General features: G+C 43.1%; 1 non-coding gene across 1 annotated transcript; it reads right to left on the minus strand.

The window, feature by feature from the left end:
* Positions 1-82,719: 82,719 nt before the first annotated feature.
* Positions 82,720-82,794, minus strand: Trnai-uau (transfer RNA isoleucine (anticodon UAU)). Its single transcript has one exon. It is a non-coding gene; the product is annotated as a tRNA-Ile (tRNA).
* Positions 82,795-144,179: the final 61,385 nt, after the last annotated feature.

Genomic DNA, 144,179 nt, shown 5'->3' on the forward strand with positions numbered 1-144,179 from the left:
GTGACGGAGGGTGGATGCAAGTATCCTCGCTAACGGAGGACATTTTGAACATTTCCTGTAACAAAGTGTTTAAAGTCACGCTGGTACGTTCTGTTGCTGTGTGTTTCCATTCCATGATTAATGTGATTTGAAGAGAAGTAATAAAATGAGCTCTAACATGGAAAGCAAGCGTTTCCGGACACATGTGCACATAACATATTTTCTTTCTTTGTGTATGAGGAATGTTTCCTGTAAGTTTGGCCGTACCTTTTTGTAACACCCTGTATAATATTAGGCAGGTTTACCGATTTCTTTGGCTCTTCAGCGTATAATACTTACGGATCTCAGTGATAAAATCGAAAGAATACTTCATTAGGTGAGCAAACTTATTACAACAAAAAAATACAATAATAAAAATAGGAACCTCAAAATTTCAGAATATTAATAATGCTGAAGACAACAACAGCAGCCACAGCAACAACAATAATAACAATAATAATAATAAGAGGAGAGGCAGTACCAGGGAATTACAGGGCAATTATATGTTTTCCCACTGTAATCCAGTTCCTTACAAGCATTATAGCTGGTAGAATTCAGGTCCACTTCAAGACAATAATCTCCTGCCAGGGGCATAAAGGGGAGAACCAACGATGGGAAAACCACCTCCTGATTGACAGAATGTTTTTGGAGACGTGCAAAAGCCTAAAAACTACTATGTACGTAGACTCACTGTAAAACTCTAACTCACTGTGTCACAATTGAATAGCGAAGTGCCAGGGAGCCATCGGAGTCACCAAAAAAATCAGAAATTTCACAGAAGGCATTTTTTTGAAGCGAATTTCCTGATAAATCAGCTTGAAGTGAGGAATCTTCTCAAATGACTTCCTCTTCCCACTGCTGTTACTCATTGCTATAACCCTAATGTCGATAATTCTACAGAAACAGCCAGAAGCTTCCAGAAAAGGGGAACGCGCCAATGACGACAGACAAAAGGTAGTAAAAATTCGGACGTTTGTAAAAAGATCTACGTGTGTAGTGTACAACAACTTCCTCCGTCATATGTTGATGGTGTTAGGACAGCAACCAGCCACAAATTTACTTTGAGTTCCTTTATTCAAAGGAAACCGTTACCGGTTTCGAATCGTTGCGATTCATCATCAGACGGTTTACATGCTTTCTTTCTGACATTTGGTGTGTTTTTTATAGATTAATTGTCCTAAAATATAAATAAAACATAATTACAAACACGCCACACACGGATGGTTGCGTTGCAGATTTTCGTTGCATGTGACTTACGTGAAACGTCGGTTTCGAGTGATTGTTTCCATAACGTTCATCCAATCGATGTAAATGCATTTCCACTGCATCCTCGTTATTGCACACGTTATATTTTTCACTGTACACTTTAGATTTGTCGCTGAGATCATTCCAACCACGCACCACATGTTTTGGTACATACAAAGAGTTTACAAACATATGGGTGTCACAGATGCTATGATATATCGTAACATTTGACAATGATGTCCTATGTTTGGAAAGGATCATATATTCTTTTACAAAACTGTAATGTCTTTTACATTAGTACAGAGAGATTGATTTTTTTTTAAATATCTGTTATTGCTAATTTAATTATAAAGTTTTTATATATATTTAGAACTGTATAGGTAAAATAGTATATTATTTTATTACATTTGGCAGCATGAGAATTATAGTAACATATAAATTTTCTACTTGATCTGCAGATAGGTGTATTAATGTTATTTGCTTTGGAGGCTGGAAAGTAAATTTTGGAAATTTTTCAGGAAAGGGGTGTTAGCCAACTCTGTTTGTTCGTTAAGGATATAGTCTGGGGTGCTGTTTTTGTGTGTGTGTATTTCTAATTCTTCTAATATATTCATAGTGGCTCCTTTTTCTGTTAGATGCAAAATCTTTAAGTTGTCCTCAATATTTCCCACTGAATGGTTTTCTTCAGCAATATGGGCTGCAAATGCTGATTTGTTTAAGTTACCAAGTCAAATGTTACGATATATCATAGCATCTGTGACACCCATATGTTTGTAAACTCTTTGTATGTACCAAAACATGTGGTGCGTGGTTGGAATGATCTCAGCGACAAATCTAAAGTGTACAGTGAAAAATATTACGTGTGCAATAACGAGGATGCAGTGGAAATGCATTTACATCGATTGGATGAACGTTATGGAAACAATCACTCGAAACCGACGTTTCACGTAAGTCACATGCAACGAAAATCTGCAACGCAACCATCCGTGTGTGGCGTGTTTGTAATTATGTTTTATTTATATTTTAGGACAATTAATCTATAAAAAACACACCAAATGTCAGAAAGAAAGCATGTAAACCGTCTGATGATGAATCGCAACGATTCGAAACCGGTAACGGTTTCCTTTAAATAAAGGAACTCAAAGTAAATTTGTGGCTGGTTGCTGTCCTAACACCATCAACATTTGTCTTCAAAAACAGCCACGGTCTCCAACATGTCATCATATGACAAAATTGCATCCTCCGTCATACCTTAGCAAAAAATCTTGCCGAGAACCTGTGAAAATTCTGGTCCAACGTAATATCGCTTAGCGGGTCGAAGGCATCAGTCCAGTCACTCCGTGACCACTCGGGTGTGACAATGAAGGATTGCAAAAGGAAAGATCTTAAACTTCGCGTTTAAGAAATCATTCACGCATGAGGACCGCACTGACATACCATTCTCTGACCGTCGCTCGTATGGAAGACGTAGAGATTGGCGTCGCTGGCATTGTGAAGCAACTGGAAGTGTTGAAAACAAATATGTCGCTAGATCTGGATAAAATCTCGTTTTCGTGTTACAGGTAGTACTCTACAGCATTGGTTCCTTACTTAGTTTGGATTTATCGCTAATCTTTTGTCCAGCGCAAAATCCCAAGCGACTGAAAAAAAGCGCAGGTGACTCCCGTATATAAGAAAGGGCAAAAGAACGGACCAGCAAACTTACAGACAAATACCCCTAATTTCGGCTTTCTGCAGAATCCTTGAACATATTCTCAGTTCGAATATAATAAACTTTCTTGAGAGTGAGAAGCTTTTGTCCATGAATCAATGTGGTTTTAGAAAGTATCACTCTTTCGAAACTCAGCTCACTTGCTTCTCACACAATATCCTGCGAATCATGGATGAAGGGCAACAAACAGATTCCATATTCTTAGATTTCCGGGAAGCGTTTCGTACTTTGCCCCACTGGAGAATGTTAACGAAGTTACGATCATACGGAATAGGTTTTCAGATACGTGAGTGGCTCGAAGACATCTTAAGTAACATAGCCCAGTACGTTGTCCTCGAGACAGATATCGTTGGGGGTGCCCCAGGGAAGTGTGATAGGACCGCTCTTACTCTGCATATACATAAATGATCTGATGGACAACCCAAGCCAGAGTCCGAGGCTGTTTGCTGATAACGCCGTGGTGCAAGGGAATGTGTCGTCAGTGTTGACTGTACAAGGATACAGGATAATTCACGCAAAATTTCTAGTTGGTGTGATTAATGGCTGCTTGCTCTAATCGTGAAAAAATGTAAGTTAATGTTTATGAGTAGGTAAAACGATCCCCTAATGTTCGAATACAGCATTGGTAATGTGCTGCCCGTTACAGTCACGACGATTACATATCTAGACGTAACTCTGCAAACCGATTTTAAATGTAACGATCATATAAGGGCGGTAGTAGGGAAGGCAAATGGTCGAATTCAGTGTATTGAGAGAATTTTAGCAAAATGTAGGTCATTTATAAAGGAGGCTGCATGTTGAACACTAGTGTGACAGATTCACGAGTACTGCTCGAGTGTTTGGGATCCCCATCAGGTCGAACAAGGGAAGTCCAGTTTGAAAAATTACATAAAAGTGATTTTTTTGCTTAAAATGTTCTCTGAATTGTCTACTTCTATTGTAATGTTCATCCTAAGTTCGCCAGAAACCCCGTTATCGAGTTAAAAGGCTATTTGTGAAGAAGTGTCTCGAAAAACCATTCATAGCGGTAAAAAAAAATAGTCGACAACGTGGCCAGTGTGACAGCACGTAATTTTAACAACGGTCTAACAGGAGTTATGTGCATTATTAATATGTTAGAACTTGAGTTCGGACCAGCCTGTTACGACTTCTGCATAAAAGCGGGCGAAAAGCGGGCCCGAGTAGAGCAGCTGATCACAGAAGCTGCGAAACAGGCCCACCGGACTGCCATGGCCACGAAGAAGATGGAAGTGGATTAGCTCTTGGATCTGGGAGGATTTCCGTGTTGTCCAGGGATAACTGACTAGATGCATTCTTAACTACAAAAAAATGTAACACAAAACTTTAAACGCGTTTCTCTAGCCACAGTGTTTTTCAAATTGGGAGGAAACATAACCTGAGAACGATACATTCGATTTTGATCAAAAATTGACGTTGGAATTCTAAATTGAGAGTAGGCAGCCATTATGCGATATCTTCAAACGTCTATTTTCGGTGCATGCATTTGTCTTTTTTTTTTCGGCGAAGAAAATCACATTTGGTTCAAAACCTCATCATTTTTTTTAGAACTCAATATTTTTCAATTATCTTATTATGCTGATAGATAATACACTGAGAATGACTTGCGCACAATTATTTTGTTAGAGGTCCAATGGGTATTCCCGTCGTAGCCCAGTGTTGAGGCGACAGCGGTTACGATGAGAGTCCAATATGGATACAAAAGTGATTTCTTAGAGACAAAAGTGTAAGGAACAAAACTATATCATCAAATTTAGCATTGTTTTTAATTTCACTCGAAGAAAAAAATCACGAAAATCACCCCATTAAAGGAAGACGTCGGAGCAGTTCATAGGCTATTCTCTAGATTTGTTACCGGTACGTTGTATCACCATTACGGAAATGCTTCGAGAGCTCAAGTGGAATGCGTGGAGGAAAGATGACGTTCTTTTCTCGGATCACTACTGAGAAAATTTAGCGAACCGGCGTTTAAAGCCGACTGCAGAACTATTCACCTGCCATCACCGCACATTTCGTTTAAGGACTACGGAGATAAGAGAACTTAGAGCTAGTTCTGAGGCACAGAGACAGTCGTTCTCGTCTCGCTCTGTTAGCAAGTGAAACAGAAAAGAAAATGAGGAGTAGTGATAACAGGTACTGTCCGCCATGCACCATGTGATGGCTTTGCGAGTATGTATGTAGATACAAGATCTTCGCCACTATACATGGATGACCTGAAATTGTGCGGGTAGTCAGAAGTCGAAATTCAACACTGTCCGAATCTTCAGCTTTGATTGTGCACTCGATTTGCTTCGAGAAATGTGTGATTCTTTTGTAACTTCGTAGTAAAGTTCTTGAGTTGGCAGAGGTAATAAACGTCACACGGCTGACACCGAGTAACTTTCACCGTGCGCCACCACGACAGCTTATATTCTCTTGCGAAAGAGATAAAAATGTAGCAACAAGTTCTATTTGAAGCTACGCACACAAAAGCCATCTCTGAGCTGAAGGCAAGTGTTCTATCACTTGGATACCGCCCAAGCAAGCAAGTGCTTTCCTCCTCAACGATATCTGAAACGGACCAAAATGACATATTTGGTGGGACTATTGCGTTCCGGGCCACAAAAGTATAAATGAAATATCTTTGTTTTGTAGCGTTTTGACGAAAACGGATACGGAGTCTTATCCTTTGACCCACATTTTCTCGAAAACGAAGGCGTAGGGACCTAAGCTGTTGCACAGAAGTTTTTTTTCAGGAGCTTCCGTCTAGTAAGCTCAAGCTAATCGAAATCGCAGTGTCGAACCTCACCTTGTCACTGGACGTTTGAAAACCGCTGTGGACGATAAAATATATTCATCTGCTATCAACAAAAACCCAGTTTACCGGGATATGAATGGATTATCTGTCGATAAATCGTGCAGTCCTAAGTGCTTGTGATCTTGTTTACTACGATTACTTGCGTCTTTTGTGTTAACAAAGGTAAGTACGTACTATAAGAATTTGCTTCATTTTAAAAATCTTAATAATGTGCCATGAGAGGGGAAGGCGTCTCTGACGAGTCAGCAATGGGAACAATCCTGGCATTCGCGTGGAATTCTTTGGGATAAACCTGGATCAGCCAAACAAACCTGCATCATTTGTATGTGACTCATTTTGGCATAGTGCATTCGTAATGATGTAATCAAGAATGTGCACTACATTCATTATGAATATTATTCAGAGCATTAAATCCCCATAACACAATTAAGTGGACTAAAGCACTTTTGCAGTGACTGGAGAAAGCCTACCAGGAGCAAAATCCTCAAACTTGTTTCAAAACCTTTGCAATATGTCCTCGGTGGACTTAGTTATCGTGGAAGCCTATTGAATGTGTACGTATCAAAGCGCTATACACGTTTCCGATCAGTACTTATGGAACTGCCCGCAGAATAAACACTGTCTCTCTGTGTTGGACTTCTTAAATGGACAATGATTTTCCGTATATATAGCCCGTGGAGCCCACCAAATAACTGACAAGCTTGGTGGTGATTTATTCTGATGCCGGTGGAAGATTACCTCACTCTTTAAATAGAGAACTTCATGAGCTTATGAGCTTCGTGAGTTATTCCTATGTTGGAAAGTATATTTCTTCCCAGGCCTTCCCCCCCCCCCCTCCCCTTCCCGGAAACAAAACAGGATGAATCACCTAAAATTTGCATCGCAAATATTGCGGAAACGGAAAGTGCTATGGATATGTGAATGAATAGGTAGTCAGAGCTCGTATTGTTAGCCAATCAACAGACTGCAATAACACTTAGAAAGTGTATTTTTGTGCAAACATACATTTTTGAATCGAACAATGCCTATTGTCATTAAGTATCTAAAAGTAGGGTTAATAAGAAAGTCAGTAGCATTTGTTGCAAGACTCTAGTGCGAGTCGTTTACGAGATATCGAATTTTGAAAGGTTTCCATACCGACACTTGTACAATACCTTTTGTAGCACACGCTATAGAACAACCCATGTGCATTCATTAGTTATCTGTATTCTCAATGGACACACAAGTTGTATTCAAAATGACCACCAGCAGCGGCAATACACGCTTCCAGTCCGGTATGGAACGACTGGTGCAAACGTGCTAGCGTTTCAGCGGAGATGTATAAGCAGGCTGCAGTAATACGTCATTGCATATCATCAGGTATAGTTAACATGTCCTCGTAAATAGCGTCTTTCACCTTTCCCCACAGAAAAAAAGTGTACGGGCGCCAGGTCTGGGAAATGGGTCGGCCAAAGGTACAGGTCCTCTGCGTCCAGTCCAACGATTTGGAAGCAATTCATGAAGACATGTAGTAGTACTATGGCCTGGACAGCCGTCATGTTGGTATCACAAGTTCCTCCTAGTTTGCAGAGGAACGTCTTCTATAATCAGTTCAAATGGTTCAAATGGCTCTGAGCACTATGGGACTTAACATCTATAGTCATCAGTCCCCTAGAACTTAGAACTACTTAAACCTAACTAACCTAAGGACATCACACAACACCCAGCCATCACGAGGCAGAGAAAATCCCTGACCCCGCCGGGAATCGAACCCGGGAACCCGGGCGCGGGAAGCGAGAACGCAACCGCACGACCACGAGCTGCGGGCATAATCAGTTCAAGATAATCTGTTAGGACGCTGCGACACTTGTCCTCATTCAGTGTTCCGTCTATGAAAGCCGGCCTATGAACTGATTGTTCACTATCCTGCATCATACGTTTAAACGCCACGGGGGCTGAGTTGCACCTGACGAAACCAACGTGAACTGTCAACAGACCAATAGTGCATGTTTCGGCCGTTTATGTGGCCATGATTGGTAAATGTTGCTTCGTCATTAAACAAAATACACGATACATCTAGAGTATTCTGTCTTAATGCCCATGTACAGAACTTAACACAATTCTCATCATCGTTTCCATGCAGCTGTTGATAGAGAGAGACGTTATAGGGATGGAACCTATGTCGATGAAGAATGCGTAGGACACTTACCTGCCTCATGCGATTGCGCGGGAGGTAACGTGCGGATCAGCTGCAACAGCAGCAAGAACATTAATTTACCCCTCTTCTGACGTCACATGTTTCCTTCTCTTACGTTGTCTAGTTGCTGCACTACCAGTTTCAGGTAACTGGTTGAAGAGACTGATAAATAATTGTCGAGGTGGTTGACCTCTATTGGGATATCTTGCTACATACACCGTGGAACAACGATCTGCACGCTTCCTACACTCTCCATAGACCGTGAGCATGTCGGTTTTTTTTCCATTAGTAAATCTCATCGTCCACTCACGACCTACTGCTTGGACTGTCAGACACTAACTGACTACCAAGTCGCAATGCACCTAAGATTAGATTAATACTTTTTCCATATGTAATGAAAACTACACTTAGTATTGACGTGGAACGTGTCTTTTTAACAAAAAGTTTCTTTCTCGCCATAATTCAGGCTTTTTTCCTTTTTTGTAAGATTACTAATTTGTATATAAACATTCATCTCTTGAGCAGAAGGAGCTGTCATTCAAAAATTATTTTAATTTGTTTTTAAATGTTGGTTGGCTATGTGCTCTTTGGTAAGTGACCACAGATTTTTGTAGCAGCATAATTCATCATTTTCCTTGCCAAAATTATATTTACCGCAAAGTAGTGAAGATCAGCCGTTCTCCTAGTGTTGAAGCTATGCACATTGCTTTTGCTTTTGAATTGGGATGGGTTATTAATAACAAATTTCATAACTGAATATGTATATCTATATTGAGAAGCTACTGTGGATTTCCCTAGTTTCTTAAATAAAGGTCTGCAAGATGATCTTGGCTGGACTCCAGCTATTATTATGATAAAACGCTGTTGTGCAATGGATGTTTTTTCCTTAATGATGAATTACCCCAAAATATGATGCCCTACGAAAGCAGTGAATGAAAATAGGTATAGTAAGCTAATTTAGTTATATAATTATTGCCAAAATTTGCAATAACCCTAACAGCATAAGTAGCTGAGCTCAAACACTTCAGCAGATAATCAATGTATTTCTTCTAATCCAATCTCTCATCAATGCACACACCCAAAAATTTGGAATATTTTCCCTTAGCTACAGACTTCTGTTCAAACTCTATATTTATTAATGGTGTTGTGCCATTTATTGTACAGAACTGTATATACTGTGTTTCATGAAAATTTAATGAGAAACTATTTGCTGAGAGTCACTTAATAATTTTCTGAAAGGCATGATTTACAATTTCCTCAGCTAATACTTCTTTGTAGAGTGCGATTACCGTATTTGAATCATTAGCAAAAAGAACTAGCTTCGTATCTCCGTATGATCCATGACGATTCAACCACCAACCTTGACTTACCGAAATTGGCCGGAGCTCGTCTACACATATATTCGCCAAGCACTGTACAGTAGATGGTGGAGTGGTAGTTCCTGCTAATATTATCTGTTTTATGTCCTATTCCATTCGAGTACTGAGCGCGCGAAAGTAACCATATGCCCCTGTGCGCGCCCTCGTCACTCTTAATTCCCGTGATCCCTACTCGATGTTTCCGACGGTGGGCTCAGAAAGCTTTAGGTTCGATGACTGTGGGGAGGGGGGAGGGGGCGAGGGGGCGAGGGGGGGGGGAGCCACACAAGCATTCTCAGGTCCGGGCATTGGTCCTCAAACAATTCGGACACATTCTAGGACCTACTAGTAGGTGCATTGCCTTGTTGGAGGTACAGGTTGCCTGCCTGGAGGATGCTGTAACATAGCGGGCGAAGAACAAGTGCAGATGTATCAGGTGCCCCATTTGTCTCACCTAAGAATGTCTTATCACCTTTGTGAACAGTGCTCTAATGGCCAGCGGAATGATTCACTGTACACGGTTTTCGACATACACAGTGTGTCCCAGTTCCAAACTGTAATGCTACATCGTGCTGAGCTGGGGCGTTACGATCCTTGAAGTCTCAAAAACAGCTGTGTAGAAAGTCAAAGCGCTAGCATTACTGCAGCAGGCATCCTGGCTGCGTATGTAACAGTACGTGTCTAACACTCGAGGAAAAACGACAATGGAGCAGTGAGGTAACATCAAGTTTTTTGAGTCCACCAGCGTTTTTGGGAGAGAATTCGCCAAATTTGACTCGAATACCGAGAGACAGGTTCCTGGTTGCTCCTCCATAAGTACACCCATGCCCACAAAGCCAAGATTGTAGGCGAGTTTGTTGCCAGAAAATGGATCACAGTCCTGGATTACCCACAGTGTTAGCCGGATTTGGCACCAGCTGACTTCAGGTTGTTCATAAAATTGAAGTTGGCAATGAAAGGATACCGTTATGACGCAATTAAGGACATCCAAGAAAATGGTATACTGCTGTACTACACTGAAGAGGCAATGAAACTGGTTCACTTGCGTAATATCGTGTAGGACCCCCGCGAGCGCATAGAAGTCCCGCAACACGATGTGGCATGGACTCGACTAATATGTGAAGTAGTGCCGGAGGGAACTGATACCATGAGTCCTACAGGGGTGTGCATAAATCCGTAGGAGTACGAGGGATGGAGCTCTCTTCTGAGCAGCACGTTGCAAGGCATCCCAGGTGTGCTCAAATTTATTCATGTCTGTGTAGTTTGGTGGCCAGCGGAAGTGTTTAAACTAAGAAGAGCATTCCTGGAGCCACTCTGTGGCAATTATGGTCATGTGGGGTGTCGTATTATCCCGCTGGAATTGCCATAGGCCGTTTGAATGCATAAACGACGTGAGTGGGTGCAGGTGATCAGACAGGATGCTTACGTGTCACCTGTCAGAGTCGTATCTAGACGAATCAGGGGTCCTATATAACTCCAACTGCACTCCCCCCACACCATTACAGAGTCTCCGCCAGCTTGAGCAGTCCCCTCCTGACATGCAGGGTCCATGGATTCATGAGGTTGTCTCCACAACTGTACACGTTCATCCACTCAATACAGTTTGAAACGAGACTCGCCCGACCAGACAACATGTTTCCAGTCATTAACAGTCCAATGCCGGTTTTGACGGGTCCAGACGAGGCATAAAGCTTTCTGTCTTGCAGTCATCAAGGGTATACGAGTAGACCTCCGGCTCCGAAAGCCCATTTCGATGACGTTTCGATGAATGGCTCGCACACTGACTCTTGTTGATGGCCCAGCTCTGAAATCAGCAGCAATTTGCGCAAGAGCTATGCTTCTGTTACGTTGAACGGTTCTCTTCAGTCGTCGTGATGTCGGAGATTTGATGTTTTACCGGATTCCTGATATTCACGCTACACTCGTGAAATGGTCGACGGGAAAATCCCCACATCATCGCTACCTTGGACATGCTGTGTCCCATCGCTCGAGCGCCTACTATAACATCACTTTCAGACTCACTTAAATCTTGACAATCTGTCATTGTAGCAGCAGTAACCGATCTGACAACTGCGCCAGACACTTGTTGTCTTATATAGTCGTTGCCGACCGTAGCGCCGTATTCTGCCTGTCTCGGTATTTGAATACGCATGACTATACCAGTTTCTTTAGAGCTAACTCCTAAAAATGACTACAGTGGCTGTTTCAGAACACTTTTAAAATGATTCATGGGGAGACTATTTTGAATAAATACAGTGATTCTACGAACATAATCCACGACTTTCATTTTTCATAGCCACAGTCCTAACAGAACTGCTACACACTGTGTACCTGTACCTTGCATGATCATGTACGACGTGTCCCACATATCATCATTGTAATCGACCTTCTTCCAAGCTTAGAACACCCAACGGCGTTGTTCCTGCACCATTGCTAATCACCGTACCTTTTGAGGAGAGGAAGACGTGTTGTGGTTGCGACTTTTGTACCTCAAGGTGAAGATGTGACTGTGGATGGTGTGACTGCTCAAAGGGGACACTTGACGAGAGTTAATTCAGTGTGGCCCGCTTATCAGCTATATCATATCCACGACAGTTCGCTGATGTCGGTTTCCCTGCACTGGGATACTCAGCTATAACCTTCATACATTAGTATTACCCGTCGATTCAGCTACGCTAAAGATGGAATACTGCCGTGAATAGGGCCCCCATGATCTGCTCGCGATGAAATTCTCTGACAGCTCGCAGCTCGCCCATCGAGACTCAACTGTCACGCCGACGTTTGGCACGGGAGGACTTCAAAAGGTAAGTTACTCGTTATTAACGCAGGCCAAGTAACTATTTTTGAATACTGCACCGCACTTCAAAGGGATTCAGATAGATGTAGTCACCAAGTCTCTGTAAACAACGGCCGGAACGTTGGACCGATTAATCAGTTCCTCGACGGTAGAAATCGCTCTTTGGCCACGGAACCATGCGAGAGACGCAGTGTGAACATCCTCGTCGTTGGAAAATCTCTTTCCCCCTCCAAGATGTTCCTTCAGTTTGTCGAAAAGATAAAAATCGCATGGTGCAAGATCTAGGCTCTATGGCGCACGCTTCCAAACGACCGTCGAAAACGTAGAAGCAAAGCTTGTGTTGAGATCTACGTGTGGCGCGTTGCATTGCAGTGCAGGAGAACAATGTCCTTCCTTAATTTGCCGCTCATCTTCTTCTTTGCACCATGCTCGTCAGAATCTTACTGTCCCGCGTAATTCAGGTTAGGAGTATGTCCCTAGTTGCGACACTATTTCACTCGCAACCTGTGATGCACCTGTTACCCATCTGTGTCACGTCTGCAGATAGGCAACCCAATAAATAGATTTTCAAAGCAAACTGCTGTTGCGCCTTCCTGGGCAATTCGTGTCAGCGACTTTCATTGAATTTCACGCACACGTTGACGTTTGCCAAGTTGCAAACGGTGCCCATATTGAGCACCTGTGATGTAAGTTAAAAACTTGGAGAAATACTGTATCCATTGACATGCGTCTATTTTTTATGCGCCATGTAATTTTCGCGCAATCATCTTCTGAAAAACCGGTGGTACTTATGAATAACTCCGTATATTGTGGTGACATGTTCATCTTGAAGCCGGCCGGTGTGACCGAGCGGTTCTAGGCGCTTCAGTCTGGAACCGTGCGACCGCTACGGTCGCAGGTTCAAATCCTGCCCCGGGCATGGGTGTGTGTGATGTCCTTAGGTTAGTTAGGTTTAAGTAGTTCTAAGTTCTAGGGGACTGATGACCGCAGAAGTTAAGTCCCATAGTGCTCAGAGCCATTTGAACCATTTTTTCATCTTGAATGTTACAGCACTGATTGTGAAATTCAGAGGAGTATCTATCTGATCCCGCCGAATTAATTCGATGTGTGGATTTGATCAGCCTATGCAGTTCTACATTAGTGAAGGGAGAAATGAAACGATGGCTCTGTGTCTCTGTAAGTGTTCTTGAGAATCCTTTACTCTATACCATCATTGCACACTATGTGATCAAAAGTATCTGGACACCCCCCAAAACATACGTTTTTCACATTAGCTGCATTTTTCTGCCACCTACTGCCAGGTACTCCATATAAGCAAACTCAGTAGTAATTAGACATCGTGAGAGACCAGAATGGGGAGCTCCGCGCAACTCACGGACTTCGAACGTGGTCAGGTGATTGGGTGTCACTTGTGTCATACGTCTGTACGCGAGATTTCCACATTCCTAAACATCCCTAGGTCCACTGTTTCCGATGTGATAGTGAAGTGGAAACGTGAAGGGACACGTACAGCACAAATGCGTAAAGGCCGACCTCGTCTGTTGACTGACAGGGACCGCCGACAGTTGAAGAGGGTCGTAAAGCGTAACAGGCAGACATCTATCGACACCATCACACAGGAATTCCAAACTGCATCAGGATGCACTGCAAGTACTATGACAGTTAGGCTGGAAGTGAGAAAGCTTAGATTTCATGGTCGAGCGGCTGTTCTTAATCCACACATCACGCCGGTAAACGCCAAACGACGTTTCGTTTGGTGTAAGGAGCGTAAACATTGGACGATTGAACAGCTGAAAAGCGTTGTGTTGAATGACGAATAACGGTACACAACGTGTCGATCCGATGGCAGAGTGTGGGTATGGCGAATGCCCGGTGAAAGTTATCTGCCAGCGTGTGTAGTGCCATCAGTAAAATTCGGAGGCGGTGGTGTTGTGGTGTGGTCATGTTTTTCATGGAGGGGGCGTGCACCCCTTGTTGTTTTGCGTTGCACTATCACATTACAGGCCTACATTGATGTTTTAAGCACCTTCTTGCTTCCCACTGTTGAAGAGCAATACAGGGATGGCGAGTGTATCTTTCAACACGATCGAGCACCTGTTCATAATGCACAGCCGGTGGCGGTGTGGTTACATGACAATAACATCCCTGTAATGGACTCACCTGTACAGAGTCCTGACCTGAATCGTACAGAACACCTTTGGGATGTTTTGGAACGCCGACTTCGTGCCAGGCCTCACCGACCGACCTCGACACCTCACCTCAGTGCAGCACTCTGTGAAGAATGGGCTACCATTCCCCGAGAAACCTTCCAGCACCTGATTGAACGTTTGCCTGCGAGAGTGGAAGCTGTCATCAGGGTTAAGGATGGGCCAACACCATGCTGAATTCCAGCATTACTGATGGTGGGCGGCACGAACTTGTAAATCATTTTCAGCCAAGTGTCCGGATACTTTTGGTCACATAGTGTGTCTCTACGTTCAGCAGTATGCAGTTCGTTAAAACGTTGTTTAATAGTTATATATACACTTGGGTGAAGTGTGGGTTGTCATTGTAGATCTTCAAACATTCTGCGATATGCTTTCGTGTTGCTCCGCTTTCCTGAACAATCTGATGAACCATCGAATTCTTTTGCCACTAGTGAGATATGGGGACCTAATTATGTGGCCCTCTGCATTCTGACTAGTGAAGTTGACTATTTGGGATTTAAAACGTTGTATATGTGCAGTATTTTACATTAGATATTTCGGGGTTTCATTTAGTTGGTAGAGTAATATACTTGCGCATGGTGGAACTACCTTGATATCTCCCTCGCATTGTTACTTATGCATCTCATAATTCCGTGTTTGACATGATGTGTTTATCAATCCATGAATACGGTATACTTTTGTCTTGATTTTAAAAGCAATAACTATGTTTGTGTCATAAGATGTTCACTGCCTGGTCTTAGTGAAGCCTGTTATTTGTCTGCCATTAACTACACCCTCCAAACACCTTTTGAGGAATGTGTTAGAAAATCAGTGTTATCGGAGAATGTGAGAGGTTAGAATTCTGTAGCTTGAGTTTTAACACTCAAATAGTTGTGTGTACTCGTACCTATTCTGTCAGTGCTGCTTACCACGGGATCAGCTGTGTATGAGAAAGCTAAGGTGGTTGCTTCTTTGAAAGTTGATCAAGCAGTGAGACGTAGCTAATGGATTAAGATCCACTTCCTGACAAAAATTTTTATTAGGCGTCTGGTCCTTCTCTCGTGGACCCGGATACTATTACCAACTACAATCAATAGGGTCCCCAGGTCCATGAACAGTGCTGCTAATGAACCCATGTAAGAGTTTCTCCTTGGAACTTACACGTTGCCCGCAGAAGGCGCGTGGACATTACTAAGTTTGTCGACGAAAGTTGAGGGTAATTCCTTATCCCCTAGATAAAAGCGCCTTTAGTGAGCATTGAAACCCCGCATTGTATGTTATGGTCGTACCTGCCTCGTCCCTTATTTTTAAAACTGTCTCATAATGTATCATATGAATTAGGTTGGGAATTATTGCTTCTTGTAAAATATTAAATTGATATCTACCGTTGTATTTTTGGCTTGGTTGAAATTCTTCTAACATATGTTGTAGGCAATCGATATACTGGTGATAGCTCTACAGTTATTTGCTACATCCTCCAGCCAGTCCATTTGTCTACCTTCTTTTTTAAATGTGTTACACGCATTTGTTTGGTTGTGCGTATTAGCGTTGGGTCACGTACAGACTCTTCAAGAGTGACATACGATTCGGTATTAGCTGTTCCCCTCTCCACTTCTTGTTCGCTACTTTTACGGCCCGCTGATCCCGCACACTGGAGCTCCTATCTGTGTCCCTGTCCTATTCGTCTTTGCAGGGCTTCAGGGATCGTTTCGAACGCCCTGCCTTTTCCAACGCAGCTACTCAAGTTTCTGGGAGTAATTCCAGAGACTGAATACGTATTTGTCATGTTCTTTGCATGGGCATGCACTGTGCCTCATCTGTATTAATATTTTCGATTCACTGGTCAATGTTCATTCTGCCCTCGTTGTCCTGGTGGAAGAGATGTCTGATGTTGCTTATTCATTTATTTTTGCTACTCTTTTCAAATCGCTGTTAATTTAATTTCCATCCCTCCAGAGTTCCGCATCTCGTCCGACTGTCATTTTCGCACGTAAGTTACCTTTCATGTTACACCTGAACTTTCTTATTCCAAAAACGTGATCCGCGTCCACTGAAGATTTGCTACTTTTTCTGCGTATGTTGTCCCTCCTAACCTCCGTGTCCGTTTGATTTGGGTCTGTGCACATATAGCTGGTCGCTACGTATACTGGGCGCGTAGCCGACTGATTGCTCCACAGGTATTAGCACACATCAAAAAAAGATTTGCATCACCCCGGTTCCCAGAACTCCTGAAGATAGACGTTGACTGTGGATACTGTATCACAGACACAGTCCCTTTGACTGTTCAGAGACGTCACTAAATTTATCCAATGATGTAAACAACCACGCATGAGCAGCGCCTGTTAGACAGCCGATCAGTTCCAGTCATTCTTCCAGGAAGGAGGTACACGGCTCGTGTTGTCCGTAGTTCAAACATGCCTAGACGGTCAAAACCGCGGTTCGATCGCATCCGCACTGTTACTTTGTGCCAGGAAGGAGTTTCAACAACGGAAGTGTCCAGTCTCTCGGAGTGAACCAAAGATATGTTGTTCGGACATGGAGGAGATACAGAGAGAGAGGTACTGTCGTTGACACGCCTCGCTCAGGCAGCCCAAGGGCTATTACTGCAGGGAATGACCGCTACCTACGGATTATGGCTCAGAGGAAGCCTGACAACAACGCTAGAATGTTGAATAATGCTTTACGTGCAGTCACAGAACATCATGTTACGACTAAAGCTGAGCGCAATAGACTGCATGATGCGCAACTTCCCTCCCGACGTGAATCGCGACATCCATCTTTGCAACACCGACACCATGCAGCGCCGTACAGATGGGCCCAACAACATGCCGAATGGACCGCTGAGGATTGGCATCACGTTCTTTTCACCGATGAGTGTCGCATGTGCCTTCAACCATACAATCGTCAGAGACGTGTTTGGAGGCAAACCGGTGAGGCTAAACGCCTTAGACACACTGCCCAGCAAGTGCAGGAAGGTGGAGATTCCCTGCTGTTTTGGGGTGGCATTATGTGGGTCCGATGTACGCCGCTGGTGGTCATGGACGGCGCCGTAACGGCTGTACGATGCATGAATGCCGTCCTCCGACCTATAGTGCAACCATATCGACAGCATATTGGCGATGCATTCGTCGCCATGGACGACTATTCGCGTCCCCATCATACACATTGTGTGAATGACTTCCTTCTGGATAACGACATCGCTCGGCTAGAGTAGCCAGCATGTTCTCCAGACATGCTATCAAAAATGCCTGGGATAGATTGAAAAGAGTTGTTTATGGACTACGTGACCCACCAACCACTCTGCGGGATCTGCGCCGAATCGCCGTTGACGACTGGGACAATTTGGACCAACAGTGCATTGATAACTTGTGGATAGTATGCCATGACAAATACTGGCATGCATCAATGCAAGAGGACGTGCTACTGGGTATTAGAGGGACAGGTGTGTACAGCAATCTGGACCACCACCTCTGAAGGTCTCGCTGTATGGTGGTACAACATGCAATGTGTGATTTTCATGAATAATAAAAAAAGGGCGGAAATGATGCTTATATTGATCTCTATTACAATTTTCTGTACAGGTGTCCGGAACTCTCGGAACCGAGATGATGCAAAACTTATTTTAATGTGTGCACATGTCCGGAGCTGTCCCTCACATATTATTAATACTGTGTACTGTTTAACATTTACATATAATGGGATATGTTTTACCAAGTTAATTCAATCAGTCTGACTCCTTTGCCGTCATTAAAGAATTTCTTATGTTATTTCTCTTGTGTGACCTGCAAGACTGTTCTGTATGGTGTATGAGCGGGTGAGTAGGTTGGCTAGGGGAACGGGGGTATTGGAGTGGTATACTGCTTCATTTGAAATTTTAAATGGCAAGTTATGTATTTTCACGGTTTGCAGTCCCACACCCAGGTGCTTGATGGACCATCATTTGCTTTGATGTGAGTTTTAAGTCTAAAAATCCAATGGATTCTGCAATTTTCGCTTCTTTTATACGTTGTGAACTTAATAAAAGATACCAGATGAAGTGTTCTCCATCTAGGGAGCAACGAGATGGGCCCTTAATAAGTCTGACATTACTTCCACCATTTACTTTTGTCAGGCTTCTACTACCTCTTTTTTTTCAGCCTCCGCTTGTTTTTTTCGATCCCAACGTTATTAAGTTCCAAGTTCTAGGTGTGTCTTTCATTTTCCTTTTCTATCTCTAACGATCAAAGGATCCCAGAGTCTGCTAAGGCTGCCGATAACTGTTCAGAATCAAAACTGTGAAAAACGGCCAATGAAGTTTGGTGAATGAATCAGACCTTGACGAATTCAAGGCAGCACTGCCAACAAATCCCACTCCCACGTCCAAGAAGGCCATCACTGCGTGAACCCTGCTTAGTGCATGGCTACAGTGGCTGTACCTTATGTAGAGAAAGGGGGAGGACGGAAGGCGAGCTTTCCACCACCCTTAAATAACCAGAACATATCGGGTAAGGGAGATAACCATGAACGAAAATTCTGATCCTCCCAGAAAAGGAGTTGAGAGGAAGGCTGGTAACCAACTTTTAGAAAACACACATTACTCCTAGTAGACCAAGGAGCCTCGGAAACAGGATGGTCTCAACGGTCAATGACAAAATTATGAAAAAGGGCAAACGAAAATGGATCAACGGGTATATCAAAGTAGCAAACTGGAATTTCAGACGAATTTGCCAGAAAGAGATAGAATTAGCAAATATACTAAAAGATATGAATATCAATGGTGTAGCAATCGTAGAAACGAAAATGAAAATGACAGGCGATTATATTATGTTCTGCAGGGTGGGTGAGTCACTAACTATTGCCACCAAGAATAGCTCCGAAAGTATGACAGGAGCTGAAAAGTTTGTGGTACAAAAGTTGCATGGGACAACGGGGGCCTAATATGGCATTGGGTTTTTTGTTGCTAGATGGGGTCGCTTCAGAGATATGAAGGTCAATTTTGTTTTCTTAAATAGGATGCTATAGTTTGGTACTTATTTTCTGATAGCGGCTATCGAGACGAATCCAATGATGTGTAACAGTAAGATCTTTCAAGATCAATGAAGGTCACAAAGGTGGCATGAACGTCCATTTACAGAAGATGTTCGAAGTGATGACCATTGGTATCAATGCAGTGATGCAATCTTCTTATCATGGACTGAGTGGTATTCCTTATCACATCGGGACTTATCGAAGCACATGCTCTGACAATTCTCTCTCGCATATCTTCAGGTGTAGTTGGAACGTCTTTATATACAATATTTTTTAAAAATCCCCACAAGAAAAAATTCAGAGGCGTCAAGTCTAGAGAACGAGCCGTCCACGACACACCTCCTCCGCGTCCAAACCAACGATTTGGGAGTTGTCTCTGCAACTCATTTCTAGCCATCAGCGAAAAATGTGCCGAACGCCCATCGCGTTGATACTACATTCTGTTCCTTATTCCTAAAGGTATTTCTTCCATTAACAGACCTAATGTTTTTTGCAGGAATGTGGTGTACTTCCTACCATCAAGATTTCCTTCCATGAAATAGGGGCCTATAATGCCGCAGCCAACATGGATTTTCAGTTGCCCAATAATGCATGCTATGCAAATTAACATTTCCATGGTTCGTGAATGTAGCCTCGTTAATAAATAAAATAAAATTAATAAATGTGTCATCCCTCTAAATCTGAAGTTGAGCCCATATGTAAGGCTCCAAAGTAAACTGAGAAATGACAGTGAAGACGAAAGCAGTGTGTTAGCGCCACCGAGTAATGAATTAACTAATGTTGAAAGTAGTAATTTGGTAATTGTACATAGGGAAATGGAGCCGGCTGCAAACAATGGTGTAGACAGTGAAAAAATTAGTGAACAGGGAAGCATTATCGATCGATCGGTCGGCAACAGCTCCCCTCAGGAATCCGAAATGACAGAACACAATATTGCAAATACTGTAGACTTAGGTTTTGGGTCCTCACCGTTTTCTCAAATGAGTCAAGACACATTTTCTGCTTGTCAAAATGTGAATGTTGCTGGTGCAAATGCACTGCCGAAAAGCGTAGAGGAACAGATTCCAGACACTAATGCATTGTTATTACAATTAATGCAACAAATGGGACAAAAGCTTCAAAAGTTAGACACAATGGAACAATACCAGAGACAAACACAGCAACAGTTAGACACAGTGGAACAAAATCTTAAAAAGTTAGACACAGTGGAACAAAATCTTAAAAAGTTAGACACAATGGAACAAAATCTTCAAAAGTTAGACACCACACTTGAACAAACACGTGAAGATTTAACTACTGAGTTACATAACATCGAATCGAAATGTCAAAAGGTCTCTAATGACGTAAAAACACAAATTTGTGAGCATTTCCAACCTATTTTTTCGCGTCATGAAAATGCATTACAGAATCACGAAGCAGCCATAAAAGAACTGCAAACTATTGTTCATGAAAATCATGAGACCTTGCAAGCTAAAATTGACTCAGTTGCATCTACCGATTCGGTTACGCAACTTGCAAAAACTCAGGAAAATTTAAAGGACACAGTAGATACCCTGAAAATTGGTTCAGAAAGACACATGGAGGAAATAAGTACACTATCGGAGAAAGTAGCCAAACTTTCGGATCAGGTCACTAACTTATCTACAAAGGTAGATGGTGATCTGAATGACACAAGACCCGTAGCCTTCACTGACACAGAAGAGTATGAACAAATAAGAAAATTCAAACAAAATCAAAATCAAATCAATACACAGTACAAAAGAGAAATCCGGGAAGTACAAGATCAGTTGACGCGGGTAATACAAGAATTACATATTTCAGAGGACACTCGCGCTCCAACATGGGAAGAGGAACTTAGAAATACCGAAAAGCCACAAAATAGTAACACAGGGCATTTCGGTAATTATGAAAGAAATTGGCAAGGTACACCGAATTTTGAGATGGAACCGCCGACACGACGTAACAATGACCGATATGCTACTCGCCGACATGATGATTTTGACTATAAGCTGTTTATTACTACACGTAAATTCAAAACATTTAAGAATTCCGGCAACGACATTCATCCACAAGCGTGGCTTCATCAATTCTATTATTGTTTTCCTCCCAACTGGTCATTGGAGCACAGGTTAGAATTTATGTGTGGCTACTTGGAGAATGAACCAGCTGTAAGAATGCGATCGGTATTCACGATTGTCACAGTGAAGGAGATTTTTATCATGCCTTCCTCTCAGCATATTGGTCTCAAGCCACACAAGACCGAGTAAAACATGGCATCATAATGATGAAACATTTCGAACAATCTGAATTTTCCAGTCTTGAGAAATATTTTGAAGACATGTTGCACAAGAATCAGTACCTGTCGTCCGCCCCAGTAGCTGAGTGGTCAGCGTGACGGATTGCCGTCCTCCGGGCCCGGGTTCGATTCCCGGCTGGGTCGGAGATTTTCTCCGCTCAGGGACTGGGTGTTGTGTTGTGTTCATCATCATTTCATCCCCATCCGGCGTGCAGGTCGCCCAATGTGGCGCCGAATGTAATACGACCTGCGCCAAGGCGGCCGGACCTGCCCCGCGGGGGGCCTCCCGGCCAATGACGCCAAACGCTCATTTCCATTTCCAGTACCTGTCAAACCCATACAGCCCCTCAGAACTCATCCGCATTTGCTTAATCAAACTGCCTGAACATTTACGACATATTTTTTGGCAGGGCGTTGCAAAGACGACATTGAATCTTTTCAGGTACTCTTACAAGAATTAGAAATTAACACAGACAGTCGTGGGATACGAAAACAGGAAAACAATCATTACAGGTCACATCCGTCGCAATTCCGCGATGAAAGAAATAATAACTGGACACGACAAGGCTATTCTCACAACACAAATCGTGACCAAAACAGACACCACCCATATGACAACCGTTGGCAGAGTAGTAATAATTACAGGGAAAGATCACCTCTCCGCAGTAATTACTATCACAGAGACAATCAGAGAAACAGACAATATGGGAACCAAAACAATTATTATCAAGGGAGACAGAATAACTTTAGACGCAACGGTCCAGCACGCAGTTACGACTCAGGGAGAAATTCTCCACCACGTGACCGACAAGAAAGAAACTATGGAATCTACCGACATGACGACAGACGATATGATCGTAACGACAGACCTGAACTGCATCAGAACTGGCGGGATTCTCGTCACGGTGAATTTGTAGAAGTTAGGTCTCCAAATCCCAATAACGACGCGCGCCAACAAAGAGACAATAGGCAATGACTCACACCGCTGGCAGCCACAAGACGTACTTATGAAACTGACGACACAGCTGCCGTAGCTAGTAATTACGTAAAAATGGAAGACATTAGGGACATCTTACTCCAGGAACACGACGTAAAACATAACAACATTGCATATCCTGTGATTCACATTACTGTAAATGACGTAAAATTTACGGCAGTACTTGACTCTGGCAGTCCCATTTCTGTAATTAGTGAAACAGCTTTTAGCAAATGCAACAAATCGAACGATTGCCCCACACTTCCGTTACGTAAGATTAAATTACAAGGTGCAATCTTTGGAAAAAGTGTAGATGTACGCCAACAAACCAATTTAGAATTCTTTTGCCAAAGCCACAGCTTCTCTATGAACTTTCTTATTGTTCCATTATTGTCGATGGAAATTATACTGGGAGTAGACTTTTTGAATGAATACAAAGCAATCTTAAGCTTTCACGATGCTGAAATAAGTTTAGAGAAAGAAGGTAAGTCAATAGCTTTGAAATTTGAAGACTGGCTCTCAAACCATGATGAGGAAATTAATCGGCTTTACGTTCTGTTAGACAACAGTTCGGAATATTCTACGGAACTAGACACTAACAATCACTCTGCAAGTACTGACAGGGTGATATCGACGGCATATTTGAAATTAATGAGTTAAATCAGAATAAAATTCAAACAATTGAGAATTGTAATGACACTGATAGGCATGACCTTTTTGAGATTTTACAAGCACATTCCACAGTTTTTACTCACAAAACAGGAACAATCAAGGGATTTCAATACCAATTTCGTGTTCGTGAGCATACTAAATTTTGTGTTAGACCATACGTAATTCCAGCACATTATAGGGACCGTGTTAGAACAGAAATACAATCTATGCTTGACGAGGGCATTATTGAGCCTGCAGTAAGCTCATACAACAATCCGTTACATGTTGTTGAGAAGAAAAATGGATCGATCAGGCTTGTCTTAGATTCGAGACAAATCAATACTATCATTATTCCTGAAACAGACAGGCCGCAGACGATGGAAGAACTTCTTCAAAATTTTAATGGTGTAAAAGTGTTGTCTTCCATTGATCTCAGATCCAGCTTTTATCAGATCGAACTTCATCCAGAATGCAGAAAATACACAGCTTTCCTTTGTTTCGGCGTTTGTTATCAGTTTCGGAAACTTCCTTTTGGTTTGAACATTTCTTCGGCAGCATTCATTCGCGGGTTAAATTCCATATTACCTGAGTTCTTAAAACGTCACATCACCTTATATGTGGACGATATTCTAATAGCAGAAGCTTCATGGGAACAACATAACCGCATCCTCAACAGTTTGTTACGTATTTTTGCAGAATCTGGAATTACAGTTAACTTGGAAAAGTCTGATTTCGGTAGGTCAAAGGTGAAGTTTTTGGGACATATTATTTCTTCTGAAGGCATTCAGCCGGATCCTGAAAAGGTAGAAGCAATCAGAGCCATTCCAGTTCCATCCACAAAAAGACAAGTCCGCAGTTTTCTAGGTCTCGTAAATTTTTACCGTCGTTTTCTGAATATGCAAATTCTAGTTACACCAAAACTTTGTTCTCTCACTGGAAAAAATACTATTTGGAACTGGGACGAACAAGCACAGTTGGAATTCAATTCTTTGAAAGAAGCGTTACTTCACGCGCCAATACTAGCTCATCCAGATCTGTCACAAGATTTCTGCCTTAGCACGGATTCTTCTAAAGTTGGTCTTGGTGCCCATTTATTTCAAGAAGCCATAGAAAATGACACTACTGTTCAGAAAACCATTGCTTTTGCTAGCCGAGTGCTAACAAAATCTGAAAAAAGTTATTCCGTTACTGAATTAGAAGCTTTAGCTATCGTTTGGGCATTTAACAAATTCCGTTTCTTTCTTTCTGGCAAGCACGTAAAAATATACAGTGATCATGGTGCATTACAATTTCTTATGTCTTCAAAATTAAATCATGACAGGTTAAAACGTTGGGCATTGTTTCTGCAAGAATTCCGCTTCACTATAGTCTACATTCCCGGCAAGGAGAACATTGTTGCGGACGCGCACCGGCTGGGCTTGAGAAAAGTAACACAGAAGGCAACCTCGAGAAAAATTTCAGAATTCTTTACATTCAGAAAGTCGCCTTTGAAAACTTCATCACCACATCTTTAAATGACATTGCTCATGAACAAGATAAAGATCCGATTTGGAAAGACATCAAAAGTAAATGGCATGAAAAGACACACACTCAGATTCGGCATTATTACCTGGTTAGAAACAACATACTCTTCAAACGCTGCACTGTTGATGACAAGCTATGGGTACTTTGCATTCCAGACGATTTTGTTAATAAGCTCATTTGGTATATTCATTTCAGCTACGCACATTTTGGTCCACGAAAATGTTATCATATTCTTCGAACGACTTGTTATTTTAACAATATGGAAAAGAGAGTTCGAAGAGTCTTGTCTATTTGTAAACTTTGTCAAAAGGCGAAACCATCTACTATCTCACATCGTGCTCTGTTGTTTCCTGTTATTCCTTCTAAATTAAAAGAATTTGCTGCTGTTGATCTCTTGGGACCCCTTGTCAGAACATCGAATGGATTTTCGTACGTTCTAGTCGCTGTTGATCTTACTTCAAAATTTGTTTCTTTCACACCGTTACGTAATGCCACTGGACGGTCTGTATCCAACGCCTTTGTTAAAAATTTCTTACGTGAAGTTGGACACGTCAGTAAAATCATTTCAGATAATGGACCGCAATTCAGATCTGCTGTTTGGTCACGCATGCTTCGGAACCATAAAATCAAACCTGTTTTTATTTCATTGTACTCACCACATTGTAACCCGTCTGAACGGATTATGAAAGAAATCAATAAGCTTAGCAGACTTTATTGTCACAGAAAGCATCAGCATTGGGACAGATATTTACACTTATTTCAAAATGTGCTGAATGAAATGCCTCATGATTCCACTGCTTTACCACCTACTCTTGTACTGAAGAATGAAGAACCACCGAGCAGAATCAGAGAGCTTGTACCTTTCCCGAATACACGTAAACTTCGACACAAAGACATAATTGATTTGGCTCTTAAAATTATAAAATCTGCAGCAGACAAAAGGAGAAAACTACACGGTAAAGCAAATGCAAAGAAATTATATATTGGTCAGAAAGTTCTCATTAAAGCTCATTCATTGTCACATAAGAAGAAACACTTGAGTCACAAATTCTTTCTAGTTTACAATGGACCTTACAGAATCCGACGTATACCACATGATAATTGCGTTGAAGTTGAAACTCTGCGTACTAGGAAGAGTAAAGGTTTACACCACATTTCACATGTAAAACCGTTTATTGAAAGACAATCTGCTTTTTAACTTTGTCTTTGCCATAAAACGTTTCACTTCACGTTACTAGTATGCTTTAGAAACTGTTACCATGCAACAATGTTTAAAGTTAAATATCCAGTCAAGAACCAAGAGAACTTATTCAAAAAGAAATTACGAATGCATTGTTATTGCGAACAGATGACACAGTGGTTAGTTAATGTGACAGCTACACGATTTTATCACGACGCTACTAATGAGTGACAATTTACAATGTAGCTTTTGCGGTGTTTCTATTTCATATCTGCACAGTTTTTCTGAAAGTAAAACATGTTTAATAGTAACTTTTGTGGTACAGCTACAATGATACAGCCTTTTCCGTAGCACAACAATACGTTACAGCACAGTACTTTCTTCATCACGGCAATAAGCGTAATAAGTAAGATATCTATAAGCAAAGCATTTCACTTTTGTTTATCATGAGGTCAGTACATTGACTTCTGCAGAACTGAGCTTTTGGAGGACGATAACTACGACACTTCCACAGAGATTATCTTACAACAAGACGCACAGTTTAGCGCTACAGGACACGTATTTGAGTGATTAATTTTGTACTTAAAACATTTATTTTTAAAAATTTTTGAATTACAAAGAAAGTTTTCCGTGATACATTTCATTCCATTGCTGTAATCTGTAACACCTGAGGGTATAATTACAATAAACCTCAGGGGGGTACACGGCTACTTTGTGTACCATGTGTTTGGCAAGCACAAGGAGCCCTAGCTAATATGGTATTTGCTTATACAATTTAACACATCGGTACCATATTTCTCTAACACATAAATTACACAGCTATCTGATCATTTAACAGAGAAGCAAACATCTTTTTACTACGTCAGTGACACATGTTTATGCAATTACAGAGTAGGATTACTTCACACTTACGAAATTGTATTTTGTCTGTACTTTGTGCACTGTTCATATTTTTTTGGAACCATTGTGATACTATGAGAGCTTTGAATGATGTATTTGGTATGGGATCATGATTTTTAAAGAACGTTTGAGGTAGATGACACTTTTGACATGGGCAGAGAATTTTCTTTAGGTTTTGAAATTATTGCAGAAAGCTACGACGTTTTTGAGATTTGACTGAGGTGTTATGATGTTATTATTACGACGACAATGTGTATTATGCTGCTGAGGTATGTTTATGATTAATAGGCTGAGACTATATGAGTTATTTGATTAAGCTACGTATCTTTTATGATGAAATATTGAAGAAGTGTCGACGAATATGTATATGTATAATGAGGTAAGGAGTAATGAATAGTGGTTAGGGACTCTGACTTGTGAAAAAGGATGTTGGAAACCAAGAATCGTACTTTAAGAGTTATGAAATGTGTATGTAAATGCGTGAATGTATTACAGTGCGGACGAAAGTTTTTTGGACATTGTTATATCAATAGCATTTTGTTTCTACAGATTTGTAACGCAAATTCTTGACCTGTGAAATATTTTTATATGAGACTGTCACTGTAGCGGAAACTGCTGTAGTAAATATTTCCGTAAGAAAGTTAAGTGACCACCTGCACGTAATGCATCGTGGGCACCCAGCTGAGAGGTAGTCGTCTGACAAAACAAAGCCATTAGGTGGAGAAAAAAAGAGGCCATTAACCTCGCTGTTGACATTCTTTTGTAGAAAGCATCGCAAAAACGACATGGTCGAACTTGAAAACATATGATTACACTGTGGAGCTCTTAATTTATGATATTTACTGAAATGCCTAATGAAATGACGAGAAATATTTTTATGTCTATACACCTGATTAATACTACTGTCTCTCTAGTTGAGAGATTTTTCTACTAACTTATGAAATGCCTCATGACTACTGAATGATGTTCTTATGCTTTACTTTGTACATATTTGCTCATTTTCTTTAATATCTAGTTTTTAGCTGCACTGCAGCATTGGTTAAAATAAAATTTAATATATGTACTAATATAGTTATTTTATGCCTACAGATCCAGTCAATAAGAAATTTATGATTTACTTCCAAGAAAACGAGGGCACGTAAATAGACATTTCCCTTCACAGGAATTGCATAAATAATTTCTTTACGATTTGGTAACTTATCTGCTAGTGTAAGTTCTCGTGATGCATCACTCTAGTGTTAAGATGTGACATAGGTATTAGACATGGCCATTTTAATGTAATATTTTTTCTGCTTGAGCTATGTCATGTTTAGATATAAGTTTTGTTATTTGGTGCTGCTGTTTGCCAGGCATAATGTTTACAGAATTTGACTTTGTATTACGCTGTTAAGCCAGTTTTACTACGGATTTAGTTTTCTTGTTTGCTGCACAGTGCCTTATATTAGTTGTAATATTGCAATTTCATTGCCAATTTGAATTTATTTGTCATTGATGTTTGTGTTAATTGTTTTGTGCTGCTGCATTGCCTCGTCCCTTAGTTTAGCATCTGAGCTCAGTAGATTTAAGTTAGCTTAAGAGGGGGTAGACTATAGAAGAGAATGAGTTGCGATGAATTGGAAGAAATGCATTGAGAAGTTATACGAAAAAAAAGTACAGAAAACAGGTTTAGGTAGGATTTTCTTGGAAATAAATGATGAGGTAAGAAATGTGTGAACATATAAATACAGAAAGCATGCTTAGATAGAATTTTTTTGGTGGAAACAAAGGATGAAATAAGGGGAAAGATATATGGAATGAAGTTTTGGGGTGGACTGCAGTACCAAATGTTACACTGAAAACAAACCCTGTCCTTTCCTTTTGTGTTATCCCACTATGTGTTTGTGTACCCTTGTGTAGTTGTTTTCTTCCTGTCTCTGTGTAGTTTCATAGAATTTTTTCTTCTTCTAATACTAAGCTATATTCACTATGATGAGGAATACTGTTATCCTCAAATATAATTGGCATTAATAATATGTTATTTACCTTGTATAGATGCTTAGACATTATTTATTCTGTTTTGTTTTAATGCTCATGTGTAAAGTTGATGTTTCAAAAGTTATTCTGATCGTTTATGTATTTACTTATGTCATAATTCCTGTAACACTGATGTATATGTTTATTTCTATTCTGTTGTAAAGCCTGTACTACAAATGTTATCTGTATTGTTATGTTCTTTAATGATGTATTTTGTACCTTTGTAATTGTATTCTCATGTTATAAAATGGTAATTGACACCAGTTCATCATATTAGTAACTTGTAAGTTACATTTCACTGCACACGTTTCCGTTGGTCATAGTATATGGACAATATGTGAGAAGTAGGGACTGTTAGTGTTTGCACGTGTGTTGATAATTCAGCAAGGGACTGGATAACAGCATTGCTGGTTCTAAGGACAATTCCAAAAAATTTGTGAGTGCACAAGTGGTGGTTATGGACTTGCTATATTATCTGCAAGACTCTTCAATGGTGATTGTGCACCTGCACAGTCACAACAGATGGCTGCTGGCCATCTCTACAAGGACTACAGTGGGTCTGCATCTTTGATGGCCACCAATACCATTATTTCTACAAGGACTGCAGTGGGTCTGCGCCTCTGGTGGCCCACCAATACCATATTCTCTACCAGGACTACAGTGGGTCTGCTCTGTGACGACCTACCTAACAATCTTCTTCAAATCGTCGAATGACTCTGCTGTGGGTTTGCTCTGTTGTGGCCCATTACCTGTCAGCATGTCAAGAGTCAGCACTGTCTTTCAGTTGGAAGGACAACACTACTTCTTCAAGACTGCATGGAAATCCACTACTTCCGTGTGCATTGTCTTTTACTGCTCAGACTTCGAAAAAAAAAACACTGAAATTTTACTGTGATGAACAATCTGGACTGTCTTTATGGACTGTGAGAAAATTTTAGCTTTTGACCAACATTGTATAAATAAGTGTGTGCATTTGATATCTTTGTTATTGTAATTATGAAAAATTTTTTCAAATCATTATTGGCCACTGCCCAAAACGATTTGTAAAATTTTTTTGTGGGGAGCATGGGGGCTATGTAAGTAGGCTGTTTATATTTTCTTATTGGCAACGTTACGTAGCGCTCCGTATGAAAATCACTGGCTGTGCTGTGTGCAGCCTGTGGCTAGTTTGCATTGTTGTCTGCCATTGTAGTGTTGGGCAGCGGCAGCTGGATGTGAACAGCGCGTAGCGTTGCACAGTTGGAGGTGAGCCGCCAGCAGTGGTGGATGTGGGGAGAGAGATGGCGGAGTTCTGTAATTTGTCATGAACTGCTATATATATATATATTATGACTATTAAGATAAATACATTGTTTGTTCTCTATTAATATCTTTCATTTGCTAACTATCCCTATCAGTAGTTAGTGCCTTCGGTAGTTTGAATCTTTTATTTAGCTGGCAGTAGTGGCGCTCGCTGTATTGCAGTAGTTCGAGTAACGAAGATTTTTGGTGAGGTAAGTGATTTGTGAAAGGTACAGGTTAATGTTAGTCAGGGCCATTCCTTTCTAGGGATTTCTGGAAGTCAGATTGCGTTGCGCTAAAAATATTGTGTGTCAGGTTAAGCACAGTCGTGTATAAATTGTTCTAAGGGGACGTTTCACATAGGCAGAATTCAATGCAACGCATGCAATCCGTACCAGTTAATTCTTGCTGGAGACTGTTATGGTAAGGATGATATTTATGGCCATGCAGAACACAAACAACGCTACTCTGGCTCATGCAACATTCCTTGCGATATGAAGCGAACTAACACAAGGACCTCGAACCACAGAGGCAAGAGTACCAATTTCCTTTTGTTCGTCAGGAACTTTCCTTTGCCGGATATGTTTCCGATGCGTTAAAAATCCAGTTGTTCTCAATTTATCATACACATATTTAAATGTGCGACGTGTAGGGTAAGTACGTTGAGGATATATTTCAGCGTATAAGTCTCTAGCTCTCACTGAATTTCGTTGGCATTCTCCGTAAATGAGAAGCATATCGACTTGTTCATCGAAGGAATACATTATTCACATTCGCTTGATTCGACGATACTAGTCTCCCCGTTCCTATTAGTGTCGTATTGTGAAACCGTCGAATGTTGTCTACATGTCAATGGCCGTATTCGCCGAATGTTTACTATTTACACGATGTACGAGACAGAATTGTCGGAGCACGTGATTCGATAAGTGCCGAAGTGATAAGGAATACCACTTAATCGATGATAAGAAGATTGCAGCACTGCATTGGTACCAATGGTCATAGCTTCGAACTACTTCTGTAAATGGACGTTCATGTCACCTTTGTGGCCTTCGTTGACATTCAAAGACCTTACTGTTACACATCACTGGATTTGTCTCAATAACCGCTGTCAGAAAATAAGTACCAAACTATAGCATCCCATTAAAAAAAAAAGTTGACCTTCATATCTCTGACGCGACTCCACCTAGCAACAAAAAACCACGTCATATTATAGCCTCCGTTGTCTCAGGCAACGTTTGTCCCACAAACTTATCAACTACTATCACACTTTCTGAGTTGTTCTAGGAGGCAATAGTTAGTGACTCACTCTCTATAGTGGAGTCGAATAAGACGAAAAAGCACGTAAAAGTGTCGCATTACCCTTGTATACGATATGAGAAAAAGAGATCAAAGATTGCACACACATAAGAGAAAGAATACTCAAAGTCAGACTGAAATTGAGAAGAGGCAACGCCACCATTATAAGCGTATATGCACCAGAAAAAGGAAAAATAGTATGACTTAGATCCTTCTGTGAAGAACTACAGAAGACTCTGAATAAATACAGAGCTACTGACCAGATTATTACGATGGGTGGTATCAGTTCCTGAATAGGACAAATCCAAGTAACAAATATTATAGAATCTTTTGGAGAACCGTTGTGTAATGAAAATGAAAAAATACTAAGAGATTTTGCCACATACAGTAATCTAAAAATAACAGACTCACTTTTAAAGAAAAGAAATAAACAGAAGTGTACTTGGGCCAGTAAAGGTCTTAGATCAATAACTGAGCACATTTTAGTACATGATAAGGAAGCGGTTCGAGTAAGGGATACAAGAATTTACAGAGCACAAGATGTAGGATCAGATCGTTTTCTAGTAATATTCAGAATAGACATTTTTGCGAAAAGGAAGAAAATGACGAAACAAATAAGAAACCAACGAGTTCAAAACGTTTATAAAGTATACTTGCTTCAAGAGGAAGATGTCAAATATGTTTACAAAGCAGATTAAATAAAGAGCTAGCTAACTTACAAACCAAAGATAAAATAGAAGCAGAACAGCAAAAGCTAAAGAGTGTGATGTATAGAGTAGCAGCAGCTCTCGATAAAAAGAAAAAGAAATTCGAAAACGAAAGGATCTAAAAGTTTGGAATACGAAAGACTGTTAAACAAAAACAGGATGCTGTTAAGCAGAGAAGAAATATTGCTAAATGTGTAGTAAGAAAATTTCACCAAGGACACTGGAATATATTTATTTCTAATATCGAAAATTAAGTTCACGGGAGACAGATAATGACCTATAAAATACAAAAAACTTTAAATACAACAGGAAAAGAGATGATACAAATAAACAACATTGAAGAAGAACATTGAGCAAATTATTATAAAGGATTATGGTATGATGATGAAGCACAAGAAACTGAATGTAAACCAATAGCTGAGAAGGAATTAGATAAAACACAGTCTCATGAATAACATCTGTCTTAAAAGCACTTAGATCATAAAAGCGACAGGAAGAGATAGTATTAATGCTAAATTGCTAAAATATTGAGGAATGATGCTACATCTACAGTTGCTACATCTATTACACGAATGTTGGAGGAGGAACAGTATTCCCAAAGAGTGGAAGACTGCTAGAGTGATATGAATTTTTTAAAAAAGGAGACAAAATCCTGTGCAGCAACTACAGAGGAATAAGTTAACTGGGCTCAGCATACAAAATATATGCTAAAATAAAATTTTAAATACAAAAGTTAAAAACATAATGGAAGTACTACTACATGGGAACAAATGGGTTTTAGGAAAGGATGCTCTACGATAGTTGCAGTTCTTATTTAACAACAATAATGCAAAATGGCAGAGAATATAATAAAGAAACTCACAAAGCCCTTATCGATTTAAAAAAAAGCTTTTGTCAGTGTCAAAAGACAAACTTTGGAAGGTATTGACGAATCGCGGATATCCGAAACATCTAGTAAATGCGATTAAAAAGTTTGTATCATAACACAGCTATCAGTCAAGATCTCAACGGAAAAATGACTAATGAGATATCAACTAACAAAGGAGTTCGACAAGACTGCTGTATCTGCCCAACTTTGTTTGACATTTACATACAAGAAATAATGCATACATGGAAAACAGAATTTCTTTATGTATAAACATAGAGAGGAGGATTCTTTTAAGTAATATGACCGAGCCAAATGGAGAGGATTCCTCAGCACCCAGACCCAGCAGTAGCTGGAGCGGGATCCGGATACAACAGCAACAACAACATCAACAACATCAACAACAACTATACATTGACGGTGCAGTGATCCTAGCGTATAACGAAGGGAACCTTCAGAAAGGAATTACTCACTGAAACAAATCAGTGCGAAATTTGATATGGAAAACTGAACAGAAACCAGAAAAACTAAGACAATGGCCTTTTTGGGGAAATAAATGATCACAAAAAACGGTGGTAGATCAGAAGATTTTAGAGCAAGTAATCCACTTTACGAGGTGCATTCAAGTTCTAAGGCCTCCGATTTTTTTTTCTCCGGACTGGAAAGAGATAGAAACATGCGCATTGTTTTGAAATGAGGCCGCGTTCATTGTCAATACGTCCCAGAGATGGCAGCACCGTATGGCAGATGGAATTTTACCGCCAGCGGCGAGGATGAGAACTGTTTTAAATACTTAAAATGGCGACGTTTTCCTTACTTGAACAGCGTGCAATCATTCGTTTTCTGAATTTGCGTGGTGTGAAACCAATTGAAATTCATCGACAGTTGAAGGAGACATGTGGTCATGGAGTTATGGATGTGTCGAAAGTGCATTCGTGGGTGCGACAGTTTAATGAAGGCAGAAAATCATGTGACAACAAACTGAAACAACCTCGGGCTCACACAAGCCGGTCTGACGACATGATCGAGAAAGTGGAGAGAATTGTTTTGGGGGATCGCCGAATGACTGTTGAACAGATCGCCTCCAGACTTGGCATTTCTGTGGGTTCTGTACACACAATCCTGCATGACGACCTGAAAATGCGAAAAGTGTCATCCAGGTGGGTGCCACGAATGCTGACGGACGACCACATGGCTGCCCGTGTGGCATGTTGCCAAGCAATGTTGACGTGCAACGACAGCATGAATGGGACTTTCTTTTCGTCGGTTGTGACAATGGATGAGACATGGATGCCATTTTTCAATCCAGAAACAAAGCGTCAGTCAGCTCAATGGAAGCACACAGATTCACCGCCACCAAAAAAATTTTGGGTAACCGCCAGTTTTGAAAAAATGATGGTGTCCATGTTCTGGGACAGCGAGGGCGTAATCCTTACCCATTGCGTTCCAAAGGGCACTACGGCAACAGGTGCATCCTACGAAAATGTTTTGAAGAACAAATTCCTTCCTGCACTGCAACAAAAAACGTCCAGGAAGGGCTGCGCATGTGCTGTTTCACCAAGACAATGCACCCGCGCATCGAGCTAACGTTACGCAACAGTTTCTTCGTGATAACAACTTTGAAGTGATTCCTCATGCTCCCTACTCACCTGACCTGGCTCCTAGTGACTTTTGGCTTTATCCAACAATAAAAGACACTCTCCGTGGCCGCACTCACCAGCCGTGCTGCTATTGCCTCAGCAGTTTTCCAGTGGTCAAAACAGACTCCTAAAGATGCCTTCGCCGCTACCATGGAATCATGACGTCAGCGTTGTGAAAACTGTGTACGTCTGCAGGGCGATTACGTCTAGAAGTAACGCCAGTTTCATCGATTTCGGGTGAGTAGTTAATTAGAAAAAAAATCGGAGGCCTTAGAACTTGAATGCACCTCGTACTTACCTAGGTTGTGAGGTGACATATTACTGCAGCAGGATTATAGAAATTAAGCTTAGTTAATTCAGCCGGATATTTGGAACAACTGACAGCAACTTTAAGAACAAAATCAGGAAAGAGACTTCAATTAAACTCTACATAACAGATGCAGTCCCCACACTGTTCTGTGGAAGCGAGACCTGCGTGATTAGCAAAAAGCAAGAAGGCCGTATTCAGGCTCAAGAAATGAAACTCCTGAGAGTAGTTAAAGGTTGCACAAAATAAGACAAACTAAGGAATACAGATATTAGAAAAGAACTAAAATTTTTAGTATAAATGATGAAATTCTAGGTTATAGGAGAGAAAGGAAGGAACACCTAGAAAGAATTGAGAGTGACGGACTCCCCATAAAGGCTAGAAATTATAAGTGCCAAGGAAGAAGACTTAGAGGGAGACCCCGGCAACGGTAGGTACCGCAACAGGCAATTTTGCCAACACTTGAAGAGTATAAGAAGAAGTGGAAGGGAAGAACTTAATGAACACAGAACTGGCTATAAAGTCGTACTGGTCCCTGAGAACTTTGTTTTCTTGCATCTTTAACGCTTCTGCTAGCAACCAGCCAATCTCCGTAATCTCTGGTGGATTCTGCCCGAAGGGTTGGGCGAAACGCCAAGTGTTCTTTCCGATTGAGGCTACATGTGTGCCATGCTCGCCCCCAACAGTTACCAGCGACCACCTCCACAGTTCGTTCCTGACACAAAGGTGAGCGCCGTTCAGTCGGTGCTGTGCGCCCTGTGTGCCCGTCCGCAGCCCCGCACACAGAAGTATATTGGTAAATTATACAGATACAAAAAAAAATCAAACGCATTATGAGAAGATGATAGCCACCGAGTAGCAAAACAGATAGTACGAAATATAGTAAAGGAGGGAACGGGTAGAGCTGGATGTGAAGAGCAGCAGATAACGTTAAGAGTAGGTGATACTTCAGTGCCACCTCTATAACAAGCATTGTAACACAACGGTAACTGACAAGAGGGGTCGTCTGTCTTCGAATACTTGAGACCAGCCATTACAAATAATTTCAGTAATTTTAAAATCTCACCACTCCAGAATTACGACTATCATAAAGACAGAAAAGTAAAGAAATGCCATCAAGCTTCGGGCTTTTCTCAAAAATTTTGTAAACGTTAGTATCTAAAAATAACTTTGTGTTCTGCCTTATGGCAGGTCTCGTCAGAGAGATCCACCGCATGAGCGTCTAGGTAAGTGATTCCAGGTGTGGTTTCCCGTTGCCTTCCACTGATGATGATGAAATGATAATGAGGACAACACAACACCCAGTCCCTAAGCGGAGAAAATCTCGTTTCCGTTGCATTTGCTCGGGGCGGACGTCGTAAGACATCAATTTAAGTTCGTTGTTGATCGATTAACTCAGTTTTTTTTATTACAGAGGGCACCTAACCCTCTGACCGAACACGCTGAGCTACCGTGCAGGCACCACTATGCTATCGGGGCGGACCATTAATATCTAAGCAGCTTATTAACCAACTGACTACAATTCGTATTCCTGAAGACAGTCTGGGCCACGCGGGATTAGCCGAGCGGTCTGAAGCGCTGCAGTCATGGACTGTGCGGCTGGTCCCAGCGGAGGTTCGAGTCCTCCCTCGGGCATGGGTGTGTGTGCTTGTCCTTAGGTTATTTTAGGTTAAGTGGTGTGTAAGCTTAGTGACTGATGACCTTAGCAGTTAAGTCCCATAAGATTTCACACACATTTGAACACATAGTCTGGATTTCTTGAGCGTTTTAGTACTGAGTAGGCTGTTTACACAAAACAATAAGAATGTACACTCTTTGACATAAAACTCGACCGGCGGCCGGCCGCTTCAGAGGCTAAGTCCGCGCCGATCGCGACATGGGACAAAAAAACTGGCCAACTCGCTAATTCTCTAAGTCCGGTTATCTGCACAATCTGGCAACACTGTAGACTGCGGCACTTCCTGGAGGAAAACTTGTCCCAAGATAGAGAGACTCTAGGCTGATCACGCCTGTGGTCTAGCGGTAGCGTGCGTTGTTTCTGTTCATAATGTCAGTGGATCGAGAGCAGCTAGCATAAAATATTTTTATAGCCTCTTTTGTCTGAATGCTGAAGACGTGAATGTAACGGTAGCGCAGATTCAATCTATTTCGCTTTGTGACACACCGATATCAAAATTTTATCTAGTAACGATTTTGCGGCAGATTTCCTGCAGACTGTCCTCCTCTGGACGCCGTATGCGGCAAAGCTCCGGGATCCATTTGCTGGCTACTGGCAGCGGCCGTGGTGACAGCAGTGGCGCTGCACTCCCCCGTTCTTTATCGAAACCGCCTGCTACCGCTCATCGCTTTTGATGATTTAAAACGCTTTATTATTAAATGTTGCTCCACAGAAAATTTCTACAATTTCCATTCACGCTCAAAAGCAACGGAGACAGACGCCCTGATTAGTAGGCGGGTAATCGGCAAGAGCTGAGTATGGCCCGAAATGAATTTTATAGACTGGGACGAAATTAAACCACCTCACTACATTCGATGAATTTATAAATGCTTCATACCTCGTTTCTTTTCCTTTCAAACTTAATTATTTGTGCAACTTTTGGTCAATGTTTGGATGTTTTCGTCAAGCCAGAGTGAGCGTCTGTGGTGTAAAGTGTATTACAGTTCTTGTTTCATTCCTTATGGTAAGTCTATGCGATAAACTGTGTGAATACCTTGCAATGCATGCTCTGTAGCAGTGCAGGCACACTGCACATTTGGAGTTCCATGTATGGGTTCATGAAGTATTTATTGTTGATCGGAAGTGATAGTTAAGGTCATCAGATTTAAACCAGAAAAATTTGTCATTTTGAAGGTTTCAGAGAACGGAAAGGAATTGCTAACGCCGGTGTTAGAAAACGTCTACAGTTAAATGCTATTGCAAAAATTTAGAAGATGGGAACTATATTAATGAACATGTGCACTTCATAAACAACCTTCCGACATGTTAGACCTATATGACGAACAAAGCTCAAATTTATATCGTTGACAGTCGGTTTGAATCTTTTTAGGACCTATTTTACAGTGAAGCACCTTGGAATTTGCAAAGCAGAAATCCATGATATTAACTTAATTTACTAAGTCGAAATCGGACGAAGATTGATGTTTAAAGGCATTCTTCAGATTTCGCATAAGAAATTTTTACTAGCAGTTTGCAACTCCATTAATTAAAATGGAAAATAAAAGGTTGTAGTCAGCGGCTTCTACCGTGATTCGAACTTATAGTACAAGCACTGCAACGCACAAGGGAACCTCTGAGCTAACGACACACTGGCGGCCAGAGGCGGACTATAGTCACTGCGATGTTGCCTGAGCCTCAAAACGCAACCTTAAACACACAAACAGAGGAGGTGGAGATTACTGTTTTAACGTCCTGTCGACAACGATGTCATTAGAGACGGAGCACAAGCTCGGATTAGGGAAGGATGGAGAAGGAAATCGGCCGTGCCCTTCCTAAGGAACCATCCCGGCATTTGCCTGAAGCGATTTAGGGAAATCATTGAAAACCTAAATCAGGATGGCCGGGCGTGGGATTGCACCGTCGTCCTCCCGAATGCACACACAAACAGGTGTTACTTATGTGAAGAACGCCGTTCTTGGAGTCCAGAAATTAAACATACTTTCTAATTGTGTCATCTTGCAGTGGATTATATCGTACAAGTCTTCGATGTGGAAAACGAATGTCAAGTGAATTTAGCGAGGTAACGCCGACCTACACCCGGAAGTAAATGCACTATCAGAGTGTTGACAAATACTTGCTACGACGCTGCCATTTCTCGGCTCTCTGACGAGGCAGCTCTTCAGCGAAATGCTTGCCGTGATTCTCCGATACGGTTCTTCAGAGTGGAGACGCGCGCGCACGTTTGGTTTTTATGCGGCGTTCTCCCCTGATGGTTTCTGACGTCGCCTTGTGGGCTATGTATACATATGAGACATTCAATTATCATTAATCCAGAATGATACAAGTTTCAGCTTCCGGCGTGGAAGAAGGCTGTTGACGCCGACATTATATCATTTCAACGTAGGGAAAGCAAAACGGATCATTCAATGTTTCTCATTCAACATAAAGCATGTGAGATAAATTTCAGTAACGTTCATAATCATCTAAAAATACAAACGAAGTAAAAATACACCGGAAGCTTATTCGAATTGAATATAATGTAAGATACCAAACGCTTTGCACCTCGATGTCGAATTTGTCCACTTGCAATCGTTTGCAGCATGCACATAGAATGTCATGATTACCACGAGAATGAAGAAATATGTTGGTAAGGATGGAAGCAAGAAGAGACGCAGTCAACAAATATTCTATTCCTCATGGCATTCATTTCATTTGACACGTAAGAAGAGGTAAAGCGGAAATTTACTTTCGTTAACACGAAAGATATGCCGCACATATTGATAACGAGGAAGTCTGCGTCTTCATACGTTTCCTCCTTGAAATATGTATGCTCTATTTTATACTAAGCAGCCCGATCATTGTTTCAGTAATGTTACCCTCTTGTTTGACCCCGTAACGATGAACAGATTCCAAATGCATGTCTCTGCGTGAAAGTAGCTGTTCGAACCCTTCCTGGGTTGTTTTTTGCGTTTTATTGCTTGGAATTCCTGAAGCAGACCACTGTGCCTTCCCCCCTCGTGGGTTAGGTCTCAAAACTAAACCGCTTTGTATCCAATGGCATAATTTATTCATACAGCATCAGCATAAGACTCTTGCGAGTGAGAGAATGACAATAACAATCGTAACAAGAACAAGCAAATAATGAATGATGTTTATTCCAACGCAGAACGAGAATGGCTTTAAATATAAAAATCTATATCTATATCCATATCTATTGATCTTTGAGTTGGCACAATGCAAATATATTCTTAGCATTTAGTTACTGAATTTAGTTCTGGATGTTTGCAGAGAAAAGGAAAAGTCGGTACTTCTCGCTAGTGTGATATAATGTGAACCAGCAATTACCCTTTCCTTAGAACACGACTCAAGCAGGTCCTCAAGTAGGCACTGCTGCATTCTGTTCCCTGACATTGCTCTGATGACGGTTAATGCAGATAGTTCCGATTATGAAATACAAAACGTATTGCAGGTTAGTTCCTAGGATAGTAACATTAAATTTGCGTTGTAGACGGCACATGAACGTGACGACTATCCATATTACTCATCAATATAAAAAGACAATATTTTGGGAATTTAGCAGGATTACTCAAAATGAATTCTGAAATTGGGTGACTGACCGCACAGGTGCTGAACGTCGTCAAGAGTATACGATGTCCTAATCGCATTAGGAATATGAAGATCGTCTTCGACAGCTCGCAACTTTCACATTGCTATCTCCACCCTACTCCAGACAGCTCTCGGTGGAGTTGCACTACGTTGCCGATGTTATGGAAGGCCTTCAAACCGACAACAGACCACATATTGAAAAATACAAGCGAATTCTCTTGCAGCGTAAGCTTATTGTAACTAATCTAAAAATTATTGGAGAGGAACATTGTCCTATTCAAAAAAAGTAAAATGTTACACACTGTTGACGTCAAACGGACATTATCTATGTCCTGTCTTGTGTCCTACTCATCTATAATATCAAGTGTACTACGAAAATGATTATATATAACGGATTATAAGGTAATGCATTGATACCAGATGGTGGGGGCCGGCCGATGTGGCCGTGCGGTTCTAGGCGCTTCAGTCTGGAACCGCGTGACCGCTACGGTCGCAGGTTCGAATCCTGCCTCGGGCATGGATGTGTGTGATGTCCTTAGGTTAGTTAGGTTTAAGTAGTTCTAAGTTCTAGGGGACTGATGACCTTAGAAGTTAAGTCCCATAGTGCTCAGAGCCATTTGAACCATTTGAACTATTTAACACAAAATGACATTAAAAATTTAAGTTATTCACGAGCAGCTAGTTGAGAATATGTATGAACATTAAATGACACGACGAACCGTCTTGTTCTGCATATGGATTCAAACCCAGCTCATGCAGACTAAGCAAAGATTTCGTGACTGACGGAAACTAACAGTCATTCCTGATTAGGCATACAGAGAGTGATATACCTCGATTTTAGACAGTATCAGTTAGCAAATATCAACTTTAAATTGCATAACGCAAACATTTTTAACAGACGCGAATTCCTACCCAGCATCTATTGTCCCTGTTAACGAACTACGAGAGATGTTAAATATTGCTTCTTCACAAGTAACTTACTTGAAATGCCGTGAGGTAAAGCTGTGTGTTGGACACGGATTCGAACCCGGAACCTAATCGGATTGCTATCGAAGCACAGTCAAATGTGAGATATCGGAATTTCGCGGCAGTAACTGAAATGACGAGACGAAACATTAATTTTTTCCTTCCCAGGACTCCAACCCGGCACCTATCGCTGTTATATTCTAGAGAAAACTAACGTTAAATATGGGTTTGTTGCACCAGCAGTGACATGTGAGCATGTTTGAACTGAAATAATATGACGAAGAGTTCAGCGCTCACTGGGAATAGAGCCCCACACATATCGTTGTTGACTACACACAAAGAGACGTCAGCTACCGAATTTTTCTCCACCAGCTGCTCAGAATAGCATCTTGAACTTACAGTCATCTCGCAAATAGTTCTGTGTCTCACTGGGAGTTAAAAACGTCGGATATCGGTAGTGTTGACAGCGAATGAAAGTACATTAAAAATCAAAATTATTATCCACCAGCAGATAGGTGTTCTCATGCTAGAGCTTGATAATACATAATTAAATCTGTAGTGCCGGGCCAGGATTCGATCCCATTCACGCATAACATGTGAAGGTGTTGAGGAATCTGCAGTTTTGAACAAACAACAAATTGTAGCCGAGCTGTATTGCCACGAAGGGATCAAATTCCGCGTTAAGGGCGGTCTGAGTTGCATTCCCAGTTCATACAGAAGCTCAAATAAAAGATGGAATAAGTATCCTGTGACCATACATAGCGTTTGTGTCGTCACTTGAAATAAATAACTAGTATAAGAAAGGTTACTGGTGATAGAGTTTCTACAGACTTTATTGTGGTTCAACCTACCGTCTACTTGTGAATTTTCAGACCACGCAGCCATAATATCTCCTTCACTTGGTGTAGCCAGGAGAGAATGGAATCTGTCTCTCCCTATCTAAAATCATTGACAGAAGTGGGAATCGAACACAGAGCATAGGTATAACAACTTACCAGCCGTCCAACAGACCACGAAATCCTCTTCTCTGCGAGTCATTTTTCTATCGTAACGCAGTTGCGCCATACTGGATGAGAATTCTGACACACAGGCTCCCTGTAGTAATTTTCAGCATGTTCAGTAAATTCATTTACTTGGTTGACCGAATCACCATGAACTAGCTGCCTCGGCTACCCAGTGCATACATTCGACTATTTCGTAATCACAGAAATAAAATCACGTTACTGCCACCTACACACAACTGCCAACATTGTAGGATGCAGAAGTTTAAATAGGAAGTGTTCCTTTCCACTTGAGCTATTCTATTGCGCTATCTGTTACTAGAAAACGTCGTTCAGTCCAAAAGAAAAGCTGTAACTGTTTGTCTCTCAGAAGTCAAGACCTGGCCATATGCATAATCTCACAGTGCTGTGGAATCCAAAAGTTCTGGAGGAATAGTTGCCGAGCTCTGGAGCTGTTGTAGCTACGTGTCAGCTTGTAGCATAGATAAGATGTCGCGAGTTCGAATATATTCAGTGCTACGTTTTTTAAAACGCAATTCTGCTCTCTGCTGAAGTTATCAATCTAATGGAACTTTGAACATAATTCCCTTCACTTCTGAACCCAAAGTAGTCGCATGTGGAAAAAGGACTAACTACTGTGACATTTTGTTCTATTCAGGTTCAATAGACAGCAGGCAGCAGATGCATCTCGAAGATGTGCAGGGAGAGCGCATCGTGCCATAATATGTCAGAAAAGTATTTTCTACATTAGCCGTCGTGTGGTAGTGATATTTTATTCTTCTTCAAACTTTGATTGACAGCTTTAACTCAGAACAAATTTTCTACATGCATGTAATCAATAAACTGCATGTGCATTGTCAGACTGTCATAGGTAACATCAGGGAATTCGCAAATATAGTTGATGATTAATTTCTCTCTCACGTTTACTATTCTTTTAACAACACTAAAGGAAACCTTACGGAAATTGTGTACTGTATTATAAGAAATGAAATAAAACTAACCATGATAACCTTACGACGAAAGTATCTGTACACAAGCATGCCCCTATCGACACGAATTAGTAAAATACTACTCACTTAGATTTTGATTGGGTCTGTGTTTAATTGGTATGCTGTATCATACTCAAGAGGTATGCAAATGTGGCATTTCATAAATATAGTTACGTATTCCTAGAAACCCAAAATTCGCTTGTCAGCAGCGGAAAGAGGCGTTACCTGTTGTGCAGCATTGTAAGTTTTTCAACATTGCACTATGAGCTGAAAGCATTTTCTTGCGATTTCCTTATTGATGTTTGATCTGACTGCTTGTAGCTCTTTCACAGAAGGGATAAAAACGTTTCACTCAGTGAAGCTGGAACTGCGAACCGTAACAGACGCTGTTTCACAGGTCAGCACGTTACCACAGAGCTGGCGAGGAGGTATGGGCCTCAACTTCCTATTACGACGGCAATAGTAACTAGAACTCGTAAACCGCTATTTAAAGGTCGAGATTAGTTGCGATTTCCACCTGCAACGACTTTCCTGGGCTGAAAACCGTAAATTTTCAATCTTTTGTTACCCTTCAAGCTATAATAACTCAGATTATTCAATGGAAATGACAGGTAAAATCAAGTGAACTTTGAGGCTTAATTCCGTGCACACCAGGAAGTAACTCGTCGATCACAGAGTTGCCAAACATACGTTGCCTTGTTGCCAAATCTCAGTTACAGTACCAGCAGGAAGAAGACGAACCGATGTGATCCTACAGCGGTCTGGGAAGTGACCATAGCTGGTGTCTCCAAGTCGCAGCTGCTACGGCCTGGAATACGTAATGCGTCTGATTCGCTTTCTGTAACTAGGTTTAGGGACTGGAGCGTAGTTACTAATAATACTCAGAACTGACTGCAAACTGAGCATCATAAATCAGTAACTCTCATTGTTGTTTTTATATTTCTTTAGTAAGTGCATTCAAAACTAAGAAAGTCATTCACAGGCGTTTTCGTGCCTCGCCGATAGTCGAGCACAACATACAAATAAAAATAAAAAAGAATGTGTGTGTGTGTGTGTGTGTGTGTGTGTGAGAGAGAGAGAGAGAGAGAGAGAGAGAGAGAGAGAGAGAAATAAAAAGCAATGAGAGAGAGTGTAAAAAATTGTTGTAAAGAAATTGAATCATGGTATTTAAAGAAATCTTTCATTAAAATGACACGTTCCACATCATTACGAAATGTCGTATTCATGATCTATGGAACAAGAGTTAATCTAATGTAATCTAATCTAATCTAATCACATCATATTGATGATTAGCCATGAAGAGTCATGAATTACCGAAAGTTTTGCCAATACCAGTAACCAAATCTAAACTTGAAAATAAAAGACGACAATTTTTGTAATAAACCGTGACTCCTATCACGACCCTTTCATCCCTGTTATCTAACCACGAAAGATGTCTGATATACCTCCATTCTGAAGTAACAAAGTATGCATGCATTTAAAGATGAAGTGCATGATGTGAAGTTCTGTGACGGAGATACGAACCCAACACGTAATCCGATTGTTAACTAAGAAAAATCAAATGTTACGTATCGGTTTTTCTTACGAGCCGCTAGGTGTCTGAGTCTAAAATAAGGATACAAACTTTTGTGCCTAAGCGACAATCGAACTGCACACCTACCGTGCATCCACGAATATAGCTTAAGTATCAGTTGCTTACTCATGAACAGTAAGATGTGTGCGTGTTTGACCAGAAATAACGACACCTGTTGCGATTGTTGGCAACACATGAACAGACATTGAAATTGCGCGTTAATTTTCACTAGCAGGTGGGTGTGCACTTGATAAAGCTAGAAATGAAATTATGAATATTTTTGTACTGGATCAGGTTTCAGACCCACATACTTACCTTTGGAGGAGACCTAGAGAAGATTGCAGTCTTGGGAAACGGAACGAAATGACTGAACTATACTGTTCCGAGAGATTCAGATCCTCGAAAGAGGAGATACGAATTCGAATCACAGTCCAGCACCAAATTTTTAAACGTCTCTAGTTCAATCAAGTACAAGTAAAATAAGAGCCCTGTCCCTTTAAATGGCTATCGGTTCATCAAATAAACTAAAATTTTCTAATGTAAGTAAGCTTACTGGCGACTGTACTTCTTTTTACCATGACTTCCGCTGTGTCATTTCCCAACGTAAACCGGCTCTGCCCAGTTGGTAATGAAGGAACGTGATGTTTAATGGGGATTCTGGATTATGTCTTTCTCTTGAGGTTACCAGAGGTAAAATAAATCTGTTTGTGTCTCTTAAAAGTAAATGCCTGAACCCACGCATTGCACCTGTGATAGCTCGTTCCACCAGACCATTGTGGCCACATTACCCAGCCCCAGGAGTGTGCTGTAACGGATGATGTGCTTAGCTTACAAAATTAGTCACGGTGGAAAAAATGCGAGTCTATTAAATGGTCAAGTATAAGCAAGCTTCTGACGCAGAGATTATGCTATTCTCATGTCAGCAGGATGTAAAGACTCTTCTAGGCATCATAGGCTGGATGTGAAGCCATTTGGATTTTTCACAAATTCAGCAAATTTCTTAGTTCGAGAAAATCCACTGTGAAGTGTGAAGTTGCCGGATAATTCGATTATTACTGTTATTATTAATATCATTTTATTCATACCGCTGATGGAACACGACCGTAGTCTTGAGGTAAAACGCGAGACCAGCTAATATGACATCTGGCGACCGAAAGCACATATCGACAACATTTTTATCGCCCCTTTCCTCTCGGTGCTGAAGCTATGAGTGTAATTCAAGCGAATCTACAATATCATATTAGCTGGTCTCGCGTTTAACCTCAAGACTACGGTCGTAGTCAAGAGTAATGTACTAAGACTGGAGTCAAGACTTCCTCTGGGAAGTGCCGCAGCCTACAAGTTGCTAGATCGAGCATATTGCCAGACATAGAATTCTGAGAGGAGCATGACTGTATTGTCCACCTTACGTGAACGACTCGGCGGTCAATTTTTTGGTCTGAGACTGTATCTACAACACATATTGCACGCTTAAGACCGAGAAGAATTTAAAAAAAAAGTAGTTTATGAGAGCAACGTTAACCATAGCGTTCGAAGTATTCATAGTATTGTATACGTGTGTGTAAACTCCTTCCAATGACCACTCAAGAAAGACAAGGATACACAGTCTAGCTTCAATATTATAAATACGCCTCAGTTTGTGGATGAACTCAGACTTAGGTTGATAATTATTTTGAAAATATAGCAGCACTGTACCCATTGGTGTTAAACTCGTTTTCAAACAATGATTCCCACAGCTACAGGGATGCTACTTGTGATACCTCTTAGACAAAATACTTAAGCAGTGTTATCAGACGAAAAGATCAACCTGACACAAACGGTGGGAAGTTTGTTTTACAACCTTCGTACCTGGATATTCAGCTTTTTCCTATTTGAGATATCTGTGAACGTTGCTGCTTAAGACGATTTAAGCAGAAACTAAATTTCCTCAGCTTCGACAATGTTTAAAGAAATCGTCTTATCGGCACTAAATCGTGGTTTGTGAATTGTTTACCGGCCGTACTCTTCCGTATTTTGCCGGTTGGAAGGTGAAAGCTTACTGACAAATTTCACACAGAAATTACTGTTACAGTGTACTTATGGAGCCAAATGAGTCAATTGCGTATTTTCCGGTGAGAAAGAGCTCTGGCAAGCAGTCTTCGCTACATTAGGTTATTTAAACTGGTGTCACTCTGAGCTAGAATTTATGGTCAGCGACTAAGTGTAAGGTCAACGTTTCGGATGCGAGTTTTGCGACTGTGAAATACTTTTATACATTATAGAAGCGAATATTAAATTTGCACTAATATTGCGAAAATTTTGTACTTGAACAGCTTAGAATGAAAATACTTCTGTTTATTGCAAAGGGAAACAATAGACTTTCTAAAACACTGTCTGTCATACACTACTTTAAACAGGTCATGTCGACCAAATCATGTGGAAGAACTAACAGCAACGTATATCGGAAGGCAGTAAGATCTCTTGCCTTTTGGTTTGTCAGTACTCGATAGCCATTTCTAGGCGAAAGTAAATGAAGAAAGGCAGTGCGTTTTTGTTACCAAGTAACGTCTTCGTCAATTACTTTAGTTTTAATGTAATCTACGAGTAATTGCTGGTGTTTGATATTAACATGAAAAGGATTCCGTAGACAGGGAAAGAACCTGTTCTTGGGAAACTACTACTATAGTGACCAAAAGGCACTAAATGATGTTCAAGCACTTGTGTTACAGCAGCAGTATGAATAAAATGATATTAATAATAACAGTAATAATCGAATTATCCGGCAACTTCACACTTCACAGTGGATTTTCTCGAACTAAGAAATTTGCTGAATTTGTGAAAAATCCAAATGGCTTCACATCCAGCCTATGATGCCTAGAAGAGTCTTTACATCCTGCTGACATGAGAATAGCATAATCTCTGCGTCAGAAGCTTGCTTATACTTGACCATTTAATAGACTCGCATTTTTTCCACCGTGACTAATTTTGTAAGCTAAGCACATCATCCGTTACAGCACACTCCTGGGGCTGGGTAATGTGGCCACAATGGTCTGGTGGAACGGGCTATCACAGGTGCAATGCGTGGGTTCAGGCATTTACTTTTAAGAGACACAAACAGATTTATTTTACCTCTGGTAACCTCAAGAGAAAGACATAATCCAGAATCCCCATTAAACATCACGTTCCTTCATTACCAACTGGGCAGAGCCGGTTTACGTTGGGAAATGACACAGCGGAAGTCATGGTAAAAAGAAGTACAGTCGCCAGTAAGCTTACTTACATTAGAAAATTTTAGTTTATTTGATGAACCGATAGCCATTTAAAGGGACAGGGCTCTTATTTTACTTGTACTTGATTGAACTAGAGACGTTTAAAAATTTGGTGCTGGACTGTGATTCGAATTCGTATCTCCTCTTTCGAGGATCTGAATCTCTCGGAACAGTATAGTTCAGTCATTTCGTTCCTTTTCCCAAGACTGCAATCTTCTCTAGGTCTCCTCCAAAGGTAAGTATGTGGGTCTGAAACCTGATCCAGTACAAAAATATTCATAATTTCATTTCTAGCTTTATCAAGTGCACACCCACCTGCTAGTGAAAATTAACGCGCAATTTCAATGTCTGTTCATGTGTTGCCAACAATCGCAACAGGTGTCGTTATTTCTGGTCAAACACGCACACATCTTACTGTTCATGAGTAAGCAACTGATACTTAAGCTATATTCGTGGATGCACGGTAGGTGTGCAGTTCGATTGTCGCTTAGGCACAAAAGTTTGTATCCTTATTTTAGACTCAGACACCTAGCGGCTCGTAAGAAAAACCGATACGTAACATTTGATTTTTCTTAGTTAACAATCGGATTACGTGTTGGGTTCGTATCTCCGTCACAGAACTTCACATCATGCACTTCATCTTTAAATGCATGCATACTTTGTTACTTCAGAATGGAGGTATATCAGACATCTTTCGTGGTTAGATAACAGGGATGAAAGGGTCGTGATAGGAGTCACGGTTTATTACAAAAATTGTCGTCTTTTATTTTCAAGTTTAGATTTGGTTACTGGTATTGGCAAAACTTTCGGTAATTCATGACTCTTCATGGCTAATCATCAATATGATGTGATTAGATTAGATTAGATTACATTAGATTAACTCTTGTTCCATAGATCATGAATACGACATTTCGTAATGATGTGGAACGTGTCATTTTAATGAAAGATTTCTTTAAATACCATGATTCAATTTCTTTACAACAATTTTTTACACTCTCTCTCATTGCTTTTTATTTCTCTCTCTCTCTCTCTCTCTCTCTCTCTCTCTCACACACACACACACACACACACACACACACACATTCTTTTTTATTTTTATTTGTATGTTGTGCTCGACTATCGGCGAGGCACGAAAACGCCTGTGAATGACTTTCTTAGTTTTGAATGCACTTACTAAAGAAATATAAAAACAACAATGAGAGTTACTGATTTATGATGCTCAGTTTGCAGTCAGTTCTGAGTATTATTAGTAACTACGCTCCAGTCCCTAAACCTAGTTACAGAAAGCGAATCAGACGCATTACGTATTCCAGGCCGTAGCAGCTGCGACTTGGAGACACCAGCTATGGTCACTTCCCAGACCGCTGTAGGATCACATCGGTTCGTCTTCTTCCTGCTGGTACTGTAACTGAGATTTGGCAACAAGGCAACGTATGTTTGGCAACTCTGTGATCGACGAGTTACTTCCTGGTGTGCACGGAATTAAGCCTCAAAGTTCACTTGATTTTACCTGTCATTTCCATTGAATAATCTGAGTTATTATAGCTTGAAGGGTAACAAAAGATTGAAAATTTACGGTTTTCAGCCCAGGAAAGTCGTTGCAGGTGGAAATCGCAACTAATCTCGACCTTTAAATAGCGGTTTACGAGTTCTAGTTACTATTGCCGTCGTAATAGGAAGTTGAGGCCCATACCTCCTCGCCAGCTCTGTGGTAACGTGCTGACCTGTGAAACAGCGTCTGTTACGGTTCGCAGTTCCAGCTTCACTGAGTGAAACGTTTTTATCCCTTCTGTGAAAGAGCTACAAGCAGTCAGATCAAACATCAATAAGGAAATCGCAAGAAAATGCTTTCAGCTCATAGTGCAATGTTGAAAAACTTACAATGCTGCACAACAGGTAACGCCTCTTTCCGCTGCTGACAAGCGAATTTTGGGTTTCTAGGAATACATAACTATATTTATGAAATGCCACATTTGCATACCTCTTGAGTATGATACAGCATACCAATTAAACACAGACCCAATCAAAATCTAAGTGAGTAGTATTTTACTAATTCGTGTCGATAGAGGCATGCTTGTGTACAGATACTTTCGTCATAAGGTTATCATGGTTAGTTTTATTTCATTTCTTATAATACAGTACACAATTTCCGTAAGGTTTCCTTTAGTGTTGTTAAAAGAATAGTAAACATGAGAGAGAAATTAATCATCAACTATATTTGCGAATTCCCTGATGTTACCTATGACAGTCTGACAATGCACATGCAGTTTATTGATTACATGCATGTAGAAAATTTGTTCTGAGTTAAAGCTGTCAATCAAAGTTTGAAGAAGAATAAAATATCACTACCACACGACGGCTAATGTAGAAAATACTTTTCTGACATATTATGGCACGATGCGCTCTCCCTGCACATCTTCGAGATGCATCTGCTGCCTGCTGTCTATTGAACCTGAATAGAACAAAATGTCACAGTAGTTAGTCCTTTTTCCACATGCGACTACTTTGGGTTCAGAAGTGAAGGGAATTATGTTCAAAGTTCCATTAGATTGATAACTTCAGCAGAGAGCAGAATTGCGTTTTAAAAAACGTAGCACTGAATATATTCGAACTCGCGACATCTTATCTATGCTACAAGCTGACACGTAGCTACAACAGCTCCAGAGCTCGGCAACTATTCCTCCAGAACTTTTGGATTCCACAGCACTGTGAGATTATGCATATGGCCAGGTCTTGATTTCTGAGAGACAAACAGTTACAGCTTTTCTTTTGGACTGAACGACGTTTTCTAGTAACAGATAGCGCAATAGAATAGCTCAAGTGGAAAGGAGCACTTCCTATTTAAACTTCTGCATCCTACAATGTTGGCTGTTGTGTGTAGGTGGCAGTAACATGATTTTATTTCTGTGATTACAAAATAGTCGAATGTATGCACTGGGTAGCCGAGGCAGCTAGTTCATGGTGATTCGGTCAACCAAGTAAATGAATTTACTGAACATGCTGAAAATTACTACAGGGAGCCTGTGTGTCAGAATTCTCATCCAGTGTGGCGCAACTGCGTTACGATAGAAAAATGACTCGCAGAGAAGAGGATTTCGTGGTCTGTTGGACGGATGGTAGGTTGTTATACCTATGCTCTGTGTTCGATTCTCACTTCTGTCAATGATTTTAGATAGGGAGAGACAGATTCCATTCTCTCCTGACTACACCAAGTGAAGGAGATATAATGGCTGCGTGGTCTGAGGAGGAGGAGGAGATTAGTGTTTAACGTCCCGTCGACAACGAGGTCATTAGAGACGGAGCGCAAGCTCGGGTGAGGGAAGGATGGGGAAGGAAATCGGCCGTGACCTTTCAAAGGAACCATCCCGGCATTTGCCTGAAGCGATTTAGGGAAATCACGGAAAACCTAAATCAGGATGGCCGGAGACGGGATTGAACCGTCGTCCTCCCGAATGCGAGTCCAGTGTGCTAACCACTGCGCCGCTGGGTTGTCTGAAAATTCACAAGTAGACGGTAGGTTGAACCACAATAAAGTCTGTAGAAACTCTATCACCAGTAACCTTTCTGATACTAGTTATTTATTTCAAGTGACGACACAAACGCTATGTATGGTCACAGGATACTTATTCCATCTTTTATTTGAGCTTCTGTATGTCGATAAAATTGGTTCTGAACTGGGAATGCAACTCAGACCGCCCTTAACGCGGAATTTGATCCCTTCGTGGCAATACAGCTCGGCTACAATTTGTTGTTTGTTCAAAACTGCAGATTCCTCAACACCTTCACATGTTATGCGTGAATGGGATCGAATCCTGGCCCGGCACTACAGATTTAATTATGTATTATCAAGCTCTAGCATGAGAACACCTATCTGCTGGTGGATAATAATTTTGATTTTTAATGTACTTTCATTCGCTGTCAACACTACCGATATCCGACGTTTTTAACTCCCAGTGAGACACAGAACTATTTGCGAGATGACTGTAAGTTCAAGATGCTATTCTGAGCAGCTGGTGGAGAAAAATTCGGTAGCTGACGTCTCTTTGTGTGTAGTCAACAACGATATGTGTGGGGCTCTATTCCCAGTGAGCGCTGAACTCTTCGTCATATTATTTCAGTTCAAACATGCTCACATGTCACTGCTGGTGCAACAAACCCATATTTAACGTTAGTTTTCTCTAGAATATAACAGCGATAGGTGCCGGGTTGGAGTCCTGGGAAGGAAAAAATTAATGTTTCGTCTCGTCATTTCAGTTACTGCCGCGAAATTCCGATATCTCACATTTGACTGTGCTTCGATAGCAATCCGATTAGGTTCCGGGTTCGAATCCGTGTCCAACACACAGCTTTACCTCACGGCATTTCAAGTAAGTTACTTGTGAAGAAGCAATATTTAACATCTCTCGTAGTTCGTTAACAGGGACAATAGATGCTGGGTAGGAATTCGCGTCTGTTAAAAATGTTTGCGTTATGCAATTTAAAGTTGATATTTGCTAACTGATACTGTCTAAAATCGAGGTATATCACTCTCTGTATGCCTAATCAGGAATGACTGTTAGTTTCCGTCAGTCACGAAATCTTTGCTTAGTCTGCATGAGCTGGGTTTGAATCCATATGCAGAACAAGACGGTTCGTCGTGTCATTTAATGTTCATACATATTCTCAACTAGCTGCTCGTGAATAACTTAAATTTTTAATGTCATTTTGTGTTAAATAGTTCAAATGGTTCAAATGGCTCTGAGCACTATGGGACTTAACTTCTAAGGTCATCAGTCCCCTAGAACTTAGAACTACTTAAACCTAACTAACCTAAGGACATCACACTCATCCATGCCCCAGGCAGGATTCGAACCTGCGACCGTAGCGGTCACGCGGTTCCAGACTGAAGCGCCTAGAACCGCACGGCCACATCGGCCGGCCCCCACCATCTGGTATCAATGCATTACCTTATAATCCGTTATATATAATCATTTTCGTAGTACACTTGATATTATAGATGAGTAGGACACAAGACAGGACATAGATAATGTCCGTTTGACGTCAACAGTGTGTAACATTTTACTTTTTTTGAATAGGACAATGTTCCTCTCCAATAATTTTTAGATTAGTTACAATAAGCTTACGCTGCAAGAGAATTCGCTTGTATTTTTCAATATGTGGTCTGTTGTCGGTTTGAAGGCCTTCCATAACATCGGCAACGTAGTGCAACTCCACCGAGAGCTGTCTGGAGTAGGGTGGAGATAGCAATGTGAAAGTTGCGAGCTGTCGAAGACGATCTTCATATTCCTAATGCGATTAGGACATCGTATACTCTTGACGACGTTCAGCACCTGTGCGGTCAGTCACCCAATTTCAGAATTCATTTTGAGTAATCCTGCTAAATTCCCAAAATATTGTCTTTTTATATTGATGAGTAATATGGATAGTCGTCACGTTCATGTGCCGTCTACAACGCAAATTTAATGTTACTATCCTAGGAACTAACCTGCAATACGTTTTGTATTTCATAATCGGAACTATCTGCATTAACCGTCATCAGAGCAATGTCAGGGAACAGAATGCAGCAGTGCCTACTTGAGGACCTGCTTGAGTCGTGTTCTAAGGAAAGGGTAGTTGCTGGTTCACATTATATCACACTAGCGAGAAGTACCGACTTTTCCTTTTCTCTGCAAACATCCAGAACTAAATTCAGTAACTAAATGCTAAGAATATATTTGCATTGTGCCAACTCAAAGATCAATAGATATGGATATAGATATAGATTTTTATATTTAAAGCCATTCTCGTTCTGCGTTGGAATAAACATCATTCATTATTTGCTTGTTCTTGTTACGATTGTTATTGTCATTCTCTCACTCGCAAGAGTCTTATGCTGATGCTGTATGAATAAATTATGCCATTGGATACAAAGCGGTTTAGTTTTGAGACCTAACCCACGAGGGGGGAAGGCACAGTGGTCTGCTTCAGGAATTCCAAGCAATAAAACGCAAAAAACAACCCAGGAAGGGTTCGAACAGCTACTTTCACGCAGAGACATGCATTTGGAATCTGTTCATCGTTACGGGGTCAAACAAGAGGGTAACATTACTGAAACAATGATCGGGCTGCTTAGTATAAAATAGAGCATACATATTTCAAGGAGGAAACGTATGAAGACGCAGACTTCCTCGTTATCAATATGTGCGGCATATCTTTCGTGTTAACGAAAGTAAATTTCCGCTTTACCTCTTCTTACGTGTCAAATGAAATGAATGCCATGAGGAATAGAATATTTGTTGACTGCGTCTCTTCTTGCTTCCATCCTTACCAACATATTTCTTCATTCTCGTGGTAATCATGACATTCTATGTGCATGCTGCAAACGATTGCAAGTGGACAAATTCGACATCGAGGTGCAAAGCGTTTGGTATCTTACATTATATTCAATTCGAATAAGCTTCCGGTGTATTTTTACTTCGTTTGTATTTTTAGATGATTATGAACGTTACTGAAATTTATCTCACATGCTTTATGTTGAATGAGAAACATTGAATGATCCGTTTTGCTTTCCCTACGTTGAAATGATATAATGTCGGCGTCAACAGCCTTCTTCCACGCCGGAAGCTGAAACTTGTATCATTCTGGATTAATGATAATTGAATGTCTCATATGTATACATAGCCCACAAGGCGACGTCAGAAACCATCAGGGGAGAACGCCGCATAAAAACCAAACGTGCGCGCGCGTCTCCACTCTGAAGAACCGTATCGGAGAATCACGGCAAGCATTTCGCTGAAGAGCTGCCTCGTCAGAGAGCCGAGAAATGGCAGCGTCGTAGCAAGTATTTGTCAACACTCTGATAGTGCATTTACTTCCGGGTGTAGGTCGGCGTTACCTCGCTAAATTCACTTGACATTCGTTTTCCACATCGAAGACTTGTACGATATAATCCACTGCAAGATGACACAATTAGAAAGTATGTTTAATTTCTGGACTCCAAGAACGGCGTTCTTCACATAAGTAACACCTGTTTGTGTGTGCATTCGGGAGGACGACGGTGCAATCCCGCGCCCGGCCATCCTGATTTAGGTTTTCAATGATTTCCCTAAATCGCTTCAGGCAAATGCCGGGATGGTTCCTTAGGAAGGGCACGGCCGATTTCCTTCTCCATCCTTCCCTAATCCGAGCTTGTGCTCCGTCTCTAATGACATCGTTGTCGACAGGACGTTAAAACAGTAATCTCCACCTCCTCTGTTTGTGTGTTTAAGATTGCGTTTTGAGGCTCAGGCAACATCGCAGTGACTATAGTCCGCCTCTGGCCGCCAGTGTGTCGTTAGCTCAGAGGTTCCCTTGTGCGTTGCAGTGCTTGTACTATAAGTTCGAATCACGGTAGAAGCCGCTGACTACAACCTTTTATTTTCCATTTTAATTAATGGAGTTGCAAACTGCTAGTAAAAATTTCTTATGCGAAATCTGAAGAATGCCTTTAAACATCAATCTTCGTCCGATTTCGACTTAGTAAATTAAGTTAATATCATGGATTTCTGCTTTGCAAATTCCAAGGTGCTTCACTGTAAAATAGGTCCTGAAAAGATTCAAACCGACTGTCAACGATATAAATTTGAGCTTTGTTCGTCATATAGGTCTAACATGTCGGAAGGTTGTTTATGAAGTGCACATGTTCATTAATATAGTTCCCATCTTCTAAATTTTTGCAATAGCATTTAACTGTAGACGTTTTCTAACACCGGCGTTAGCAATTCCTTTCCGTTCTCTGAAACCTTCAAAATGACAAATTCTTCTGGTTTAAATCTGATGACCTTAACTATCACTTCCGATCAACAATAAATACTTCATGAACCCATACATGGAACTCCAAATGTGCAGTGTGCCTGCACTGCTACAGAGCATGCATTGCAAGGTATTCACACAGTTTATCGCATAGACTTACCATAAGGAATGAAACAAGAACTGTAATACACTTTACACCACAGACGCTCACTCTGGCTTGACGAAAACATCCAAACACTGACCAAAAGTTGCACAAATAATTAAGTTTGAAAGGAAAAGAAACGAGGTATGAAGCATTTATAAATTCATCGAATGTAGTGAGGTGGTTTAATTTCGTCCCAGTCTATAAAATTCATTTCGGGCCATACTCAGCTCTTGCCGATTACCCGCCTACTAATCAGGGCGTCTGTCTCCGTAGCTTTTGAGCGTGAATGGAAATTGTAGAAATTTTCTGTGGAGCAACATTTAATAATAAAGCGTTTTAAATCATCAAAAGCGATGAGCGGTAGCAGGCGGTTTCGATAAAGAACGGGGGAGTGCAGCGCCACTGCTGTCGCCACGGCCGCTGCCAGTAGCCAGCAAATGGATCCCGGAGCTTTGCCGCATACGGCGTCCAGAGGAGGACAGTCTGCAGGAAATCTGCCGCAAAATCGTTACTAGATAAAATTTTGATATCGGTGTGTCACAAAGCGAAATAGATTGAATCTGCGCTACCATTACATTCACGTCTTCAGCATTCAGACAAAAGAGGCTATAAAAATATTTTATGCTAGCTGCTCTCGATCCACTGACATTACGAACAGAAACAACGCACGCTACCGCTAGACCACAGGCGTAATCGGCCTAGAGTCTCTCTATCTTGGGACAAGTTTTCCTCCAGGAAGTGCCGCAGTCTACAGTGTTGCCAGATTGTGCAGATAACCGGACTTAGAGAATTAGCGAGTTGGCCAGTTTTTTTGTCCCATGTCGCGATCGGCGCGGACTTAGCCTCTGAAGCGGCCGGCCGCCGGTCGAGTTTTATGTCAAAGAGTGTACTTGCTTCTTTCTGGCAAACAGAAACTATGTGTTAGGTTCGAGGCACGAACCTGGAATCTCATCTTGCACGTAATGTTCTCACCGACTGAGCTTTGTCTTTGTTTTCAGCGTGCCTTATTGTGCTGAAATACAATGAGCTATGCAGTTGTATAAACTTTGATACGAAGCATAACCATGATCAAAATAAATACTTGGGCTGTATAGGTTCCAACATAGTCTGCGTTGCTGCCAGATTTTGATGATGCCGCTATAAATTCTTCCCAGATTTTCCCACTTCTCGCCATCTCCCCCCCCCCTCCCCCTTCATCCGTTTCCTCCCTGACGTCATAACGGACCTAGGCCAACTACACTATCTATAAAATAAAAAAATGAGGGAAATTCAAAATAACCCAATTGTCATAAGTGTAACGACAGGAAATTAAAAAAACCAAGATGTGGACCTTATCGTGGCCCTATGACATCACATACCAAGATGGCTCATCTTACCACAGTCTTATGGTGCCACAGTCGACTGATCTTAGTGCAGACTGCATGGTTGTCAGATTTCTTGGGTTTTCCTCTGCCCTTTTTCTTGAGTCATCAGTGTTCTGACCGGTATGATGCCTGCCACGAATTCCTCTCCTGTGCCAACCTCTTCATCTCATAGTAGCTCTTACAACCACCGTCTTCATTTATTTGCCAATCACTGTCTTCGTCTACAGTTTTTGCCCTCTACAGCTCCGTCTAGTACCGTGGAAGTCATTCCCTGATGTCTTAACAGATGTCCTATCGTCCCGTTCCCTCCCCTTGTCAGTGTTTTCCACATATTCCTTTCTCTCTGATTCTGCACAGAACCTCCTCATTCCTCACCTTATCAATCAACCTAATTTTCAACATTCGTCTATAGCACGACATCTCAAATGCTTCGATTGCCTTCTGTTCCCGTTTTACCACAGTCTACGTTTCACTATCATACAATGGTGTGCTCCAAACGTACATTCTCACAAATTTCTTCCTCAAGTTACGGCCTATGTTTGACACTAGTAGACTTCTCTTGGCCAGGAATGCTCTATTTGCCAGTGCCAGTCTACTTTCGATGTCCTACTTGCTCCGTCCGTTATTGGTTATTTTGCTGCGTAGATAGCAGAAACCACCAACTTCATCTACTTCGTGACCATCAGTCCCGATGTTAAGCTTCCCGATGTTTCCATTTCTGCTACTTCTGATTACTTTCGTCTTTCTTCGATTTACTCTCAGTCCACATTCTGTACTCATTAGATTATTCATTCCATTCAGCAGATCACGTAATTCTTCTTCACTTTCACTCAGGGTAGCAATATCATCATCAAAACGTATCATTGATATCCTTTCACCTTGAATTTTAATTCCACTGCTGAATCTTTCTTTTATTTCCATCATTGTTTCTTCGATGTACAGATTTAACAGTCGGAGCGAAAGACTACATCCCTGCTGTGGTGTCACCGCCAGACACCACACTTGCTAGGTGGTAGCTTTAAATCGGCTGCGGTCCATTAGTACATGTCGGACCCGCGTGTCGCCACTGTCAGTGATCGCAGACCGAGCGCCACCACACGGCAGGTCTAAAGAGACGTACTAGCACTCGCCCAGTTGTACGACGACTTTGCTAGCGACTACACTGACGATGCCTTTCTCTCATTTGCCGAGAGACAGTTAGAATAGCCTTCAGCTAAGTCCATGGCTACGACCTAGCAAGGCGCCATTAACCATTTCTAGAGAGAGTCTCACTTGTATCATCAAAAACGCTGTATACAAATGATGGATTAAAGTTAAGTATTCCAGCAGCTACGTACTTTTCCCCCCAGGGGGTCCACAACTCTTTTGTGGATACGTGTGTGGCGAGCACGGGGCCCCGAGCCATTGCAGCCTTCTTTCTCTCCCGGGCTGCATTTCCTTTCCCTTCCCCTCCTTTCCCCTCCATACCCCTTTCCCCTCGCCCTCTCCTCTCCCTCTATTGGTGTCCTTGCTTATGTTGGCCCCCGCTATCCTCCTGGTTCTGTTGGTTTTACACTCCGGCTTTGTTGCGTAATCATCTCCTCCTTTTGGCATTCCTTGGTCCCCCTCTGGGGTTTGACCTCCATTCCAAAATTTCTCTTCCGTAGTGTGAGCCATTTGGGGAAGAGCACCTTACCTAGTGTCTCCGACGTGTGCCCTTCTAGTACATTCCACCTTTTCTTTTACGTCGTTGTCTGATGCTAGGGTGCATAGCCAGCACGGTAGCCAGCCCGTGTGGTGGGGTCGCTATGTACCCTTTTGGTTGAGCCCCCTGAACACACAGGGATCACACTTCTGATACCTGAGCTGTGACCTCCTCATGCATGCCTTGGAGTGGTTGCTCGTCATCCTGGAGCATCGGAACTCCCGGCAATGGCCGCCGTGCCAGACGGCCCTTGCTGTGGCTGGGTGGCGCCCGTGAGGAGAGCCCCTGATCGGAGTGGGTGGTATCAGGGCGGACGCTATGCAGATGAAACGCATACGGGTCCAAACCTCTGGCCGCTCTTCTGCGGCCGTCTCTCTGCGTGGTACTGATTCCTCAAGTGCTGCTTCTCTTGCTCCTTCGGCCTTCCCTTCCGTGGCTACCCCCTGGGAGGAGGGTCAGGCCCGTCGTCTAGGGGCAAAACCTTTCCCCCGTTATTTAGTTTGCACTAGGACTGATGGAGATACTTTCACCAGTGTCAAACCTTTATTCTTTGTGGAACACATTGAAGACAAGTTCGGCGAAGTGGACTCCCTGAGCAAGATGCGGTCGGGTTCGTTGCTGATAAAAACTGCTTCGGCTGCCCAATCTGCGGCCCTTCGTGCCTGTACCCACCTTGGCACAATTCCCGTGTCCATTACCCCTCACCAGTCTCTAAATATGGTACAAGGTGTGATTTTTCACAGAGACCTCATCCTTCAAACTGATGAGGAACTTCGGGACAATCTCGGACGGCGGGGTGTTCACTTCGTCCGGCGTGTTCAGAAGGGTCCTAAGGATAATCGTATTGATACTGGTGCCTTTATCCTGGCCTTTGAAGGGGATACCCTTCCTGAGAAAGTTAAGATTATGGTCTATCGCTGTGATGTGAAGCCGTACATCCCACCTCCTATGCGGTGTTTTAAGTGCTTGCGTTTTGGCCACATGTCTTCTCGCTGTTCCCAGGACCCCCTCTGTGGTGACTGTGGACGTCCACTCCATGAGGGGAGTCCCTGTGTTCCCCCTCCTGTATGTGTAAATTGTCATGGTAGTCATTCTCCACGTTCAGCAGATTGCCCAGTCTATAAGAAAGAAAAAAAGATACAGGAGTATAAGTCCCTTGATCGTTTAAGCTACACAGAGGCCCGTAAGAAATATGCACGATTGCACCCTGTGTCCATGCAATCTAGTTACGCCTTGGTTACATCTTCATCCCTTCCTCCCCCTTCCTTACCCCCATCCCGGACCCCTCTCCTTCCCCCCTCCCCTGCGGCTCCCACCCCCTCTCCTCTGGGCGCTGCTCCCCCTCCCCAGCCGGAGAAGTGTCCCACTCCTTCGGCGTCTGCCGGTCAAGGGCGCCTCTCCCGGGATGCCCCTTCCCGGCACCTTCCAGGTCAGAGGTCTGCTGCAGCGCGGCGACCGCGAGAGCCGCGGTCTATCGGCCCCCAGGTCGCCCGGTCTCTTTCTGTTCCTGATCTTGCTGCAGCTGGCTCCATTATGCCACACAGCCCTCCTCGATCTCAGCCTGAAAAGAAGAAGAAACATAAGTCCCGGGACAAAGAGCCTCTGGTACCACCGGAGGTCCCTTCCCCGACTTCGCAACCGGATTCTGACCTGTCTTTTATGGACGTCGCCCCCTCCTTGTCGGTGACGGGTGGGGACCCGGCGGTATGACTGGATTCAGCGTGTTCAGCCCTCATTTAAACCATCGTTCTGTGGTTCTCCAATGGAATTGTAATGGCTATTATCGTCACCTTCCGGAATTGAAATCCCTTCTCTCGTCCTACTCAGCAGCTTGTGTGGTTCTCCAGGAATCTCATTTTACTGATGCTCACTCACCGACCCTCCGTGGGTTCCGTGTTTTCTGTCGAAATCGGGTCGGACCCTTGCGGGCTTCTGGTGGCGTTTGTACGTTGGTCCGTACAGACATTGCTAGCACGTGGATTCCTCTCCAAACTACATTGGAAGCGGTTGCTGTTAGGGTCCACTTAGACTCTGCAGTCACAGTATGCAATCTTTATCTCCCTCCTGACAGGACTTTCACACCTGCTGCCTTAACCACCCTTCTTCAGCAACTTCCTCCACCCTTCCTCCTCCTTGGGGATTTTAATGCTCATCATCCTTTGTGGGGCAGTGCCTTTCCATCTAGACGAGGTCTTCTTATCGACCAATTTATTGCAGACCACGACCTGTGCCTTCTTAATGATGGCTCCCCTACTCATTTCAGTGCTGGTCCTGGTACCTTTTCTGCCATTGATCTTTCTCTTTCTTCTCCCTCTCTCCTCCCTTCATTACACTGGTCGCCACACGACGACCTTTGTGATAGTGACCATTTCCCGTTGATTATCACGCTCCCTTCCCGCTCCCCGATGGATAGGTTACCTCGTTGGTCTTTCCACCGCGCCGATTGGCCTCTATACACTGCACAGGTCGAGTTTTCTCCCTCTTTGTCGGGTTGTATTGATGACGTCGTACGTGACGTGTCTGACGCGATTGTTCGCGCGGCTACCCTTGCTGTCCCGCGCTCATCTGGCCAATTTCGTCGTCGGCCAGTCCCGTGGTGGAGTACGGCCATTGCCATTGCCATCCGTGATCGCCGTCGAGCTTTGCAACACTTCAAGAGGCACCCATCTGTAGCCAGCCTTTCTACCTTTAAGCGCCTTCGCGCTAAAGCCCGTTATTTAATCAAACAGAGCAAGCGGATATGTTGGGAACGATTCGTTTCTTCCCTTGGTTCCACTGTCCCTCTGTCGCGGGTATGGGCTACACTTCGCTCTCTCCAAGGTTGCCATCGGCAGTCCACCCTCCCAGGCCTTCACCTCCCAGATGGCATTTGTACGGACCCATTAGTTCTCGCAGAACATCTTGCGACCCATTTTGCCATGGCATCAGCGTCGGCCTCCTATCCAGCTGCTTTCCTTCATCAAAAACAGCAGGCTGAAGCTGTCGCCTTATGTTTCACCACTTGTGCGTCAGAATCTTACAACGAACCTTTCACTGAATGGGAATTTCTTTCTGCTCTATCTTCTTCTCATGATACGGCCCCTGGCCCCGATTCCATTCATAACCAGCTGCTTCAACATCTCAGTGCTCCACAACGGCACCATCTTCTTCGGGTGTTTAACCGTATCTGGCTCCAGGGTGACTTCCCTTCTCAGTGGAGGGATAGCATTGTGGTTCCTGTCCTTAAGCCTGGTCAGAACCCCCTATCTGTTGACAGCTATCGGCCAATTAGTTTGACCAATGTTGGCTGTAAGTTACTTGAACGGCTGGTAGCCCGTCGGCTCACTTGGGTCCTCGAATCTCGGGATCTATTGTCCCCATACCAGTGTGGCTTTAGAGAGGGACGATCTCCAATCGATCATTTACTTCGCTTGGAATCTGCAGTTCGGCAGGCTTTTTCCCAGCGCCGCCATTTGGTTGCAGTGTTTTTTGACCTTCGCAAGGCCTATGACACGGCCTGGCGCCATCACATCTTACTAACCCTTCATCAGTGGGGTCTTCGGGGCCCACTCCCGATTTTTATCCGCCAGTTCCTGATCCACCGGTCATTCAGAGTTAGAGTTGGTACTGCTTTTAGTTCTCCACGGACCCAGGAGACGGGCATCCCACAGGGTTCTGTCTTGAGTGTCCTTCTTTTCCTCATTGCTATCGATGGACTTGTGGCCTCTGTCGGTCCCTTGGTCGCTCCTGCCCTGTATGTGGATGATTTCTGCATTTGGGTTAGTTCCTCCTCGATGGCATCTGCAGAACGGCAGCTCCAGGTGGCTATACGGCGTGCCTCTGCATGGACCCACTCACACGGGTTTCAATTCTCTCCTTTAAAATCGCGGGTGGTCCACTTCTGTCGCCGTACTACGGTCCACCCTGATCCAGAGCTCTATCTTGCTGCACAACAATTGCCTGTGGTTCCACAGTTTCGTTTCCTGGGTCTTCTTTTTGACAACAAGCTCACTTGGCTGCCCCATATCAGACTCCTGAAGGTAGGATGTTTCCGTAAACTCAATGTCCTTCGCTTCCTTGCCCACTCCTCTTGGGGTGCGGACCGTTCCCTTCTCCTCCGTCTTTATCGTGCTCTAGTTCTGTCACGTTTGGACTATGGTTGTCAAGTTTATGGTTCAGCTGCTCCTTCCACGCTGCACGTGCTGGATCCGGTCCACCATCGTGGTATCCCTTTGGCCACCGGTGCCTTCCCTACTAGCCCTGTTGATAGTCTCCTGGTTGAAGCTGGGATCCCCCCCCCCCTTTCTGTTCGGCGGTCCCAGCTTCTGGTGTCTTATGCCCTTACTATCCGTTCTTCTCCCGCTCATCCTTCCTATTCTATCCTATTTCCAGACCATGGACGTCGCCCGCCTGACTCCCGCCCTCGGGCGGGTTTACCGGTTGGGCTGCGCCTTGCGTCTCTTAACCGTGATTTTCGGCTTCCTTCTTTGTCCTGTCTTCCTCGCTCCCTCCCCTCCACCCCTCCTTGGTTAGTTCCTCGGCCTCGAATTCGGATGGATCTCCGCCGCGGTCCGAAAGATTCCATCTCCCCGGTGGTGTTCCGTTCCTTTTTCCGCCAAATTTTATGGGAGTTTCGGGATGCTGTTGTTTTTTACACTGATGGCTCTAAATCTGCTGATCATGTTGGGTATGCCTTCACGTCCTTTGTTGGAACGGAAAATCATCTGCTGCCACCCTCATGTGGGGTGTTTACCGCGGAATTGATGGCCATATCCCGGGCCCTTACCTTTATTAAACAATCCCAACACAACCGCGTTTTGTTATGTACGGACTCGATGAGTGGCCTTCTTGCTATTGACCGGTGTTTTTCGCGCCATCCCTTGGTCTCTGCCATCCATGACCATCTCGCTGATCTTCACCGTGCTGCTTGTTCCATTGACTTCCTATGGGTCCCGGGCCATGTGGGTATCCCGGGTAATGAGCTCGCTGATCGTTTGGCTGGGGGAGCAGTTACTTACCCCCCGTTTTCTGTAACCCCTCCTGCAGCGGATTTACGGCTTCACATCAAATCCCACTTTGCACAGTCATGGGCCAGTTCTTGGGAGGCTACTCCACTGTCTAATAAACTTCGTGCCATTAAGGTGAATCCAGGCCCATGGCGTTCTTCCTTTCGCCTCTCCCGCAAGGACTCGACCACACTGTGTCGTCTCCGCATTGGCCATACCAGGCTGACCCATGGTTTCCTTTTGCGTGATGAGCCACCCCCGCTATGTGGTTGTGGAGCCTTCCAGTCAGTGGCCCACATTTTGGTTGAATGCCCCCTTCTTTTGGCTCTGCGTGCGAAGTACAGACTCCCCCACACTTTACCTTTGATGTTGGCTGACGATTCCCGGATGGTCTCTCTGGTTCTAGGTTTCCTCCGGGAGAGTGGTTTTTATTCTCAGTTTTAAAGTTTTTAATCTCCCTCTGGTGTTGGGGCAGGGCGGTGAGTGTTTGGGTGTCTCCCACTGTAGGCGGTGTTCAGAGATTCCCGATTCACCTCCCTGCCTGGAATCCTCTTTTCTTTCCCTTTTACTCTGTTTTTACCCCTTCTTTTTAAGGCTTGGTTAGTTTTTCTATTCCCATCCGTACTTTCTGCATTATAGCGGTTGTCCCTTTTAAGTCACAGGTGGTCTTGCCTATGCTGCTTCAGCATAGTGTTGGGTTCGTTCTCTTGCCAACTTTCCTCGTTTGTTTTTACTAATGACAACGTGACTGCCCTTTTACGTTTCCCCTTTTTCCGTTTTATTGTTCTGCCTTTTCTGAGATGTCCCGTTAGCAGCATGGAGTCTATTTGAAACAAGGGACTGATGACCTCGCTGTTTGGTCCCTTTCACCTCAAACAACCAACCAACCAAGCTACGTACTTTTCTTTATAGCATTCATTACGTATCCTGTTTCAGACCTAGCGCCACCTGCGTGAGTTGACGCGTGCATTTCGGCCTCTTCTTGCAACACAGTGTTGGCTCTTCTGCCAACACTACACCTGCCTTACACCCTTTTCAATCTGAGCACTTCGTTCTTGGTCGCCCACTCTTATTATTCCCTTTTGGCTCTTGTACATGCTGTATATTACCCATCTTTCCATGTAACTTACCCCTATTATCCTCAGAATTTTGAACATCTTGCATCATTTTACATTGCTGAACGCTTTTTTCAGGTCGACAAATCCTATGATCGTGTCTTGATGTTTCTTTAGCGTTGCTTCCATTATCAACTGCAGCGTCAGAATGCCTTTACCTTCCCTAAAGCCGAACTGAACGTCATCTAAGACATCTTCAATTTTCTTTTCCATTCTTCTGTATATTATTCTTGGAAGCAACTTGGATTCATGAGCTGTTAAGTTGACTGTGCGATAATTCTCTCATTTCTCAGCTCTTGTCGTCGTTGGAATTGTGTGGATGATATTTTTCCGAAAGATGGTACGTCGCCAGACCCATACATTCTACACACCAACGTGAATAGTCGTTTTGTTGCCACTTCCCCAAATTATTTTAGATATTCTGAGGGAGTGTTTTCTATCCCTTCTGTCTTATTTGGTCTTAAGTCCTAGAGGCCTTGAATGTACTCTTTCCACCTATCCTCTCTCCTCTGCATTTAACGGTGGAATTCCGGTTGCACTCTTAATGTTACCATCCTTGCCTTTAATTTCACTGAAGATTATTTTGACTTTCCTATACGCGGAGTCAGTTCTTCCGACAATAACTTTTTTCGATTTCTTCACATTTTTCACGCAGCCATTTCGTCTTAGCTTTCTTGCACGTCCTATTTATTTCACTGCTCCGCGACTTGTATTTCTGTATTCTTGATTTTCTCTGAATATTTTTTACTTCCTCCTTTCATCGATCAACTGAAGTATTTCTTCTGTTACCCATGGTTTATTCTTAGTTACCTTCTTTGTACTTATATTTTTCTTTCCAACTTCCATGACTGACCTTTTAGACGTCCATTCCTCTTCAGCCTTACTGCCACTGAGCCATTCCTTATAACGGTTAGAGAACTTCAAGCTTATCTCGTCATTCCTTAGTACTTCCGTATTCCACATCTTTGCGTGTTGGTCTTCCTGACTAATCTCTTAAACTTCAGCGTACTCTTCATCACTACTATATTGTTATCTGAGTGTATATTTGCTCCTGGGTACGCCTTACAATCCAGTATCCGCTTTCGGAATCTCTGTCTTCCCTATAATGTCACAATCAAAGATGGCGATCCAAGATGGAGTACCTGAGGATACTGACACAACCTGGTGGTTGCCAAGATTTTCTATGACGTCACAGCACAATGGTGCAGCCTGCATCGTTGCAGGTCAGTTGTGCTAAGAGCCCAATTGCCTAAAGTGTGAAATAATGGGAAATTCAAAAGTCCCCTTGCCCAAGGCTTAATACTGTGTAAGAAACCTGTTCCATTCAAACCACTGCCAACGCCACTGGGGTAGGATAAGAATGTTTATGTTTTTATTTAAATAAATGTGAGACACATCGGGGAGGCCCTTCGCGCTGCTGCCACTGGGAACTGCATCATGCTGTTAGCAAATGTTGCAGGCAGCGCACTGCTTGTGCCACTCCATCTGCTACAGAACTCATGCAGGAGACGATCACTTGCAAACAGACACCTGCCACATAGGCCGGCCGCTGTGGCCGAGCGGTTCTAGGCGCTTCAGTCCGCAACCGCCCGCCAACTACTGTCGCAGGTTCGAATCCTGCTTCGGGCATGGCTGTGTCTGATGTCCTTAGGATAGTTAGGTTTAAGTAGCTCTAAGTCTAGGGGACTGATGACCTCAGATGATAAGTCGCATAGTGCTTAGAGCCATTTTGAACCTGCCACACAGAATAAATGCATCAACCACGTCATCGCCATCACCAGCCACCAGCAATAGACAAGGATGCATGATGGAGATGGTCATGTGTCAACAGTGTGTCACACCACCGTAGACACTTCGGAAACCACTGCGTAGCCATAGACTGTGGGTACTGAGTTCCAAGTCTGTAATCTAGGAGCCCACATGTGTTAAACGAAAAATTGAAAGTAATTGAAAATCCAAGTTGATGGGACTAGTGCAGTTCCGCTGCTGCTCCTGCTTCTGCTCCTCCTACTCCTCTGTGCATCACCTCCGCCTCCCCTGTAGACCACGGGTATCAAGTCTCAAGTTTAGAATCCAAGAGACCATGTGACGTAAGTTAAACGGGGGAGGAATTGCAAAAATCGAGAGACACACTTGCACTTTAGTCCGGATAGAAAAATGTTGTAAAATTCGAAACTGTCCTGAGCGTAAAACAGTGTCAGTTATGCAGTGCCCCACACTTGTGTCACACCAATACCCATACTATGCAAACGTGACGGAGCATTAAAAAACCCAGGTGCACACTCGTTCTCTCGCTCTGGAACCAAAAGGCTTAATTGCTATCTTTTTAAAAAAAACTCATAAAACTGACATAATGGTAGGGGTGGGGATGGTGGATGTTGTCGTTATTGATGTTGTTGTTCTTGTTGTTATTATTGAACAAACGCTAGTTGGGTCTTGTTCAGATCCAACCTCCAAAATCTGTCCAAACATTATATGCACACATCATATACCCAAAACATTTGAGATCAAACCACGTTTATAGTATGTGACAAGGCGAATCGTGATCGTAAAAAATTAAAAAAAAATGGCAAGTACACGTGACGAAAACAACGACAAGTCACCCAAGAAATGTTCTGTGTGCAGCATTTCGAGACGAAAAACTACCAACACCGCTATGTACACTACTGAACATTAAAATTACTACACCAAGAAGATGACGTGCTGACATGAGGAAAGTTTCCAACCGATTTCTCATATACAAACAGCAGTTGACCGGTGTTGCCTGGTGAAACGTTCTTGTGATGCCTCGTGTACGGAGGAGAAATGCGTACCATCACGTTTCCGACTTTATAAAGGTTGGATTGTAGCCTATCGCGATTGCAGTTTATTGTATCGCGACGTTGCTGCTCGTGTTGGTCGAGATCCAATGACTGTTAGCAGAATATGGAATCGGTGGGTTCAGGAGGGTAATATGGAACGCCATGCTGGATCCCAACGGCCTCGTATCACTAGCAGTCGAGACGACAGGCATCTTATCCGCATGGCTGTAACGTATCGTGCAGCCACGTCTCGATGCCTGAGTCAACAGATGGGGACGTTTGCAACACAACAACCATCTGCACTAATAGTTAGACAACGTTTGCAACAGCATGGACCGTCAGCTCGGAGACCACGGCTGCGGTTATCATTGACGCTGCATCACAGACAGGAGCGCCTGCAATGGTGTACTCACCGACGAACCTGGTTGCACGAATCGCAAAACGTCATTTTCTCGGATGAATACAGGTTCAGTTTACAACATCATGGTGGTCGCAACCGTGTTTGGCGACATCGCGGTGAACGCACATTGGAAGCGTGTATTCGTCATCGCCATACTGGCGTATCACCCGGCGTGATGGTATGGGATGCCATTGGTTACACGTCTCGGTCGCCTCCTGTTCGCATTGACGGCCTTTGAACAGTGGACGTTACATTTCAGATGTGTTACGACCCGTGGCTCTGCCCTTCATTCGATCCCTGCGAAACCCTACATTTCAGCAGGATAATGCACGACCGCATGTTGCAGGTCCTGTACGGGCCTTTCTTGATACAGAAAATGTTCGACTGTTGCCCTGGTCAGCACATTCTCTAGATCTCTCTCCAACTGAAAACGTCTGGTCAATGGTGGACGAGGAACTAGCTCGTCACAATACTCCAGTCACTACTCTTGATGAACTGTGGTATCGTGTTGAAGCTGCATGGGCAGATGTACCTGTACACGCCATCCAAGCTCTATTTGACTCAATGCCCAGGCGTATCAAGGCCTTTATTACGGCCAGAGGTCGTTGTTCTGGGTACTGATTTCTCAGGATCTAAGCACCCAAATTGCGTGAAAATGTAATCACATGTCAGTTCTAGTATAATATATTTGTCCAATGAATACCCGTTTATCATCTGCATTTCTTCTTGGTGTAGCAGTTTTAATGGTCAGTAGAATATAAGATCCAAACGCCTCCTAGCAGCTGAGACTGGAGGCTGTGGCCTGGAGAGCCACTTATGTGCTAACAGTAGCCGACATGGTCCTATTCCGTGAGTCAGTGTGGCCTGGTCTGCCCAAGGCTGGCACCTTCGGAGCCAGGCCAGGCAGGGCAGACTACCTGTCCCACTCCACACCCGAGGCGGCGACGGAACCCGCTGGCAGGTGATCATTAGGCGCGTACACCGCGTTGTTATTACTTACACTTCTGTATGCGCCCTTTAAGACGCTCTCATATGCTGTTGCTCTTTATAGCTACCTATGAGTGTATAGTAGCCATGATCTCGGTACAATTTCAAAAGGAGTGCCGTGATATAACTGCCTGTTCATGACTTTTCCAATGAAAGTTCTCTGACAACAGCTGAAAATGACAGAAAGTGAAGCCCATTACAGCAGTTTTTACATCTGCTGCCATGTAAATGTAATGTGATGGACTTTCTAGCGAGTCACTCCGATGAAAGAAAGACACTGAAGCAATTCAGATGTGCGCAGACATTTTTTTCACAAAACATTTTTGAGAAAGAGAACTTCCACTTGCGACGGACAGCAGAACGATATACTGTCATCCCTCGCTCCATTTGCGAGTGGAACAGGTAAGAGAATGACTGGCAATGGTACAAGGTATCCTCCGCTATGCGCCATATGGTGGCTTATGGAGAATGTATGTAGATGCGAACTGAAATGAGATGAAAATGTGAAACAAGTAGTAGTGAATGTAAATGGAGGACTTAGATTTATTGGGAGGATTCAGGGAAAGTGTGGTTTATCTGTAAAGCAAAGAAAAGTCAATGCCATCAGTTCTAGAGTACTCATCCGTATGAAAGTGTAAGAGAAATGTTCTCAGAACTAAAATGAAGTTTGGAAAGAAGAGAAACATCTGTAGCCTTATGAAACTATTAGCAGAAGACATAGCTGTACACAGGGAGGTGATATCGTTAGAAACTTGTAGTGACACAGAGTCGAAAACACCTAAGGCCGCTGGTCAGAGCACTTCAGAAAGATGATGAATCAGTTTCCGAAGTGTTGCGAGCACAGCGGAATCGCTTGTACAGAAATCCAAAAACATCCGATTAGTAACCACACTGGAAAAACGTTAAAAATCAAGTAATTTATGTCGTCATTCCGAACATACGAGCAAAATAGGAAAAGGGTTGTGAAGCCACCCGTGGGGAAATGTGGAAGTACTAAATATTTAGGGGAGTAGCTGGTAATAATACGACAATTTCAAATGATCAGCCGTACTCCATCTGAAATGCAATCTGTTTACGTATTTCCTTCATGATGTACCTTTCGAATCTCCGACAACACGTGTCGTAGGTTTGCAGTTGAAGATAACTGGCTGCACAATACATCCATTTGGAAGCGTCACAGAAGATGCGCAGTGAGTTGATTGGCAGATATAGATATCAGACGTTTCTGCAGGATTTATAAAGTTTAGTGACGTCACTTCTTAGCTTCCACACTATCATATCATATTGGGTTTTTCCCTGATCTCATGCAATATAGTAGTTATGTAATCTATTTACAGCTCAAACATTTAATAGCTGGCACTTCCTGCATTGTTGTCAGGCTTCCTGGGGTTTCCCCAGCCCTTTGATGTCGGAATCCAAGATTTAGATCCAGGATAATGGGCGAGGGGAAATGGGTGTAGCCTGCAACATTACCAACCCAAAGTAATTGTTTAGGTTTCCATTGTGCTGCAGTCACCAAGCCCCACCACTTCCATGCACAGGCCACTCATCTGGAGAACTCGGCAGACTGTTCAACACACTGTAGTACAAGCCTGATCATCATACCCCATCATCAGAGATCCACAGTCCGCAGGCTGAATAAAAAACACGCTCACATGGTCGAATACATGTATCAGCCACTTAAAAATATTTATTATTATTATTATTATTATTATTATTCGTGTGTTTTCCCAGATTTCATTTATTTCTCCCTCAGTTAAATGGCTGCTGATACGTCAGAGCAGAAATCAACTCAGCACATAGACATACTCCATGATGCAATGCCTAACACTTTAGAGCAGTACGCAGATCTGTTTCCAGAAAAACTCCTTGTTATAGTGCTTGTTGCCTTGAAGAAGGCACACAATTGTTTCTAGACTAATTTTCCATGGTCTCCACCGTCTGCACCATTCATCAAATCACTAGCATTGCACAGTGCACCTATGAATGTGGTGTTATTTATTGTAACATACAAATTGAAAGCTTCCTACCTCTGGATTACGGGGTCCCAGGCTCGATTCCTGGCCACGTGGGTATTTTCTCTGCCCAGAGACTGAGTGTTTGTGTTGTCATCATCATTATTCGTGATAGTGGCTGGATTGGGCTGCGTAAAACTTTGGTGTGTGAACAGATTGGGACTTTGTACGTGTGCTGATGACTGTCCAGTTGAGCGACCCACAAACCAAACATCAGCATCATCATCATCAAGATGAAAGCAAGTGACAATAAATGTGTTGTTGTAGTCTTGTCATTATATCAGAGTTCAATATAGTGGTAATTTTTGGAAATACAAGATTTAGTGACATAAAAGTAGTTCTATTAGATTACGAATGGCATCAATTAACCAGTTATGTCAGAATTCAGCTCAAATAATTGAAATGTTCAACTCTCAAACGCTGGAATTGTTAACTGGATTACCACAAAGTACGTGTCAGGGACTACCCAAGAACAAACAGTGAACATATACAACAACAAGAATACCATACAGTGCACTCAGTTTCAAGAATCTACATTCAGAAACTCGATGGATATTAATAATGTCATACAGTATGTGGTGGACAAGTTATAGACTGGCACCCTTATGGGCGTGAATTTTATGGAAATGTTTGGCATAGCCTAACCATCAAATCACTTCAGAAAAAGTGAAAATGGTTCAAATGGCTCTGAGCACTATGGGACTTAACATCTGAGGTCCTCAGTCCTCTAGAACTAAGAACACTACTTAAACCTAACTAACCTAACTAAGGATTCGAACCTGCGACCGTAGCAGTCACGCAGTTTCGCACTGAAGTGCCTAGAACCACTTGGCCACAACGACCAACTAGAAAAAAAGTATTTGCTATGAACTTCCTCACATGTTGTGCTTCAGTATGCAGTATGTACTAAGCGTCGGCATCACTACTGGAAGTTGGTGAAGAATTATGTGGATATTTGCACCTACTTATGTACTCAAATATATCAAACCAAATTTAAAACATAAATAATAAATAATTGTCTGTCTCTCTAAACCGTGTTTCATTGCACCCTGCTTTCAACATATTGTGTGTGTGAAATCTTATGGTCATCAGTCCCTAAGCTTACACACTACTTAACCTAAATTATCCTAAGGACAAACACATACACCCATGCCCGAGGGAGGACTCAAACCTCCGCCGGGACTGCAGCGCCTTAGACCGCTCGGCTCAACATATTGGATAAAAGACGCATCTATGATTAATAATATACAAATGACAACATAACCAACCAGAATGATTTAAATTTCCCGTAATATAGATAAAGAGGCACTCAAGTCATATCTCAAGGAGGAACTGAAAACATTTATCTATGGGCAGAAAGATATAGAAGAACTGTTACTCAATTTCAAATGAATAGTTGACCATGTTCAGAATACCTTTATTTATAGTAGAACAGTTCATGTTGGGAGAGACCTTTCAAGGTATACAGTCACTACAGTAAAATTGCAAAAAAATGCCCCATGTTACAGAAAAATTGGTATAGCAAGTTTGTCTCTCAGATTCTGGTGGCTGGTGTTGCAGTTTATGCATTTATCCTATATAACAGGTGACTTTCTACGTGCAGCCATCTCCTGTGTGAGTTCTCTGGCTGAAGGAGAGGCAAAGCACAATGCAGTGCCTGCAAAACTTGCAAGCGGAGTGGTGGTAGCAGCATGGAGGGGTCCCCAGTGCATCCCACCTTTGATTAAATAAAGACATAAACATACGAGGAGGCACCCAAAAGAAACCAGACTCCGAGCGCGCTGCCACTCGTAGAGTAGTGCAGGGTTCTCACCCTAGATGGTGTTAGTAGATACCTTCATGAAACAGCTGTGCAGACGGCGTCAGTGTAGAGCTGAAGGTGCAAGTGTGGTATTGTGTTTCTCTGACTGTTGGCGAAATCGTTATGACTACTTTAAAAGAACAAAGAGTGTGTGTGAAATTTTGTTTCCTGCTTTAAAAAACTGCAACGGAGACACACCAAATGCTTCAGGACGCTTTACGGGAGGACGCTATGAGCCGCACACAGGTTTTCGAGTGGTTTGGGCGCTTTAAATGTGGTGAGATGTGTGTTGAAAACCAAGCTCGTTCTGGACGCCCTTCAACATCGCGAAATGAGGAGAACATTGAAAAGGTCCGCCAAAAGATCAACGAGGATCGTCGCCAAACGATCAACCAAATTTCAGCAGGGACAGGAATCAGTTGGAGATCGTGCCAGCGGATTTTGAGTGAGGATTTGCACATGAGACATGTTGCTGCTAAATTTGTTCCGTGCCTTCTCACACAGGAGCAAAAAACCATCCGCATGAATGTGTGTCAGGACTTGAAAACAGAGATGGTACGTGATCCAAACTTCTTGAACAAAGTCATTACAGGGGATGAGAGTTGGTGTTACGGGTATGACCCTGAAACCAAGCAAGCGTCAAGCCAGTGGAGGACTCCCAACTCTCCCAGACCAATAAGAGCAAGGCAAGTGAGGTCAGATGTGAAGACGATGATCACTGTATTTTTTTATGTTCGTGGAATTGTGCATCGGGAATTGGTACCCCCTGGCCAGACTGTTAACCAGCACTTTTACTTGGATGTTTTAAGGCGTCTGCGAGAGGATGTGAGGAGGAAACGCCCGGAACTTTGGCGATCAGGTGACTGGTTTCTGCATCACGACAACGCTCCAGCACATATGGCCTTACGAGTGACCCACTATTTGGCATCTCAGAGGTGGTCTGTCGTTCCCCACGCTCCATATTCGCCGGACCTAGCCCCGTGCGACTGTTTCCTATTTCCACGATTGAAAACAACGCTAAAAGGGGAGCGTTATGACGATGTGGAGGCGGTGAAAACAGCTTCGCAAAGGGCACTGGACAATATCAAACTTGAAGAGTTCCAAACATGCTTCCAACAGTGGGAAAAGAGACTTGACAAGTGCATTGCATGTAATGGAGAGTATTTTGAAGGTGACTGAAGTAATTTTGTAAAAAGGTTCATCAATAAATTTTTTATGATAACAATCCGGTTTCGTACTATGCCAGTGGCGGTGGCAGTTGTTTAAACACTCTGAAAATTAGGGAAGGTGGATTTTTTATTTTCCTACCATTTTACAGTTAAGACAATAGGGCTCTTAACACCAACGACCTGGCAAAGGTTGCGCAGTGGCCTGTGATGTCAGAGGAAGATCTGACAACCATGCAGTGTCAGCAGGTCCGACATCTTGGTTTCTATGCAAAGTACAAGTGACCTGGCAAACATGCGGGATGCGCCATTGTCCTCAGGTCCATCACCTTGGATTCTAATATCACAGAGAAGGGGAAAACAGAGGAAATATGACAAAAATTCATCCTGTGCTAAGATCAGCCATCTTCGAATTTGGCTTCTACACTAAGGTCAGCAGTCTTGGATTGTGACGCCATAGGGCTGCACTAAATTCCACCATCTTGGACTTTATGCTTAGGACACGATGAAGAACAACACTACTCCTGGATTATAAGCATGTCCCACCTTATTTTCTCCCAGTTGTCAAGAGATAAAAGTGCCTTCCACATTTTCCCTGAACCCCTTTTCTACGAGCAAGTCATTAACAGATCATGTAGTGCATTGCTCTACACAGGTAAGTGTAGAGACACCCCCTAAGTTGAATAAGTTCTTAAAGTGTTAAGACTTTTCTCACAAGGAGCATGTGCCCTTTGCTGTATATGCTGACTTCAAGTGCCTTCTTGCCCTCTGGTGCACTGTGAGGCCGATGCCACTGTGTCTTACCCTTACATAACTACATGTAGCATTTGTGGCAGTGTGTCAGTTTTTATGTGCATATTGCTTGAGTTGTAATTAGTTGGATGGTCCATAAGTGAAGATCCTGTAAGATGGTTGCTCACTGAGAGAACTTGCACGTGAAGTTGATGTGATTTATCGCAACAACCTTCCTATGATCAGTACACAAGAAGATCAATCACTGGTTGATAAAGTAGTTGACTGGTATATTTTTGGACAGCCATTAACTAATAAAGCTGAAACAGTGTGTAGGGATCATTGTCATCTAATGGAGATTTTCTGTAGTGCAGAATGTAGCACATGCAACATGAACTACATACTACCGCCACCCATATCCGTTTTCTTTCACAATTTGAGCAGATATGGTGCTCATTTCATCGTCAAGCACTTGGCTAAATAGATTTGTGCAACGATCAGGTAAGTGTCCTAGATGAGAGCATGGAAAAAATATATCTTTATTTTCCAAGTAAATCACCAACAATACTACGTTGCACTTTCTGGACTTGCTGCAGTTTGTGAATGCACCATTTCAGAAACTTGCTGAAACTACGCATCAGATGGACAAGCACATCACTCAAGCTGCACATCATAATGATGCTGGGTTCCAGCTCCTAATGAAGAAAGCGGTCTTCTCGTACATATATCTGTATTCCATGGAGAAACTCAACGAAATTGCGTTTCCAGCCATAACCGCATTCTCCAGTAAACTTCTAGGCAATATCATATCGGATGTGAAGCATGGGCACGTGGTTACTGTTTAGCAGGAGTTTAACTTCTCTAACTTAGGGAAGTATTCAACTCTCTATATGGACACAGAGTACGCTTACTTGCAGACATACTCAAATGATTCTGGACTGTATGCGTGGAAATACACTCTCTGGATCCTGCTTTAACTACAACATCATGAACTTAGATGCAAACAACTTATTCAGATATGCCTTGCGGCAGTCTCTATATACTGGAGAGTTCCGGTGGTTGTCTAGTCAAGAAATCATCAGATTGAGTAATTTATAATCTGTGGTGCAGACTCTGTTGTACGATATGTTTTGCAGGCAAATTTAACGTATCCTAATAGTTCACATGATACACACAGTGATTTTCCGTTATGTCCGGAACACAAAGTTCCACTATAAAGCACCCATCTGAAGCTGTTGACAGCGTTGGAGGAAATAGCACGGTACATGCCGTATTAACGAAATCTCCAACAACGTATCGAGTTGGAGTTGCAACTGTATAGAGTCACATGTTATTTCCATCCCAGCACCCCTGGCTAAAGGAATACTCTGAAGCAAATACCGAAAAATGGATACCAAAATGTGTTCATTTCAAAAAGACCATTGTAAATTAATGATTAATGCAACTTTTGGCAAAACTATGGAAAAACTTAGAGGCCAACGTGAAATTAATTTAGTCACTAGCTGGGATGGCCGTTATGGTGTAAGAGAATATATTGCTAGATCATCTTTTAAAAGGACAACAATTTTCAATAATGAGATAATGGCTATGAAGAGACCGAAGATTTCAGTAGAGTATATGATACCTGTTTACGCAGGTAGGTCCTTGACGCGGATGTCACGCGGCCACGCCGGACGTGTCCAGGACCGCGCGGGATTAGCCGAACGGTCTCGGGCGCTGCAAAATGGCTCTGAGCACTATGGGACTCAACTGCTGTGGTCATAAGTCCCCTAGAACTTAGAACTACTTAAACCTAACTAACCTAAGGACATCACACACATCCATGCCCGAGGCAGGATTCGAACCTGCGACCGTAGCGGTCGTGCGGTTCCAGACTGTAGCGCCTTTAACCGCTCGGCCACTCTGGCCGGCTCGGGCGCTGCAGTCGTGGCCTGTGCGGTTGGTCCCGGCGGAGATTCCAGTCCTCCCTCGGGCATTGGTGTGTGAGTTTGTCCTTAGGATAATTTAGGTTAAGTAGTGTGTAAGCTGAGGGACTTATTACCTTAGCAGTCAAGTCCCATAAAATTTCACACACATTTGAACGTGTCCAGGCGCAGAGACCAGCAGCGTCTCCGGAAACGGGTAAATCCCAACACTGGTAATTTAGACGGCTGTTACTCGCATGGCCTTTGTGCAAGAGATGCCCCAAGAAACGGCGGAGTGTCAGAGAATCTTAATGATGGCTAAGTTATAGTTCTTTGAGATTCGAAAATAATTTACAGTCAAAAATTGAGGCAAATCTGAATACATCCGCCACCTTAGAAAAGTGAAGCCCATCCAGTGACAACAACAATATTTCAGTATATTTAAAGCTGCAGAAGCTAAAATTTCACACAGTGAATAAACATTTTTCACAATGAACCTCTGAATTAACAGCTTTTAATCGCTTCGTGCGATTTCAACAAATGGTATCTCAGATGATGGAATTGCCCTATAGACAATCACCTTTGAAGGCCAGTCTTCTGTATCAATTTTCTTTATTGGCTCATGACATCTTTTGCACGTTCTTTACTATGCAAATGTTTGTCAGAATATCGTATTCTCCACATTCACACAGCGAATGAACACAGCATCAATACTTGATATTTTGTTATACTTGTGTTTTTATTTAATGAATTGTTTACTACTGTCCCAGGAACTTGATTTAAATGTTGGTTGCAAGAGCTATCAAAAAACTGTGCTAATTTAAAAGCTGTCAGCCGCATGTGTTAGCGGACACCGCAATTGAAAAGAGAATCGAAAGACGCTTCTGGCAAGAAGGCATAAATAATCGTGTAAAGACAGTTTGCTGTCATTTACTATGAACACACTTGCGCTAGATACTGGCGTAATTACTTATGGACTAACCTTTTGATAATTATTGTAAATTATTTGAGTGCGACAGAATGTTTATAAAATTTCTCTGTTTAAGTATTGTTGTAATATACACTGAAGCGCCAAAGAAACTGGTATAGGCCCGCGTATTCCAATACAGAGATATATGAACAGGCAGAATACGACGCTGCTGTCGGTAACGCCTATATAAGACAAGAAGAGTCTGGCGCTGTTGTTAGATCGGTTACTGCTGTTACAATGGGAAGTTATCAAGATTTAAATGAGTTTGAACGTGGCGTTATAGTCGGCGCACGAACGATGGGACACAACATCTCGAGGTAGCGATGAAGTGGGGATTTTTCCGTACGACCATTTCACAAGTGTACCGTGAATATCACGAATCAGGTAAAATATCAAATCAAAGATCCTGCAAGAACGGAACCAACGACGACTAAAGATAATCGTTCAACGCGTCAGAAGTTCAATCCTTCCGAAAATTTCTGCATATTTTAGTGCTGGGTCTTCAGCAAGTGTCAGCGTGCGAACCGTTCAACGATATGGGCTTTTGGAGCCGAAGGCCTAATCGCGTACTCTTGATGACTGCACGACACAAAGCTTTATGCCTCGTCTGGACTAGAGATGGGCAAAACTGTTCTTTTCAGAGATTGGATCAGAACTGTTCACTCCCTGAAATGAATTAGCTCTTTTTCATGACTCACCACTCAGTCACAATAGAAAATAAATGGAAGGCACATTGCCCTTTAAACTTGGTTTATTCCAGTACTATACCTGTATTTTGATCTTCTTTGATCCTATTTTGAAGTAACACAAATAATGAGTAAGAAATTTGTATTGTTTATTGAAATTTCCACGATATGACAAAGTTTTTGATTATTGATTTATTTTGCACTATCGTGGTTTTTTGGGTGATCGGAAAATGTTGTAACTTGAGATTTACATTAACAATATATTTGGCTATAATGTATTAAAATTTCATTAACCTCATACAAATACATCGCAAGCCATATATTTTTAAAGTGAATGTTTCCTTCCGAAGACGCCTAAAATCGCAAAATCCGTACCAGAATAAGAAAAAAATATATAAATTTGACTGTAAAACGAAAGTGCTGCACATAGCCTTACGCAGAATAAAACAAGGAAAATATTGGTGTATCACATTTTGCGATACGTTTATCGGTTCGCTCGTAATTAAAGCGTAAATTCGAGTGTCCATAATAAAAATCCTATAGTAAGAGGAGTCATCAGGAACCTAATCTAATCAGTTTAAACAAATAAAAATAAAATAAAAACAATTGATGTATACATAACATAATAATGTAATATACATAGCGGTATTACTACGAAGAACAATATCCAGTAGGGACGAACTCCAATGCAGAGGCGCTGAGTCGAGCAGGTCAAGCCGCGAGCTGTATTACTGCGTGAGCTGAGACCGCAGAGACCAGAGTGACACATGAGTCGCTTTGCTCAACGCTCTGGCTAGAGTCGAGACGGTGGGGTGAGCGTTTAGCGGGCGAGTTCCGAGGGTGGGGGGAGCGGTGAACTCACCCGCTCCGAGACAAATCGTCCGTTCCCTTGCGAGCAGGTTGTTGCAAGTAGTTCCTATGTTATCCGCTAGGTGGCTCTCTGTCCTGTTGCTCGCATCAACTGCCCAGAGGGCAGGACGTGCGACTGAAACGATCGCCGACAGAGTGCGATGCGAAGTTAAGCTGCGCCAAGGCCCTGCACGCAGCAGACGACGCACAGAGACGGCACGGCATATGTGAAACACAAAATCCAATGGGGCACTGCACAATGCAGGCAGCCAAGGTAGAAGCAGGGCAGAGGCTGGCGCTGGCTGTGTTGTGTGGCGTGTACTGTGCTCTGACCAGCAGAGGCGCTGCTGATATGCTCCGTCTCTCTCTCTCTCTCTCTCTCTCTCTCTCTCTCTCTCTGCCGTGGGAAACGTTTGGAGCTACCGTTCTTTTTTTCTGAATCACTGATTGTTCACTCCTTTGAAAGATTCAACTCTATGAATTAGTTCAAGAGCGGATCCCCCATCTCTAGTCTGGACCCGTCAACACCGACATTGGACTGCTGATGACTGGGAAGATGTTGCCTGGACAGATGAGTCTTGTTTTATATTGTATCGAGCGGATGAACATGTACGGGTATGGAGACAACCTCATGAATCAATGGACCCTACATGCCAGCAGCGAATTGTTCAAGCCGGTGGAGGCTCTGTAATGGTGTGAGGCGTGTGCAGTTGGAGTGATATGAAACCCCTGATACGTCTATATACGACTCTGACAGGTGCCACATACGTAAGCATCCTGTCTGATCACCTGCATCTATTCATGCCCATTGTGCATTCCGACGGACTTGGGCAATTCCAGCCGTACAATGCGACACCCCACACATCCAGAACTGCTACAGAGTGGCTCCAGGAGCACTCTTCTGAGGTTAAACACTGCCGCTGGCCACCAAACTCTCCACACATGAATATTGTTGAGCATATCTGGGATGCCTTGCAAAAAAAAAATGGTTCAAATGGCTCTGAGAACTATGGGACTTAACATCTGAGGTCATCAGTCGCCTAGAACTTAGAACTACTTAAACCTAATTAACCTAAGGACAACACAGACATCCATGTCCGAGGCAGGATTCGAACCTGCGACCGTAGCGGTCACGCGGTTCCAGACTGAAGCGCCTAGAACCGCACGGCCACACAGGGCGGCTGGGATGCCTTGCAACGTGCTGTTCAGAAGAGATCTCCACCCCTTCGTACTCCTACGATTTATGGAGAGCGCTGCAGGATTCACGGTGTGAATTCCCTGCAGTACAACTTCAGACATTAGTCGAGTCCATGCCACGTCGTGTTGTGGCATTTAAGCGTGCTCGCGGGGGCCTACACGATATTAGGCAGATGTAACAGTTTCTTTGGCTCTTCAGTGTATTAGTTCAGTCCGGGAAGTGGTCAATTGAGTAAAATAATCCCTGTGGAGCTTGAGAACGATGTATTTTTGGTGAGGATGCTCTTCAGCCAGTGATAGTCGGACAGTGGCAGAGCACTGCTGGAGTCGAGAAGAGATGGGACTTTTCGTATGAAGAGCTCAAGGGAGCGACTCTGCACACTTTTACGAGAAATCTGGAAGAAGGCGCGATTCTGTCGTCTATGCGAGTGATTATGGGCTGTGAATAGTCGATATCATACTTTAACTTTTGAAGAAGATCTCCAGAGTTGGACTAACTTTTTCTGCTTGCATTATGGAACTGTGGATAGACGTAGTATGAGTTATTATTCTTTGTATCCCCAGTGTTTATTTGTGAATCATTAAGCTGAACCCTGAATTGTTCGTGCTGGTGAATATTTCGTGTATTGTGGTTATGAAATGGACTTAGTTTTCGCATATCTTCGATGACTGTTTAGTTCGGAAATTTTGCTACCATTCTCATAGCGCTGTAAACGCAACTTTACTGCATTTGATAAAGGTATTTTCTGTCTGTATTTTAACTGAATATCGTAGGACCACTTCTCGTTTATTTGAGATGTCATTTCTGGAACAAAATTATGCAAAATAATTCTCTGTTGTCTACATCAATTACAGACATTAGAATAGAACTCTTGTTATTAAATTATTCACTTTAACTTTTATTTTGTATTTCTGTGCATTTTATTAATTATCAATTCTAGCCAATGCACAGACTATTTGACTGGAGGATCACAGCTACAAGTTATTATTTGCAACGAATTAACTGTGAAGCGCGAAAGCAGACGTGCGCGACTCGACCCTTTTGATTACATTGAGTCATTCTTTTTAAACAGAGCCGTGCATAGCCCCAGTACGTAACGTACGAGTAACTGCAGGTAAAGATACAACTGATTTGCTGTTAGGAACAGCAACTAATCAGCAGCAGTAACCGTTAGATACCGTTGCATATCGATTAAGGTTGCAAGTGGATAGTGTCACTCGCGCTACTTTCTTCAGCAGCAACCATGGCCAAAGTGCTTCAAAAATGTGTTCATTTCTAAAAGATTTTTATAAATTAGTGATTAATGTAGATTTGAACAAACTGTAATAAAACATAGAGAACAACGTGAAATTCATGTAGTCAGCAGCTGAGACGGGCGTTATGGTGTAAGGGAATATAGTGCTAGGTCAAATTTTAAAAAAGCAAAAGTTCATGGCTATGAAGATGATGAAGATTTCATTAGAGTACATGAAACCTACTTACGTAGGTATGTGTGTATTTGACCTATCTAAACTTCACATGGTTCAATTGGCTCTGAGCACTATGGGACTTAACTTCTGAGGCCATCAGTCCCCTAGAAATTAGAACTACTTAAACCTAACTTAAGGACATCACACACATCCATGCCCGAGGCAGGATTCGAACCTGACACCGTAGTGGTCGCGCGGTTCCAGACTGTAGCGCCTAAACTTCACGCGTACCAGTTTCATAATGATTTCGCAAAAACTCATTTTGGTGTTCCAAAGTTACTTTATTTATATATTGACAGCTTCATCTATTGAGTGAAGGAATGTGATTCATATGAAGTAATATACTGCCATCCCAATGCGTTCGACACATTGGATTTGCTGATGATAATCGTTATAGCATAAAGTTGGCTAACAATAAGGTTATCAGCTTGACGAAAGATGAGGCGAATGGATCACAGATTGTGAAGTGTGTAGGTCTCCACTCGAAACGTATGCATTCTGAACGGAGACAGTTCTCACCCTGAGATGTGCTACGGTTGTGTACTGTGCGGCAGCTGTGGTTCTCATCGTTGATGATTACTTGAAGTGCCTGTGATGCGGCTCTACCTCCTCCTCTACATATGAAATGATAATGAAATCAAGCTGTCGACAGGCGTTGATATACACAAACGGGGACAGCTGAAAATGTGTGCCCCGACCGGGACTCGAACTCGGGATCTCCTGCTTATATGGCAGACGCTCTATCCATCTGAGCCACCGAGGGCACAGAAGATAGTGCGACTGCAGGGATTTATCCCTTGCACGCTCCCCGTGAGACCTACATTCCCAACTTAATGTCCACACACTATATTCGTAGTGCCCCTGCCTATTACACTCATTACTCGCGGCACACAATCTTACCGAGTCCCGTAAGAGTTCATACGTGTCCGAAAGAACAGATACCATCTTCATATATCCTCTACATATGGTGTGCGAAGTCAATTTCCAATCATAAGGACATAGCTGTAAATCGTCCTGTCATGACATAATGCAAGCGACTCATTTGTGAGAACAGGAATGGGACTGTCATGACATAATGCAAGCGACTCATTTGTGAGAACAGGAATGGGACCCAACCGTACTAACACTATACACTTGTGTGGCTGGATTCATGTGTCGCACATGTAGCGAAAATGTGTGTGTATGGAGAGGGGAGGGGAGAGGGGGAGAGTGAGTGAGAGAGAGAGAGAGAGAGAGAGAGAGAGAGAGAGAGTGAGAGAGAGAGAGACTGCATACTGTGTACACAAATGCATACTGTATATGAGTGCACACTATGTATGTATGTACTTATTCGCATTTAAACTTCGTTAACAGCGTTCAGTTTTGTTGTCAGTGGTAAGATCTGGCAGAGATAATTTTTTTTATTCCCTAAAACTAAAGCACAACTCGGTTTCAGGACCTGTGTCCCATCTTCAGGTGCATCTACAAAGTTATAAATAAACAATGACGCCTATTCAAATTGTTAGCATTAATAAAGATAAACAGAACTTATACTAAAACTGTTAAGAAAAAAATATTTACACACATAAAATGTGAGTCCCTAGAAGTCGAATAATGGAGCTTAAATTAGTTTAAAATAGTACATCCATGGTACATGGCATAAAACAGGAGACGTACTCAATTACTAGGCCTACCGGAAAGCCTCTCACAGAGTAGGATCTATATAAAAAGACGTAGGTATCCAAATTAAAAGGGCAGAACCACACACTTTATGGAAGACCACTTATCTAACTTTATGCATGTCCATGTATGGTACATTCTTAAGCTCTGACCTTCATAAGTTTTGAAATTAGGCTTACGGGATGCTGGGTCATATAATAGTTTTTATTTTATTTTATTTACGGTGGTTCCACACGGGGCGGAAAATTTTAACACAAAATCGCAATTGTTTCTATCCTATCCTACTGCAAACGTTTAAGTTTAAACATGCAAACTTTCAGTGAACTGTGATGTCAGAGAAATGGGGGAAATTGTTTAAACTTTTGACAGCTGGGCTGCTATCATTTTAAACTCAGGGCAAGTGGCTTGCGACTGTGAGGGTAAGCCCAGTGACTGTCTTGGATTCTAAACTCAGAGAACGAGAAATCTAATCACCATACAGCCGGTACTCCTATCTTCAGGTCCACCAACTTGGATTTAAACCATCTGACAACCATGCTCTGACAACGATGCTCAGTTTTAAAGCTGTACTTGTATCTTCAGCTCCGCCATCTTGTATCACCATCCTGGATTGTAACTTCATAGGGCTGTGCTCGTATCTCCAGGTACGGCATTCTGGTCCGCCATCTTGGACTGTGACGTCACAGAGGCAGTTAACGTATTTCTAGGTTCGCCATGTAGGATTTTGCGCTTAGGACAGTTGGGGTAGGTCCGCCATCTTGGATTTTTTAATTCCCACCATTTTACGCTTAGCACAATTGGGCTGTTTTGAATTTCGCGCCATCTTTTTGAATTTTCCATCATTTTATATTTAGGGAAATGAGCTAATCCCACGATCGTGGATTCCACCATCGTACATTGGCAGACCTACAGGACACTTTGGACTGTGTTCAAACATACGCAGCTACCCTACTGTAACTGTTATCTGTTATCAACTGCAGCTTCGTTAGTACGAAATATCTGTATAATCCCATAAAATGCCATGAAGGTATTTATTTAATTATTGATCAGTCTATTACGATTTTAACATGGCAGCCAGCAAACTTGAACTGACCCTGTTGTTCACAAAACAAATAGGTGTGTAGAAGGTCAATTTAAAGCGGGACTGTCACTGTGATTTGATAGCGATTTCGTTGGGTGAAAGAGCATTCATGCCATACATTGAATGATCTCCGTCAGCGACATATAATTTCACACTTTATGGTATAAATTTAACAATGTGCTTTTACCTATATGGGGAAGCCACAACGTTGGGATCACAGATTTACTTCAAACTTTGTACGCGTATGGTAGGCGTTTAAGACAACATAATGTGCAAGTTATAAGGTGTATTACTCTGGCAATTCTGAGAAAATGGAAAGAGAAGTTTTACGCGGTTATTATGTTGCTTATTTATCTGTGCGTGGGTTACAGACGTTAGAGTTCCAGGTGGTCAAGTGTGTTCTGTCAGAGAGCTCAGCGTGTTCGGTCTCTGTAATAAAACTGAGTGAAGGGATCAACAATGAACTTCAATGGATGTCATGTGACGTCCGCTCCGATCAAATACAATGAACAAAATGGGCAAAAAAAAAAAAAAAGTAACTAGTGTTCGAGCTTCGTAAGACGAAGTGTGTGAGGTGATGGTTCGACTCCCGATCAGACTTAATTATTAAATCTAATTTTTTTCATCACTGGTTATATTATTTAATTTACATGACATTAGAGAGATAATATAACGAAAAAGCCATGTGTATTTGCTTGAAGTTTCAATTTATGTTTGTATGACAAAGACCATCCTGCAGTGTGTCATGTCGAGAGTACATCCGACGAGTAATTGTACTTCTCTCTTGTGCTCTGGCACATTGTGACTTACTATTTTACTGATAGTAAGTAACGACATTCATATCACTATTTATCGAGAGTTGACTTGGGCTTTCAAAGCCTGTCCTTTGTCCTTGAAAATTTAGTTACAAATAGTAAATAGGCAAATAACGTATGAGATTCACTACAACTTCCTGGAAATGCACGTGTTTTTTTTCATTATATTACCTCTGAAATGTCATGTAAATTAAATAATGTGAACAACGATGAAAAAAATATAGATTAAAAAGTATTTGGTAACGGGATTCGAACCGTTGCCTCGTCCAAGAGTCGCCTGCACAGTGCGAACGCTAATGGCTTTACCACGATGAGTTCTTACCACTGGCACCTTCGCACAATACACCAGCTACATAATAACGCGTAAAAGTTATCTTGCGATTTTCTCGGATTGCCAGCGTAGTGCACGTTACTACTTGCAGATTACATTGTTTTAACGGCGTACTGTAGGTGTACAGAGTTTGAAGTAAATCCGTGATCCCAACGTCGTGGCCTCCCCCTTGTTAGAATAGTCGGTATCTGCAGTTCTGGTTCGGTATTCATGCTTTGCCAAGAAGTAGTAAATGTTTTGATGCCATAGCTGCAGTTATGAACTGCTGATATGCCGTGAAACTAAGCAAGGTGGCGCTGTGGTTAAAACAAGGTACTCGCATTTATGAGGTGCGGGATTCAAATACAGTTCGAGAAAGTTACGTTTCCCATGATCTACCTAAACTAATACACGTCAGTATCTGAGTGGTTTCTTCGGTAAAACAACGACCCATTTCCTTTCCCACCCTTGACAATTTAAACGTCTATAACTACAGTACTGTGTACAAGATGTTAAGCTGTAAGCTTCATTACCCACAGTACCCGTTTTGTAGTTACAAGGAGTTGCGTTGGGTTGTTTGGGGAAGAGGACCAGACAACGAGGTCATCGGTCTCATCGGATTAGGGAAGGATGGGGAAGAAAGTTGGCCGTGCCCTTTCAAAGGAACCATCCCGGCATTTGCCCGGAGCGATTTAGGGAAATCACGGAAAACCTAAATCAGGATGGCCGGACGCGGGGTTGAACCGTCGTCCTACCGAATGCGAGTCCAGTATCTAACCACTGCGCCACCTCGCTCGGTTTACAAGGAGTCTTCTTGTCTGTAAACCACGCATCTGTTGCTGACCATTATAACAAAGAACTAAAGAGGTAATAGAAAACCAGAAGGCACTTCTTCACTTGAAGCCATACATACTACAGAAATGGATATATGATTGTGTACATGTATGTGTGTGTGTGTGTGTACGTTCCACGTCTTCTCCTAATCCACTGGACTAATTTCAACGAAACTTGGTATACATTTCCGTTACTGTCAGGCAACAATCGATGTTGGGGTAAGAAGTACCTACCTATCATAGTTCATGAAGTATGACGTCCTAAACACTTAGATGCTGAAAAACTGCCGCGCCATGCATGACTTTTAAATTTATCACTTCTTTTCTGCTAATTCGACATGCAACATATTTCGTAGACGGTATCCACATATGCCACTAAAGGTATTTACACAAATATATCATCGTACAACATATAGTTCAAGGCATATGACGACATAAACACTGAGGTACGGGAGAAAATGTCGCTTCATGCATGAAATTTGAATACGCTTATTCCTTATTACTAAGACACTTCTACAATCGGGTCAACTTAAGTAAATGCCTGACACTTGGCAGCGCTTTTGACAGCTTTCAACTGCGAAACGTAAATGGCTGTAGACGAAAACAGCGGACCTCTATAGAACTATGAAGAGGTGTTTACAAATTCTCGTTTTAGACACGCGAAGTAGTTGTTCCTATAAATTTGTATATTACGCACATTTCTTTGTACGAGTATTTCATAATTTCGAAGGTGTTTCCACAAAAATATGGAAATGAATTTTTTTTAGCCATTACAGTACAAGCACACTTCTTTTTTTTGTTTCTGTTTCTAATAGAAAATTGGAGAAATGATTACCTGGGCAATGCCGTGTTTGTCATCTAGCTACAACTTTAAAAGTGAAGCGAACTGAATTCGTTCAAATGGTTCAAATGGCTCTGAGCACTATGGGACTTAACATCTGAGGTCATCAGTCCCCTAGAAGTTAGAACTACTTAAACCTAACTAACCTAAGGACATCACACACATCCATGCCCGAGGCAGAATTCGAACCTGTGGCCGTAGCAGTCGCGCGGTTCCGGACTGAAGCGCCTAGAACCGCTCGGGCACCGCGGCAGGAGAACTGAATTCGTTACTTTTGCAAGTACCCCTGGATTTAAAGAAACAAGCATAAGAACTGAACAGCTATCTTTGCGAGATTTTCAAAACACCGAACGTATATATCTTCATCAACACTTTTCAAATCACTTAAAGGTACAAGTTGGGTGTTAGTTACACGTTCTTAGGGCTTGTTTTCACACATCGATGAAAGGAGAGTAGGAAATTTGTTTGCCTATTTACCTCTGAACGAACTCTAACAGATACAATCCTACCTTTACGTTATCAGCGTAGCTGTTTTGCGTGGCCGCGCGGGATTAATCACAGGCGCTGCAGTCATGGACCGTGCGGCTGGTCCCGGCTGGGGTTCGAGTCCTCCCTCGGGAATGGGTGTGTGTGTTTGTCCTTAGGATAATTTAGGTTAAGTAGTGTGTAAGCTTAGGGACTGATGACCTTAGCAGTTAAATCCCATAAGATTTTACACACATTTGAACATTTGTTTTGCGTGGGTATCTTATTTTCATTGGTTATAAACTGGTTTTTGGTGACAGTTGTCGATCTGTTGTTGCTGTGAAGCCTTGCAGAAAGTAAGTCCCCACAGTGCGTCGGCCGCAGGAAGAGGCGCCTGCAGCTGACGCCAGAACAAAGCAGGAAAGAGTCCAATCTTTTGTTGGCAGGTACTCGTCCGTCACGCATGACCTCTCTCCAGTTCTGGCACTGAGCCGTCAGGACTGATGTCTGCACATGCCGTATTTAACAACAAATAAAATCAATAGTTACGCAAATCTGACAGCTGTACGGAATTGGGATTCGCTAGGGAGGACAAAAATTCACTACACGCCACTATTACCAGGAACGATGAAGGACACATGCCCAAAATGACAATTTCGGAATGTACAAAATTGTGAAAAGCATTCTTCCCACTGAAAATGGGGGTACTATGTCCACGATAAAATCGCGAGATGAGTTCATTCAAAACTGAATGATTTACTGTATGTAAATCATCGAACATGGCGGAAAACGCTGCAAAACAATTTTAAGTTTGGGAGAAAATTGTTCATAGACGAGTCTGAATAAGAATAGGAAAGGAGATTTGCTTTCCTCTCGCATATGAGGTATTTGTTACAAGCGGCACATGACGTTCTACATGGTTCTACCAAGCTAAGCAAGGCAAACAAGAAACAGAAGATTGGTTTGAGCACCACAGTGTGTATGGATCGTTGTGTACTCTTGCGATCCTCCGACATGTAAACCTGACATGTAAACCCATTGCCTAGTCATTACTGAAGACCCACCGCTGCATTTGAGGCGCACGCACGCACGCACGCACGCACACACACACACACACACACACACACACACACAGGGTATACACTGCTGTGCAAAACTTAAAGAGGAAACTAACTTTCACATGGTGTGCCACTGTCGAGTTACGTAGCTCGATAAAACTTGGGCATGCATAGAAAGAACTGCTACAATATAGAACAGAAAGTAACTGAAAGAAATACGCAATTAGTCGAACAGAAATGGCACTTTTTCAAAAACTCTGAAGTCACAGCAATTCATGGTGGTCCCCCGGACATGACGAAAGATAGGACATCGTTCTTAATAGGGTGTATGATGTCCACGAACGGCAGTGGATGCTCTGCAGTGTACTCCCATGGCGGCCGCAAGGTTAGTGATGGGGAGTTCCATTCCTCCATAAGCGCGACTGACAACTTTGGCTGGTCGTGGTGCATGCAGACTTGCTGCAATGCGTCTCCCCAATGCATCCCACACGTGCCGTATGGGTTTTAAGTCGGGGGGAACGGGCAGGCCAGTCCATTCGCTGAGGACCCTCCTGTTCCAAGAGCTCTTAATCTGCGCTGTTCGATGCGGTCGCACGTAGTTCTCCATAAAAATGGAGTCACGGCCAAATGCACCCCTGAAAAGATGCACATGGGGAAAGAGTACAATGTTATAATAACACTGACCAGTGAGTGTACCATTTTCAAAAGATTTGGAATTCAGCACCTCCATTCAACATTATGCTTTCCTACACCACAGAAACTGGACCACAAGAATGGTCATGTTCGAGAATGTTGGATGTGGCGAGAGATGGGAACACTTAAAGGACCCAGGAACATTATATTGGTATGCATTGGCGACGTGTAGGCAGCATATGTACTGATCCAACAACCAATCAGCAACAGTCAACGATACAGGTGGAGGTATGGAACATTGAACCATTAGAACTCCTTACCATCCTTGTGACCAGGATGAGAGCATGTTGCAGATCATACAGGGCCATCCACCATCCATGGTGATCCCCCCAGGGAGGCCCACAGGTCTTTCGTGGGTACGTGTGTGGTGCACATGGCTCCCTGAGCTGTTGCAGCCTTTCTCTTTTCCAGCTTGCTTTACCTTCCCCTTCGTTCTCTCTCCCTGTCCTTATTCCTTTCCCTTTGTCCCTTCCTTTCCCTCTCTTGATGTTCTTATTTAAGTTAAACTCAGCTATCGTCCTGACGTCGTTTCGTCTTGGGGGTTCTGGTTAATTTGCTTTTCTTCTTCCTTTTCTTTCTCCCTCTTAGGGCTTTGACTTCCATCTCTAAATTTTAAATCTGTAGTGTGAGCCAGATGGGGAAGAACTCGCTCTCTAGCGTCTATGGCGTGGGTTTCTCTCCCCTTGCGCCTCCACCTCCTCTTTCTCCTCTCCATTTCCCTTTTCTTCCTTCTTCTCCCTTTCTGCCATAGCCCTTTCGCCTACTCGTGAGGTCACCTGCTCGGTAGACAGTCTGTATGATAGAGCTGTTACGTACTAATCGAGCTGAGCTTCCTGATACCACAGGGATCACATTGCTGGTACCTGCACTGTGAATGCTTCGTGGAAGCCTAGGCGTGGTTGCCTATCTTTTCGGGGCATCGGAACTCCCAGCAACGACCGTCATGCCAGGCTGCCATTGCTGTGGCTGGGTCGTACCCACGAGGCTAGCACCTTATCAGAGTGGGTGGTACCAGGACAGACTTTTGTCATTTGAAATGTGTCAAACCCTCTTGCTGCTCTTCTGCAGCTACGTCTCTTCCTAGGAAAAGTTCTGTCTCAGCTCCTGTTGCTGCTTCCCCAGAATTTCCCCCCTTGGCTAACCCCTGGGAGGATGGCCAAGCCTTTCTGCAGTTCCTGGTCTGAACCAGGACTGATGGGTAGATTTTTGTCACAACCAAACTTCTTTGTTTTGTGGAACACATTGAGGACAAGTTTGGTGAAGCTGAGTCCTTAAGCAAGATGAGATCTGGTAAAGACAACTTCTGCCACCCAGTCAGCCTCCCTCTATGACTGTGGACACTTCGGAGATATCCTAGTCAATGCCGCTCCTCACAAGTCTCTCAATATGACACATGGTGTAATTTTCCATAAGGACCTTCTTCTCCAGTCCAATGATGAACTCAGGGTTAATCTGGAACAATGTGGCTTTCATTTCGTCTGGCATGTCCAGAGAGGCTCTAAACACAATCGTGAAGACACTGGCATTTTCATCCTGTCCTTTGAGGGCGATACCCTGCCTGAGAAGGTCAAAATGGTGGCATACAGATGCAACATCAAACTATTAATCCCATCTTCCATGTGTTGCTTCCAGCCACATGTCCACCACATGTGATGCCACTGTGGTGACTGTGGCCGCCCTCTCCATGTGGGGAGCCCTTGCACCCCACCTCCTAATGGTGTAAACTGCTCTAGTCTACATTCTCCCCAGTCACCAGAATGTCCAATGTATACAAAGGAAGCAAAAATCCTTGACCATCTCATCTACTTTGAGGCCCAGAAGAAGTTTGACTGTGAATTCTCATCTCATTTTGCCTCAGTTACATCTTCCCCTCCTCCCCCTCCTCCTTATCCCCATCCTGTCCTCTTCCCCTTCCTTACTCTGAGCAGCTCTTGTCCTTTCCTCTCAAGGAACTACTCATTGTCTTCCTCGTCCTCATCCTCCTCATGAGCCTGAGAAGAATCCTCTTGTCTGGCTCCAGCTAGGGATGGGGCTCTCTCTCAAAACACCACTCCCTGTTATACTCGAGATAGGAAGCCTCCAACCTCAGGTGGGATGAGGGACCCAGGCTCCTAGGGCACCAAAGCTGCTCGCCTTTTGCCTGATCTGGACATTGGTGCTATGTGTTCCCTTACTGATAACGCCTCCTCCCTCCCTCTAAAGGAGAAGAAGAAGCAGCTCAAGTCCAAGGACGAGGCTTCATCGGCATCCTGGGGGGTTTTCCTCCCCCTCCTCCCTGTGAATCAGACCCAGTTTTTGTGGATGTCACCCCATCCTCGTCAGTTACGACCAGTGACCCAGTAATATCATCTCCCCTCGGCTTCTTGATGTGTAATCTGGACTCTCACCACATGATAACCCAATGGAATTACTGTCACTGCCAGAAATAAAACACCCTTGTTCCTCTGATTCTGCATCCTGTCTTGCTCTTGAAGGAATGGACTTCCATGATGACCATTCTCTAAATCATCATGGTTATCAGCCATTCTGTCAGAACAGTACTGGGCCTGAGATAGCATCTGGAGGGGTCTGCATTTTAGTTCGCATAGACATCATTAGTGACTGGATCCCCCTTCATGCCAAGCTGGAAACAGTAGTAATATGAGTGCGAATAACCACAGCAATCATCATTTGCAATGTCTCCTCCCTCCAGGTACGCCACTTCCGTATGTTGAACTGCCTACCTTAATACAGGAACTCCTGCCCCTGTATCTCCTCCACGGAGACCTCAGTTCACACCAACCTTTGATGGGTAGAGGTTTTCTAAGACTTTGATTTGAGTCTCCTCAATGATGTTTCTCTTATCCACTTCAGTGTTGCTCATGGCACCTTTTCTGCTATCGATCTCATGATCTCCCCTGCTCTTGTGGCTTCACTACCTTGGTTACCGACAGATGATCTTTGAGACAGTGACTACTTTCTGGTGATTCTATCTATCGTTCCCCAGCAACAGCCAGGCAGATAGAACTCCACAATGGGCTTTCTGGAGAACCAGTTGGCCTCTAAACGTATCTGCTATGCACTTTGACACCTCTCTCTCCGATTGCACTGATGCAGTCATTCAAGACATCTCTGACATTATTCCTCATGCTGCTGGCACTGCTATCCCCCTATCCACAGGTCCTCCTTGTTTATGACCTGCACTATGGTGACCAAGAACGTAGCAGTTGCTATTCAGGACCGCCGATGAGCGCTGCAATGATTTAAACGACACTCTTCACAGACCAAACTTTTCGCTTTTAAGCATCTGTGTGCCAAGGCTCGCTACCTTATTGAGCAGAATAAAAAGAAATGCTGAGAACACTATGAATGCTGGGAGCGCTATGTTTCCTCCCAGGGTACATAAGCCTCTTCATCTCAGGTTTGGATCCCACGTCTGGCCATCCTGATTTAGGTTTCCCTAAATCACTCCAGGCAAATGCCAGGATGGTTCCTTTGAAAGGGAACGGTATACTTCCTTCCCTAATCTGGTGAAACCGATTACCTTGCTGTCTGGTCTCCTTCCCCAGACAACACCCCAACCCCTCAAGTTTGGTTCAAGCTCTGTAGCTTGCTGGGCTGGCAGCGACAATCAACTGTCCAGGGTCCTCTCCTACAGGGTGCTCTGTGTACTGATCCATAGGTCCTTGCAGGACACCTCATGATATACACACATCAAAAAAAGTTTTGCATCACCTCAGTTCCGAGAGTTCCGGAAACTGTACAGAAAATTGGAATAGAGATAAACACAAACATCATTTCCGCCCTTTTTATTGCTCATGAAAAACACACATTGCATGTTGTACCACCATACCACCATACAGCGAGACCTTTGGAGGTGGTGGTCCAGACTGCTGTACACACCGGTACCTCTAATACCCAGTGGCATGTCCTCTTGCATTGATGCATGCCGGTATTCGTTATGGCATACTATCCACAAGTTAATCATGGCAATGTTAGTCCAGATTGACCCACTCTTCAACCGCGATTCGGCGCAGATCCCGCAGAGTGGTTGGTGGGTCACGTCATCCATAAACATCCCTTTCAATCTAACCCAGGCATGTACGATAGGGCTCATGTCTAGAGAACATGCTGGCCACTCTAGTCGAGCGATGTCGTTATCCTGCAGGAAGTCATTCACAGGATGTGCACGATGGGGACGCGAATTGCCGTTCATGAATAAGAATGCCTCGCCAATATGCTGCCGATGTGTTTGCACTATCAGTCGGAGGATGGCATTCACATATCGTACAGCCATTACGGCGCCTTCCATAACCACCAGCAGCACATGATGGCCCAACATAATGCCACCGCAAAACAGCAGTGAACTTCCACCTTGCTGCACTCGATGGACAGTGTGTCTAAAGCGTTCAGTCTGACCAGGTTGCCTTCAAGCACGTCTCTGACAATTGTCTGGTTGAAGGCAAGTGCGACACTCATCACGGCGGAGGTTCGAGTCCTCCCTCGGGCATGGGTGTGTGTGTTTGTCCTTAGGATAATTTAGGTTAAGTAGCGTGTAAGCTTAGGGACTGATGACCTTAGCAGTTAAGTCCCATAAGATTTCACACACATTTGAACATTTTTTTTTTTTTACACTCATCGCCGAAGAGAACATGATGCCAATCCTGAGCAGCGCATTTGGCATGTTGTTGGGCCCATCTGTACCGCGCTACATGGTGTCGTGGTTGCAAAGATGGGTCTCGCCACGGACGTCAGGAGAGAAGTTGCGCATCATGCAGCTTATTGCACACAGTTTGAGCCATAACATGATGTGCTGTGGCTGCATGAAAAGCATTATTCAACATGGTGGCGTTGCTGTCAGGTTTCCTCCGAGACATAATCCGTAGGTAGCGGTCATCCACTGCAGTAGTAACCCTTGGGCGGCCTGAGTGAGGCATGTCATCGACAGTTCCTGTCTATCTGTATCTCCTCCATAGCCGAACAACATCACTTTGGTTCACTCCGAGATGCCTGGACACTTCCCCTGTTCAGATCCCTTCCTGGCACAAACAATGCGGATGAGATAGAACCGCGGTAGTGACTGTCTAGGCATAGTTGACCTACAGACATCACGAACCAGGTACCTCCTTCCTGGTGGAATGACTGGAACTGATCGACTGTAGGACCCCCTCCGTCTAATAGGCGCTGCTCGTGCATGGTTGTTTACAATTTTTGGTGGATTTAGTGACATCTCTGAACAGTCAAAGGAACTGTGTCTGTGATACAATATCCACAGTCAACTTCTATCTTGAGGAGTTTTGGGAACTGGGGTGATGCAAAACGTTTTTTTTTTATGTGTGTACTTTGTGACAGCATCGACGTCCTCTTCCTATCCTGCTGTCTTTCTCCTTCATAAACGAAAAGTTGAAGAAACCCCCTCTGTTTCAGACCCCACCAAGCTAAAGCCTATAATGAACCCCTCACTGAATAGGAAATCATCGCATGACATGGTCCGACATCCAGATTCCACAGCCAGCCTTCCACAGCCAGATGATCCAATACTAGGACATTAACCAGAGGCAACATCTACACAGGGTCTTCAACTGCATTTTGCTCACGGATGTCTTCCTCTCACAACGGCGAGACAGCATAGATATCACCATACTTAAGCCGGGGAAGAACCCATCGTCTCCCGACAGCTTGAGAGTATGGTTAGCTTCCGATTATGTTGGGTACTCGAATCTTGGGGCCTTTTGTCCACGTGTCAGTGTAGCTTCCAGGATGGACGATCTACAACTGACCATTTACTCTGATTGGAAGCAGCAATCCGACAGATTTTTTCTAAACACCGGCAACTTGTTGTGGCTCTTCTTTGACCTACATTTTAGTTACCCTCCACGACTGGGCCTTTCGCGGCCCCTCTTCTTTATCCACTTATTTTTATCCCTCTAGTTCTTCCGGGCTAGTGTTAGTGCTTCACTCAGCACCCCTCAGATCCAGGAGAATAGTATCCCACAGTGTTCTGTATTAAGTGTCACACTCTTACTTGCCATCAACAATGGGCTTGTAGCGTCTGTTGGGCCTCTGGTTACCCCAGCGTTGTATGTCGACGATTTTTGCACCTGATGCAGCTCCCACTCAGTAGCATCTGCTGAACGCCGACTCCAAGGTGCCATCTGATGGGCATCTGCATGGGCCCTTCCCATTGGCTTCCAGTTTTCCCTCTCCTAAAAGCAGGTTATGCATTTTTCCGTCGACCCACAGTAAACCTCGATCTAGAACTTTATTTAGACAGCCAGCACCTAGATGTTGTAGCAAGTCCCGTTTCTTGAAGACTACCTGCATGCGGAAGCGAAATGCTCTCTGCTTCTTGGCCCACACATCTTGGGGTGCAGACTGTGCTGCTCTTCTCCATAATTACTGTGCTCTGGTTTTGTCCAGGTTAGATTATGGTTATCAGGTTTATGGCTCAGCAGCCTCCTTCCACTCTGTTTGCCCAGTTCATCAGTATGGGATGTATCTGCTTATCACTGCCTTTCACACTAGTCTCGTCAACAGTGTCCTCGCAGAAGTGGGGAATCCCCCTTTACAAATACGCTGGAGACAACTCCTAGTTTCTTACGCAATCGCCATTCGACAATTCCCTGACGATCTCATGCACTCTGTCCTCTTTGCAAATGAGGGATGTCTCCCTCCTGATACCCGCTTTCGGGTGGGATTGCCAGTTGGAATGCATCTACTGCCCTCTGTCAGGATCTCAATTTCCACTCACTGGAAGATGCTGCGTGTATTTCCACTTGCACCCCCTCCCCATCCTTGGACAGGGCGTAGACCACGGATTCGGAGTGACCTATTCCAGGGTCCTAAGGTCTCTGTCGCCCTATGATATTTCGGCGTCTTGTGTTTTCCATCCTTGAAGAGTACCAGAGTGCTACCATCTTCTACATTGATGCTTCTAAAAAGATAGATACGGCGGGATACACTTTTATTCTCCTACTGGCTTGGAACACCGTTTACTGCCGGGATCATGTCGTGTGTTCACTGTAGAGCTGCTAGTCATTTACAGCGCCCTCCATTTTGTAGCTCAGGCCTCCATCCACAGCGTTTTACTATCTACCGACTCAATGTGCAGCCTTGGAGGGGCTATAGACATGCTATGTCATTGGTCTCTGCTATCCATGATCTTCTCTCTGCCCTTGGATGTGCTGCCTGCTTAGTTGTCTTACTCTGGGTCCCAAGTCATGTGTACATGAACTGGCTGACCGTTTGGATAGAGAGGCTGGGACTTGCCTCCCATTCCCTTTTATGATTCCAGGTGCAGATATGCGGATACACATCAAATCTACCTTTGCGCGACAAAAGTGGAATAACTTCGAGTACACTACTGCGCACAGTAATAAACTCCGCACAATCAAGGAGACTACTGAAGCTTTGAGCTCTTCCTTTTACTCCTCTTGGAAGGAGTCCAGTTTTATGGTGTCTATGCATCTGTCATTCTAGGCTCACCCATTGTTTTCTCTTGCATAACGAGCCGCACCCAAAATGTGACTGTTGAGCCAGACTGACAGTATCCCATGTATTGGTGGAATGTCCCCTTCTTTTATCACTCTGTACTACTCATTGTGTTGTGGTCTTCAGTCCTGAGACTGGTTTGATGCAGCTCTCCATGCTACTCTATCCTGTGCAAGCTTCTTCATCTCCCAGTACTTGCTGCAACCTACATCCTTCTGAATCTGCTTAGTGTATTCATCTCTTGCTCTCCCTATACGATTTTTACCCTCCACGCCGCCCTCCAATGCTAAATTTGTGATCCCTTAATGCCTCAGAACATGTCCTACCAACTGGTCCCTTCACCATGTCAATTTGTGCCACAAACTCCTCTTCTCCCCAATTCTGTTCAATACCTCTTCTTAATTTTTGTGATCTACCCATCTAATTTTCAGCATTCTTCTGCTGCACCACATTTCGAAAGCTTCTATTCTCTTCTTGTCCAAACTATTTATCGTCCATGTTTCACTTCCATACAAATACTTTCAGAAACGACCTCCCGACACTTAAATCTATACTTGATGTTAACAAATTTCTCTTCTTCAGAAACGCTTTCCTTGTCATTGCCAGTCTACATTTTATATCCTCTTTACTTCGACCATCATCAGTTATTTTGCTCCCCAAATAGCAAACCTCCTTTACTACTTTAAGTGTCTCATTTCCTAATCTAATTCCGTCTGCATCACCCGACTTAATTCGACTACATTCCATTATCCTCGTTTTGCTTTTGTTGGGTTCATCTTATATCCTCCTTTCAAGACACTGTCCATTCCGTTCAACTGCTCTTCCAAGTCCTTTGCTGTCTCTGACACAAGTATAATGTCATCGGCGAACCTCAAGATTTTATTTCTTCTCCATGTATTTTAACTCCTACTCCGAATTTTTCTTTTGTTTCCTTTACTGCTTGCTCAATATACAGATTGAATAACATCGGGGAGAGGCTACAACCCTGTCTCACTCCCTTCCCAACCACTGCTTCCCTTTCATGTCCCTCGACTCTTATAACTGCCATCTGGTTTCTGTATAAATTGTAAATAGCCTTTCGCTCCCTGTATTTGACCCCTGCCACCTTTAGAATTTGAAGGAGATTATTCCAGTCAACATTGTCAAAAGCTTCCTTTAAGTCTACAAATGCTAGAAACGTAGCTTTGCCTTTCCTTAATCTATCTTCTAAGATAAGTCGTAAGATCAGTATTGCCTCACGTGTTCCAACATTTCTACGGAATCCAAACTGATCTTCCCCGAGGTAGGCTTCTACCAGTTTTTTCATTCGTCTGTAAAGAATTCGCGTTAGTATTTTGAAGCTGTGGCTTATTAAACTGATAGTTCGGTAATTTTAACATCTGTCAACACCTGCTTTCTTTGGGATTAAAATTATTATTTTCATCTTGAAGTCTGAGGGTATTTCGCCTGCCTCATATATCTTGCTCACCAGATGGTGAGCAAGATATACACTCCTGGAAATTGAAATAAGAACACCGTGAATTCATTGTCCCAGGAAGGGGAAACTTTATTGACACATTCCTGGGGTCAGATACATCACATGATCACACTGACAGAACCACAGGCGCATAGGCACAGGCAACAGAGCATGCACAATGTCGGCACTAGTACAGTGTATATCCACCTTTCGCAGCAATGCAGGCTGCTATTCTCCCATGGAGACGATCGTAGAGATGCTGGATGTAGTCCTGTGGAACGGCTTGCCATGCCATTTCCACCTGGCGCCTCAGTTGGACCAGCGTTCGTGCTGGACGTGCAGACCGCGTGAGACGACGCTTCATCCAGTCCCAAACATGCTCAATGGGGGACAGATCCGGAGATCTTGCTGGCCAGGGTAGTTGACTTACACCTTCTAGAGCACGTTGGGTGGCACGGGATACATGCGGACGTGCATTGTCCTGTTGGAACAGCAAGTTCCCTTGCCGGTCTAGGAATGGTAGAACGATGGGTTCGATGATGGTTTGGATGTACCGTGCACTATTCAGTGTCCCCTCGACGATCACCAGTGGTGTACGGCCAGTGTAGGAGATCGCTCCCCACACCATGATGCCGGGTGTTGGCCCTATGTGCCTCGGTCGTATGCAGTCCTGATTGTGGCGCTCACCTGCACGGCGCCAAACACGCATACGACCATCATTGGCACCAAGACAGAAGCGACTCTCATCGCTGAAGACGACACGTCTCCATTCGTCCCTCCATTCACGCCTGTCGCGACACCACTGGAGGCGGGCTGCACCATGTTGGGGCGTGAGCGGAAGACGGCCTAACGGTGTGCGGGACCGTAGCCCAGCTTCATGGAGACGGTTGCGAATGGTCCTCGCCGATACCCCAGGAGCAACAGTGTCCCTAATTTGCTGGGAAGTGGCGGTGCGGTCCCCTACGGCACTGCGTAGGATCCTACGGTCTTGGCGTGCATCCGTGCGTCGCTGCGGTCCGGTCCCAGGTCGACGGGCACGTGCACCTTCCGCCGACCACTGGCGACAACATCGATGTACTGTGGAGACCTCACGCCCCACGTGTTGAGCAATTCGGCGGTACGTCCGCCCGGCCTCCCGCATGCCCACTATACGCCCTCGCTCAAAGTCCGTCAACTGCACATACGGTTCACGTCCACGCTGTCGCGGCATGCTACCAGTGTTAAAGACTGCGATGGAGCTCCGTATGCCACGGCAAACTGGCTGACACTGACGGCGGCGGTGCACAAATGCTGTGCAGCTAGCGCCATTCGACGGCCAACACCGCGGTTCCTGGTGTGTCCGCTGTGCCGTGCGTGTGATCATTGCTTGTACAGCCCTCTCGCAGTGTCCGGAGCAAGTATGGTGGGTCTGACACACCGGTGTCAATGTGTTCTTTTTTCCATTTCCAGGAGTGTATATTTGTAGTTGTGGTTGGAGCCTCTGTTCGTGTCTTCTGAGTCTGGGACCCATGACCACTCCTTCTTGCAATGACCACTCTTTTGGCCCTCTATTTTTCCAGCTTTTAGATTTGGCCTACCATTGTATGCCTTCTGCTGCGTGTGTTTTTAGCTTCCTCGCCTTATAGTTTGACCCTTCTGAATGGATCCGTCCACTTTTAGCGACCTCTTCTGTCTGACACACATACCTTTTGAATCGCGGGACTGATAACCTCGCCGTTTAGTCGCATAACTCCCTCCTCAGTCAATCAATCCGTGGTGATCACACACCATATCAATAACCATTTACCGCCTTTTGTATCTATCGTGAATCGCGGTGGATTCAGTGCAATTATTGCCTCTGACTAAAAGCGTCTTTTCAGTTTGTCCTAATGTGTCTTGCATATACCGTCTGTACTATACTGTAATAGTTCTTTCTGAGTAAGGTCCAAGTTTCATCGAGTTTTGATAATTGGCAGAGACACATCATGCGAAAACTACATTCGTCCTTGAGTTTTGCACACCAGTGTACATACCTACACTCCGCAAGTCACGTTACAACTTATCATGGAGGGTACTTCTCGTACCGCTATCTTTTCCCCTCTTCCCTGTTCCATTAGCAATTGAAGGGTCGGGAGAATGACTAACGATAACGCACCATATTAGCTCTAATTTCTCTGATTTTCTCACTGTGGTCATTTTGTGAGACATATGTGGAAAGAAGTAACAGAAGTAATATATTACGCCCTGTTGCCTCTCTCGGAACTCCAACCGTAAATCTGTCGATGATGTGAACGACTCTCATGTAGCGTCTGCCGCCGGAGTTCGCTGAACAGCCCCTCCATAATGCTCTCGCGCAGGCTGAACGATTCGCTGACAAAACGCGCCGCTCTTCGTTGAATCTTGTCCAGTCTAGGTTGGGTCCCAGAGTCATGGACAGTAGTGAAGAATTATTTCCTTAAGTTTTCTCCAGTGAATGTCGGCCGGACAATTGCTTTTCCTACAACTGCATCTTTTTTTTTTAACCGCTCATTTCGCTTTAGGCCGCTCCGAATGTTTACTGCTAGGCATTTTACGATAGTCACTGTTTCCAATGATTTGTTGGCAATAGTATAACGATACTATTGTGGACTCCTTCGCCTATTTATGCGCCTTACGTTATATTTATTTACATTCAGGAGCAACTGCCAGTCCGTGCACCTGTCATCTATCCACTGCTGGTAATTCTGCAGTTCGTTACGGTCTTCGGGGGTTGCTCCCTCCTGACAGACAACCGCCTCCTGTCGTAATAGCTTAATGGAACGTCCGAAGTTACGCACTAGATCATTTAAATATATTTTGTAAACAATAAGGGTCGTAGCACACTTCCTTGGGGTACTCCTAAAATTGTCTTTACATCTGTCGATTTTGTGCCATTATTATCGACGTGTTCAGTTGTACCTGAAAGTCCTGAATCTGGTCACAAATCTGGTCTGATACTCAGTAAGCTCGTAGTTTGTTCACTACACGAAAGTACAGAAATGTGACAACTGTTTCCTGAAGTTAAGGAACACGGCGACAACCTGGACACCGATGTATACGGCACCCAGTATCTCATGGTCTAACACAGCGACCTGAGTTTCGTAAGATCGCTACCGAATACATGTTGATTTTTATAAGGGATAGTTTTCGCTCTGGAAGATGTCATAACACCTGAGCATAGAAAATGTTCCATAACTCTATAATACAATGATTTCAGCGTTATAGACCTATAATTATTATATGCATCTTTCCTACAACCCTTCTTGAAAACGTGAACGATCTGCTCTGTTTTCTAGTCGCTAGGTACCCTTCGTTACTACATCGAACAACGAAAGAGAGCAAGTTATTTTGTATATTCTCTGTAAAATCTAACAGATATCTCATCTGGTCCATGTAGATTTTCACTGATAAGCGGCTGTAGTTGATTTTCTATTCCACGATCACACATTACGATATCTTCTGTTTTGGCGTTCGTGTGATGATTGAAAGAAGAATCTTTCGAAACAGTTTCAGAAGACCGAACTCAGTATTTCGTTGTTCTCTTTGTCCGTTTCGGTGCCAGTATGGTCACTGACGGACTGAACAGATGATTTCGATTACCTTACTGACTTGAAGTAACACAAAAACTTCTTAGGATTCAAGTCAGATCGGTAAGCAAAACATTACTTTCAAATTCATTGAAAGCTTTCCTCATTGCTCTCCTTACGCGCATTTTCTCTCCGTTCGGCATTTTATAAAACATTTTATATCGTTACTTGCAATAAAAAAAGCCATTTTTAGCGGTTAAATACGACAGAACTACGTAATTTTGTTAATTCCAAAGATTATACATAGCACAGAACGTAATCTCTCTGTCAGTGAACACTGATGTACTGTTTCTACTCCATAATTCCACCCTCCCCCTCCCCCCTCAGTGAACACTGATGTACTGTTCCTACTCCATAATTCCTCCCCCCCTCCCCCCTCATGAACCATGAACCTGACGAGGCAGAGTGATTCACGGGCCTCAGCGATACAGATAGCCGTACTGTAGGTGAAATCACAAAAGAGAGTGTCTCTGACGAAGTCAGACAAACATGAGATTCCCGAAGATGGACAGCGTCCTTTTCAATAGTTGCAGGGCCACCAGTCTGATTGAGTGATCTGGCCTTGCTATGCTGGTACTGCGAATGGCTGAAAGTAAGGTGAAACTACATTCGTAATTTTTCCCTAGGACATGAAGCTCTACTGTATAAATTAATAATGGTGGCATCCTCCAGTGGAAAATACTGCGGATGTAAAATAGTCCGCCATTCGGATCTCTGGGCCGTGACTACATGGGAGGATGTCGTTATCGAAAAGCAAAACTAGCATTCTGTGTGTCGCAGCTTCAAATTTCGGATTCCTTAATCTTCTAGGTAGGGTAGAGAAATTACAAAGGGAAATTGATAGTTTTTATCTATGTATGAGGGTTGAAACTTAAATAGTGGCAGCTATTTATTCACAACCGATACAAAACAGTTACATGTTTGCACCTGTTACTGCCCTTCAAAGTAGTCACCAGCGTTGAGTAGAACCCGTTGCCAGCGATGTGGAAGGGTAGTATACCGAGCCTTTTCTGTTGATAATTAGTACAGTATGTTGGCAGGAAGAACAGGACTTCAAGTCAGATGAGTGCAGTTTATCAACACAAGATCTAATAAGAGTCATTCAGGAACAGGGCTAATAATGGCCGAGAAAATAGGAATGCGGGCAAGCTACTACACTGAAGCGAAAAAGAAACTGGTGTAGCATATGTATTCAAATACAGAGATATGTAAATAGGCATAATACGGCGCTGCGGTCGGCAACGCCTATATAAGACAACAAGTGTCTGGCGTAGTTGTTAGATCAGTTACTGCTGCTACAACGGCAGGTTATCAAGATTTGAATGAGTTTGACGTGGTGCTATAGTCGGCGCACGAGCGATGGGACACAGCATCTCCGAGGTTGCGACGAAGTGGGTATTTTTCCGTACGACTATTTCACGAGTCTACTGTGAGTATAAGGAATCCGGCAAAACATCAAATCAAAGATCCTACAAGAATAGAACCAACGACGCCTGAAGAGAATCGTTCAACGCGACAGAAGTGCAACCCTTCCGCAAATTGCTGCAGATTTCAATGCTGGGCCTTTAACAAGAGTCAGCGTGCGAACCATTCAACAAAAACATCATCAATATGGGCTTTCGGAGCCGAAACCCCACTCGTGTACTCTTGATGACTGCACGTCACAAAGCTTTACACCCCACTTGGGCCCGTCAGCACCGACATTGGACTGTTGATGACTGGACGAGTCTCGTTTCAAATTGTATCGAACGGATGAACGTGTACGGGTACGGAGGCAACCTCATGAATCCATGGACCCTGCATGTCAGCAGGGGACTGTTCAAGCTGGTGGAGGCTTTGTAATGGTGTGAGGCGTGTGCAGCTGGAGTGATATGGGACCCTTGATACGTCTACATACGACTTTGACAGGTGACATGTACGTAAGCATCCCGACTGATCACCTGCATCCGTTCATGTCCATTGTGGCTTTCGATGGACTTGGGTAATTCCAGCAGGACAATGCGACACCCCACACATCCCGAATTACTACAGAGTGGCTCCAGGAACACTCTTCTAACTTTAAACACTTCCGCTGGCCACCAAACTCCCCAGACACGAACATCGTTGAGCATATCTGGGATGCCTTGCAACGTGCTCTTCAGAAGAGATGTCCACCCCTTCGTACTCCTATGTATTTATGGACAGTGCTGCAGGGTTCACGTTGTCAATTCCCTGCAGCACTACTTCAGACATTAGTCGAGTCTATGGCACGTCATGTTGCGGCACTTAATCGTGCTCGCTGGGCCTACACGATATTAGGCAGGTGTAACAGTTTCTTTGGCTCTTCAGTGTATGAACAGCATAATGAACGAATTATCATAACCAAAATAAACACGAAGCCAAGACCCATCACAGTAGTACAGGTTTATATGCCAACTAGTTCCGCAGATGAATAAGAGAGAGAAAGAATGCATGATGACGTAAAGGTAACTATCCAGATATTAAGGGATATGAAATATTAATTGTGATAGGTGACTGGTATTCGATAATAGAAGAAGGTAGAGAGGTAAAAACAGTAGGAGAACATGGTATAGTGGGAGGAGTTGAGGCAAGAAGGAATGAAAGACGAAACAGCCTACTGGAATTCTGCAAAGAGCGTAATTTAATCACTGTAACATTTTATTGCCTCAGCAAGTGTCCTATCAACCAGTTCTTTCTTTTATTTTAATTGCGCCATAAATTTATTTTCTCCCCAATCTGATTCAGTCTCTCCACATTACTTAGTCTATCTACCCATCTAATCTTCAGCATTGTGCTGTAGCACCAAATTTCAAAAGCTTCGTTGTCATCTTGTCTGGACTGCCTATCGTCCAATCTTTCACTTACATCCACGTTACCTCCCAGACAAATACCTTCAGAGAAGACTTCTTAGCACTAAATTTATATATTTTATATGTTAAATTCAATAAAATTAACACCAATAGCAGACCTCAGTCGCAAAAAAGGAGTCTTTCGACCTAGGTTTCGGCACTGCTATGAGTGCCTTCATCAGAAATAAAACTCTAAAATTGGCCTATAACATAATTATAAAATTATAGGAGAGAAATTTTTTAAAGTGTAAGTATTGGGTAGTAGTACATAAAAAAGAAACAGTACTTACATGTCACATATTAAACTAAGAATAAAGCGATAAAGCTTAAGTCACAAAATTTATAAAACATAATACACATGCATCGAGCTACGGTAGCATCAGACTGAGGTGCCCGCGTTAGCAATTGCGGGCAGTAGTCCAGTGAAACTGTCAGAAAAAAAGCCTGTACCTTGCAAATGGTGGGGTAGAAGATTTTATTTTTTAACTCGTTCATATTGTTGGAAAGGTTAGAAAACCAAGTTTTGCCAACAAAATTTCTCTTGGGAAAACTTTCTGCAGTCAAAAAACTTCGAAAATGTCGGACTTTTTTCAGTTTTTTCAAAATATCTCAATTTTATTTGCTCCTATCGCTTTGACGCCTATTTTCTTTTTTAAAGGGCATAAAATTCTCTACAAATTTGATTCTTACAATTTTTTTCTACTCCCAGTATCTAAGGCGCTACAGCGCATCAAAAAATACCAATTTTTCAAATTTCGAGCAAAGTGGCAAATTACCTAATTTTTGAACACTGTTATTTCAGTTTCTATTTGTGTAGTATAAACATATTACTCATCATGTTATTCATTGGAATTTACCATCTCACACTGCTGCAGGGCCAGGACAAACAGCAGCATATTCAGTAACTACGAACATATTCACGTCGGATTGCGTGAAGTTTATTTGTGTTACAATATGTAATACGATTGCATGCAGGTGCCGTACATTTTCTACAGTTGATTGACGTTAATGATCAGTTATAAGAAAAAGTATGTAGGAATTGTTCTTTAACGGACAAAAGCGTATTTATTCTTTGGCGGGCGGTAGGCGAGAATCTCTGGTGATTGTTCACAGCGCGCTGACAGCTATTAGCACACAACAATAAGGGTCCTACAGTTTGGAGTCGCTTCCATTCAGTATTTGTTGTGGTGCTGTAAATGAGTATGTCTGACATGAATTTGTGTTTCATTTGCGAAAAAACTGGTGAGTGGTGGACGCAACGTGAAAAAGAAAGGACTGAGCACACTTATCGATTGTAGTGCTAAACGCAGGGAGTCTGCTCACACCCGTTTTTTGAAAACGCTCAGTGAAGTGATGGTGCATGAAGCATGTTACAAGAAGTACATTAATGTGAGAATAATAGCAGCTAGCCTTCAACATCCTCAGGAACCAACAGGCGTGCTACGTCGGTCGCAGGAGAAAGGTCAGTTCAATTTCGAAGAGAAATGCTTCTCATGTGCAAAAGGGAATTCTGATGACTTTTTAACCAAGCAGTTAAGATTGCCATATGCCAAACGAAATTTTGTTTACAAAGTAATGAAATTGGAAGTGCAATCGGCAGTATTAGAACAGGCTAAACGACGTGGTGATGAATTTGGTCAACAAGTGATAGAGCGGATTCAAAATGTAAATGATTTGGTTTCTGCAGATGGATGGTACCACAGATTTTGCTACAGAAAGTTCTGTCACCTTGTTTCAGCTACTGGACAAAAACGAGGTTACCGACCTGTAACACAAGTAGATGAAGACATGGAGGCTATATTTGCCTACCTGGAAACCAATACAGAAGAATGCCAGTTTTCTATGGACGATCTGTTAGAGCAAATACCCACATCACCTCGTCCTGATATTCGAACTGTCAAGGCTCGCCTTTTCCAGAAATATGGTGACGACGTGGTGATAGCTGAAACAGCTTCAAAGCCAGCAGTCTGGAGTGTAGCATTGAAATGCATCAGGCACAAGAAGATGCTGACGTTATGACTGTAACATCTGCCATTCCAAGAACCAAAGATTTTGGAAGTGTTGTCATTGTAGGAGAAGATGTTGACTTGTTTGTGCTCATGAGCGGTTTGGGACAAGGCACTGAAAACTTGTTTTTCTTAAAGCCAGGAAGAGGAAAAGCAGAAGACAAGTGGTTTTCCACTGCATCTTACAAGTTTGACAGTGAATATATTCTGTTCACTCACGCCTTTAGCGGATATGACACAACATCCGCTTTTTTTTGTCAAGGAAAAATTAAGTGCTGCAATATTGTTGCGAAAAATGAACACCTAACCTCAGCGCTTTGCGCGTTCAATAAACCACATGCTACCTGTGAAGAAATAATAACAGCAGGAGAACAGGTTACTATCGCATTGTATAATGGAGATGTCAGCAGTTCCCACACACTAGACCATTTGCGGTACCAGTTATTCGCCAAGTCTGCCACAAAAAGCAAACTGAATCTTGCAGGGTTGCCACCTACACAAGATGCTGTACAACATCATTCGTTGCGGACGTACCAACTAGTCCAAAGTTGGATGGGAAACTGGAAACCTCCTGAGAAATGGGGCTGAAATCACAGTGACCACGGTCCAATACCCGTTATAAAGAGCCAAGATCCAGCACCTGAAGCACTTCTTCACATTGTTTCATGCTCATGCAAGCTGAACTGTGGCGCAGTGTGCTCCTACAGAAAAGCTGGTTTGAAATGTTCTTCAATCTGCAAGAAATGTATTAGGGTCAACTGTGAAAACGTGCCAAAATTTTTATATGAAGACAGTGAAGAAGATGTTATGGAGGATGTTGAGGAAACCGCTGACGAAATCAACGAACTTGCTGAGGCTGACTCACTGTTTAAAGAAGAGGTCAATATAGGATCAACTCTATGTACAGACCCTGAATCCGTAACTCAAGGTATTTCTGGTGACACTGAGGAACCTGGCCCATCAAAACGTTGGAAATGATGCTCATATCTGTCACAAGTGCGCTAAAGTGCGACATTACAAGTATTACACACCCAGAACGGTCAACATTTTTTAGTAACTGACAATGCATTTTAATTGTAATTAAGCTACTTATTTTTAATGTCAACTGTGTGGTTTTTATACACAAGAATAATTACCTACCTAATTATGTTGTCTATTGCAGCTAATAATAGTTCAGTTTCCTGAGACAATTTATTTTGTGTGTGTGTGTGTGTGTGTGTGTGTGTGTGTGTGTATCTATGTCTCTTAATGATGTATTTTTATATTTATAGTTTTACAAATACCAGGGCTGAGGTGGCCCATAGTGAACTTCAGGTAGTGATGTAAGAATCACAATAGTTGCGTGCCCAGCAATCCTCATGTTGCCTACAGAGAAATTGAATACCTGAAAGTGAGGTGGTAAATTCCATCATATAACATGATTTATAATGTATTTATACTACACAAACAGAAACTGAAAAAATAGTGTTCAAAAATAAGGTATCTTGCCACTATGCTCAAAATTTGAAAAATTGGTATTTTTTGAGGAGCTGTAGCGACTTAGATATTGGGAGTAGAAAAAAATGGCAATAATCAAATTTGTGGAGAATTTTGTGCTCTGTAAAAAAAGAAAATAGACGTTAAAGCGTTAGGAGCAAAAAAACTGAGATATTTTGAAAAAACTGAAAAAGGCCGAAATTTTCCAAGTTTTTTGACTGCAAAAAGTTTTCCCAAGCGAAATTTTGTTGGCAAAACTCGGTTTTCTAATCTTTCCAACCATATGAACGAGTTGAAAAAATAAACTCTTCTACCCCACCTTTTGCAAGGTATATCTGCTATTTGACTGGACTACAGGTGAACATTACACCAAGAGTGCCATCTAGTAGCCAACAGTACAAACAGGCTACTTAACATCCAAAATGTAATGAGACGGATGTTACGATGAACATTATTTTTTTTTCTTTATTGAATTTCAATTCCCCCGAAAGGGGCGGGCTGGCAGCAGCTTGGTATGCCGCTCTTCAGCCTACAGACTTTGTGAGAAAGATGAAGAGAATAAATAATAAAAACAGGCGATAAAATCGGGGACTTAAACAGTAACATGGCGAAAAGAAATCGCGGAACTTAAAACAAAGAACAGAGGGATGATGATGCTAATAAATACATACGAAGCAGACAGGTAAAACAATAGACAGACAATTAAAAAAACACGGCGACAGTCTGGATTCTGTTCGCAAAAGACATAAAATTCACACCTAGCAACAGCATGGTTTCTGTTCGCAACACGAGAAAGACGAACAACACTGAATAGTCACTGGAACACTGCACTAAAAAGTTGGCAAATGTGACATACCACAGCCGAGAGTAGGTGGGGGGAAACTGGACAGATGATGGGAAAACAAAAAAAGGGGGGGAAAGGAGAGTAAAAGCGAAGGGGGGAACCGGGAAAGGAGCTGATGGAGGATGACGACCCATAAGGGGGGTGGGGGGCAGACGCGACAGTGAGGGGGGTAGGCAGAGAAGGGGAATACAAAAGGACTTGGGGGAGGAAGGGAGGTAGAGAGAGGTTTACTGGGGAGAAAAGAGGACGGAAGGGGGGGAAGAGGGAGCCCAGGGAAAGGACAGAGGAAAGGAGGGGGAGTGAGGATCAGAGTTGATAGGAGGGATAAATGGAGGGAGAGAGGGCATCGTACGGGAGGGGGAGTTGATGGAAGCCACCTTGGGAAAGGAGATGTAGGGTGTAGAGATGGAGGGTAGGGGGGACACAACGGTGAAGACGTGGCAGGGGGCAGGGATGTGAGAGGAGAGGAGCAACCAGGGGGTGAGGGGGTTCAAGACGGCGGGAGGTGTACAGGATGCGGATATGTTCGAGGAATAGGAGCAGATGGGGGAAAGGAATGAGATCATAGAGGATCCGCGTGGGGGACGGGAGGCGTATACGGAAGGCGAGGCGGAGTGCATGACGCTCAAGGATCTGGAGGGACTTATAGAAAATGGGGGGGGGGCAGATATCCAGGCAGGAATGGCATAACAGAGGATGGGACGGATTAAGGATTTGTAGGTGTGGAGGATGGTAGAGGGGTGCAACCCCCACATCCGGCCAGAGAGAAGTTTGAGGAGTCGGAGGCAGTTGTGGGCTTTGGATTGGATGGAGCGGAGATGAGGGATCCAGGTGAGATGACGGTCAATGGTGAGGCCAAGGTAGTGAGGGTGGGGGTGAGGTGGACAGGACGTGCGCAGACAGTAAGGGAGAAATCCAGGAGCTGGAAGGAGCGAGTGGTACGACCTACGATGATTGCCTGGGTCTTGGAAGGATTGAGTTTCAGGAGCCACTGGTTACACCATGCAGCAAAAATGTCAAGGTGATTCTGGAGGAGGCGTTGGGACCGTTGGAGGGTAGGAGCGAGGGCGAGGAATGCGGTGTCATCAGCATATTGCAAGAGGTGTACTGGAGGGGGGGGTTGGGGCATATCCGCCGTGTACAGGAGGTAGAGGAGAGGGGAGAGGACAGAGCCCTGGGGCACACCTGCAGAGGGGTAGAAGGTGTGGGAATTGGCATTATGGATGGTAACATAGGAGGGACGGTGGGAGAGGAAGGAGGCCACCAGACGGATGTAGTTGATAGGAAGGGCGTAGGTTTGGAGTTTAAACAGGAGACCGGGATGCCAAACATGGTCGTAGGCCTTTTCAAGGTCAAGTGAGACAAAAATGGCGGAGCGACGGGAGTTAAGCTGGAGGGAGAGGAGATGAGTGAGGCAGAGGAGTTGGTTATCAGCAGAGAAGGAAGGTCGAAAGCCACATTGGGTGTTTGGGAGGAGGTGGTTTTGGTGGAGGTGGAGATGGATGCGCCAGGAAAGGATGGATTCCAAGAGCTTGCTGAACACCGATATGAGACAGATAGGATGATAGGAAGAGGCATCAGATGGAGGCTTGTTGGGCTTGGAGAACATCAGGATACGGGAGGTTTTCCACAGCTCGGGATAGAAGCCAGTGGCAAGGATGACATTGTAGAGGGTGGGAAGGATGGAAAGGAAGGAGGGAGGGCAGTGTTTGAGGTGGCGGTAGGTAATGCAGTCGTGGCCGGGAGCAGTGTTGCGTTTAGTGCGGAGTGTGAGGCTGATGTCCTGTGTAGTGATGGGAGTGTTAAGTGCAGATGGTGGGGTATGGCCCAAGTACTGGAAGCTAGGAGCAAGGGGAGGAACAGAGGTATTCGTACGGTCCATGACATAAGGGAAGAGGGAATAATCAAAGTGGGGATCATCTGGGATGGAAAAAACATCAGAGAGGTGGCAGGCAAAGTGGTTGGCCTTACTGAGGTTGTCAGGAAAGGGATGGTCATTAAGGAGGAGAGGGTACTGGGGGGTGGGGCGGTTCCCAGTAAGGCGGTGGAAAGCAGACCAATACTTGGAAGAGTTTATGGGGAGCGTGGTGTTGAGTTGTCTACATGTCTGGCACCAGGCACAGCGTTTCTTCGCAACAAGCAGGTTGCGGATGTGTCGTTGTAATTGCCGGTGGCGGGTAAGTGTATCCCGGTCACGAGTGCAGAGAAAAGAGCGGTAGAGGCGGCGGGACTCTCGAAGGAGAAGGACGGGCTGTGGAGGCAGGCGGTGAGGGTGGATGGCTTTGGTGGGGATATGGGTGGCGACGGCGTCAGACAAGGTCTGGTGCAGGAAGGCAGCAGTGCGAGAGATGTCATCAGGAGAATGGAGGGTAAGGTCGTGGCCGTCAACCTGAGTGTGAATGGAGCCCCGGTAGGCATCCCAGTTGGCACGGGAGTAATCATGGACAAGTTTAGGAGGGACGTCAGGGCGAGGAGCGTTGCGGGGATGGCGACCATTAGAGATAGTGAGGAGAACAGGAGCAAGGTCACTGCCAATGAGGTCAAGGACATCTGCAGTGATGCGCCCAAGTAGGTTGGGAGAGGCAAGGACCACATCAGGAGTGGTGCTGGATTCGGGTCGGGTGTGCTGAGGCAGGGGAACCAGGTCTCCCTGGAGAGTGGTGAGAAACTGATGCCACCACTGGAGGTCGGCAGGATCACGGCTGTGGATATTGAGGTCAGCGGCAATCACATAGGTGGAGAAGGTGCGGTCAATGTGGGCCAGGAAATCGTACGGGATGGGGGTGCGAGGGCGGACATAAATGGTGGCACAGGTGATGGTAAGGGTGGGGAAGAAGAGGCTGAGGGTGAGATGCTCGGCAGGATTGTTAAGGAGAGGTTGGGGCCGGACAAGGAGGTGCTTGAGGTGCCCTATAGCAACTCAGCCACGCGCCAGGGGGTACGGGTTATCGGTGCGGTGTAGGGTGTAAGGAGCCGTGGAGACGGAGATACGGGGTTGAAGGAAGGTTTCATTTAGGACGAAGGCATCCACGCGGTGCTGACGGAGGGTCTGGGGGAAGAGGAGTTTGTGGGTGGGCAGGGAGCGAATGTTGCGGTACAGGATACGGTAGGGTTGTTGTACCATGGGAGGGGAGAGTTAGACGAGGGTGGTGAGGGGGGTGAAGGTGAAGTGGGCCTGGTTGTGGGAGTATGTGGCATAGGTGGTAAGATGGAAGATGGAACGGGCAGCGAGGGCGATTTGGGAAAAAGTGTGTGAGCGCTGGAAGGGGTGGATGTTTTGGAGCACAATGGTGGTGAAACGGATGATGTCCTCGGCAGTAGGGGGAGGGCGGAGCGAGTTGTTGGGGTGGATGGGGTCATCAACAGGACGGACAGGGACGGTGAGCTCAGGGGTTACTGGTGCAGGTTTCACTTTACACTTCGAGGAGTAGGTAGGATGTGGTTCGTTGCAAGTGTTGCAGGAGGGGGGAGAGATGAGGTTGGGGCAATGTTTGAGGAAGTGGGAAGCTTTGCAGTGGGGACAAGTAGGGGGGGTTCTTGCAGGCAGAGGTAACGTGGTCGTTGTAGGTGAGACAGCGTTGGCAGCGGTAGGATTGGACTGGGGAACGGGAGGGGTCCACCTTCTGGCGCCGATTGTAGATGAGGGCTCCCTCGGTGAGGAGGCGATGAACATTATTTTGTACATTTTATTTCGTGCATTTTATCTGACAGCAGCAGACACTGTAACAAATTGTCATACATAAGAGCTTAAAAACACAGGGTGTACATAAAGTCCGAGAACACTTTCAATTATTTATTCCACAGGAACCAAACATTGTACGTATGTCACGCATATTGCATTTTGAAGATAAACTCTGAAAGTTTTTATTACAAACATTCGATACGCGAATCATGAGTGACGCGGCAGACGTCAATGCGGTAATCGAATTCTTGCCATACCCGTCCCAGCACAGCATCATCGACTGTGGCAGTCACTTCCCGTGTTCTCTCCCGGAGCTCTGCTGCATCACGTGGTAGAGGCGGTACATATACCAGATCTTTAATGTCTACTACACTGTGGCGGTATACAAAAAAATGACATATGTATGATATCTGTACGATGTTTGTTTCTTGTGCAATAAATAATTGAAAGTGTTCTCGGACTTTATGTACACTCTGTATAGTTTAAAAGCTGAAAACCCCATTTTAGAAATACCCCTACCCTCCATCTCTACACCCTCCATCTCCTTTCCCAAGGTGGCTTCCATCAACTCCCCCTCCCGGATGATGCCCTCTCTCCCTCCATTTATCCTTCCTATCAACTCTGATCCTCCCTCCCCCTCCTTTCCTCTGTCCTTTCCCTGGGCTCCCTCTCCCCCCCCCCTTCCGTCCTGTTTTCTCCCCACTAAACCTCTCCTTACCTCCCTTCTCCCCCCCAGTCCTTTTGTATTCCCCTCCTCTGCCTACCCCACTTCCTGTCGCGTCTGCCCCCTACCCCTCTTATGGGTCCTCATCCTCCATCAGCTCCTTTCCCGGTTCCCCCCCTTCGCTTTTACTCTCCTTTCCCCCCTTTTTTGTTTTCCCATCTTCTGTCCAGTTTCCCCCCACCCGCTCTCGACTGTGGTGTCACATTTGCCAACTTTTTAGTGCAGTGTTCCAGTGACTATTCAGTGTTGTTTGTCTTTCTCGTGTTGTGAACAGAAACCATGCTGTCGCTAGGTATGAATTTTATGTCTTTTGCGAACAGAATCCAGACTGTCGCCGTGTTTTTTAATTGTCTATTGTTTTCCCTGTCTGCCTCGTATGTATTTTTATTAGCATCATCATCCCTCTGTTGTTTGTTTTAAGTTCCACGATTTCTTTTCGCCTTGTTACTCTCTAAGTCTCCGATTTTATCGCCTGTTTTTTATTATTATTTGTTCTCCTGATCTTTGTCACAAAATCTGTAGGCTGAAGAGCGGCATACTAAGCTGCTGCCAGCCCGCCCCCTTCGGGGGGAATTGAAATTCAATAAAGAAAAAAAAAATTAGAAATACAAAGGGAGCTGAATAGCTCAGCGAGCAGAAAAGGATGGTATAAAATTAAATGCAGTTAATATAAAGTTTTAAAAAAGAAAAAACATGACTCGATTTAAATAGAAAAAATATTTCCGTAACTACACGAAGGAACACGAAATCAAATATCAAGCAACGGCTTAATACCATTGAAGAATGTTTTATTACGTAATTGTAGCTGCTCATTAAGAATGAGTCCATCATTACGAGAAAGATGTTTAAAAATCTCTAATTCTTCGAGAACATCTAATCTACGGCCTTTCTCCCCAGTGTGCAAAATGTTGATATCGTGAACAGCTTTGGGTACGTGACCTGTAATCAGGAGGTGGTCGGCAAAATACGAATTCTGGGTGCTAGTGCCATTTTTTCTTAAAAAATGTTCTTTGTATCTGACTGTAAAGGCACGTCCTGTTTGTCCTATGTAATAAGAACAGCAAGTGTCGCAAAAAATCTTATAGACACCATAGTTTTGCCGACCGGAGTAGCCGTGCGGTTCTAGGTGCTACAGTCTGGAGCCGAGCGACCGCTACGGTCGCAGGTTCGGATCCTGCCTCGGGCATGGATGTGTGTGATGTCCTTAGGTTAGTTAGGTTTAATTAGTTCTAAGTCCTAGGCGACTGATGACCTCAGAAGTTAAGTCGCTTAGTGCTCAGAGCCATTTGAACCATAGTTTTTCAGAGTGGAACAGGTCGATTTTAAATTGTAAATACTATTTTTTCAAACTATTATTGTTTGAAAAGGCGACATTACAGCTATATTTATTACGAAGAAGGCGTTGAATCTGATTGGAGATGAGCCCCAAGAAAGGAATAGAAAAGAACTTCTTCTTTTGGTTGGACTCAATGATAGAGGTGCCGAGTGTAGTAACTCTTTTAACAGTTTTCTTTTTAAGGATGTCGTCAACAGTGACAGGTTCGTATTAGTTATTAATTGCAATAGTTTTGACCACATTAATTTCTTGCTCGAATTTTTCTTTCGAGAGTGGAATAGAAGTAGCTCTGTGGATAGCGGTGTGAAAGAAAGCTTTCTTATGAGATTGGCGGTGCATGGAAGAAGCAGGTACGATCTGATCGGTACATTGAACATTAAAAAATTCCTGTTCTTCAGAAATAATTTTCTTGCTATTGCTAGTGTGCAACTTCCACTCACTTATGTTGCCCTTGGCAACTCACTATCAAACTGTTATATTCCAGCCTAACGTAGCTCTGGGCTTCACTACAGGTCAGTCTGTCAGAGCATCTGTTTTTTTCTCCCTTCATGTAACGGATGTTTAAGAACCGTCGACTGTTTATTCAATATAAATACAGAAAATTGGAACCAGTCTCTTTTGCTAAACAACTAAGCGCAATCAGGAGAACCACCTTTGTAAGCCTGCCTCTCCCAGGGAAAGTTCATACCAAACTGACAACCACTTCGAGACATACAACGTAATAATGAGGTTCTTCACCAACGACAAAATTTTGAATAAAATCATACACAGTATCAAAAGCACTATACAATAGCATCGTAAATTAATCTGCAACTCATGTCCAAGCTTCTACACTGGATCAACTGGTAGAAGCTTCACAATACGATTTAAAGACCACATAGATTAACTTCGTCGTAACCTCAACAAATCCAGCTTTGCCACATATCTTGCCCAACACAATCATACGGCATTCAGCATAGAACAAAACCTCCAAATACTTCCTCTTGCCAACAGAGGCATGATACATGACCTTCTTGAGGAAAATGAAATCCTTATCTACATAAATACAGCACCCGACTACCTGCTCAATGACCAGACTGAAATGAGAAACAAATTTTTTCTTTAGGATTTCGAAGACTTACTAGTTCAAAACAGCTTATCAGTAAAACAATTTCCCTCACCCCACGCTCCAAATAATCCACCTCTATCTCTCTTTTTACATCCTAACTACGTGGATGTCAACGTAAATATCGTACGACATTATAAGTTACGTACTGGATGTCTAAGTGCCCAAGTCTTCTACTGTTAAAACAAATCAATACCTGCATACATATTACCTTCATCTCCAATAAACAGAATCTGATTTTACTAATGTTCCATACTACGTTAATGTAAGAAAAGAAATAAGTCAGCAATTGACTGGAAATTTTATTCTTGTTGTTTATAAATATTAAGTTCATGTACAAGTACACAGTTGCAATTCTACGCAAATATAATAACTTTATTTTATTTTTAGGCATTCAAGTTAACCTCAGTTTTAAGTTTTGCCCATACAGTGACTGTATTATATGTCAATGTAAGAATATAAATAAGACACCAGACCATTTGAAGTCTGTTCTTGTTGTTTTTAACCGCAAAGTTCGTGTATCTATAAAGACGCGCAGTTCTCTGCAAATATTATAACGTTATTTTATTTTGGTTATTTATTTTTAGGCATTCATGTTAACGCCAGTTTTGATTAAAGTATGTGCCCATACGTCGAATGTATTATATGCAAACAAAAACATGCCTCTGAACAAGTATCTCATATTTAAGTATGAAGATCCTGGTAAAGAGCAGCAGTACATAGCACATGCAGATTGCAGACAAAGTTCCGTAACTATCGGTAAATAAATAACATGTCCTATGAAAAGTGAATGAAGTGTAACCAACTGTCAATCACAACGGAAGTGACAGAAGGATATTTATTAATGACAAAGCGGTCCATACTGTCGCAGTAAGTACAGATTTCGTTTTTGGGTCCAAATCGCCATGTAAACAGTACTCGTGGCGATACATTAGAGCATGTTCCATCGTCTTATCACAGCGCCAGCACGCATTGCGCTTTGTCATGTAACCTGTTGTTCACAATCTGAAGACGAGCCTGAAAAGGATAGAAAACCGGTTTATAGAATAAATAACTATTCTAAAAAATGTGACAAGGTGCCGTTTTCTGTATTTGTGTGCACTGTCGGAAAAAAAATCGCAACACCAAGTAGTAGTTGTGCGACATAAACGAAAGTTGGCTGGCGTGTCTATTCAAATTTCCCGCAAGTTACATAGGAGTGGCGCTAGTAGCGCCACTATGAGGTTAAAAATTAGATTTGCTTTAAAAACACGCTGCAACCGTCGTGAGCGTTAGTTACCTATGAGATTGGACGTGGTAAGCTGATGTTAGGAACGTCTTTAAGGCGAGAAAGACGCCATTATCAACGCCTCACTGGATTTGAACGAGGTCGTGCAGTACGATTACGAGAGGCTTGATGTTCCTTCTCCGATACTGCGCACCTGACACGAATGTTACCACCGTACATGATTGCTGGCATGGCGGTCACGAGATTGTATGGTCACAAGAAGACGAGGCACCGGACGACCGCATGACGCTTCCAGGAGAGAAGGCCTTCGTGTTCGGCATCTGACACTGTCGCATCGTACTGCATCTGCAGCAGTAACTTGAGCAGCAGTTGGCAGCACAGTGACACTGTTTCAATTCGGGTATTTCAAGGACAGCTCCGATCCAGACAACCTGTAGTGTGCATTCCACTGACCACAACCAACCACCATTTGATACTGAAACGTCCCCTTAGAACAATTGTACAAGACTATGCTTAACCTGACACACAATATTATTTAGCGCAACGCAATCTGACTTTCAAAAATCCCTACAAAAGAATGGCCCTCACTAACATTAACCTATACCTTTCACAAATCACTTACCTCACAAAAATCTTCGTTACTGGAACTACTGCAATACAGCGAGCGCCACTACTGCCAGCTAAATAAAAGATTCAAACTACTGAAGGCACTAATTACTGATAGGGATAGTTAGCAAATGAAAGATTTTAATAGAGAACAAACAATGTATTTACCTTAATAGTCATAATATATATATAGCAGTTCATGACAAATTACAAAACTCCGCCATCTCTCTCCCCACATCCACCACTGCTGGCGGCTCACCTCCAACTGTGCAACGCTACGCGCTGTTCACATCCAGCTGCCGCTGTCTAACACTACAATGGCAGACAACAATGCAAACTAGCCACAGGCTGCACACAGCACAGCCAGTGATTTTTCATACAGAGCGCTACGTAACGTTGCCAATAAGAAAACATAAACAGCCTACTTACAATACTTCAGTGGAGGCAAGTAAGAGCTCATTGGAGGGCAGAGTGTTTCAAGATGAAAGCTGGTTCTGTCTCAGTAGCAGTGATGGTCGTGTGTTGGTTAGAAGGAAGCCAGATGAGGACATGCACCCAAAGTGTCTACGTGTCAGACACACGGCACCTACACCTGGAGTCATGGGCTCAGGTGCGATTTTGCGTTACAGCAGGAGCACTCTCGTGGTTATCCTACGCCCACTGACTGCGAAACTCTACGTAGATCTGGTGATTCGACCTGTTGTGCTGCCATGCATGAACAGCATTCCAGGGGGTGTTTTCTAACAGGATAAACCTCGCCCACATGTAACTGTTATAGCCCAACGTGCTCTACAGTGTCGACATGTTGTCTTGGCCAGCTCTGTCACCAGATCCATCTCCAATCGAGCACTTGTGGGACGACAGCTCCACCGTCATCCACAACGAGCATTAACTGTCCCTGTATTGACTGATCAAGTGCAACAGGCATGGAACTCGCACAAACTGACATCCGGCACCTGTACCACATAATGCGTGCAAGTTTGCATGCTTGACTTTAACATTCTGCCTGTTACACAGGTTATTAACGTACTGGCATTTCACGTTAGTCTCGCGCTTACATTAACCTGTGGTCTTGCAGTGTTAATCACTTAACTATGTTTCCTAGACAATTCCAAAAGTTTCATTACTCTACGTTAATTGTTTTTTGATGTTGCGATTTTTTCTACAGTGTAGTTCTTTTCCTTTAGTATCGAAAACAAATGTAATCAATTCGTATCTTTCACCGGAAGAGGTCAGAGATCATAAACTTTAGCGGTTGTTACCCAGTACGCGATTATAACCAGATAGGCTTCGATAGATATCAACGAAATACCGATATCGGCACGTGGTGCGGGACCCGCGGACACCGTAGTTGCACTTCAGCCTGGCTTTTGTATTTCATATGAGTGGTTACTGTTGTTGTTGTGGTCTTAAGTCTAGAGACTGGCTCAAATGGCTCTGAGCACCATGGGACTCAACATCTTAGGTCATAAGTCCCCTAGAACTCAGAACTACTTAAACCTAACTAACCTAAGGACATCACACACGCCCATGCCCGAGGCAGGATTCGAACCTGCGACCGTAGCAGTCCCGCGGTTCCGGACTGCAGCGCCAGAACCGCTAGACCACCGCGGCCGGCAGTCCAGAGACTGGTTTGATGCAGCTCTCCGTGCTACTCTATCCTGTGCAAGCCTCTTCATCTCCGAGTAACTACTGCAACCTACATCCTTCTGAATCTGTTTAGTATACTCATGCCTTAGTCTCCCTCTGCGATTTTTACCCTCCGTGCTTCTCTCCAGTACTAAATTGATGATCCCTTGATGCCTCAGAACATGTCCTGCCAACCGATCCCTTCTTCTAGTCAAGTTTTGCCACAAATTCCTTTTCACCCCAATTCTATTCAGTACCTCCTAATTAGTTATGTGATCTACCCATCTAATCTTCAGCATTCTTCTGTAGCACCACATTTCGAAAGCTTCTATTCTCTTCCTGTCTAACCTATTTATCGTCCACGTGTCACTTCCATAGCCGGCCGCAGTGGCCGAGCGGTTAAAGGCGCTACAGTCTGGAACCGCACGACCGCTACAGTCGCAGGTTCGAATCCTGCCTCGGGCATGGATGTGTGTGATGTCCTTAGGTTAGTTAGGTTTAAGTAGTTCTAAGTTCTAGAGGACTTACGACCACAGCAGTTGAGTCCCATAGTGCTCAGAGCCATTTGAACCATTCACTTCCATACATGGCTACACTCCATACAAATACTTTCAGAAACGACTTCCTGACACTTAAATCTATACTTGATGTTAACAAATTTCTCTTCTTCAGAAACGCTTTCCTTGCGATTGCCAGTTTACATTTTATATCCTCTCTACTTCGACCATAATCAGTTATTTTGCTACCCAAATGGCAAAACTTATCTATTACTTTAAATGTCTCATTTCCTAATCTAATTCCCTCAGCATCACCTGATTTAATTCGACTACATTCCATTATCCTCGTTTTGCTGTTGTTGATGTTCATCTTATATCCTCCTTTCAAGACATTGTCCATTCCTTCAACTGCTCTTCCAGGTCCTTTGCTGTCTCTGACAGAATTACAATGTCGTCGGCGAACCTCAAAGTTTTTATTTCTTCTCCATGTATTTTAATTCCTACTCCGAATTTTTCTCTTTTTTCCTTTACTGCTTGTTCAATATATAGATTGAATGACATTGGGGATAGGGTACACGCCTGTCTCACTCCTATCTCAATAACTGCTTCCCTTTCATGTCCCTCGACTCTTATAACTGCCATCTGGTTTCTGTACAAATTGTAAATAGCCTTTCGCTACGTGTATTTGACCCATGCCAGCTTCAGTATTCGAAAGAGAGTATTCCAGTCAACATTGTCAAAAGCTTTTTCTATTTCTACAAATGCTACAGGCATAGGTTTGTCTCTCCTTAATCTACCTTCTATGACAAGTCGTAGGGTCAGTATTGCCTCATGTTTCCAAAATTTCTACGGAATCCAAACTGAACTCCCCCGAGGTCGGCTTCTACCGGTTTTTCCATTCGTCTGTAAAGAATTCTTGTTATTATTTTGCAGCTGTGACTTGTTAAACTGATAGTTCGGTAATTTTTACATCTGTCAACACTTGCTTGGCTTGAGATTGGAATTATTATATTCTTCTTGAAGTCTGAGGGTATTTCGCCTGTCTCATACATCTTGCTCACCAGATGGTAGAGATTTGTCAGGGCTGGCTCTTCCAAGACTATCGGTAGTTCTAATGGAATGTTGTCTACTCCCCGGACCTTGTTTCGACTTTGACTTTTCAGTGCTCTGTAGAACTCTTCACGCAGTATCATATCTCCCATTTCATCTTCAACTACGTCCTCTTCGATTTCCATAATATTACCCTCAAGTACGTCGCCCTTGTCTAGACCCTCTATAAACTCCTTCCAGCTTTCTGCCTTCCCTTCTTTGCTTAGAATTGGTTTTCCATCTGAGCTCTTGATATTCATACGAGTGGTTCTCTTTTCCCCAGAGGTCCTGTAGGAAGTATCTATCTTGTTCTTAGTGATATATGCCTCTACATCTTTATTTTTGTCCTGTAGCCATCCTTGCTTAGCCATTTTGCTCTTACTGTCGATCTCATTTTTGAGATGTTTGTATTTCTGCCTGCTTCATTTACTGCAATTTAAATTTTCTCCTTTCATCAACTAAATTCAATATCTCTTCTGTTACCCAAGGATTTCTTCTAGCCGTCGTCTTTTTACCTACCTGCCTTCACTAATTCATCTGCTGCCTTCACTATTTCATCTCTCAAAGCTACCCATTCTTCTTCTACTGTAGTTCTTTCCCCCATTCTTGTCAATCGTTCCCTAATGCTCTCTCTGAAATTCTCTACAACCTCAGGTTCATTCAGTTTATCCAGATCCTATCTCCTTAAATTCCCACCTTTTAGCAGTTTCTTCAGTTGTAATCTACAGTTCATAACCAACAGATTGTGGTCAGAGTCCACATCTGCCCCTGGAAATGTCTTACAATTTAAAACCTGGTTCCTAAATATCTGTGTTGCCCTTATATAATCTATATGAAGCCTTCTAGTATCTCCAGGCCTTTCCCACGTATACAACCTCCTTTCATGATTATCAAACCAAGCGTTAGCTATGATTAAGTTATGCTCTGTGCAAAACTCTACCAGGTGGCTTCCTCTTTCATTCCTTATCCCCATTCTATATTCTGCTACCACTGTTCCTTTTCTTCCTTTTCCTGCTATCGAATTCCAGTCCCCCATGACATTAAATTTTCGTCTTTCTTCACCATCTGAATAATTTCTCTTATCTCATCATACATTTCATCAATCTCTTCATCATATGCGGGGATAGTTGGCATATAAACTTGTACTGCTGTGGTAGGTGTGGGCTTCATGTCTATCTTTGCCACAATAATGCGTTCACTATGCTGTTTGTAGTAACTTACTTGCACTCCTATTTTTTTATTCACTATTAAACCTACTCCTGCATTACCCCGATTTGATTATGTATTTACTACCCTGTATTCACCTTACCAGAAGTCTTGTTCCTTCTGCCACCGAACTTCACTAATTCCCACTATATCTAACTTTAACCTATCCATTTCCATTCTTAAATTTTCTAACCTACCTTCCCGATTAAGGGATCTGACATTCCACGCTCCGACCCGTGGAACGCCAGTTTTCTTTCTCCTGACAACGACGTCGTCCTGCGTAGTCCCCGCCTGGCTTTTCTACAAGTTGTAGATAACATTGTTTCCTGTATTTTACTTCTGATAACTTCAAAATCTCGAAAATGTATTCTAGTGAACGTTGTCAAAAATTTTCTTAATCTACAAGAGTTCTATTCGTAGGTCTGTTTTTCTTCAGTCTATCTTCAAAGATACGTCGTTGGATCACTACTGCTTCGCGAGTTCCTATATTTCCCAGCAACGTCTTCCACGCCAGCTTGTACCAATCCTTCCATTGTTGTGTAGATAACTCATGTTACTATTTTACAACCGTGACTTACTTCATTCATGGTTCATAATACGGCTGTCAGCACCTCTGAAATTATGATTATTACATTCTTCTTGAAGTGTAACGATATTTCGATTGTCTCATACATTTCGTAAACGAGGTGAAACAAAACTATATTAGGCCTACAACTCTGTTTCTGCCGCTTTGCAGTAGATAGCGGTAGCAGCAAGTAGTGGTTCAGGTGGCAGGCCGTGTCATACAACAAGCTTACACATTTTTAAACATAACGCCATCAAAACTTTGGTCGATTTGTGATTGCACCATAAAGTTATTCTCTGTTGAATATGTGAACTTACGAGCCCAATTCTCGTCAGTTTTGATAAGTTCAATTTTCTATTTTAACATGAAGAAATCTGTTGCTAAGGATCATAAGACGCTAGTAAGACCTATGGTGAGGCACCCATTAGTGAAAGAAAGTACAGAGAATGGATTCAACGCTTCAAAAACGATGATTTTGACGTCGAAGACCGGTTTGGCAGTGGAAGAGGGAGTATCAAAGCTACTGAAACCGACGGATTCAATCATAGGAAACCGTCATCGAGAGCAATTGAGGCGTTTGAGCCGAGCACTGCAAGACAAACGGCCACAATACAGCGACAGACATGAGAGGTGATTTTGCAGCATGACAGTGCTCGACCCCAAGTCACAAAACCCGTCAAAACATACTTGGAAACGCTAATAATGGGAAGTTCTACCCGACCCGCCGTATTGTCCACAAATTCCTCCATTTGACTGCCACCTTTTTCGATCAGTGGTACACGACCTGACTGACCAGCACCTTCGGTCATATGAACAAGTGCAAAATTAGATCGATTGATGGATCTCTTCGAAAGATGCCCAGCTTGAATGGCAGTAGTTTTTTCTCAACGTTCTGACCGTGTTTCCAGGTGGGAACGTGAAGCGGAGGAAGCAAGGTCCGTCTACTGAAGCCAAACACTCCGCAGGGTGAGTGTTGGTGTGGGGAGGGGGGGCGGGGTGAAGGGGGGCAGCTGTTCTTGCATTGCTCACGTACTTGTATTAAGTATGTATGTACAGGGTTATTACAAATGATTGAAGCGATTTCACAGCTCTACAATAACTTTATTATTTGAGATATTTTCACAATGCTTTGCACACACATACAAAAACTCAAAAAGTTTTTTTAGGCATTCACAAATGTTCGATATGTGCCCCTTTAGTGATTCGGCAGACATCAAGCCGATAATCAAGTTCCTCCCACACTCGGCGCAGCATGTCCGCATCAATGAGTTCGAAAGCATCGTTGATGCGAGCTCGCAGTTCTGGCACGTTTCTTGGTAGAGGAGGTTTAAACACTGAATATTTCACATAACCCCACAGAAAGAAATCGCATGGGGTTAAGTCGGGAGAGCGTGGAGGCCATGACATGAATTGCTGATCATGATCTCCACCACGACCGATCCATCGGTTTTCCAATCTCCTGTTTAAGAAATGCCGAACATCATGATGGAAGTGCGGTGGAGCACCATCCTGTTGACAGATGAAGTCGGCGCTGTCGGTCTCCAGTTGTGGCTTGAGCCAATTTTCCAGCATGTCCAGATACACGTGTCCTGTAACGTTTTTTTCGCAGAAGAAAAAGGGGCCGTAAACTTTAAAACGTGAGATTGCACAAAACACGTTAACTTTTGGTGAATTGCGAATTTGCTGCACGAATGCGTGAGGATTCTCTACCGCCCAGATTCGCACATTGTATCTGTTCACTTCACCATTAAGAAAAAATGTTGCTTCATCACTGAAAACAAGTTTCGCACTGAACGCATCCTCTTCCATGAGCTGTTGCAACCGCGCCGAAAATTCAAAGCGTTTGACTTTGTCATCGGGTGTCAGGGCTTGTAGCAATTGTAAACGGTAAGGCTTCTGCTTTAGCCTTTTCCGTAAGATTTTCCAAACCGTTGGCTGTGGTACGTTTAGCTCCCTGCTTGCTTTATTCGTCGACTTCCGCGGGCTACGCGTGAAACTTGCCCGCACGCGTTCAACCGTTTCTTCGCTCACTGCAGGCCGACCCGTTGATTTCCCCTTACAGAGGCATCCAGAAGCTTTAAACTGCGCATACCATCGCCGAATGGAGTTAGCAGTTGGTGGATCTTTGTTGAACTTCGTCCCGAAGTGTCGTTGCACTGTTATGACTGACTGATGTGAGTGCATTTCAAGCACGACATACGCTTTCTCGGCTCCTGTCGCCATTTTGTCTCACTGCGCTCTCGAGCGCTCTGGCGGCAGAAACCTGAAGTGCGGCTTTAGCCGAACAAAACTTTATGAGTTTTTCTACGTATCTGTGTTGTGTCGTGGCCATATGTCAATAAATGGAGCTACAGTGAATTTATGAAATCGCTTCAATCATTTGTAATAGCCCTGTATATATTAAACCGAGGACATAGAAACGACGGAGAGGCTTCACCCCGCCGTAGCCCTCAGTGGTTCACAACCCCACAACAGGCCACTGCGGCCCACCCACCCCACCGCCGCCCCACACCGAACCCAAGGTTGTTGTGCGTTCGGCCACCAGAGGACCCCCCTCCCCCTCCCCTGGGAACGTCTCATACCAGATGAGTGTAACCCCGAATCTTTGCGTGGTAGAATAATTGTGGTGTTCCCGTACGTGGAAACGGTGTTTGTGCAGTAATCGCTGACACAGTGTAACTGATGCGGAATAAGGGAAACCAGCTCGCATTCGCTGAGGAAGATAAGGAACCGCATTAAAAACTATCCACAGGCTGGCCGGAATATCCGCTGGGCGGATTCGTGCCGGGGACCGGCACGCCTTCCCTCTCGGGAAGCAGCGCGTTAGACCGCGCGGCCAGCCGGGCAGGCTGCACATGTACTTACTGGTTTGGCACGGAGCGGCGCGACGGAACAGTCGCGTCCCGAAGTCGATCGAGCGAAAGCGGTTTCAGCCGATCCAGAACTAAGAAGCCAGTCTTCAGGACATTGTGAATGAAAGATACGTCATTCCATGAAAGTCCGTTAATATCTGAAAATTCAATACTTCCCGAACTAATTTAGGCAGAGAAGTGACACGAGCTGTTATTGAAACAAAAAAGTGTACAAAATGAGCAGCTAATGGCGCTGTGGTATAAAAGCATAAAAATCGATTTTTAGCAAAGACGACGTTCTCTGTAATAAATGCTCCACATGTCGGCCTCATTCATCAACAATATCTGCAATTGCAGTACAATGTTATGAACAGCACTGTAGAGCATATCAGTAGGTAGGGTGAGAAACTGCCGTCAGATGTTTTTTTTTTTTTTTTTTTTTTTTTTAAGATCGCTAATGAGGTAGACCTGCGACTTCAGGTAACCCCACAACCAGGGGCGATTCTGGAAGTGGAAGGAACGGGTGGGCTAAAGGCGGGGGGAGGGGCGGGGGGGATGGAATATCGCTTAACAAAAGGAGAGTTAAGGTCCTCCACCGACAAATGGCTCTGAGCACTATGGGACTTAACTTCTGAGGTCATCAGCCCCTAGAACTTAGAACTACTTAAACCTAACTAACCTAAGGACATCACACACATCCATGCACGAGGCAGGATTCGAACCTGCGATCGTAGCGGTCGCGCGGTTCCACACTGTAGCGCCTAGAACCGCTCGACCCTCCACCGACAAACTGGTAAAATTTGGTGTTGCTTAAAGTAGTTTTTGGTAACTGTTTTGGAGTTCAGGGTAAAAATGTGTCTACAGAATGTGTGTGCCCAGGAAAATAATACGATTCGACATAGATGTCCGGCGATTTCGAAGTATTTGTCTGGGGTCAGTAATTTAAGTATTGGTAGGCATACCCGGCATATTTAGCTTTCTTGATTATTGTAAGTGGTACTCGTACATTAATATCCATCCAACGATTTCCTTTTAAAAAGGTGAAAGATAAATTATATTTAGTTTCTGTAAGTTTTTGTTAAGGTTCAAAATGGTTCAAATGGCTCTGAGCACTATGGGACTCAACTGCTGTGGTCATAAGTCCCCTAGAACTTAGAACTACTTAAACCTAACTAACCTAAGGACAGCACACAACACCCAGCCATCACGAGGCAGAGAAAATCCCTGACCCCGCCGGGAATCGAACCCGGGAACCCGGGCGTGGGAAGCGAGAACGCTACCGCACGACCACGAGATGCGGGCTTTTGTTAAGGAATAAAGCATGAATTAATTAGTCAGTGGGATAATTGGTAGTACCCTTTTTTGTAGAATGATGAAGCGGTTCTCAGGGCAATGCGAGTGTTGCGTACAACTCCACCTCAGAAACTAAAACTGTCGACAATGGGGATAGACACTTAAAAAAGCATGCATCCACTACACCACTCCTCTCCCCGTGACACTTACGTTAGTTCACCCACACCCCGCATCCCCATTTAAAATCAGCCAAGTCATAAAATGTTTTCACCATGGTTATGGTATCAGATAGATTACATAATGGTAAGACAGAGATTTAGGAACCATGTTTTAAATTGTAAGACGGTCGCAGGTTCGAATCCTGCCTCGGGCATGGGTGTGTGTGATGTCCTTAGGTTAGTTAGGTTTAAGTAGTTCTAAGTTCTAGGGGACTTATGACCTAAGCTGTTGAGTCCCATAGTACTCAGAGCCATTTTTAAATTGTAAGACATTTCCAGGGGCAGATGTGGACTCTGACCACAATCTATTGGTTATGAACTGCAGATTAAAATTGAAGAAACTGCAAAAAGGTGGGAATTTAAGGAGATGGGACCTGGATAAACTGACTAAACCAGAGGTTGTACAGAGTTTCAGGGAGAGCATAAGGGAACAATTGACAGCAGTGGGGGAAAGAAGTACAGTAGAAAAAGAATGGGTAGCTCTGAGGGATGAAGTAGAGAAGGCAGCAGAGGATCAAGTAAGTAAAAAGACGAGGGCTACTAGAAATCCTTGGGTAACAGAAGAAATATTGAATTTAATTGATGAAAGGAGAAAATATAAAAATGCAGTAAATGAAGCAGGCAAAAAGGAATACAAACGTCTCAAAAATGAGATCGACACGAAGTGCAAAATGGCTAAGCAGGGGTGGCTAGAGGACAAATGTAAGGATGTAGAGGCTTATCTCACTAGGGGTAAGATAGATACTGCCTACAGGAAAATTAAAGAGAACTTTGGAGAAACGAGAACCACTTGTATGAATATCAAGAGCCTAGATGGAAACCCAGTTCTAACCAAAGAAGGGAAAGCAGAAAGATGGAAGGAGTATATAGAGGGTCTACACAAGGGCGATGTACTTGAGGACAATATTATGGAAATGGAAGAGAATGTAGATGAAGATGAAATGGAAGATACGATACTGCGTGAAGAGTTTGACAGAGCACTGAAAGACCTCAGCCGAAACAAGGCCCCGGGAGTAGATAACATTCCATTAGAACTACTGACGGCCTTGGGAGAGCCAGTCCTGACAAAACTCTACCATTTGGTGAGCAAGATGTATGAGACAGGCGAAGTACCCTCACCTGACTAAGATAAGTGAGACATTATTGAAAAGTTACAGCACCGATTCACCGGTTCATGAAACCTACGTAGTGATGTCATAAGTGGTGCCACCGAGCCGCGAGAACGAAAATTCAGTAATATTCTAGTTGCAGAGAACCAATTATTAATGTTCAAGAAAAACTGAGTTGTTCAAAAATGGTTCAATGGCTCTGAGCACTATGGGACTTAGAATCTGAGGTCATCAGTCCGCTAGAACTTAGAACTACGTAAACCTAACTAACCTAAGGACATTACACACACCCACGCCCGAGGCAGGATTCGAACCTGCGACCGTACCAGTCGCGCGGTTCCGGACTGAAGCGCCTAGAACCGCTAGGCAACCGTGGCCGGCGGTTTTTTCATTTTCCATTGTTGAAGTTTCTCCATTAGACTTGATTGATATACTTGAATCGTCACCAAGGAAACCTGTTTCTCCTTCTTGGATACGTGACAGCAGATCATTTATCTGTAACAAGAACAGCGGCGGATCCAATATCGATCCCTTTGGTACACTGTTATTATTCCCCATTGTTAAGATGCTGTTTCGTTGTGTGCACTCTCTGAGTTGCGATATTCTGTATGCTTTTTGTCGGGATGAAAACCAGTTAGCAGCGGTTTCTCTGACGCCGTAATACAAGTATTTGAGCTTCCAGTATAATGCGAACCGCGAAATCAGATACCTCTGACAAGTCACAGAAATACCAGTTGGCAATATTTTGCCAGAGAGATTGTCACGGCTTATCGGTAGTCCGAATTGATAAATGCCGTCAGACCTATATTTACTGAGATAAAGAGATCACGAAGAGAATATGCAAATGCCACTGCACCAGCGGTCCGTGTAGGCAGCGTACCTGGTCAACACGCAAAACGGTCATAGAGTAGAAGTCGTGTGACGAAGCTAGTCTCATCAGCTGATCTGTATGTCAGTCGTTCGCTGGACTCTCTCCTTTTGTGAACTGCAATGTTGAGCCTTCTCTTTATACTTATACCTGACTAAGCAGCCAAGGTAAATGTTACCTGAAGAGGGTTATTAGCAACTGAGAAGTATATTGCTTCGATGCTGCGTTAACGACATTCATATCATCGTAGTCAGTGGACTCGCGCCATAACGTTACTTTTTAAAGGACGAAAAACGAATATCTGAAGATTGATTAAATGTTTATAGGAACCTTAAATAGCGTCCTACAGTGTGGTACCAGGGAGTTTCGATGGCAACGATGGAAACGCTATTCCCCATATTCCGACACTAACTGAAACTAAGGACGTCATCCACATGGAATCGGAAAAGCTGTTTTGTTTGACCAAGATGTGATGACAGTTAACTGCCACAACAAGCCAGCCCACGCAGAGCAGTGCCCGTAGGTAAGTGCATGTACTCTGCTTTTCTTATTTCAGTTTTTAAGTTTATTGATTCGCAGTAGTCTCTTCAGAACTTCAAGTGCAATAAGCTCACAGAGTCGATTTTCGGTGTGATATCGTAGTATATCTCTCACTTACTATGATAAGCTGCTATTGCTGACTGAACTGCATAATAATATTTTATATACACGTAGTATTTGACCCCATTATTAAGGATGTGAATTTAGTACGAGCGAATTTGACATCATTCCACGTCAATTATGTGATCATAATGGCATCATATATAATCATACTCATTGGGATCACTGCCTTTTATAGACTGTCATCACTGGCTGACATTTTACAAAATTTATGCTACCGTCCATACTGATTGTTTTGTCAGGCTTGTAATAGAGACGATGGTAAAATAACTGTATTTGAAAAGACTTTGATTCAAACGAGCACATACATATGTATAATGACAAATCGCTCGTAACAAGTATACTCGAATATATAGAGGTGAGGTAATATATATATATATATATATATATATATATATATATATATATATATATATATATATTACCTCACCTCTGACTTAGGGCAACATATTTAGAAACATGTGGAAAATGCGGGACTAAATTTGAAGCAGGAAAACCAGTATTGAAACAGCATCTCTAATAAACGTCTGCACTTGCAGAAATCAGAAGAATATCATTGACCGATCATGAGATTTTGGTCTGTCGACGAGGAATGCTTGGATAACTAAATATCCTCTCGTACAGCGGAAGTTGATGAGACTTGGTTTGTGGGGCGCTCAACTGCGCGGTTATCAGCGGCCGTACAAATTCCCAACCTTTGCTCAGTCCAGTCTCGCCACTTTCTTGAATGATGATGACAACACAAACAACCACTCATCTCGAGGTAGGTGAAAATCCCTGACCCCGCCCGGAATCGAACCCGGGACCCCGTCTCGGGAAGCGAGAACGTGACCGCGAGAACACGAGCTGCGGACTACAGCGGAAGAAAGAAGAGGGGATAATACATGGAGCTTACTTTTAAAAAACACGAAATCCACGTTAGATTCCTCGTCATGTCACAAATTTTCATGTCTTGCTATCACTACGTTTAATGGTGAGATGTAATGGACACGGTATATAAAATGCTGACCCGTGACGTCGTCTGTATGATAATACGAAACAAACAGCACTTGCAATGCGAGAAAGTACAGTAAGAATTCGTAACCAGGTCAAAGATAATTGCGTGGCTTCTAATATACGGGGTGGTCCATTGATCGTGACCGGGCTAAAAATCTCACGAAATAAGCGTCAAACGAAAAAACTACAAAGAACGAAACTTGTCTAGCTTGAAGGGGGAAACCAGATGGCGCGATGGTTGGTCCGCTAGATGGCGCTGCCATAGGTCAAACTGATATCAACTGAGTTTTTTTTTAAATAGGAACCCCCATTTTTATTACATATTCGCGTAGTACGTAAAGAAATATGAATGTTTTAGTTGGGCCACTTTTTTCGTTTTGTGATAGATGGCGCTGTAATAGTCACAAACATATGGTTCACAATTTTAGACGAACAGTTGGTAACAGGTAGGTTTTTTTAAATTAGGTACGTTTGTACATTTTATTTCGGTTGTTCCAATGTGATACATGTAACTTTGCGAACTTTTCATTTCTGAGAACGCATGCTGTTACAGAGTGATTGCCTGTAAATACCACATTAATGCAATAAATGCTCAAAATGAGGTCCGTCAACCTCAATGCATTTTGCAATATGTGTAACGACATTCCTCTCGACAGCGAGTAGTTCGCCTTTCGTAATGTTCGCACATGCACTGACAATGCGCTGACGCATGTTGTCAGGCGTTGTCGGTGGATCACGATAGCAAATATCCTTCAACTTTCCCCACAGAAAGAAATCCGAGGACGTCAGATCCGGTGAACGTGCGGGCCACGGTATGGTGCTCCGACGACCAGTCCACCTGTCATGAAATATACTATTCAATATCGCTTCAACCGCACGCGAGCTATGTGCCGGACATCCATCATGTTGGAAGTACATCGCCATTCTGTTATGCAGTGAAACGTCTTGTAGTAACATAGGTAGAACATTACGTAGGAAATCAGCATACATTGCACCATTTAGATTCCCATCGATAAAATGGGGGCCAATTATCCTTCCTCCCATAATGCCGCACCATACATTAACCCGCCAAGGTCGCTTATGTTCCACTTGTCGCGGCCATCGTGGATTTTCCATTGCCCAATAGTGCATATTATGCCGGTTTACGTTACCGCTGTTGGTCAATGACGCTCTATCGCTAAATAGAACGCGTGCAAAAAATCTGTCATCATCCCGTAATTTCTCTTGTGCCCAGTGGCAGAACCGTACACGACGTTCAAAGTCGTCGCCATGCAATTCCTGGTGCATAGAAATATGGTACGGGTGCAATCGATGTTGATGTAGCATTCTCAACACCGACGTTTTTGAGATTCCCGATTCTCGCGCAATTTGTCTGCTACTGATGTGCGGATTAGCCGCGACAGCAGCTAAAACAGCTACTTGGGCATCATCATTTGTTGCAGGTCGTGGTTGACGTTTCACATGTGGCTGAACGCTTCCTGTTTCCTTAAATAACGTAACTATTCGGCGAAATTTCCGGACACTTGGATGATGTCGTCCAGGGTACCGAGCAGCATACATAGCACACGCCCGTTGGGCATTTTGATCACAATAGCCAAACATCAACACGATATCGACCTTTTCCGCAATTGGTAAACGGTCCATTTTAACACGGGTAATGTATCACGAAGCAAATACCGTCCGCACTGGCGGAATGTTACGTGATACCCCACGTATTTATACGTTTGTGACTATTACAGCGCCATCTATCACAAAGCGAAAAAAGTGGTCTAACTAAAACATTCATACTTCCTTACGTACTACACGAATATGTAATAAAAATGTGGGTTCCTACTTAAAAAAACGCAGTTGATATCCGTTTGACCTATGGCAGCGCCATCTAGCGGGCCAACCATCGCGCCATCTGGTTTCCCCCTTCAAGCTAGACGAGTTTCGTTCTTTGTAGTTTTTTCATTTGATGCTTATTTCGTGAGATATTTTTCCCGGTCACTATCAATGGACCACCCTGTATAGTCTGAAGTTATAATTTACGCTAAATTATCTGTCTACTTACAGCCTAGGCGTATGCTACATGTATGTATGATCAGTAAACGATCGTTGGTACCAAATAATATTTATTTCATTCATAAGCTATAAAAATGTTCAGTCTTTTAGCAGGCAGATGAAATTCGATATAGATTCGTGCATGATAGCATTTGTATCCCCTACAATGACACTGAACATAAAGAGCGTAACAAACTAATTAAATATGTAAAGAACAAAACTAATAAAACCACATTGCAGCCAATGAGATTGTTTTAGATTGTTTGTAAAAATTGCTAGTAGAAGCAAGGAAGGAATGACGATTAGGTCATTCTGGACGGAGCAGAAGCTCGGAATGTTTCAAGGATGGAGAAGGAAATTGGACGTGTCCTTGCAAAGGAACCATCCTGGCATTTGCCTGGAGCGATTTAAGGAAATCACAGAAAACCCAAATCTGGATAATCGGACGCGTATCTGAACCGTTGTTCCCCCGAATGCGAGATTCCTAACGGAGAAAAAGTTTCCGTGACCTCCATGTATTGATTTTTGACATTTTTTGCCGTACGAATCTATGGGTTTGCGTTTTCGATCGGCACAAAAGCAATAGAAAAATAGCATTGCCACTAATGGTGTCTCACGCCAACCAGTGGTATCACAGTAAATAGTGGTATCACAATAAATCGCATTCCAACATCCTTATTTTTGAATGAAAAGGAAACTATGAATTTAGATCAACATCGAAGTTAATGAAACGCAATTGGACGGAGGCGGGGGAAGCAATCAGTCGTGGAAGGTTGAAATACCAGATATCTCTTGAACAGTCAGTGTCCTCACACCACTGCACCTGTGTATTGCTTTGAGACTGCATTCATTCTATGAAATATATGAATAATTTAAGCAAAGTTGTTCATATTGTCGAGTTCCTCTTCAGTTTCCTGCAGACGTGAAGTGATACACACTTTTCTGTGATAAACGGAAAAGTAACATGTGCACAATATCAAGTCTCCATCACTCAACAGAATTTCCTTTCTGATAAAAAAAAAAAGTTGGTGCGTAGTTCCTGTTACATGTAACTGATAGAATAACCGCGGAATATGGCAACGTAAATTTTACCACACTGAGCTGGAGGCCTAGTTTACTGCAGTGACTAGAGGGCAGGAGAGGGCAAAGTGAGACAGATCTGATGCCTAGATTTCTGCTAATAGGAATTACGGAGGTGCGCTGGGAATTATCTCTGCTTCTACATAAATCGGTCATCATGACGAAAATAAATTCACTGGCATTTTCGACTTCAGCTGTGGTGGTAGGTAGTTATGCTGATGCTGGCAAGAGATAGGGACGATTTGAACAGCAATCATTAAAACACGTACTTGTCTGGAGATACTACTCTCAGCAGGAGCAACATGTAATGAGTGACACAGGAAAGTGATTTAATTGAGAATTATATTCAAAAGTATAATAAACAGTCTCTCAAAGCGGACGGCTAAAAGACTGATTTTATGTTTCTATTTCTTTCTGATACACAAATGGTATTTTTAATACAAAATGAGCGAAGAATAACTTCTATCGTATTCATTATCCTTTACATCGCGCCTGTCTGTTCTCAGGCATTACCTTTGAATTACAATCATCATTTAGAATGCATTTATATTTGGTTGTTATTGTTACTGTCTTGCTTTATAAGGTTCAGTTCTCATCGAAGTTGTGCATTGTTTCCTTATATTTAATGCTATAAGTACAAATATGATTATGATGACACGTGGATATACGTTAAAATATTGTAGATGTTGTATTCTTTGAAGTTTTGGAGAAAAATGAGTTCCAGACCCTACATTTATTTCAGCATCCATCCCTTTACTATGCATCGTATAGCAGATTTTCCATTTTAGCAGTGTGAGTAATTTCATATAACGTATACAGGGTGTGGCGCCTAACTTGTTAACTTCAAATAACTTTTACATTATTGAACATATCTGTAGTAAAACTAGGTAAATAGTGGCCAGGGGATAGTAAAACAAATACCAACACGTTCTCGGCTAAGCTGACACGCGCGCGTTTGCATAGCCTCCTTAGCGAGGAGAGTTTTATCAAAATGATTTATTTATACCGTAATGAAAGAGTAAACGAGCTATATGCTCCGATGCAACATCTGTACTGGTATATGAAACATGATATAAACATATTAATGTGTACGTGAGGGAATACTAACAGATAGAGAAGTAGATAAATAAAACTTCAAATGGGTTCTTTTATATGCTAGGAAAAACATGACAGCATGAAAAACATGTACATCGTTTAAGGTTGCAAATTAATGACAACGAAATTTATAATTTGGCATACATAAAAAACCTGTCGAGGCTTGCATGTTCTAGCAGAACTCAATCATTAAATTATAATAGTTTTGCGTTATTTTCAAGTTGCAGAGGAATTATAGCACTACAATTGGATGACTGCCTACAGTTTACACCATTTGTCATTCTTGCGGCTAATGAACAAAATCAATTAATAAAATAATTACAACAACTTCAGTGACAGATCAGAGCTGTCATTTGTATTATATGCCAATTTTTGTACACAGCCGTTTCATTCATTCCGATCATATCCATTTGCATCTACAGCTTATTATAAGCACTGCAATAATGAAGATGACGATCTTTCAGGATTTAATCTATGCAGAGATAGGGACTCTACGAAACGGTCCAAGAAAAAGGCCTACTTTCTTCTTTTCCCTTTCACAGATTAGGCAGTCTTGCCCGTTCCGGTTTCTCAATTGCCTCCAGCGTGTCCCGAGTCGTCCTCGTCTGTCCCTCGGCATGTAATCTCACGCTGCCTTGGCAGATTTGGAATTTTCCGTCCTTTGTAAGTGATTGGCCCATCACTTTTTACGTACTGATTCTACATTTAATTGTAAGCGTAGGATTCCACAGCCTCTGTCACTGTAGATATTCACTTCTTTCCTAATATCCTTATTTCATATCCTAGCCGCCATCGTGCATCCTTTAAACACTCCATAAAAATTCATTTTTGCCGACTGTATTTTACTCAGTTGCTTTTGAGATGACGCCCGCGTTTCACTGCTTGCAAAATTTCATTTTCGATTCTTTCCTGATTTTACTTTTACGAGTTCTTTGAATGATCCCACGCAGAGCTAACTAACTTTTAGCTCAATGTCCTTATAAAAGCCTACGTCACACCCAAGACGTTTGAAATTCGGTACTTGCTCTAAAATGCTGTTTTGTGGCCCAATATTTGATCTCACTGGATCTTTTCCTCCAAAATTCGTAACTGTCATTTCATTAACTGAGATTTTAAAATTATGAGATTTACATAGATTATTTAAAATATATATGGATTTCTGTAACTAAGTCCCATTTTCTTTAATCGTTATTTGATCGTCTGCAAATAGAAGATTGTTTGAGTAGATGCGATTTGATAATTTCATTCATGGAATGATCTAATAGTAATTTTCATATCTTTCAAATGAGAGAGAGAGAGAGAGAGAGAGAGAGAGAGAGAGCTCGTGCGAATGGGTGGTAAGCTACATGCTTGTCTAAGTTCTGCATTTGCTACGATCTGCTCATTTATTTTAATTCCCGTTTGTAAGATAAAATCCTATAAAACGCCATTTTAAAATGAATAAAAGCGGCATTTGTTTCCAAATTCTTTTCTCTTTTTTGTCTAATTATTTTTTTAAATAGTGAAACATTCTTCATCCACCATCTCCCTTCTTTAAATCCATTTGGTTCTTCTCGGAACATCCAATATGCAGTATTTTTAAATCCGTTATTTATTATTTTGATATAGATTTTATATCCTGTATTCATGAGACTAATTCCTCTATAATTTTCACAGTTTTTACGATCTCCTCTTTTGAACAGATTTTTAACTAAAGGTGTTGGCTAGTTTCACAGCATTTATCGAGCAGACGTAAAATTCTTAATTTACAGATTCTTCCACCATTTTTAATAAGCTCCATATTCAATCCATCTAGTCCAGGTGACTTCAAATTTATGCAGATTCTGTATCTAATTCTTGTAACGTTATAGGATATACTTCTGTAACTTTATTTCCATGGGGGCTGTTTATTTGTGTTTCATTCACTTCATCGTTGTACGATAGTTGTTTATAATATTTTATGCGTTGTTGCTAACATTAGGCTGAATCTTGCGGTATGTTTTTCTCGTTTATTTATGTGCTTAATTAGTTTATATCCAGCTACTTGCCTTTGATGTACATCATGCTCTATCTCATTTATAAACGTATTCCATTCTTCCTCCTGAGCGTTTCTGTTTATTTTCTTGGCAGTTGTTTTTTCTCTTTATGTTCCTCATAGGATATATCTGTTTTATTTTGTAAATGTAGCATATTTATTCTCAAACCCATTTTATTTCTTGTCTTTCTCTTCTCTACTAAAACTTCATTTGCAGTTTTATACCTTGTCTGTATTATACTTCCCCCTTTTTTCTTACATTTTCATCAGTGTCTGGTACTTTGGCCTTTGGCAAGTATATTTTGTTAGAGATTTGTTAAACTGTGAAATTGTCCTTTAATGATTACTCATAACTACCTCCTGAGCTTCAAAAGACGACTACGCGAAAGCCACAGGGCACACAGAAAGTAGGCACACACTATTGGGTAGAGCAGCATCTCCAAGTTGTAACCCACATTACTGGTGCTCAATATGGATACCGTTTGTGACGTGGCAAACGTCAATGTGTGCGTGCAGTTCATTGATGTCGCTGAGACAAATTGCTCGGGAAGGCGCAACAGCAGTCTGCTTTGGAAATCTGTTTATCGGGTTGCCTATATGCAAGCACAAACTAATTCGATGCGACAATACTACTGACAAGGAGAAGTCCTCAGATACACGCAAACGATCCGGCTCATATTTGGCAGATCGCTTGGACATAACTTAAATTCAAAGACTCTTAAGATATTTCGACTCAACACCTGCCCTCGCCCCCCTCCACCCCTCCTGATTTTGAGAAAACCGCCCTTAAAGTTGATGTTGCGTAAGCGGCTCGAAATTTACGGGACGATACGTAATTGGCAACTGAGCATTTTTCTTTAACATATGTAGTGTCTACCACGCGTATTTTCCTAGAAATAGAGGCAAGAAATTGTTAAGAGTGGCGCTCATGTACCAATAATGTAAATGCTACTCAACGACAGTGCCGCTGGTGTTCCGACCAAGGCATCAGGCTGAGGAGGAGAGAATATGGCTTCGATTCCCAAATGATTTCTGCAGGTTTCAATTTGTATTTTTTCCGTATCGACATTGGTTGGAATAGCGGGGTTAACAACGTAATCAAAGAAGAATAATAACAAAATAGGCAAATAAATTTCTCAAGCGACCTTGTAAGGTGTCAGTCAAATCCAACACCTTCCATGAAAACCCTGACATGATAAGCAAATCCAGTAGTATGTCACATAGCTCCGAATAAATCGTGACATTAAATTAACCAAAGTAATACGAGTAACGAGTGAGCAAATGGAATACCACAGACTAACACAAGAATGCCTAAATGCATGTCATACCTTCCCACCGTGAGACAGACGCAGTTCCGAGGGGAGAAACGAGAACAGAAGCCGAGAGCAGAACCGTGTTAAGCTAGAAGGCCCTACGACAAGGGATGGACACCCACGTCGCCAGCTAACCGACAGGACCACCCCCCAGCCCATGTTAAAAGCTAGAGCCCTCCAAAAGAACAGTATAGATCTTGCGATAACACAAAAAGGGCCACACCAGCCGCAAGTTTTAGCGTGAGACTTTTTCGCATCTCTGTTACGTCGCAAACGTTAAAAACATTGCCCCACCACGAAAAGTAACCGCCAGGACTACCCCCAGCCCATGTTAAAAGATAGAGCCCTCCAGAAGAACAGTATAGATCTTACGATAACACTAAAAGGGCCACACCAGCTGCAAGTTTTAGCGTGAGACTTTTTCGTGTCTCTGTTACGTTGCAAACTTTAAAAACATTGCCCCACCACGAAAAGTATAACGTTTCTTATTGGATAGACAGAATTTTTGTAGGCGGAGCTTAAGGTTAACATTGAGACCCTGACTGGTCAGATGAAAACACAGCCAGATAGTTTTTTTTTAACCAACTTCGGTAAATTGTAGTAAGGAGAAGTTAGAAAAGAGTTGCTTCCGAGACAGCGAAACCCATGGAGCTGCGCCGGCCGCCGCCCCCTGACGAACACCGACAAGGTAATGAACGCATGCGATGCCGCATTTTTGATCCTTCGATCGATTGTAGAACTTGGAAACCCATTCATGGAATATTCGTTCACATTTTTGTTGAACGCTGTTGGTTTTTATCATCCTGTATTAAAACATTTCCTTTTATCAATAGTGCAATTTGTTAACAATGTTTTGTGAGTAGAATAAAATTTCCAATGGTAAACTTAACTGCTTATTCGACGTTATTTTACCAAATAGGAAAGCCTTGAACCCCTTCCACTAAATTTAGTTAGTATAAAGATTCTTTTACGGGGAGTCCAGTGGAGCTGACGCTGAAATCATTAAGTATTTGGTTATATCATCGCTAGTCTCACTGAACTCTTCTGAACTCTACATGTCATGTGTGGTCTGGCGTCTCCTTACCAGCAACAGGTCCCAGGTTCAAACTAGTCAATTCCCTAAAAAACACGCTCAGAGCGTCGTTGCGCGAAAGTGGTAGGGAGACATGACTTAGAACAAACAGAAACCACGCAGTATGTTAGAACCTGGATTAGTAAAGAATTAAAATTTTAGTCCTTGATGCCTTAAATACCTACTTCACTCACTCTGTTACGTGTCCTCACTTCCCTTCCATCAACTACGTGGATGGTACTTGTCACATCCGCTGAGGTGACAAAAGTCATGGGATACCTAATACCGTGTCGGACTTCCCTTTGCCCGGTGAAGTGCAGAAACTCGACTAGTCGTTGAAAGACCTCTGCAGAAATATTGCCATCCTCGTCTATGGTCGCCCACAACTGTGAACTTTTGCCGCTGCAGTATTATGTCCACGAACTGACCTCTCGATTATGTCTCTTAAATGTCCTATAGGCTTCATGTCACGCGACGTGGGTGGCCATATTATTCGCTAAAATTGTCCAGAATGTTCCTCAAATCAATCGCGAATAGCTGTGGTCCGGTGACATGTGTGGGAACATGTGGTCCATGAGTGGCTGAAAATGGTCTCCAAATAGCCGAACATAACCATTTCCACTCAACGATCGGTTCAGTTGGGTCAGAAAACACAGACAATTCCACGTAAACATAGCTCACACCATTCTGTAGGCACCACCATCTTGCACAGTGCCTTGTTGACAACTAGGATCCATGGTTTCGTGGGGTCTGCGCCACACTCCAACACTACCATGGGTTCTTAACAATTTAAATCGGGACTCATTGGACTAGGGTCCAACTGATATGGTCATGAGACCAGGAGAGGCACGGCAGGCGATGTGGTGCTGTTACTAAAGGCACACCCGTCGGTCGTCTGCTGCCGTACCCATTAACGCCAAATTTCGCGGGGCTGTCCTAATGGATACGTTTGTTGCACATCCCACATTGACTTCTGTGATTATTTCACACATTGTTATGTTAGCACTGACACCTCTACGCAAAATCCACTGCTCTCGGTCGTTAAGTGAAGGCCGTCGGCCACTGCGTTGGCCATGGTGAGAGATAATGCCTGAAATTTGGTATTTTAGGCACGATATTCACACTGTGGTTCTTGGAATTCTGAATTCCCTAACGACTTTCGAAATGTAATGTCCCATGCGTCTAGCTCCAAGTATATTTCCTCGTTCAGGTCTGTTAATTACCGTCGTGCGGCCATAATAACGTCGGAAGCCTTTTCATATGAATCACCTGAGTACAAATGGTAGGTCCGCCAAAGCGTTGCCCTGTTATACCTTGTGTACGCGATGCTATCGTCGTCAATACAAGTGGATATCGCTATCCATGACTTTTGTCAGCTCATTGTAAATGGCAATCGTAACAGTTTCTTGCCTCGATTTCTAGGAAGATACGTGCGTGCAGCTCCCACATATGTTGTTGAAAAATTGTCAGTTTTCAATTCTCTGTCGATCCCGTCACTTTTGAGCGCTTCATGGGGTTCAGGGTGCCTTCTCAAAACCGGAGGGGCGTTGAGCCAAAACATCTGAGTCCTTCATTTTAAGTTGCAGACTAGGGACCTGCCATATATGAGCCTAATAGGTTGGCCGTATCTGAGGCCCTCCGCTTGTGAGCGGATTATTTGTCTACCTGTTCAGACACGTCTACCGTTTCGTGCAACTATACCACGGTGCATATTACGACTCGAAGCTTGGAGAGATGTTGTATCCTGCGGTATGTGTAGTTTCTTTGTATGTCTTGTAGTTTTAGCTCAGTCGCCTTCAGAAAATCTGGATATACACTGACGAAAAAAAACGCAAACCAAGGTGGTACCGTGTGGTACAAACGTAAGTTAGTAGACATCTTTCTACATCTCAAAGACGATGCCTCTTCAAATTTCGCACCTGTTTCATGAGAGTGCCACCAGTAGCGCGACTATGATGAAGCAGATCAGGTTTGTTTTAAATACACGCTATAATGGTCGTGAGCGTTAGTTAGCTTTGAGATTGGTCGCGATGAGTTCATGTTAGTCAAGTTTTCCTTTATGGTGACAAAGACGCCATTATCAATAACTCACTGAGTTTGAATAAGGTCATGTAAGAGAAGCTGGATGTACTTCTGCGATTCCGTAGAAAGATGTTGCCACTGTATATGGCTCCGGAGGACCACGTGGTGCTACTGAGAGGGAAATGGTTCAAATTGCTCTCAGCACTATGGGACTTAACAGCTATGGTCATCAGTCCACTAGAACTTAGAACTACTTAAACCTAACTAACCTAAGGACTGAGAGGGAAGACCATCGTGATCGGCGTATGGTGCTGGCACATCGTAGGAGCACAAGCAATTTCAGCAGCAGCTAGCACAATACTGACACAACAAAACTGATACAAATCGGTTACTTCAAGGACAGCTCCAATTCTGACGCCATTTAGCGTGCATTCCACTGATCCCAAACCATCGCCATTTACGACTTCAGTAGTGTCAAGCAAGAGCTCATTGGAGGACAGGGTAGATATCTGTTATGTTTTGTGATGAAAGCTGATTGTGCCTCAATACCAGTCATGTCGTGTGAGTAGTGGAACAAAGCGGTTCCTGGCGCAGCTTGCATTGTTTTGTCAAATTTCCTCCCCCTCCTCCTGCCTTCTTCAGTACCCAGACAAAGATGTGGCAATATCACAGTTTTTTCTTGATAAATAGGTCAATTGGGCTACCTCCATTAATATATTCCTATGATATCACCCAACCCCTCCATCCCCTCCTCTACTTGTCAAATGGCAGGAGAAGACTCGGTCTGTGCTCAACTGCTAGAGAGGGAAGTAAGGTTAGGGTACTTCATTTATTTTCTGTGTACTCCACTGCCACTCTCCTCCACTTTCTGCTGACCCCATCACCACTTTTTGAGTTTCAGCTTCTTGTCTGGAGGGACAACAAAAATTTCAGAATCCTACAGTTAGGGTGGTGTTCATCACTTTTCTGAAACGCTGAGTCAACTTAGTTTGTTTTTGCTGCTGGAATGAGGGATGTTAAGGCACATATTTTTTATTTGTCTCACTTTTTGCAGCACAGTTTCACAATGGCAAACCCACACTGGTGTCTAAGCACAGCCAGGAAAAAAATTACATACCTAAAGGTTCATGATACATTTCGAACTCTGCAAAAAATTGTGAAAAAAACACAGACAGACAGCAGTTGAGATGTCCAAACGATTCTCCTAGAATTCGAAGCACTGTCCTACAAATCAGGAAAGGAATTTTCGATGAACTTTCGATGTCCTACAACTGCTGGGCTGGAGATGCTGTAAAGAAACAATGCCAGGTGGGGGACAGCATCCCAGCTGTCTGAACCAGAGAAGGCTTGTCTGCCTGGAGTTGTCTCTGAAGATGTGAACAAAGACGACATCACGTGACTCTCTGATGTCATGGGACTTTCTATAGATGCTTTGTTCTGCCCCTGTTTTGTTTGAACCAGTCTGTAGAGATTCGTATGCCGCAACATAGGATGTCTTGAGACTTTCTGATGTCATGGAACTTCCTCTGAATGGACCATCCTCAATGGTTATTAGTGAATTTACCTGCCAAAATATTGCTGCTGGTGTGGGATCACTGTCTGCCACTTTCTACAGATGAACAAATTACGAGAATTCCAGCGGAAAACTATTTTGTAAAGATCGAAAAATGTACAGCAGTCATATTGCACTGACAGTTAAACGGTGTAAAAGTTGTCTACAGATCATGAAATATGGAAACTATCGCTAAAGACACTTAGTCAATTACACTGCTCTGTTACTGTCGAGGAAAGGTTTTCGGCTTGAAACCGATCTCCAACCATATATCATCATAAACGACTGTCCCACCATACCATATCGCTTCGTCGATGTAGCAAACACAGTTCATATTCTGCACCATACAAAAAAATCATCACTTCTGCAACCTGCATATATCTGTCAACCACCAGACACTCCTGCATACACTGTGAAGACACACAGATCTGAAAAAGAAAAGCACATGCACTGTATATAGTGACAGCACTAGACATCCCCTGCTAGGTCAGCTGGTCATCTACTGTGTCCTCTGCACGCAGTGGCCTGATTTGCGATCATGGCGCCCTTCATGGACAGTCGTCACTCTCTGAACTGGTGCACAAAGGCTGGGTTGGTTCCTCTGGTACAAAGGCACCTGCTAACGATATTGTTTCTGTCCAGGACAGCTTGCTGTTGTGTTTTCTGCAACAATCTTTGACTATCTCCAGACTCTGGGATTATGAGAATATTTACTTTCTGAGCTCTGTCGATGAGAAATGATTCATCAATCGTGAAGTAATTCATCGCCCTCGAAACCGATATCAGCCACAAAAACAACAATATTTGTGACACTTTTATGCTGAAATCATGGAGTGGCATATGACAATTCTCACA

The sequence above is a fragment of the Schistocerca cancellata genome, chromosome 1, assembly GCF_023864275.1.
Source record: "Schistocerca cancellata isolate TAMUIC-IGC-003103 chromosome 1, iqSchCanc2.1, whole genome shotgun sequence".
NCBI lineage: Eukaryota > Metazoa > Arthropoda > Insecta > Orthoptera > Acrididae > Schistocerca > Schistocerca cancellata.